Genomic DNA, 144,179 nt, shown 5'->3' on the forward strand with positions numbered 1-144,179 from the left:
TGATGGACATATTTCGAGATATTTCTTCTTCTTGTTGTTCTTCTTCAGCACAGTTAAGCTGGAAGTGGCATTTGCAGCTTGCAATAGTGCAGAGTTATCTCAAAGAAAGGGGCCACGGTGTCTCTGTATCTCTATTATGTTGGTGCGGCTTCGAAACTTTTAAATATCTTGATATATCTCGAGAACTACGCATCTGATCAAAAAATATCATAGAACATAAAAGGTAGGAAACTTAATTCTCTACAACAAAGGTCTCTTAACATTTTGCCATAGCTCGCTTCGTTTCCGAGATATTTGCAGATTTATCTCAAGCGAAGGGGCCTGACGGACATATTTCGAGATATTTCTTCTTCTTGTTGTTCTTCTTCTGCACAGCTAAGCTGGAAGTGGCATTTGCGGCTCGCACTAGTGCAGAGTTATCTCAAAGAAAGGGGCCACGGTGTTTCTCTATTATGTTGGTGCGGCTTCGGAACTTTTAAATATCTCGATATATCTCGAAAACTACGCTTCTGATCAAAAAATATCATAGAACATAAATTGTAGGAAACATAATTCTCTACAAAAAAGGTCTCCTAACATTTTGCCATAGCTCGCTTCGTTTCCGAGATATTTGCAGATATATCTCAAGGGAAGGGGCCTGACGGACATATTTCGAGATATTTCTTCTTCTTGTTGTTCTTCTTCTGCACAGCTAAGCTGGAAGTGGCATTTACAGCTCGCAATAGTGCAGAGTTATCTCAAAGAAAGGGGCCACGGTGTTTCTGTATCTCTATTATGTTGGTGCGGCTTCGGAACTTTTGAATATCTTGATATATCTCGAGAACTACGCATCTGATCAAAAAATATCATAGAAGATAAAAAGTAGGAAACTTAATTCTCTACAAAAAAGGTCTCTTAACATTTTGCCATAGCTCGCTTCGTTTCCGAGATATTTGCAGATTTATCTCAAGCGAAGGGGCCTGACGGACATATTTCGAGATACTTCTTCTTCTTGTTGTTCTTCTTCTGCACAGCTAAGCTGGAAGTGGCATTTGCGGCTCGCACTAGTGCAGAGTTATCTCAAAGAAAGGGGCCACGGTGTTTCTGTATCTCTATTATGTTGGTGCGGCTTCGGAACTTTTAAATATCTCGATATATCTCGAAAACTACGCTCCTGATCAAAAAATATCATAGAACATAAATTGTAGGAAACATAATTCTCTACAAAAAACGTCTCTTAACATTTTGCCATAGCTCGCTTCGTTTCCGAGATATTTGCAGATTTATCTCAAGGGAAGGGGCCTGACGGACATATTTCGAGATATATCTTCTTCTTGTTGTTCTTCTTCTGCACAGCTAAGCTGGAAGTGGCATTTGCGGCTCGCACTAGTGCAGAGTTATCTCAAAGAAAGGGGCCACGGTGTTTCTGTATCTCTATTATGTTGGTGCGGCTTCGGAACTTTTAAATATCTCGATATATCTCGAAAACTACGCTTCTGATCAAAAAATATCATAGAACCTATATTGTCTGAAACATAATTCTCTACAAAAAACGTCTCTTAACATTTTGCCATAGCTCGCTTGGTTTCCGAGATATGTGCAGATTCAGCTCAAAGGAACGGGCCTGATGGACATATTTCGAGATATTTCTTCTTCTTGTTGTTCTTCTTCTGCACAGTTAAGCTGGAAGTGGCATTTGCAGCTCGCAATAGTGCAGAGTTATCTCAAAGAAAGGGGCCACGGTGTTTCTTTATCTCTATTATGTTGGTGCGGCTTCGGAACTTTTAAATATCTTGATATATCTCGAGAACTACGCATCTGATCAAAAAATATCATAGAACGTAAAAAGTAGGAAACTTAATTCTCTACAAAAAAGGTCTCTTAACATTTTGCCATAGCTCGCTTCGTTTCCGAGATATTTGCAGATTTATCTCAAGGGAAGGGGCCTGACGGACATATTTCGAGATATTTCTTCTTCTTGTTGTTCTTCTTCTGCACAGCTAAGCTGGAAGTGGCATTTGCGGCTCGCACTAGTGCAGAGTTATCTCAAAGAAAGGGGCCACGGTGTTTCTGTATCTCTATTATGTTGGTGCGGCTTCTGAACTTTTAAATATCTCGATATATCTCGAAAACTACGCTTCTGATCAAAAAATATCATAGAACCTAAATTGTCTGAAACATAATTCTCTACAAAAAACGACTGTTAACATTTTGCCATAGCTCGCTTGGTTTCCGAGATATGTGCAGATTCAGCTCAAAGGAACGGGCCTGATGGACATATTTCGAGATATTTCTTCTTCTTGTTGTTCTTCTTCAGCACAGTTAAGCTGGAAGTGGCATTTGCAGCTTGCAATAGTGCAGAGTTATCTCAAAGAAAGGGGCCACGGTGTCTCTGTATCTCTATTATGTTGGTGCGGCTTCGAAACTTTTAAATATCTTGATATATCTCGAGAACTACGCATCTGATCAAAAAATATCATAGAACATAAAAGGTAGGAAACTTAATTCTCTACAACAAAGGTCTCTTAACATTTTGCCATAGCTCGCTTCGTTTCCGAGATATTTGCAGATTTATCTCAAGCGAAGGGGCCTGACGGACATATTTCGAGATATTTCTTCTTCTTGTTGTTCTTCTTCTGCACAGCTAAGCTGGAAGTGGCATTTGCGGCTCGCACTAGTGCAGAGTTATCTCAAAGAAAGGGGCCACGGTGTTTCTCTATTATGTTGGTGCGGCTTCGGAACTTTTAAATATCTCGATATATCTCGAAAACTACGCTTCTGATCAAAAAATATCATAGAACATAAATTGTAGGAAACATAATTCTCTACAAAAAAGGTCTCCTAACATTTTGCCATAGCTCGCTTCGTTTCCGAGATATTTGCAGATATATCTCAAGGGAAGGGGCCTGACGGACATATTTCGAGATATTTCTTCTTCTTGTTGTTCTTCTTCTGCACAGCTAAGCTGGAAGTGGCATTTACAGCTCGCAATAGTGCAGAGTTATCTCAAAGAAAGGGGCCACGGTGTTTCTGTATCTCTATTATGTTGGTGCGGCTTCGGAACTTTTGAATATCTTGATATATCTCGAGAACTACGCATCTGATCAAAAAATATCATAGAAGATAAAAAGTAGGAAACTTAATTCTCTACAAAAAAGGTCTCTTAACATTTTGCCATAGCTCGCTTCGTTTCCGAGATATTTGCAGATTTATCTCAAGCGAAGGGGCCTGACGGACATATTTCGAGATACTTCTTCTTCTTGTTGTTCTTCTTCTGCACAGCTAAGCTGGAAGTGGCATTTGCGGCTCGCACTAGTGCAGAGTTATCTCAAAGAAAGGGGCCACGGTGTTTCTGTATCTCTATTATGTTGGTGCGGCTTCGGAACTTTTAAATATCTCGATATATCTCGAAAACTACGCTCCTGATCAAAAAATATCATAGAACATAAATTGTAGGAAACATAATTCTCTACAAAAAACGTCTCTTAACATTTTGCCATAGCTCGCTTCGTTTCCGAGATATTTGCAGATTTATCTCAAGGGAAGGGGCCTGACGGACATATTTCGAGATATTTCTTCTTCTTGTTGTTCTTCTTCTGCCCAGCTAAGCTGGAAGTGGCATTTGCAGCTCGCAATAGTGCAGAGTTATCTCAAAGAAAGGGGCCACGGTGTTTCTGTATCTCTATTATGTTGGTGCGGCTTCGAAACTTTTAAATATCTTGATATATCTCGAGAACTACGCATCTGATCAAAAAATATCATAGAACATAAAAAGTAGGAAACTTAATTCTCTACAAAAAAGGTCTCTTAACATTTTGCCATAGCTCGCTTCGTTTCCGAGATATTTGCAGATTTATCTCAAGGGAAGGGGCCTGACGGACATATTTCGAGATATTTCTTCTTCTTGTTGTTCTTCTTCTGCACAGCTAAGCTGGAAGTGGCATTTGCGGCTCGCACTAGTGCAGAGTTATCTCAAAGAAAGGGGCCACGGTGTTTCTGTATCTCTATTATGTTGGTGCGGCTTCGGAACTTTTAAATATGTCGATATATCTCGAAAACTACGCTCCTGATCAAAAAATATCATAGAACATAAATTGTAGGAAACATAATTCTCTACAAAAAACGTCTCTTAACATTTTGCCATAGCTCGCTTCGTTTCCGAGATATTTGCAGATTTATCTCAAGGGAAGGGGCCTGACGGACATATTTCGAGATATTTCTTCTTCTTGTTGTTCTTCTTCTGCCCAGCTAAGCTGGAAGTGGCATTTGCAGCTCGCAATAGTGCAGAGTTACCTCAAAGAAAGGGGCCACGGTGTTTCTGTATCTCTATTATGTTGGTGCGGCTTCGGAACTTTTAAATATCTTGATATATCTCGAGAACTACGCATCTGATCAAAAAATATCATAGAAGATAAAAAGTAGGAAACTTAATCCTCTACAAAAAAGGTCTCTTAACATTTTGCCATAGCTCGCTTCGTTTCCGAGATATTTGCAGATTTATCTCAAGGGAAGGGGCCTGACGGACATATTTCGAGATATTTCTTCTTCTTGTTGTTCTTCTTCTGCACAGCTAAGCTGGAAGTGGCATTTGCGGCTCGCACTAGTGCAGAGTTATCTCAAAGAAAGGGGCCACGGTGTTTCTGTATCTCTATTATGTTGGTGCGGCTTCGGAACCTTTAAATATCTCGATATATCTCGAAAACTACGCTTCTGATCAAAAAATATCATAGAACATAAATTGTAGGAAACATAATTCTCTACAAAAAAGGTCTCTTAACATTTTGCCATAGCTCGCTTGGTTTCCGAGATATGTGCAGATTCAGCTCAAAGGAACGGGCCTGATGGACATATTTCGAGATATTTCTTCTTCTTGTTGTTCTTCTTCTGCACAGTTAAGCTGGAAGTGGCATTTGCAGCTCGCAATAGTGCAGAGTTATCTCAAAGAAAGGGGCCACGGTGTTTCTGTATCTCTATTATGTTGGTGCGGCTTCGGAACTTTTAAATATCTCGATATATCTCGAAAACTACGCTTCTGATCAAAAAATATCATAGAACATAAATTGTAGGAAACATAATTCTCTACAAAAAAGGTCTCCTAACATTTTGCCATAGCTCGCTTCGTTTCCGAGATATTTGCAGATATATCTCAAGGGAAGGGGCCTGACGGACATATTTCGAGATATTTCTTCTTCTTGTTGTTCTTCTTCTGCACAGCTAAGCTGGAAGTGGCATTTACAGCTCGCAATAGTGCAGAGTTATCTCAAAGAAAGGGGCCACGGTGTTTCTGTATCTCTATTATGTTGGTGCGGCTTCGGAACTTTTGAATATCTTGATATATCTCGAGAACTACGCATCTGATCAAAAAATATCATAGAAGATAAAAAGTAGAAAACTTAATTCTCTACAAAAAAGGTCTCTTAACATTTTGCCATAGCTCGCTTCGTTTCCGAGATATTTGCAGATTTATCTCAAGGGAAGGGGCCTGACGGACATATTTCGAGATATTTCTTCATCTTGTTGTTCTTCTTCTGCACAGCTAAGCTGGAAGTGGCATTTGCGGCTCGCACTAGTGCAGAGTTATCTCAAAGAAAGGGGCCACGGTGTTTCTGTATCTCTATTATGTTGGTGCGGCTTCGGAACTTTTAAATATCTCGATATATCTCGAAAACTACGCTTCTGATCAAAAAATATCATCGAACCTAAATTGTCTGAAACATAATTCTCTACAAAAAACGTCTCTTAACATTTTGCCATAGCTCGCTTGGTTTCCGAGATATGTGCAGATTCAGCTCAAAGGAACGGGCCTGATGGACATATTTCGAGATATTTCTTCTTCTTGTTGTTCTTCTTCTGCACAGTTAAGCTGGAAGTGGCATTTGCAGCTCGCAATAGTGCAGAGTTATCTCAAAGAAAGGGGCCACGGTGTTTCTGTATCTCTATTATGTTGGTGCGGCTTCGGAACTTTTAAATATCTCGATATATCTCGAAAACTACGCTTCTGATCAAAAAATATCATAGAACCTAAATTGTCTGAAACATAATTCTCTACAAAAAACGTCTCTTAACATTTTGCCATAGCTCGCTTGGTTTCCGAGATATGTGCAGATTCAGCTCAAAGGAACGGGCCTGATGGACATATTTCGAGATATTTCTTCTTCTTGTTGTTCTTCTTCAGCACAGTTAAGCTGGAAGTGGCATTTGCAGCTTGCAATAGTGCACAGTTATCTCAAGGAAAGGGGCCACGGTGTTTCTGTATCTCTATTATGTTGGTGCGGCTTCGAAACTTTTAAATATCTTGATATATCTCGAGAACTACGCATCTGATCAAAAAATATCATAGAACATAAAAAGTAGGAAACTTAATCCTCTACAAAAAAGGTCTCTTAGCATTTTGCCATAGCTCGCTTCGTTTCCGAGATATTTGCAGATTTATCTCAAGGGAAGGGGCCTGACGGACATATTTCGAGATATTTCTTCTTCTTGTTGTTCTTCTTCTGCACAGCTAAGCTGGAAGTGGCATTTGCGGCTCGCACTAGTGCAGAGTTATCTCAAAGAAAGGGGCCACGGTGTTTCTGTATCTCTATTATGTTGGTGCGGCTTCGGAACTTTTAAATATCTCGATATATCTCGAAAACTACGCTTCTGATCAAAAAATATCATAGAACATAAATTGTAGGAAACATAATTCTCTACAAAAAAGGTCTCCTAACATTTTGCCATAGCTCGCTTCGTTTCCGAGATATTTGCAGATATATCTCAAGGGAAGGGGCCTGACGGACATATTTCGAGATATTTCTTCTTCTTGTTGTTCTTCTTCTGCACAGCTAAGATGGAAGTGGCATTTACAGCTCGCAATAGTGCAGAGTTATCTCAAAGAAAGGGGCCACGGTGTTTCTGTATCTCTATTATGTTGGTGCGGCTTCGGAACTTTTGAATATCTTGATATATCTCGAGAACTACGCATCTGATCAAAAAATATCATAGAAGATAAAAAGTAGGAAACTTAATTCTCTACAAAAAAGGTCTCTTAACATTTTGCCATAGCTCGCTTCGTTTCCGAGATATTTGCAGATTTATCTCAAGGGAAGGGGCCTGACGGACATATTTCGAGATATTTCTTCTTCTTGTTGTTCTTCTTCTGCACAGCTAAGCTGGAAGTGGCATTTGCGGCTCGCACTAGTGCAGAGTTATCTCAAAGAAAGGGGCCACGGTGTTTCTGTATCTCTATTATGTTGGTGCGGCTTCGGAACTTTTAAATATCTCGATATATCTCGAAAACTACGCTTCTGATCAAAAAATATCATAGAAGATAAAAAGTAGGAAACTTAATTCTCTACAAAAAAGGTCTCTTAACATTTTGCCATAGCTCGCTTCGTTTCCGAGATATTTGCAGATTTATCTCAAGGGAAGGGGCCTGACGGACATATTTCGAGATATTTCTTCTTCTTGTTGTTCTTCTTCTGCACAGCTAAGCTGGAAGTGGCATTTGCGGCTCGCACTAGTGCAGAGTTATCTCAAAGAAAGGGGCCACGGTGTTTCTGTATCTCTATTATGTTGGTGCGGCTTCGGAACTTTTAAATATCTCGATATATCTCGAAAACTACGCTTCTGATCAAAAAATATCATAGAACCTAAATTGTCTGAAACATAATTCTCTACAAAAAACGTCTCTTAACATTTTGCCATAGCTCGCTTGGTTTCCGAGATATGTGCAGATTCAGCTCAAAGGAACGGGCCTGATGGACATATTTCGAGATATTTCTTCTTCTTGTTGTTCTTCTTCTGCACAGTTAAGCTGGAAGTGGCATTTGCAGCTCGCAATAGTGCAGAGTTATCTCAAAGAAAGGGGCCACGGTGTTTCTGTATCTCTATTATGTTGGTGCGGCTTCGGAACTTTTAAATATCTCGATATATCTCGAAAACTACGCTTCTGATCAAAAAATATCATAGAACCTAAATTGTCTGAAACATAATTCTCTACAAAAAACGTCTCTTAACATTTTGCCATAGCTCGCTTGGTTTCCGAGATATGTGCAGATTCAGCTCAAAGGAACGGGCCTGATGGACATATTTCGAGATATTTCTTCTTCTTGTTGTTCTTCTTCTGCACAGTTAAGCTGGAAGTGGCATTTGCAGCTTGCAATAGTGCAGAGTTATCTCAAAGAAAGGGGCCACGGTGTTTCTGTATCTCTATTATGTTGGTGCGGCTTCGAAACTTTTAAATATCTTGATATATCTCGAGAACTACGCATCTGATCAAAAAATATCATAGAACATAAAAAGTAGGAAACTTAATTCTCTACAAAAAAGGTCTCTTAACATTTTGCCATAGCTCGCTTCGTTTCCGAGATATTTGCAGATTTATCTCAAGGGAAGGGGCCTGACGGACATATTTCGAGATATTTCTTCTTCTTGTTGTTCTTCTTCTGCACAGCTAAGCTGGAAGTGGCATTTGCGGCTCGCACTAGTGCAGAGTTATCTCAAAGAAAGGGGCCACGGTGTTTCTGTATCTCTATTATGTTGGTGCGGCTTCGGAACTTTTAAATATGTCGATATATCTCGAAAACTACGCTCCTGATCAAAAAATATCATAGAACATAAATTGTAGGAAACATAATTCTCTACAAAAAACGTCTCTTAACATTTTGCCATAGCTCGCTTCGTTTCCGAGATATTTGCAGATTTATCTCAAGGGAAGGGGCCTGACGGACATATTTCGAGATATTTCTTCTTCTTGTTGTTCTTCTTCTGCCCAGCTAAGCTGGAAGTGGCATTTGCAGCTCGCAATAGTGCAGAGTTACCTCAAAGAAAGGGGCCACGGTGTTTCTGTATCTCTATTATGTTGGTGCGGCTTCGGAACTTTTAAATATCTTGATATATCTCGAGAACTACGCATCTGATCAAAAAATATCATAGAAGATAAAAAGTAGGAAACTTAATCCTCTACAAAAAAGGTCTCTTAACATTTTGCCATAGCTCGCTTCGTTTCCGAGATATTTGCAGATTTATCTCAAGGGAAGGGGCCTGACGGACATATTTCGAGATATTTCTTCTTCTTGTTGTTCTTCTTCTGCACAGCTAAGCTGGAAGTGGCATTTGCGGCTCGCACTAGTGCAGAGTTATCTCAAAGAAAGGGGCCACGGTGTTTCTGTATCTCTATTATGTTGGTGCGGCTTCGGAACCTTTAAATATCTCGATATATCTCGAAAACTACGCTTCTGATCAAAAAATATCATAGAACATAAATTGTAGGAAACATAATTCTCTACAAAAAAGGTCTCTTAACATTTTGCCATAGCTCGCTTGGTTTCCGAGATATGTGCAGATTCAGCTCAAAGGAACGGGCCTGATGGACATATTTCGAGATATTTCTTCTTCTTGTTGTTCTTCTTCTGCACAGTTAAGCTGGAAGTGGCATTTGCAGCTCGCAATAGTGCAGAGTTATCTCAAAGAAAGGGGCCACGGTGTTTCTGTATCTCTATTATGTTGGTGCGGCTTCGGAACTTTTAAATATCTCGATATATCTCGAAAACTACGCTTCTGATCAAAAAATATCATAGAACATAAATTGTAGGAAACATAATTCTCTACAAAAAAGGTCTCCTAACATTTTGCCATAGCTCGCTTCGTTTCCGAGATATTTGCAGATATATCTCAAGGGAAGGGGCCTGACGGACATATTTCGAGATATTTCTTCTTCTTGTTGTTCTTCTTCTGCACAGCTAAGCTGGAAGTGGCATTTACAGCTCGCAATAGTGCAGAGTTATCTCAAAGAAAGGGGCCACGGTGTTTCTGTATCTCTATTATGTTGGTGCGGCTTCGGAACTTTTGAATATCTTGATATATCTCGAGAACTACGCATCTGATCAAAAAATATCATAGAAGATAAAAAGTAGAAAACTTAATTCTCTACAAAAAAGGTCTCTTAACATTTTGCCATAGCTCGCTTCGTTTCCGAGATATTTGCAGATTTATCTCAAGGGAAGGGGCCTGACGGACATATTTCGAGATATTTCTTCATCTTGTTGTTCTTCTTCTGCACAGCTAAGCTGGAAGTGGCATTTGCGGCTCGCACTAGTGCAGAGTTATCTCAAAGAAAGGGGCCACGGTGTTTCTGTATCTCTATTATGTTGGTGCGGCTTCGGAACTTTTAAATATCTCGATATATCTCGAAAACTACGCTTCTGATCAAAAAATATCATCGAACCTAAATTGTCTGAAACATAATTCTCTACAAAAAACGTCTCTTAACATTTTGCCATAGCTCGCTTCGTTTCCGAGATATTTGCAGATTTATCTCAAGGGAAGGGGCCTGACGGACATATTTCGAGATATTTCTTCTTCTTGTTGTTCTTCTTCTGCACAGCTAAGCTGGAAGTGGCATTTGCGGCTCGCACTAGTGCAGAGTTATCTCAAAGAAAGGGGCCACGGTGTTTCTGTATCTCTATTATGTTGGTGCGGCTTCGGAACTTTTAAATATCTCGATATATCTCGAAAACTACGCTTCTGATCAAAAAATATCATAGAAGATAAAAAGTAGGAAACTTAATTCTCTACAAAAAAGGTCTCTTAACATTTTGCCATAGCTCGCTTCGTTTCCGAGATATTTGCAGATTTATCTCAAGGGAAGGGGCCTGACGGACATATTTCGAGATATTTCTTCTTCTTGTTGTTCTTCTTCTGCACAGCTAAGCTGGAAGTGGCATTTGCGGCTCGCACTAGTGCAGAGTTATCTCAAAGAAAGGGGCCACGGTGTTTCTGTATCTCTATTATGTTGGTGCGGCTTCGGAACTTTTAAATATCTCGATATATCTCGAAAACTACGCTTCTGATCAAAAAATATCATAGAACCTAAATTGTCTGAAACATAATTCTCTACAAAAAACGTCTCTTAACATTTTGCCATAGCTCGCTTGGTTTCCGAGATATGTGCAGATTCAGCTCAAAGGAACGGGCCTGATGGACATATTTCGAGATATTTCTTCTTCTTGTTGTTCTTCTTCTGCACAGTTAAGCTGGAAGTGGCATTTGCAGCTCGCAATAGTGCAGAGTTATCTCAAAGAAAGGGGCCACGGTGTTTCTGTATCTCTATTATGTTGGTGCGGCTTCGGAACTTTTAAATATCTCGATATATCTCGAAAACTACGCTTCTGATCAAAAAATATCATAGAACCTAAATTGTCTGAAACATAATTCTCTACAAAAAACGTCTCTTAACATTTTGCCATAGCTCGCTTGGTTTCCGAGATATGTGCAGATTCAGCTCAAAGGAACGGGCCTGATGGACATATTTCGAGATATTTCTTCTTCTTGTTGTTCTTCTTCTGCACAGTTAAGCTGGAAGTGGCATTTGCAGCTTGCAATAGTGCAGAGTTATCTCAAAGAAAGGGGCCACGGTGTTTCTGTATCTCTATTATGTTGGTGCGGCTTCGAAACTTTTAAATATCTTGATATATCTCGAGAACTACGCATCTGATCAAAAAATATCATAGAACATAAAAAGTAGGAAACTTAATTCTCTACAAAAAAGGTCTCTTAACATTTTGCCATAGCTCGCTTCGTTTCCGAGATATTTGCAGATTTATCTCAAGGGAAGGGGCCTGACGGACATATTTCGAGATATTTCTTCTTCTTGTTGTTCTTCTTCTGCACAGCTAAGCTGGAAGTGGCATTTGCGGCTCGCACTAGTGCAGAGTTATCTCAAAGAAAGGGGCCACGGTGTTTCTGTATCTCTATTATGTTGGTGCGGCTTCGGAACTTTTAAATATGTCGATATATCTCGAAAACTACGCTCCTGATCAAAAAATATCATAGAACATAAATTGTAGGAAACATAATTCTCTACAAAAAACGTCTCTTAACATTTTGCCATAGCTGGCTTCGTTTCCGAGATATTTGCAGATTTATCTCAAGGGAAGGGGCCTGACGGACATATTTCGAGATATTTCTTCTTCTTGTTGTTCTTCTTCTGCCCAGCTAAGCTGGAAGTGGCATTTGCAGCTCGCAATAGTGCAGAGTTATCTCAAAGAAAGGGGCCACGGTGTTTCTGTATCTCTATTATGTTGGTGCGGCTTCGGAACTTTTAAATATCTTGATATATCTCGAGAACTACGCATCTGATCAATAAATATCATAGAACATAAAACGTAGGAAACTTAATTCTCTACAAAAAAGGTCTCTTAACATTTTGCGATAGCTCGCTTCGTTTCCGAGATATTTGCAGATTTATCTCAAGCGAAGGGGCCTGACGGACATATTTCGAGATACTTCTTCTTCTTGTTGTTCTTCTTCTGCACAGCTAAACTGGAAGTGGCATTTCCAGCTTGCAATAGTGCAGAGTTATCTCAAAGAAAGGGGCCACGGTGTTTCTGTATCTCTATTATGTTGGTGCGGCTTCGGAACTTCTAAATATCTTGATATATCTCGAGAACTACGCATCTCATCAAAAAATATCATAGAACATAAAAAGTAGGAAACTTAATTCTCTACAAAAAAGGTCTCTTAACATTTTGCCATAGCTCGCTTCGTTTCCGAGATATTTGCAGATTTATCTCAAGGGAAGGGGCCTGACGGACATATTTCGAGATATTTCTTCTTCTTGTTGTTCTTCTTCGGCACAGCTAAGCTGGAAGTGGCATTTACAGCTCGCAATAGTGCGGAGTTATCTCAAGGAAAGGGGCCACGGTGTTTCTGTATCTCTATTATGTGGGTGCGGCTTCGGAACTTTTAAATATCTTGATATATCTCGAGAACTACGCATCTGATCAAAAAATATCATAGAACATAAAAAGTAGGAAACTTAATTCTCTACAAATAAAGTCTCTTAACATTTTGCCATAGCTCGCTTCGTTTCCGAGATATTTGCAGATTTATCTCAAGGGAAGGGGCCTGACGGACATATTTCGAGATATTTCTTCTTCTTGTTGTTCTTCTTCTGCACAGCTAAGCTGGAAGTGGCATTTGCAGCTCGCAATAGTGCAGAGTTATCTGAAAGAAAGGGGCCACGGTGTTTCTGTATCTCTATTATGTTGGTGCGGCTTCGGAACTTTTAAATATCCTGATATATCTCGAGAACTACGCATCTCATCAAAAAATATCATAGAACATAAAAAGTAGGAAACTTAATTCTCTACAAAAAAGGTCTCTTAATATTTTGCCATAGCTCGCTTCGTTTCCGAGATATTTGCAGATTTATCTCAAGGGAAGGGGCCTGACGGACATATTTCGAGATATTTCTTCTTCTTGTTGTTCTTCTTCTGCACAGCTAAGCTGGAAGTGGCATTTGCGGCTCGCACTAGTGCAGAGTTATCTCAAAGAAAGGGGTCACGGTGTTTCTGTATCTCTATTATGTTGGTGCGGCTTCGGAACTTTTGAATATCTCGATATATCTCGAAAACTACGCTTCTGATCAAAAAATATCATAGAACATAAATTGTAGGAAACATAATTCTCTACAAAAAAGGTCTCTCAACATTTTGCCATAGCTCGCTTCGTTTCCGAGATATTTGCAGATTCAGCTCAAAGGAACGGGCCTGACGGACATATTTCGAGATATTTCTTCTTCTTGTTGTTCTTCTTCTGCACAGCTAAGCTGGAAGTGGCATTTACAGCTCGCAATAGTGCAGAGTTATCTCAAAGAAAGGGGCCACGGTGTTTCTGTATCTCTATTATGTTGGTGCGGCTTCGGAACTTTTAAATATCTTGATATATCTCGAGAACTACGCATCTGATCAAAGAATATCATAGAACATAAAAAGTAGGAAACTTAATTCTCTACAAATAAGGTCTCTTAACATTTTGCCATAGCTCGCTTCGTTTCCGAGATATTTGCAGATTTATCTCAAGGGAAGGGGCCTGACGGACATATTTCGAGATATTTCTTCTTCTTGTTGTTCTTCTTCTGCACAGCTAAACTGGAAGTGGCATTTCCAGCTCGCAATAGTGCAGAGTTATCTCAAAGAAAGGGGCCACGGTGTTTCTGTATCTCTATTATGTTGGTGCGGCTTCGGAACTTTTAAATATCTTGATATATCTCGAGAACTACGCATCTGATCAAAAAATATCATAGAACATAAAAAGTAGGAAACTTAATTCTCTACAAATAAGGTCTCTTAACATTTTGCCATAGCTCGCTTCGTTTCCGAGATATTTGCTGATTTATCTCAAGGGAAGGGGCCTGACGGACATATTTCGAGATATTTCTTCTTCTTGTTGTTCTTCTTCTGCACAGCTAAGCTGGAAGTGGCATTTGCGGCTCGCACTAGTGCAGAGTTATCTCAAAGATAGGGGCCACGGTGTTTCTGTATCTCTATTATGTTGGTGCGGCTTCGGAACTTTTAAATATCTCGATATATCTCGAAAACTACGCTTCTGATCAAAAAATATCATACAACATAAATTGTAGAAAACATAATTCTCTACAAAAAACGTCTCTTAACATTTTGCCATAGCTCGCTTCGTTTCCGAGATATTTGCAGATTCAGCTCAAAGGAACGGGCCTGACGGACATATTTCGAGATATTTCTTCTTCTTGTTGTTTTTCTTCTGCACAGCTAAGCTGGAAGTGGCATTTACAGCTCGCAATAGTGCGGAGTTATATCAAGGAAAGGGGCCACGGTGTTTCTGTATCTCTATTATGTTGGTGCGGCTTCGGAACTTTTAAATATCTCGATATATCTCGAAAACTACGCTTCTGATCAAAAAATATCATAGAACATAAAAAGTAGGAAACTTAATTCTCTACAAATAAGGTCTCTTAACATTTTGCCATAGCTCGCTTCGTTTCCGAGATATTTCCTGATTTATCTCAAGGGAAGGGGCCTGACGGACATATTTCGAGATATTTCTTCTTCTTGTTGTTCTTCTTCGGCACAGCTAAGCTGGAAGTGGCATTTACAGCTCGCAATAGTGCGGAGTTATCTCAAGGAAAGGGGCCACGGTGTTTCTGTATCTCTATTATGTTGGTGCGGCTTCGGAACTTTTAAATATCTCGATATATCTCGAAAACTACGCATCTGATCAAAAAATATCATAGAACATAAAAAGTAGGAAACTTAATTCTCTACAAATAAAGTCTCTTAACATTTTGCCATAGCTCGCTTCGTTTCCGAGATATTTGCAGATTTATCTCAAGGGAAGGGGCCTGACGGACATATTTCGAGATATTTCTTCTTCTTGTTGTTCTTCTTCTGCACAGCTAAGCTGGAAGTGGCATTTACAGCTCGCAATAGTGCGGAGTTATCTCAAGGAAAGGGGCCACGGTGTTTCTGTATCTCTATTATGTTGGTGCGGCTTCGGAACTTTTAAATATCTCGATATATCTCGAAAACTACGCTTCTGATCAAAAAATATCATAGAACATAACTTGTAGGAAACATAATTCGCTACAAAAAAGGTCTCTTAACATTTTGCCATAGCTCGCTTCGTTTCCGAGATATTTGCAGATATATCTCAAGGGAAGGGGCCTGACGGACATATTTCGAGATATTTCTTCTTCTTGTTGTTCTTCTTCTGCACAGCTAAACTGGAAGTGGCATTTCCAGCTCGCAATAGTGCAGAGTTATCTCAAAGAAAGGGGCCACGGTGTTTCTGTATCTCTATTATGTGGGTGCGGCTTCGGAACTTTTAAATATCTTGATATATCTCGAGAACTACGCATCTGATCAAAAAATATCATAGAACATAAATTGTAGGAAACATAATTCTCTACAAAAAAGGTCTCTTAACATTTTGCCATACCTCGCTTCGTTTCCGAGATATTTGCAGATATATCTCAAGGGAAGGGGCCTGACGGACATATTTCGAGATATTTCTTCTTCTTGTTGTTCTTCTTCTGCACAGCTAAGCTGGAAGTGGCATTTACAGCTCGCAATAGTGCAGAGTTATCTCAAGGAAAGGGGCCACGGTGTTTCTGTATCTCTATTATGTTGGTGCGGCTTCGGAACTTTTAAATATCTTGATATATCTCGAGAACTACGCATCTGATCAAAAAATATCATACAAGATAAAAAGTAGGAAACTTAATTCTCTACAAATAAGGTCCCTGAACATTTGGCCATAGCTCGCTTCGTTTCCGAGATATTTGCAGATTTTTCTCAAGGGAAGGGGCCTGACAGACATATTTCGAGATATTTCTTCTTCTTGTTGTTCTTCTTCTGCACAGCTAAGCTGGAAGTGGCATTTGCGGCTCGCACTAGTGCAGAGTTATCTCAAAGAAAGGGGCCACGGTGTTTCTGTATCTCTATTATGTTGGTGCGGCTTCGGAACTTTTAAATATCTCGATATATCTCGAAAACTACGCATCTGATCAAAAAATATCATAGAACATAAAAAGTAGGAAACTTAATTCTCTAGAAATAAGGTCTCTTAACATTTTGCCATAGCTCGCTTCGTTTCCGAGATATTTGCTGATTTATCTCAAGGGAAGGGGCCTGACGGACATATTTCGAGATATTTCTTCTTCTTGTTGTTCTTCTTCGGCACAGCTAAGCTGGAAGTGGCATTTACAGCTCGCAATAGTGCGGAGTTATCTCAAGGAAAGGGGCCACGGTGTTTCTGTATCTCTATTATGTTGGTGCGGCTTCGGAACTTTTAAATATCTCGATATATCTCGAAAACTACGCTTCTGATCAAAAAATATCATAGAACATAACTTGTAGGAAACATAGTTCTCTACAAAAAAGGTCTCTTAACATTTTGCCATAGCTCGCTTCGTTTCCGAGATATTTGCAGATATATCTCAAGGGAAGGGGCCTGACGGACATATTTCGAGATATTTCTTCTTCTTGTTGTTCTTCTTCTGCACAGCTAAACTGGAAGTGGCATTTCCAGCTCGCAATAGTGCAGAGTTATCTCAAAGAAAGGGGCCACGGTGTTTCTGTATCTCTATTATGTTGGTGCGGCTTCGGAACTTTTAAATATCTTGATATATCTCGAGAACTACGCATCTGATCAAAAAATATCATAGAACATAAAAAGTAGGAAACTTAATTCTCTACAAATAAGGTCTCTTAACATTTTGCCATAGCTCGCTTCGTTTCCGAGATATTTGCTGATTTATCTCAAGGGAAGGGGCCTGACGGACATATTTCGAGATATTTCTTCTTCTTGTTGTTCTTCTTCTGCACAGCTAAGCTGGAAGTGGCATTTGCGGCTCGCACTAGTGCAGAGTTATCTCAAAGAAAGGGGTCACGGTGTTTCTGTATCTCTATTATGTTGGTGCGGCTTCGGAACCTTTGAATATCTCGATATATCTCGAAAACTACGCTTCTGATCAAAAAATATCATAGAACATAAATTGTAGGAAACATAATTCTCTACAAAAAAGGTCTCTTAACATTTTGCCATAGCTCGCTTCGTTTCCGAGATATTTGCAGATATATCTCAAGGGAAGGGGCCTGACGGACATATTTCTAGATATTTCTTCTTCTTGTTGTTCTTCTTCTGCACAGCTAAGCTGGAAGTGGCATTTACTGCTCGCAATAGTGCAGAGTTATCTCAAAGAAAGGGGCCACGGTGTTTCTGTATCTCTATTATGTTGGTGCGGCTTCGGAACTTTTAAATATCTTGATATATCTCGAGAACTACGCATCTGATCAAAAAATATCATACAAGATAAAAAGTAGGAAACTTAATTCTCTACAAATAAGGTCCCTTAACATTTTGCAATAGCTCGCTTCGTTTCCGAGATATTTGCTGATTTATCTCAAGGGAAGGGGCCTGACGGACATATTTCGAGATATTTCTTCTTCTTGTTGTTCTTCTTCTGCACAGCTAAGCTGGAAGTGGCATTTACAGCTCGCACTAGTGCAGAGTTATCTCAAAGAAAGGGGCCACGGTGTTTCTGTATCTCTATTATGTTGGTGCGGCTTCGGAACTTTTAAATATCTCGATATATCTCGAAAACTACGCTTCTGATCAAAAAATATCATAGAACATAAATTGTAGGAAACATAATTCTCTACAAAAAAGGTCTCTTAACATTTTGCCATAGCTCGCTTCGTTTCCGAGATATTTGCAGATTTATCTCAAGGGAAGGGGCCTAACGGACATATTTCCAGATATTTCTTCTTCTTGTTGTTCTTCTTTTGCACAGCTAAGCTGGAAGTGGCATTTGCGGCTCGCACTAGTGCAGAGTTATCTCAAAGAAAGGGGCCACGGTGTTTCTGTATCTCTATTATGTTGGTGCGGCTTCGGAACTTTTAAATATCTCGATATATCTCGAAAACTACGCTTCTGATCAAAAAATATCATAGAACCTAAATTGTAGGAAACAAAATTCTCTACAAAAAACGTCTCTTAACATTTTGCCATAGCTCGCTTCGTTTCCGAGATATTTGCAGATTCAGCTCAAAGGAACGATCCTGACGGACATATTTCGAGATATTTCTTCTTCTTGTTGTTCTTCTTCTGCACAGCTAAGCTGGAAGTGGCATTTACAGCTCGCAATAGTGCAGAGTTATCTCAAGGAAAGGGGCCACGGTGTTTCTGTATCTCTATTATGTTGGTGCGGCTTCGGAACTTTTAAATATCTTGATATATCTCGAGAACTACGCATCTGATCAAAAAATATCATAGAACATAAAAAGTAGCAAACTTAATTCTCTGCAAATAAGGTCCCTCAACATTTTGCAATAGCTCGCTTCGTTTCCGAGATATTTGCTGATTTATCTCAAGGGAAGGGGCCTGACGGACATATTTCGAGATATTTCTTCTTCTTCTTGTTCTTCTTCTGCACAGCTAAGCTGGAAGTGGCATTTGCGGCTCGCACTAGTGCAGAGTTATCTCAAAGAAAGGGGCCACGGTGTTTCTGTATGTCTATTATGTTGGTGCGGCTTCGGAACTTTTAAATATCTCGATATATCTCGAAAACTACGCTTCTGATCAAAAAATATCATAGAACATAAATTGTAGGAAACATAATTCTCTACAAAAAACGTCTCTTAACATTTTGCCATAGCTCGCCTCGGTTCCGAGATATTTGCAGATTTATCTCAAGGGAAGGGGCCTGACGGACATATTTCGAGATATTTCTTCTTCTTGTTGTTCTTCTTCTGCACAGCTAAACTGGAAGTGGCATTTCCAGCTCGCAATAGTGCAGAGTTATCTCAAAGAAAGGGGCCACGGTGTTTCTGTATCTCTATTATGTTGGTGCGGCTTCGGAACTTTTAAATATCTTGATATATCTCGAGAACTACGCATCTGATCAAAAAATATCATAGAACATAAAAAGTAGGAAACTTAATTCTCTACAAATAAGGTCTCTTAACATTTTGCCATAGCTCGCTTCGTTTCCGAGATATTTGCTGATTTATCTCAAGGGAAGGGGCCTGACGGACATATTTCGAGATATTTCTTCTTCTTGTTGTTCTTCTTCTGCACAGCTAAGCTGGAAGTGGCATTTGCGGCTCGCACTAGTGCAGAGTTATCTCAAAGAAAGGGGTCACGGTGTTTCTGTATCTCTATTATGTTGGTGCGGCTTCGGAACCTTTGAATATCTCGATATATCTCGAAAACTACGCTTCTGATCAAAAAATATCATAGAACATAAATTGTAGGAAACATAATTCTCTACAAAAAAGGTCTCTTAACATTTTGCCATAGCTCGCTTCGTTTCCGAGATATTTGCAGATATATCTCAAGGGAAGGGGCCTGACGGACATATTTCTAGATATTTCTTCTTCTTGTTGTTCTTCTTCTGCACAGCTAAGCTGGAAGTGGCATTTACTGCTCGCAATAGTGCAGAGTTATCTCAAAGAAAGGGGCCACGGTGTTTCTGTATCTCTATTATGGTGGTGCGGCTTCGGAACTTTTAAATATCTTGATATATCTCGAGAACTACGCATCTGATCAAAAAATATCATACAAGATAAAAAGTAGGAAACTTAATTCTCTACAAATAAGGTCCCTTAACATTTTGCAATAGCTCGCTTCGTTTCCGAGATATTTGCTGATTTATCTCAAGGGAAGGGGCCTGACGGACATATTTCGAGATATTTCTTCTTCTTGTTGTTCTTCTTCTGCACAGCTAAGCTGGAAGTGGCATTTACAGCTCGCACTAGTGCAGAGTTATCTCAAAGAAAGGGGCCACGGTGTTTCTGTATCTCTATTATGTTGGTGCGGCTTCGGAACTTTTAAATATCTCGATATATCTCGAAAACTACGCTTCTGATCAAAAAATATCATAGAACATAAATTGTAGGAAACATAATTCTCTACAAAAAAGGTCTCTTAACATTTTGCCATAGCTCGCTTCGTTTCCGAGATATTTGCAGATTTATCTCAAGGGAAGGGGCCTAACGGACATATTTCCAGATATTTCTTCTTCTTGTTGTTCTTCTTCTGCACAGCTAAGCTGGAAGTGGCATTTGCGGCTCGCACTAGTGCAGAGTTATCTCAAAGAAAGGGGCCACGGTGTTTCTGTATCTCTATTATGTTGGTGCGGCTTCGGAACTTTTAAATATCTCGATATATCTCGAAAACTACGCTTCTGATCAAAAAATATCATAGAACCTAAATTGTAGGAAACAAAATTCTCTACAAAAAACGTCTCTTAACATTTTGCCATAGCTCGCTTCGTTTCCGAGATATTTGCAGATTCAGCTCAAAGGAACGATCCTGACGGACATATTTCGAGATATTTCTTCTTCTTGTTGTTCTTCTTCTGCACAGCTAAGCTGGAAGTGGCATTTACAGCTCGCAATAGTGCAGAGTTATCTCAAGGAAAGGGGCCACGGTGTTTCTGTATCTCTATTATGTTGGTGCGGCTTCGGAACTTTTAAATATCTTGATATATCTCGAGAACTACGCATCTGATCAAAAAATATCATAGAACATAAAAAGTAGCAAACTTAATTCTCTGCAAATAAGGTCCCTCAACATTTTGCAATAGCTCGCTTCGTTTCCGAGATATTTGCTGATTTATCTCAAGGGAAGGGGCCTGACGGACATATTTCGAGATATTTCTTCTTCTTCTTGTTCTTCTTCTGCACAGCTAAGCTGGAAGTGGCATTTGCGGCTCGCACTAGTGCAGAGTTATCTCAAAGAAAGGGGCCACGGTGTTTCTGTATGTCTATTATGTTGGTGCGGCTTCGGAACTTTTAAATATCTCGATATATCTCGAAAACTACGCTTCTGATCAAAAAATATCATAGAACATAAATTGTAGGAAACATAATTCTCTACAAAAAACGTCTCTTAACATTTTGCCATAGCTCGCCTCGGTTCCGAGATATTTGCAGATTTATCTCAAGGGAAGGGGCCTGACGGACATATTTCGAGATATTTCTTCTTCTTGTTGTTCTTCTTCTGCACAGCTAAGCTGGAAGTGGCATTTGCAGCTCGCAATAGTGCAGAGTTATCTCAAAGAAAGGGGCCACGATGTTTCTGTATCTCTATTATGTTGGTGCGGCTTCGGAACTTTTAAATATCTTGATATATCTCGAGAACTACGCATCTCATCAAAAAATATCATAGAACCTAAAAAGTAGGAAACTTAATTCTCTACAAATAAGGTCTCTTAACATTTTGCCATAGCTCGCTTCGTTTCCGAGATATTTGCAGATTTATCTCAAGGGAGGGGCCTGACGGACATATTTCGAGATATTTCTTCTTCTTGTTGTTCTTCTTCTGCACAGCTAAGCTGGAACTGGCATTTACAGCTCGCAATAGTGCAGAGTTATCTCAAAGAAAGCGGCCACGGTGTTTCTGTATGTCTATTATGTTGGTGCGGCTTCGGAACTTTTAAATATCTTGATATATCTCGAGAACTACGCATCTGATCAAAAAATATCATACAAGATAAAAAGTAGGAAACTTAATTCTCTACAAATAAGGTCCCTTAACATTTTGCCATAGCTCGCTTCGTTTCCGAGATATTTGCAGATTTTTCTCAAGGGAAGGGGCCTGACAGACATATTTCGAGATATTTCTTCTTCTTGATGTTCTTCTTCTGCACAGCTAAGCTGGAAGTGGCATTTGCGGCTCGCACTAGTGCAGAGTTATCTCAAAGAAAGGGGCCACGGTGTTTCTGTATCTCTATTATGTTGGTGCGGCTTCGGAACTTTTAAATATCTCGATATATCTCGAAAACTACGCATCTGATCAAAAAATATCATAGAACATAAAAAGTAGGAAACTTAATTCTCTACAAATAAGGTCTCTTAACATTTTGCCATAGCTCGCTTCGTTTCCGAGATATTTGCTGATTTATCTCAAGGGAAGGGGCCTGACGGACATATTTCGAGATATTTCTTCTTCTTGTTGTTCTTCTTCGGCACAGCTAAGCTGGAAGTGGCATTTACAGCTCGCAATAGTGCGGAGTTATCTCAAGGAAAGGGGCCACGGTGTTTCTGTATCTCTATTATGTTGGTGCGGCTTCGGAACTTTTAAATATCTCGATATATCTCGAAAACTACGCTTCTGATCAAAAAATATCATAGAACATAACTTGTAGGAAACATAGTTCTCTACAAAAAAGGTCTCTTAACATTTTGCCATAGCTCGCTTCGTTTCCGAGATATTTGCAGATATATCTCAAGGGAAGGGGCCTGACGGACATATTTCGAGATATTTCTTCTTCTTGTTGTTCTTCTTCTGCACAGCTAAACTGGAAGTGGCATTTCCAGCTCGCAATAGTGCAGAGTTATCTCAAAGAAAGGGGCCACGGTGTTTCTGTATCTCTATTATGTTGGTGCGGCTTCGGAACTTTTAAATATCTTGATATATCTCGAGAACTACGCATCTGATCAAAAAATATCATAGAACATAAAAAGTAGGAAACTTAATTCTCTACAAATAAGGTCTCTTAACATTTTGCCATAGCTCGCTTCGTTTCCGAGATATTTGCTGATTTATCTCAAGGGAAGGGGCCTGACGGACATATTTCGAGATATTTCTTCTTCTTGTTGTTCTTCTTCTGCACAGCTAAGCTGGAAGTGGCATTTGCGGCTCGCACTAGTGCAGAGTTATCTCAAAGAAAGGGGTCACGGTGTTTCTGTATCTCTATTATGTTGGTGCGGCTTCGGAACCTTTGAATATCTCGATATATCTCGAAAACTACGCTTCTGATCAAAAAATATCATAGAACATAAATTGTAGGAAACATAATTCTCTACAAAAAAGGTCTCTTAACATTTTGCCATAGCTCGCTTCGTTTCCGAGATATTTGCAGATATATCTCAAGGGAAGGGGCCTGACGGACATATTTCTAGATATTTCTTCTTCTTGTTGTTCTTCTTCTGCACAGCTAAGCTGGAAGTGGCATTTACTGCTCGCAATAGTGCAGAGTTATCTCAAAGAAAGGGGCCACGGTGTTTCTGTATCTCTATTATGTTGGTGCGGCTTCGGAACTTTTAAATATCTTGATATATCTCGAGAACTACGCATCTGATCAAAAAATATCATACAAGATAAAAAGTAGGAAACTTAATTCTCTACAAATAAGGTCCCTTAACATTTTGCAATAGCTCGCTTCGTTTCCGAGATATTTGCTGATTTATCTCAAGGGAAGGGGCCTGACGGACATATTTCGAGATATTTCTTCTTCTTGTTGTTCTTCTTCTGCACAGCTAAGCTGGAAGTGGCATTTACAGCTCGCACTAGTGCAGAGTTATCTCAAAGAAAGGGGCCACGGTGTTTCTGTATCTCTATTATGTTGGTGCGGCTTCGGAACTTTTAAATATCTCGATATATCTCGAAAACTACGCTTCTGATCAAAAAATATCATAGAACATAAATTGTAGGAAACATAATTCTCTACAAAAAAGGTCTCTTAACATTTTGCCATAGCTCGCTTCGTTTCCGAGATATTTGCAGATTTATCTCAAGGGAAGGGGCCTAACGGACATATTTCCAGATATTTCTTCTTCTTGTTGTTCTTCTTCTGCACAGCTAAGCTGGAAGTGGCATTTGCGGCTCGCACTAGTGCAGAGTTATCTCAAAGAAAGGGGCCACGGTGTTTCTGTATCTCTATTATGTTGGTGCGGCTTCGGAACTTTTAAATATCTCGATATATCTCGAAAACTACGCTTCTGATCAAAAAATATCATAGAACCTAAATTGTAGGAAACAAAATTCTCTACAAAAAACGTCTCTTAACATTTTGCCATAGCTCGCTTCGTTTCCGAGATATTTGCAGATTCAGCTCAAAGGAACGATCCTGACGGACATATTTCGAGATATTTCTTCTTCTTGTTGTTCTTCTTCTGCACAGCTAAGCTGGAAGTGGCATTTACAGCTCGCAATAGTGCAGAGTTATCTCAAGGAAAGGGGCCACGGTGTTTCTGTATGTCTATTATGTTGGTGCGGCTTCGGAACTTTTAAATATCTCGATATATCTCGAAAACTACGCTTCTGATCAAAAAATATCATAGAACATAAATTGTAGGAAACATAATTCTCTACAAAAAACGTCTCTTAACATTTTGCCATAGCTCGCCTCGGTTCCGAGATATTTGCAGATTTATCTCAAGGGAAGGGGCCTGACGGACATATTTCGAGATATTTCTTCTTCTTGTTGTTCTTCTTCTGCACAGCTAAGCTGGAAGTGGCATTTGCAGCTCGCAATAGTGCAGAGTTATCTCAAAGAAAGGGGCCACGATGTTTCTGTATCTCTATTATGTTGGTGCGGCTTCGGAACTTTTAAATATCTTGATATATCTCGAGAACTACGCATCTCATCAAAAAATATCATAGAACCTAAAAAGTAGGAAACTTAATTCTCTACAAATAAGGTCTCTTAACATTTTGCCATAGCTCGCTTCGTTTCCGAGATATTTGCAGATTTATCTCAAGGGAGGGGCCTGACGGACATATTTCGAGATATTTCTTCTTCTTGTTGTTCTTCTTCTGCACAGCTAAGCTGGAAGTGGCATTTACAGCTCGCAATAGTGCAGAGTTATCTCAAAGAAAGCGGCCACGGTGTTTCTGTATGTCTATTATGTTGGTGCGGCTTCGGAACTTTTAAATATCTCGATATATCTCGAAAACTACGCTTCTGATCAAAAAATATCATAGAACATAAATTGTAGGAAACATAATTCTCTACAAAAAACGTCTCTTAACATTTTGCCATAGCTCGCCTCGTTTCCGAGATATTTGCAGATTTATCTCAAGGGAAGGGGCCTGACGGACATATTTCGAGATATTTCTTCTTCTTGTTGTTCTTCTTCTGCACAGCTAAGCTGGAAGTGGCATTTGCAGCTCGCAATAGTGCAGAGTTATCTCAAAGAAAGGGGCCACGGTGTTTCTGTATCTCTATTATGTTGGTGCGGCTTCGGAACTTTTACATATCTTGATATATCCCGAGAACTACGCATCTGATCAAAAAATATCATAGAACATAAAAAGTAGGAAACTTAATTCTCTACAAATAAGGTCTCTTAACATTTTGCCATAGCTCGCTTCGTTTCCGAGATATTTGCAGATTTATCTCAAGGGAAGGGGCCTGACGGACATATTTCGAGATATTTCTTCTTCTTGTTGTTCTTCTTCTGCACAGCTAAGCTGGAAGTGGCATTTACAGCTCGCACTAGTGCAGAGTTATCTCAAAGAAAGGGGCCACGGTGTTTCTGTATCTCTATTATGTTGGTGCGGCTTCGGAACTTTTAAATATCTCGATATATCTCGAAAACTACGCTTCTGATCAAAAAATATCATAGAACATAAATTGTAGGAAACATAATTCTCTACAAAAAACGTCTCTTCACATTTTGCCATAGCTCGCCTCGTTTCCGAGATATTTGCAGATTTATCTCAAGGGAAGGGGCCTGACGGACATATTTCGAGATATTTCTTCTTCTTGTTGTTCTTCTTCTGCACAGCTAAGCTGGAAGTGGCATTTGCAGCTCGCAATAGTGCAGAGTTATCTCAAAGAAAGGGGCCACGGTGTTTCTGTATCTCTATTATGTTGGTGCGGCTTCGGAACTTTTACATATCTTGATATATCCCGAGAACTACGCATCTGATCAAAAAATATCATAGAACATAAAAAGTAGGAAACTTAATTCTCTACAAATAAGGTCTCTTAACATTTTGCCATAGCTCGCTTCGTTTTCGAGATATTTGCAGATTTATCTCAAGGGAAGGGGCCTGACGGACATATTTCGAGATATTTCTTCTTCTTGTTGTTCTTCTTCTGCACAGCTAAGCTGGAAGTGGCATTTACAGCTCGCACTAGTGCAGAGTTATCTCAAAGAAAGGGGCCACGGTGTTTCTGTATCTCTATTATGTTGGTGCGGCTTCGGAACTTTTAAATATCTCGATATATCTCGAAAACTACGCTTCTGATCAAAAAATATCATACAACATAAATTGTAGGAAACATAATTCTCTACAAAAAAGGTCTCTTAACATTTTGCCATAGCTCGCTTCGTTTCCGAGATATTTGCAGATTTATCTCAAGGGAAGGGGCCTGACGGACATATTTCGAGATATTTCTTCTTCTTGTTGTTCTTCTTCTGCACAGCTAAGCTGGAAGTGGCATTTGCAGCTCGCAATAGTGCAGAGTTATCTCAAAGAAAGGGGCCACGATGTTTCTGTATCTCTATTATGTTGGTGCGGCTTCGGAACTTTTAAATATCTTGATATATCTCGAGAACTACACATCTCATCCAAAAATATCATAGAACATAAAAAGTAGGAAACTTAATTCTCTACAAAAAACGTCTCTTAACATTTTGCCATAGCTCGCCTCGTTTCCGAGATATTTGCAGATTTATCTCAAGGGAAGGGGCCTGACGGACATATTTCGAGATATTTCTTCTTCTTCTTGTTCTTCTTCTGCACAGCTAAGCTGGAAGTGGCATTTGCGGCTCGCACTAGTGCAGAGTTATCTCAAAGAAAGGGGCCACGGTGTTTCTGTATCTCTATTATGTTGGTGCGGCTTCGGAACTTTTAAATATCTCGATATATCTCGAAAACTACGCTTCTGATCAAAAAATATCATAGAACATAAATTGTAGGAAACAAAATTCTCTACAAAAAACGTCTCTTAACATTTTGCCATAGCTCGCTTCGTTTCCGAGATATTTGCAGATTCAGCTCAAAGGAACGGGTCTGACGGACATATTTCGAGATATTTCTTCTTCTTGTTGTTCTTCTTCTGCACAGCTAAGCTGGAAGTGGCATTTACAGCTCGCAATAGTGCAGAGTTATCTCAAAGAAAGGGGCCACGGTGTTTCTGTATCTCTATTATGTTGGTGCGGCTTCGGTACTTTTAAATATCTTGATATATCTCGAGAACTACGCATCTCATCAAAAAATATCATAGAACATAAAATGTAGGAAACTTAATTCTCTACAAAAAAGGTCTCTTAACATTTTGCCATAGCTCGCTTCGTTTCCGAGATATTTGCAGATTTATTTCAAGGGAAGGGGCCTGACGGACATATTTCGAGATATTTCTTCTTCTTGTTGTTCTTCTTCTGCACAGCTAAGCTGGAAGTGGCATTTGCGGCTCGCACTAGTGCAGAGTTATCTCAAAGAAAGGGGCCACGGTGTTTCTGTATCTCTATTATGTTGGTGCGGCTTCGGAACTTTTACATATCTTGATATATCCCGAGAACTACGCATCTGATCAAAAAATATCATAGAACATAAAAAGTAGGAAACATAATTCTCTACAAAAAAGGTCTCTTAACATTTTGGCATAGCTCGCTTCGTTTCCGAGATATTTGCAGATATATCTCAAGGGAAGGGGCCTGACGGACATATTTCGAGATATTTCTTCTTCTTGTTGTTCTTCTTCTGCACAGCTAAGCTGGAAGTGGCATTTGCGGCTCGCACTGGTGCAGAGTTATCTCAAAGAAAGGGGCCACGGTGTTTCTGTATCTCTATTATGTTGGTGCGGCTTCGGAACTTTTAAATATCTCGATATATCTCGAAAACTACGCTTCTGATCAAAAAATATCATAGAACATAAATTGTAGGAAACATAAGTCTCTACAAAAAAGATCTCTTAACATTTTGCCATAGCTCGCTTCGTTTCCGAGATATTTGCAGATTTATCTCAAGGGAAGGGGCCTAACGGACATATTTCCAGATATTTCTTCTTCTTGTTGTTCTTCTTCTGCACAGCTAAGCTGGAAGTGGCATTTGCAGCTCGCAATAGTGCAGAGTTATCTCAAAGAAAGCGGCCACGGTGTTTCTGTATCTCTATTATGTTGGTGCGGCTTCGGAACTTTTAAATATCTTGATATATCTCGAGAACTACGCATCTGATCAAAAAATATCATAGAACATAAAAAGTAGGAAACTTAATTCTCTACAAAAAAGGTCTCTTAACATTTTGCCATAGCTCGCTTCGTTTCCGAGATATTTGCAGATTTATCACAAGGGAAGGGGCCTGACGGACATATTTCGAGATATTTCTTCTTCTTGTTGTTCTTCTTCTGCACAGCTAAGCTGGAAGTGGCATTTACAGCTCGCAATAGTGCAGAGTCATCTCAAAGAAAGGTGCCACGGTGTTTCTGTATCTCTATTATGTTGGTGCGGCTTCGGAACTTTTAAATATCTTGATATATCTCGAGAACTACGCATCTGATCAAAAAATATCATAGAGCATAAAAAGTAGGAAACTTAATTCTCTACAAAAAATGTCTCTTAACATTTTGCCATAGCTCGCTTCGTTTCCGAGATATTTGCAGATTTATCTCAAGGGAAGGGGCCTGACGGACATATTTCGAGATATTTCTTCTTCTTCTTGTTCTTCTTCTGCACAGCTAAGCTGGAAGTGGCATTTGCGGCTCGCACTAGTGCAGAGTTATCTCAAAGAAAGGGGCCACGGTGTTTCTGTGTCTCTATTATGTTGGTGCGGCTTCGGAACTTTTAAATATCTCGATATATCTCGAAAACTACGCTTCTGATCAAAAAATATCATAGAACATAAATTGTAGGAAACATAATTCTCTACAAAAAACGTCTCTTAACATTTTGCCATAGCTCGCTTCGTTTCCGAGATATTTGCAGATTTATCTCAAGGGAAGGGGCCTGGCGGACATATTTCGAGATATTTCTTCTTCTTGTTGTTCTTCTTCTGCACAGCTAAGCTGGAAGTGGCATTTGCAGCTCGCAATAGTGCAGAGTTATCTCAAAGAAAGCGGCCACGGTGTTTCTGTATCTCTATTATGTTGGTGCGGCTTCGGAACTTTTAAATATCTTGATATATCTCGAGAACTACGCATCTGATCAGAAAATATCATAGAACGTAAAAAGTAGGAAACTTAATTCTCTACAAAAAATGGCTCTTAACATTTTGCCATAGCTCGCTTTGTTTCCGAGATATTTGCAGATTTATCTCAAGGGAAGGGGCCTGACGGACATATTTCGAGATATTTCTTCTTCTTGTTGTTCTTCTTCTGCACAGCTAAGCTGGAAGTGGCATTTGCGGCTCGCACTAGTGCAGAGTTATCTCAAAGAAAGGGGCCACGGTGTTTCTGTATCTCTATTATGTTGGTGCGGCTTCGGAACTTTTAAATATCTCGATATATCTCGAAAACTACGCTTCTGATCAAAAAATGTCATAGAACATAAATTGTAGGAAACAAAATTCTCTACAAAATACGTCTCTTAACATTTTGCCATAGCTCGCTTCGTTTCCGAGATATTTGCAGATTCAGCTCAAAGGAACGGGTCTGACGGACATATTTCGAGATATTTCTTCTTCTTGTTGTTCTTCTTCTGCACAGCTAAGCTGGAAGTGGCATTTACAGCTCGCAATAGTGCAGAGTTATCTCAAAGAAAGGGGCAACGGTGTTTCTGTAAATCTATTATGTTGGTGCGGCTTCGGAACTTTTAAATATCTCGATATATCTCGAATACTACGCTTCTGATCAAAAAATATCATAGAACCTAAATTGTAGGAAACAAAATTCTCTACAAAAAACGTCTCTTAACATTTTGCCATAGCTCGCTTCGTTTCCGAGATATTTGCAGATTCAGCTCAAAGGAACGATCCTGACGGACATATTTCGAGATATTTCTTCTTCTTGTTGTTCTTCTTCTGCACAGCTAAGCTGGAAGTGGCATTTACAGCTCGCAATAGTGCAGAGTTATCTCAAGGAAAGGGGCCACGGTGTTTCTGTATCTCTATTATGTTGGTGCGGCTTCGGAACTTTTAAATATCTTGATATATCTCGAGAACTACGCATCTGATCAAAAAATATCATAGAACATAAAAAGTAGGAAACATAATTCTCTACAAAAAAGGTCTCTTAACATTTTGGCATAGCTCGCTTCGTTTCCGAGATATTTGCAGATATATCTCAAGGGAAGGGGCCTGACGGACATATTTCGAGATATTTCTTCTTCTTGTTGTTCTTCTTCTGCACAGCTAAGCTGGAAGTGGCATTTGCGGCTCGCACTGGTGCAGAGTTATCTCAAAGAAAGGGGCCACGGTGTTTCTGTATCTCTATTATGTTGGTGCGGCTTCGGAACTTTTAAATATCTTGATATATCTCGAGAACTACGCATCTGATCAAAAAATATCATACAAGATAAAAAGTAGGAAACTTAATTCTCTACAAATAAGGTCCCTTAACATTTTGCAATAGCTCGCTTCGTTTCCGAGATATTTGCTGATTTATCTCAAGGGAAGGGGCCTGACGGACATATTTCGAGATATTTCTTCTTCTTCCTGTTCTTCTTCTGCACAGCTAAGCTGGAAGTGGCATTTGCGGCTCGCACTAGTGCAGAGTTATCTCAAAGAAAGGGGCCACGGTGTTTCTGTATCTCTATTATGTTGGTGCGGCTTCGGAACTTTTAAATATCTCGATATATCTCGAAAACTACGCTTCTGATCAAAAAATATCATAGAACATAAATTGTAGGAAACATAATTCTCTACAAAAAAGGTCTCTTAACATTTTGCCATAGCTCGCTTCGTTTCCGAGATATTTGCAGATTTATCTCAAGGGAAGGGGCCTAACGGACATATTTCCAGATATTTCTTCTTCTTGTTGTTCTTCTTCTGCACAGCTAAGCTGGAAGTGGCATTTGCGGCTCGCACTAGTGCAGAGTTATCTCAAAGAAAGGGGCCACGGTGTTTCTGTAAATCTATTATGTTGGTGCGGCTTCGGAACTTTTAAATATCTCGATATATCTCGAAAACTACGCTTCTGATCAAAAAATATCATAGAACCTAAATCGTAGGAAACAAAATTCTCTACAAAAAACGTCTCTTAACATTTTGCCATAGCTCGCTTCGTTTCCGAGATATTTGCAGATTCAGCTCAAAGGAACGATCCTGACGGACATATTTCGAGATATTTCTTCTTCTTGTTGTTCTTCTTCTGCACAGCTAAGCTGGAAGTGGCATTTACAGCTCGCAATAGTGCAGAGTTATCTCAAGGAAAGGGGCCACGGTGTTTCTGTATCTCTATTATGTTGGTGCGGCTTCGGAACTTTTAAATATCTTGATATATCTCGAGAACTACGCATCTGATCAAAAAATATCATAGAACATAAAAAGTAGGAAACTTAATTCTCTACAAAAAAGGTCTCTTAACATTTTGGCATAGCTCGCTTCGTTTCCGAGATATTTGCAGATATATCTCAAGGGAAGGGGCCTGACGGACATATTTCGAGATATTTCTTCTTCTTGTTGTTCTTCTTCTGCACAGCTAAGCTGGAAGTGGCATTTACAGCTCGCAATAGTGCAGAGTCATCTCAAAGAAAGGTGCCACGGTGTTTCTGTATCTCTATTATGTTGGTGCGGCTTCGGAACTTTTAAATATCTTGATATATCTCGAGAACTACGCATCTGATCAAAAAATATCATAGAACATAAAAAGTAGGAAACTTAATTCTCTACAAAAAAGGTCTCTTAACATTTTCCCATAGCTGGCATCGTTTCCGAGATATTTGCAGATTTATCTCAAGGGAAGTGGCCTGACGGACATATTTCGAGATATTTCTTCTTCTTGTTGTTCTTCTTCTGCACAGCTAAGCTGGAAGTGGCATTTGCAGCTCGCAATAGTGCAGAGTTATCTCAAAGAAAGAGGCCACGGTGTTTCTGTACCTCTATTATGTTGGTGCAGCTTCGGAACTTTTAAATATCTTGATATATCTCGAGAACTACGCATCTGATCAAAAAATATCATAGAATATAAAAAGTAGGAAACTTAATTCTCTACAAAAAAGGTCTCTTAAGATTTTGCCATAGCTCGCTTCGTTTCCGAGATATTTGCAGATTTATCTCAAGGGAAGGGTCCTGATGGACATATTTCGAGATATTTCTTCTTCTTGTTGTTCTTCTTCTGCACAGCTAAACTGGAAGTGGCATTTCCAGCTCGCAATCGTGCAGAGTTATCTCAAAGAAAGGGGCCACGGTGTTTCTGTATCTCTATTATGTTGGTGCGGCTTCGGAACTTTTAAATATCTTGATATATCTCGAGAACTACGCATCTGATCAAAAAATATCATAGAACATAAAAAGTAGGAAACATAATTCTCTACAAAAAAGGTCTCTTAACATTTTGGCATAGCTCGCTTCGTTTCCGAGATATTTGCAGATATATCTCAAGGGAAGGGGCCTGACGGACATATTTCGAGATATTTCTTCTTCTTGTTGTTCTTCTTCTGCACAGCTAAGCTGGAAGTGGCATTTGCGGCTCGCACTGGTGCAGAGTTATCTCAAAGAAAGGGGCCACGGTGTTTCTGTATCTCTATTATGTTGGTGCGGCTTCGGAACTTTTAAATATCTTGATATATCTCGAGAACTACGCATCTGATCAAAAAATATCATACAAGATAAAAAGTAGGAAACTTAATTCTCTACAAATAAGGTCCCTTAACATTTTGCAATAGCTCGCTTCGTTTCCGAGATATTTGCTGATTTATCTCAAGGGAAGGGGCCTGACGGACATATTTCGAGATATTTCTTCTTCTTCCTGTTCTTCTTCTGCACAGCTAAGCTGGAAGTGGCATTTGCGGCTCGCACTAGTGCAGAGTTATCTCAAAGAAAGGGGCCACGGTGTTTCTGTATCTCTATTATGTTGGTGCGGCTTCGGAACTTTTAAATATCTCGATATATCTCGAAAACTACGCTTCTGATCAAAAAATATCATAGAACATAAATTGTAGGACACATAATTCTCTACAAAAAAGGTCTCTTAACATTTTGCCATAGCTCGCTTCGTTTCCGAGATATTTGCAGATTTATCTCAAGGGAAGGGGCCTAACGGACATATTTCCAGATATTTCTTCTTCTTGTTGTTCTTCTTCTGCACAGCTAAGCTGGAAGTGGCATTTGCGGCTCGCACTAGTGCAGAGTTATCTCAAAGAAAGGGGCCACGGTGTTTCTGTAAATCTATTATGTTGGTGCGGCTTCGGAACTTTTAAATATCTCGATATATCTCGAAAACTACGCTTCTGATCAAAAAATATCATAGAACCTAAATCGTAGGAAACAAAATTCTCTACAAAAAACGTCTCTTAACATTTTGCCATAGCTCGCTTCGTTTCCGAGATATTTGCAGATTCAGCTCAAAGGAACGATCCTGACGGACATATTTCGAGATATTTCTTCTTCTTGTTGTTCTTCTTCTGCACAGCTAAGCTGGAAGTGGCATTTACAGCTCGCAATAGTGCAGAGTTATCTCAAGGAAAGGGGCCACGGTGTTTCTGTATCTCTATTATGTTGGTGCGGCTTCGGAACTTTTAAATATCTTGATATATCTCGAGAACTACGCATCTGATCAAAAAATATCATAGAACATAAAAAGTAGGAAACTTAATTCTCTACAAAAAAGGTCTCTTAACATTTTGGCATAGCTCGCTTCGTTTCCGAGATATTTGCAGATATATCTCAAGGGAAGGGGCCTGACGGACATATTTCGAGATATTTCTTCTTCTTGTTGTTCTTCTTCTGCACAGCTAAGCTGGAAGTGGCATTTACAGCTCGCAATAGTGCAGAGTCATCTCAAAGAAAGGTGCCACGGTGTTTCTGTATCTCTATTATGTTGGTGCGGCTTCGGAACTTTTAAATATCTTGATATATCTCGAGAACTACGCATCTGATCAAAAAATATCATAGAACATAAAAAGTAGGAAACTTAATTCTCTACAAAAAAGGTCTCTTAACATTTTCCCATAGCTGGCATCGTTTCCGAGATATTTGCAGATTTATCTCAAGGGAAGTGGCCTGACGGACATATTTCGAGATATTTCTTCTTCTTGTTGTTCTTCTTCTGCACAGCTAAGCTGGAAGTGGCATTTGCAGCTCGCAATAGTGCAGAGTTATCTCAAAGAAAGAGGCCACGGTGTTTCTGTACCTCTATTATGTTGGTGCAGCTTCGGAACTTTTAAATATCTTGATATATCTCGAGAACTACGCATCTGATCAAAAAATATCATAGAATATAAAAAGTAGGAAACTTAATTCTCTACAAAAAAGGTCTCTTAAGATTTTGCCATAGCTCGCTTCGTTTCCGAGATATTTGCAGATTTATCTCAAGGGAAGGGTCCTGATGGACATATTTCGAGATATTTCTTCTTCTTGTTGTTCTTCTTCTGCACAGCTAAACTGGAAGTGGCATTTCCAGCTCGCAATCGTGCAGAGTTATCTCAAAGAAAGGGGCCACGGTGTTTCTGTATCTCTATTATGTTGGTGCGGCTTCGGAACTTTTAAATATCTTGATATATCTCGAGAACTACGCCTCTGATCAAAAAATATCATAGAAGATAAAAAGTAGGAAACTTAATTCTCTACAAAAAAGGTCTCTTAACATTTTGCCATAGCGCGCTTCGTTTCCGAGATATTTGCAGATTCAGCTCAAAGGAACGGGTCTGACGGACATATTTCGAGATATTTCTTCTTCTTGTTGTTCTTCTTCTGCACAGCTAAGCTGGAAGTGGCATTTACAGCTCGCAATAGTGCAGAGTCATCTCAAAGAAAGGTGCCACGGTGTTTCTGTATCTCTATTATGTTGGTGCGGCTTCGGAACTTTTAAATATCTTGATATATCTCGAGAACTACGCATCTGATCAAAAAATATCATAGAACATAAAAAGTAGGAAACTTAATTCTCTACAAAAAATGTCTCTTAACATTTTGCCATAGCTCGCTTCGTTTCCGAGATATTTGCAGATTTATCTCAAGGGAAGTGGCCTGACGGACATATTTCGAGATATTTCTTCTTCTTCTTGTTCTTCTTCTGCACAGCTAAGCTGGAAGTGGCATTTGCAGCTCGCAATAGTGCAGAGTTATCTCAAAGAAAGAGGCCACGGTGTTTCTGTACCTCTATTATGTTGGTGCAGCTTCGGAACTTTTAAATATCTTGATATATCTCGAGAACTACGCATCTGATCAAAAAATATCATAGAATATAAAAAGTAGGAAACTTAATTCTCTACAAAAAAGGTCTCTTAAGATTTTGCCATAGCTCGCTTCGTTTCCGAGATATTTGCAGATTTATCTCAAGGGAAGGGTCCTGATGGACATATTTCGAGATATTTCTTCTTCTTGTTGTTCTTCTTCTGCACAGCTAAACTGGAAGTGGCATTTCCAGCTCGCAATCGTGCAGAGTTATCTCAAAGAAAGGGGCCACGGTGTTTCTGTATCTCTATTATGTTGGTGCGGCTTCGGAACTTTTAAATATCTTGATATATCTCGAGAACTACGCCTCTGATCAAAAAATATCATAGAAGATAAAAAGTAGGAAACTTAATTCTCTACAAAAAAGGTCTCTTAACATTTTGCCATAGCGCGCTTCGTTTCCGAGATATTTGCAGATTCAGCTCAAAGGAACGGGTCTGACGGACATATTTCGAGATATTTCTTCTTCTTGTTGTTCTTCTTCTGCACAGCTAAGCTGGAAGTGGCATTTACAGCTCGCAATAGTGCAGAGTCATCTCAAAGAAAGGTGCCACGGTGTTTCTGTATCTCTATTATGTTGGTGCGGCTTCGGAACTTTTAAATCTCTTGATATATCTCGAGAACTACGCATCTGATCAAAAAATATCATAGAACATAAATTGTAGGAAACATGATTCTCTACAAAAAAGGTCTCTTAACATTTTGCCATACCTCGCTTCGTTTCCGAGATATTTGCAGATTTATCTCAAGGGAAGTGGCCTGACGGACATATTTCGAGATATTTCTTCTTCTTGTTGTTCTTCTTCTGCACAGCTAAGCTGGAAGTGGCATTTGCAGCTCGCAATAGTGCAGAGTTATCTCAAAGAAAGAGGCCACGGTGTTTCTGTACCTCTATTATGTTGGTGCAGCTTCGGAACTTTTAAATATCTTGATATATCTCGAGAACTACGCATCTGATCAAAAAATATCATAGAGCATAAAAAGTAGGAAACTTAATTCTCTACAAAAAATGTCTCTTAACATTTTGCCATAGCTCGCTTCGTTTCCGAGATATTTGCAGATTTATCTCAAGGGAAGGGGCCTGACGGACATATTTCGAGATATTTCTTCTTCTTCTTGTTCTTCTTCTGCACAGCTAAGCTGGAAGTGGCATTTGCGGCTCGCACTAGTGCAGAGTTATCTCAAAGAAAGGGGCCACGGTGTTTCTGTATCTCTATTATGTTGGTGCGGCTTCGGAACTTTTAAATATCTCGATATATCTCGAAAACTACGCTTCTGATCAAAAAATGTCATAGAACATAAATTGTAGCAAACAAAATTCTCTACAAAAAACGTCTCTTAACATTTTGCCATAGCTCGCTTCGTTTCCGAGATATTTGCAGATTCAGCTCAAAGGAACGGGTCTGACGGACATATTTCGAGATATTTCTTCTTCTTGTTGTTCTTCTTCTGCACAGCTAAGCTGGAAGTGGCATTTACAGCTCGCAATAGTGCAGAGTTATCTCAAGGAAAGGGGCCACGGTGTTTCTGTATCTCTATTATGTTGGTGCGGCTTCGGAACTTTTAAATATCTTGATATATCTCGAGAACTACGCATCTGATCAAAAAATATCATAGAACATAAAAAGTAGGAAACATAATTCTCTACAAAAAAGGTCTCTTAACATTTTGGCATAGCTCGCTTCGTTTCCGAGATATTTGCAGATATATCTCAAGGGAAGGGGCCTGACGGACATATTTCGAGATATTTCTTCTTCTTGTTGTTCTTCTTCTGCACAGCTAAGCTGGAAGTGGCATTTGCGGCTCGCACTGGTGCAGAGTTATCTCAAAGAAAGGGGCCACGGTGTTTCTGTATCTCTATTATGTTGGTGCGGCTTCGGAACTTTTAAATATCTTGATATATCTCGAGAACTACGCATCTGATCAAAAAATATCATAGAAGCTAAAAAGTAGGAAACTTAATTCTCTACAAATATGGTCCCTTAACATTTTGCAATAGCTCGCTTCGTTTCCGAGATATTTGCTGATTTATCTCAAGGGAAGGGGCCTGACGGACATATTTCGAGATATTTCTTCTTCTTCTTGTTCTTCTTCTGCACAGCTAAGCTGGAAGTGGCATTTGCGGCTCGCACTAGTGCAGAGTTATCTCAAAGAAAGGGGCCACGGTGTTTCTGTATCTCTATTCTGTTGGTGCGGCTTCGGAACTTTTAAATATCTCGATATATCTCGAAAACTACGCTTCTGATCAAAAAGTATCATAGAACGTAAATTGTAGGAAACATAATTCTCTACAAAAAAGGTCTCTTAACATTTTGCCATAGCTCGCTTCGTTTCCGAGATATTTGCAGATTCAGCTCAAAGGAGCGGGTCTGACGGACATATTTCGAGATATTTCTTCTTCTTGTTGTTCTTCTTCTGCACAGCTAAGCTGGAAGTGGCATTTACAGCTCGCAATAGTGCAGAGTTATCTCAAGGAAAGGGGCCACGGTGTTTCTGTATCTCTATTATGTTGGTGCGGCTTCGGAACTTTTAAATATCTTGATATATCTCGAGAACTATGCATCTGATCAAAAAATATCATAGAACATCAAAAGTAGGAAACATAATTCTCTACAAAAAAGGTCTGTTAACATTTTGGCATAGCTCGCTTCATTTCCGAGATATTTGCAGATATATCTCAAGGGAAGGGGCCTGACGGACATATTTCGAGATATTTCTTCTTCTTGTTGTTCTTCTTCTGCACAGCTAAGCTGGAAGTGGCATTTACAGCTCGCAATAGTGCAGAGTCATCTCAAAGAAAGGTGCCACGGAGTTTCTGTACCTCTATTCTGTTGGTGCGGCTTCGGAACTTTTAAATATCTCGATATATCTCGAAAACTACGCTTCTGATCAAAAAGTATCATAGAACGTAAATTGTAGGAAACATAATTCTCTACAAAAAAGGTCTCTTAACATTTTGCCATACCTCACTTCGTTTCCGAGATATTTGCAGATTTATCTCAAGGGAAGGGGTCTGACGGACATATTTCGAGATATTTCTTCTTCTTGTTGTTCTTCTTCTGCACAGCTAAGCTCGAAGTGGCATTTGCAGCTCGCAATAGTGCAGAGTTATCTCAAAGAAAGAGGCCACGGTGTTTCTGTACCTCTATTATGTTGGTGCAGCTTCGGAACTTTTAAATATCTTGATATATCTCGAGAACTACGCATCTGATCAAAAAATATCATAGAACATAAAAAGTAGGAAACTTAATTCTCTACAAAAAAGGTCTCTTAACATTATGCCATAGCTCGCTTCGTTTCCGAGATATTTGCAGATTTATCTCAAGGGACGTGGCCTGACGGACATATTTCGAGATATTTCTTCTTCTTGTTGTTCTTCTTCTGCACAGCTAAGCTGGAAGTGGCATTTGCAGGTCGCAATAGTGCAGAGTTATCTCAAAGAAAGGGGCCACGGTGTTTCTGTATCTCTATTATGTTGGTGCGGCTTCGGAATTTTTAAATATCTCGATATATCTCGAAAACTACGCTTCTGATTAAAAAATATCATAGAACATAAAAAGTAGGAAACTTAATTCTCGACAAAAAAGGTCTCTTAACATTTTCCCATAGCTGGCATCGTTTCCGAGATATTTGCAGATTTAGCTCAAGGGAAGGGGCCTGAGGGACATATTCCGAGATATTTCTTCTTCTTGATGTTCCTCTTCTGCACAGCTAAGCTAGAAGTGGCATTTGCAGCTCGCAATAGTGCAGAGTTATCTCAAAGAAAGGGGCCACGGTGTTTCTGTATCTCTATTATGTTGGTGCGGCTTCGGAACTTTTAAATCTCTTGATATATCTCGAGAACTACGCATCTGATCAAAAAATATCATAGAACATAAATTGTAGGAAACATGATTCTCTACAAAAAAGGTCTCTTAACATTTTGCCATACCTCGCTTCGTTTCCGAGATATTTGCAGATTTATCTCAAGGGAAGTGGCCTGACGGACATATTTCGAGATATTTCTTCTTCTTGTTGTTCTTCTTCTGCCCAGATAAGCTGGAAGTGGCATTTGCAGCTCGCAATAGTGCAGAGTTATCTCAAAGAAAGAGGCCACGGTGTTTCTGTACCTCTATTATGTTGGTGCAGCTTCGGAACTTTTAAATATCTTGATATATCTCGAGAACTACGCATCTGATCAAAAAATATCATAGAGCATAAAAAGTAGGAAACTTAATTCTCTACAAAAAATGTCTCTTAACATTTTGCCATAGCTCGCTTCGTTTCCGAGATATTTGCAGATTTATCTCAAGGGAAGGGGCCTGACGGACATATTGCGAGATATTTCTTCTTCTTCTTGTTCTTCTTCTGCACAGCTAAGCTGGAAGTGGCATTTGCGGCTCGCACTAGTGCAGAGTTATCTCAAAGAAAGGGGCCACGGTGTTTCTGTATCTCTGTTATGTTGGTGCGGCTTCGGAACTTTTAAATATGTCGATATATCTCGAAAACTACGCTTCTGATCAAAAAGTATCATAGAACGTCAATTGTAGGAAACATAATTCTCTACAAAAAAGGTCTCTTAACATTTTGCCATAGCTCGCTTCGTTTCCGAGATATTTGCAGATTCAGCTCAAAGGAACGGGACTGACGGACATATTTCGAGATATTTCTTGTTCTTGTTGTTCTTCTTCTGCACAGCTAAGCTGGAAGTGGCATTTACAGCTCGCAATAGTGCAGAGTTATCTCAAGGAAAGGGGCCACGGTGTTTCTGTATCTTTATTATGTTGGTGCGGCTTCGGAACTTTTAAATATCTTGATATATCTCGAGAACTACGCATCTGATCAAAAAATATCATAGAACATAAAAAGTAGGAAACATAATTCTCTACGAAAAAGGTCTGTTAACATTTTGGCATAGCTCGCTTCGTTTCCGAGATATTTGCAGATATATCTCAAGGGAAGGGGCCTGACGGACATATTTCGAGATATTTCTTCTTCTTGTTGTTCTTCTTCTGCACAGCTAAGCTGGAAGTGGCATTTACAGCTCGCAATAGTGCAGAGTCATCTCAAAGAAAGGTGCCACGGTGTTTCTGTATCTCTATTATGTTGGTGCGGCTTCGGAACTTTTAAATATCTTGATATATCTCGAGAACTACGCATCTGATCAAAAAATATCATAGAGCATAAAAAGTAGGAAACTTAATTCTCTACAAAAAATGTCTCTTAACATTTTGCCATAGCTCGCTTCGTTTCCGAGATATTTGCAGATTTATCTCAAGGGAAGGGGCCTGACGGACATATTTCGAGATATTTCTTCTTCTTCTTGTTCTTCTTCTGCACAGCTAAGCTGGAAGTGGCATTTGCGGCTCGCACTAGTGCAGAGTTATCTCAAAGAAAGGGGCCACGGTGTTTCTGTATCTCTATTATGTTGGTGCGGCTTCGGAACTTTTAAATATCTTGATATATCTCGAGAACTACGCATCTGATCAAAAAATATCATAGAAGCTAAAAAGTAGGAAACTTAATTCTCTACAAATATGGTCCCTTAACATTTTGCAATAGCTCGCTTCGTTTCCGAGATATTTGCTGATTTATCTCAAGGGAAGGGGCCTGACGGACATATTTCGAGATATTTCTTCTTCTTCTTGTTCTTCTTCTGCACAGCTAAGCTGGAAGTGGCATTTGCGGCTCGCACTAGTGCAGAGTTATCTCAAAGAAAGGGGCCACGGTGTTTCTGTATCTCTATTATGTTGGTGCGGCTTCGGAACTTTTAAATATCTTGATATATCTCGAGAACTACGCATCTGATCAAAAAATATCATAGAAGCTAAAAAGTAGGAAACTTAATTCTCTACAAATATGGTCCCTTAAGATTTTGCAATAGCTCGCTTCGTTTCCGAGATATTTGCAGATTTATCTCAAGGGAAGGGTCCTGATGGACATATTACGAGATATTTCTTCTTCTTGTTGTCCTTCTTCTGCACAGCTAAACTGGAAGTGGCATTTCCAGCTCGCAATCGTGCAGAGTTATCTCAAAGAAAGGGGCCACGGTGTTTCTGTATCTCTATTATGTTGGTGCGGCTTCGGAACTTTTAAATATCTTGATATATCTCGAGAACTACGCCTCTGATCAAAAAATATCATAGAAGATAAAAAGTAGGAAACTTAATTCTCTACAAAAAAGGTCTCTTAACATTTTGCCATAGCTCGCTTCGTTTCCGAGATATTTGCAGATTCAGCTCAAAGGAACGGGTCTGACGGACATATTTCGAGATATTTCTTGTTCTTGTTGTTCTTCTTCTGCACAGCTAAGCTGGAAGTGGCATTTGCGGCTCGCACTAGTGCAGAGTTATCTCAAAGAAAGGGGCCACGGTGTTTCTGTATCTCTATTATGTTGGTGCGGCTTCGGAACTTTTAAATATCTCGATATATCTCGAAAACTACGCTTCTGATCAAAAAATGTCATAGAACATAAATTGTAGGAAACAGAATTCTCTACAAAAAACGTCTGTTAACATTTTGCCATAGCTCGCTTCGTTTCCGAGATATTTGCAGATTCAGCTCAAAGGAACGGGTCTGACGGACATATTTCGAGATATTTCTTCTTCTTGTTGTTCTTCTTCTGCACAGCTAAGCTGGAAGTGGCATTTACAGCTCGCAATAGTGCAGAGTTATCTCAAGGAAAGGGGCCACGGTGTTTCTGTATCTCTATTATGTTGGTGCGGCTTCGGAACTTTTAAATATCTTGATATATCTCGAGAACTACGCATCTGATCAAAAAATATCATAGAACATAAAAAGTAGGAAACATAATTCCCTACAAAAAAGGTCTCTTAACATTTTGGCATAGCTCGCTTCGTTTCCGAGATATTTGCAGATATATCTCAAGGGAAGTGGCGTGACGGACATATTTCGAGATATTTCTTCTTCTTGTTGTTCTTCTTCTGCACAGCTAAGCTCGAAGTGGCATTTGCAGCTCGCAATAGTGCAGCGTTATCTCAAAGAAAGAGGCCACGGTGTTTCTGTACCTCTATTATGTTGGTGCAGCTTCGGAACTTTTAAATATCTTGATATATCTCGAGAACTACGCATCTGATCAAAAAATATCATAGAAGATAAAAAGTAGGAAACTTAATTCTCTACAAAAAAGGTCTCTTAACATTTTGCCATAGCTCCCTTCGTTTCCGAGATATTTGCAGATTTATCTCAACGGAAGGGGTCTGACGGACATATTTCGAGCTATTTCTTCTTCTTGTTGTTCTTCTTCTGCACAGCTAAGCTCGAAGTGACATTTGCAGCTCGCAATAGTGCAGAGTTATCTCAAAGAAAGAGGCCACGGTGTTTCTGTACCTCTATTATGTTGGTGCAGCTTCGGAACTTTTAAATATCTTGATATATCTCGAGAACTACGCATCTGATCAAAAAATATCATAGAACATAAAAAGTAGGAAACTTAATTCTCTACAAAAAAGGTCTCTTAACATTTTCCCATAGCTGGCATCGTTTCCGAGATATCTGCAGATTTAGCTCAAGGGAAGGGGCCTGACGGACATATTCCGAGATATTTCTTCTTCTTGTTGTTCCTCTTCTGCACAGCTAAGCTGGAAGTGGCATTTGCAGCTCGCAATAGTGCAGAGTTATCTCAAAGAAAGGGGCCACGGTGTTTCTGTATCTCTATTATGTTGGTGCGGCTTCGGAACTTTTAAATCTCTTGATATATCTCGAGAACTACGCATCTGATCAAAAAATATCATAGAACATAAAAAGTAGGAAACTTAATTCTCTACAAAAAAGGTCTCTTATCATTTTGCCATAGCTCGCTTCGTTTCCGAGATATTTGCAGATTTATCTCAAGGGAAGGGGCCTGACGGACATATTTCGAGATATTTCTTCTTCTTGTTGTTCTTTTTCTGCACAGCTGAGCTGGAAGTGGCATCTGCGGCTCGCACTAGTGCAGAGTTATCTCAAAGAAAGGGGCCACGGTGTTTCTCAATCTCTATTATGTTGGTGCGGCTTCGGAACTTTTAAATATCTCGATATACCTCGAGAACTACGCATCTGATCAAAAAATATCATAGAACATAAATAGTAGGAAACTTAATTCTCTACAAAAAAGGTCTCTCAACATTTTGCCATAGCTCGCTTCGTTTCCGAGATATTTGCGGATTTATCTCAAGGGAAGGGGCCTAACGGACATATTTCCAGGTATTTCTTCTTCTTGTTGTTCTTCTTCTGCACAGCTAAAATGGAAGTGGCATTTGCAGCTCGCAATAGTGCAGAGTTATCTCAAAGAAAGAGGCCACGGTGTTTCTGTACCTCTATTATGTTGGTGCAGCTTCGGAACTTTTAAGTATCTTGATATATCTCGAGAACTACGCATCTGATCAAAAAATATCATAGAACATAAAAAGTAGGAAACTTAATTCTCTACAAAAAAGGTCTCTTAACATTTTGCCATAGCTCGCTTCGTTTCCGAGATATTTGCAGATTTATCTCAAGGGAAGGGGCCTGACGGACATATTTCGAGATATTTCTTCTTCTTGTTGTTCTTCTTCTGCACAGCTAAGCTGGAAGTGGCATTTGCAGCTCGCAATAGTACAGAGTTATCTCAAAGAAAGGGGCCACGGTGTTTCTGTATCTCTATTATGTTGGTGCGGCTTCGGAACTTTTAAATATCTTGATATATCTCGAGAACTACGCATCTGATCAAAAAATATCATAGAACATAAAAAGTAGGAAACTTAATTCTCTACAAAAAAGGTCTCTTAACATTTTGCCATAGCTCGCTTCGTTTCCGAGATATTTGCAGATTCAGCTCAAAGGAACGGGCCTGACGGACATATTTCGAGACATTTCTTCTTCTTGTTGTTCTTCCTCTGCACAGCTAAGCTGGAAGTGGCATTTGCAGCTCGCAATAGTGCAGAGTTATCTCAAAGAAAGGGGCCACGGAGTTTCTGTATCTCTATTATGTTGGTGCGGCTTCGGAACTTTTAAATATCTTGATATATCTCGAGAGCTACGCATCTGATCAAAAAATATCATAGAACATAAAAAGTAGGAAACTTAATTGTCTACAAAAAAGGTCTCTTAACATTTTGCCATAGCTCGCTTCGTTTCCGAGATATTTGCAGATTTATCTCAAGGGAAGGGGCCTGACGGACATATTTCGAGATATTTCTTCTTCTTGTTGTTCTTCTTCTGCACAGCTAAGCTGGAAGTGGCATTTACAGCTCGCAATAGTGCAGAGTTATCTCAAAGAAAGGGGCCACGGTGTTTCTGTATCTCTATTATGTTGGTGCCGCTTCGGAACTTTTAAATACCTTGTTATATCTCGAGAACTACGCATCTGATCAAAAAATATCATAGAACATAAGAAGTAGGAAACTTAATTCTCTACAAAAAAGGTCTCTTAACATTTTGCCATAGCTCGCTTCGTTTCCGAGATATTTGCAGATTTATCTCAAGGGAAGGGGCCTGACGGACATATTTCGAGATATTTCTTCTTCTTGTTGTTCTTCTTCTGCACAGCAAAGCTGGAAGTGGCATTTGCAGCTCGCAATAGTGCAGAGTTATCTCAAAGAAAGGGGCCACGGTGTTTCTGTATCTCTATTATGTTGGTGCGGCTTCGGAACTTTTAAATATCTTGATATATCTCGAGAACTACGCATCTGATCAAAAAATATCATAGAACATAAAAAGTAGGAAACTTAATTCTCTACAAAAAGGTCTGTTAACATTTTGCCATAGCTCGCTTCGTTTCCGAGATATTTGCAGATTTATCTCAAGGGAAGGGGCCTGGCGGACATATTCCGAGATATTTCTTCTTGTTGTTCTTCTTCTGCACAGCTAAGCTGGAAGTGGCATTTGCGGCTCGCACTAGTGTAGAGTTATCTCAAAGAAAGGGGCCACGGTGTTTCTGTATCTCTATTATGGTGGTGCGGCTTCGGAACTTTTAAATATCTTGATATATCTCGAGAACTACGCATCTGATCAAAAAATATCATAGAACATAAAAAGTAGGAAACTTAATTTCTACAAAAAAGGTCTCTTAACATTTTGCCATAGCTCGCTTCGTTTCCGAGATATTTGCAGATTCAGCTCAAAGGAACGGGCCTGACGGACATATTTCGAGACATTTCTTCTTCTTGTTGTTCTTCCTCTGCACAGCTAAGCTGGAAGTGGCATTTGCAGCTCGCAATAGTGCAGAGTTATCTCAAAGAAAGGGGCCACGGAGTTTCTGTATCTCTATTATGTTGGTGCGGCTTCGGAACTTTTAAATATCTTGATATATCTCGAGAACTACGCATCTGATCAAAAAATATCATAGAACATAAAAAGTAGGAAACTTAATTCTCTACAAAAAGGTCTCTTAACATTTTGCCATAGCTCGCTTCGTTTCCGAGATATTTGCAGATTTATCTCAAGGGAAGGGGCCTGGCGGACATATTCCGAGATATTTCTTCTTGTTGTTCTTCTTCTGCACAGCTAAGCTGGAAGTGGCATTTGCGGCTCGCACTAGTGTAGAGTTATCTCAAAGAAAGGGGCCACGGTGTTTCTGTATCTCTATTATGGTGGTGCGGCTTCGGAACTTTTAAATATCTTGATATATCTCGAGAACTACGCATCTGATCAAAAAATATCATAGAACATAAAAAGTAGGAAACTTAATTTCTACAAAAAAGGTCTCTTAACATTTTGCCATAGCTCGCTTCGTTTCCGAGATATTTGCAGATTCAGCTCAAAGGAACGGGCCTGACGGACATATTTCGAGACATTTCTTCTTCTTGTTGTTCTTCCTCTGCACAGCTAAGCTGGAAGTGGCATTTGCAGCTCGCAATAGTGCAGAGTTATCTCAAAGAAAGGGGCCACGGAGTTTCTGTATCTCTATTATGTTGGTGCGGCTTCGTAACTTTTAAATATCTTGATATATCTCGAGAGCTACGCATCTGATCAAAAAATATCATAGAACATAAAAAGTAGGAAACTTAATTGTCTACAAAAAAGGTCTCTTAACATTTTGCCATAGCTCGCTTCGTTTCCGAGATATTTGCAGATTTATCTCAAGGGAAGGGGCCTGACGGACATATTTCGAGATATTTCTTCTTCTTGTTGTTCTTCTTCTGCACAGCTAAGCTGGAAGTGGCATTTACAGCTCGCAATAGTGCAGAGTTATCTCAAAGAAAGGGGCCACGGTGTTTCTGTATCTCTATTATGTTGGTGCCGCTTCGGAACTTTTAAATACCTTGTTATATCTCGAGAACTACGCATCTGATCAAAAAATATCATAGAACATAAGAAGTAGGAAACTTAATTCTCTACAAAAAAGGTCTCTTAACATTTTGCCATAGCTCGCTTCGTTTCCGAGATATTTGCAGATTTATCTCAAGGGAAGGGGCCTGACGGACATATTTCGAGATATTTCTTCTTCTTGTTGTTCTTCTTCTGCACAGCAAAGCTGGAAGTGGCATTTGCAGCTCGCAATAGTGCAGAGTTATCTCAAAGAAAGGGGCCACGGTGTTTCTGTATCTCTATTATGTTGGTGCGGCTTCGGAACTTTTAAATATCTTGATATATCTCGAGAACTACGCATCTGATCAAAAAATATCATAGAACATAAAAAGTAGGAAACTTAATTCTCTACAAAAAGGTCTCTTAACATTTTGCCATAGCTCGCTTCGTTTCCGAGATATTTGCAGATTTATCTCAAGGGAAGGGGCCTGGCGGACATATTCCGAGATATTTCTTCTTGTTGTTCTTCTTCTGCACAGCTAAGCTGGAAGTGGCATTTGCGGCTCGCACTAGTGTAGAGTTATCTCAAAGAAAGGGGCCACGGTGTTTCTGTATCTCTATTATGGTGGTGCGGCTTCGGAACTTTTAAATATCTTGATATATCTCGAGAACTACGCATCTGATCAAAAAATATCATAGAACATAAAAAGTAGGAAACTTAATTTCTACAAAAAAGGTCTCTTAACATTTTGCCATAGCTCGCTTCGTTTCCGAGATATTTGCAGATTTATCTCAAGGGAAGGGGCCTGGCGGACATATTTCGAGATATTTCTTCTTCTTGTTGTTCTTCTTCTGCACAGCTAAGGTGGAAGTGGCATTTACAGCTCGCAATAGTGCAGAGTTATCTCACAGAAAGGGGCCACGGTGTTTCTGTATCTCTGTTATGGTGGTGCGGCTTCGGAACTTTTAAATATCTTGATATATCTCGAGAACTACGCATCTGATCAAAAAATATCATAGAACATAAAAAGTAGGAAACTTAATTCTCTACAAAAAAGGTCTCTTAACATATTGCCATAGCTCGCTTCGTTTCCCAGATATTTGCAGATTTATCTCAAGGGAAGGGGCCTGGCGGACATATTTCGAGATATTTCTTCTTGTTGTTCTTCTTCTGCACAGCTAAGCTGGAAGTGGCATTTGCGGCTCGCACTAGTGCAGAGTTATCTCAAAGAAAGGGGCCACGGTGTTTCTGTATCTCTATTATGTTGGTGCGGCTTCGGAACTTTTAAATATCTCGATATATCTCGAAAACTACGCTTCTGATCAAAAAATATCATAGAACATAAATTGTAGGAAACATAATTCTCTACAAAAAAGGTCTCTTAACATTTTGCCATAGCTCGCTTCGTTTCCGAGATATTTGCAGATACATCTCAAGGGAAGGGGCCTGACGGACATATTTCGAGATATTTCTTCTTCTTGTTGTTCTTCTTCTGCACAGCTAAGCTGGAAGTGGCATTTGCAGCTCGCAATAGTGCAGACTTATCTCAAAGAAAGGGGCCACGGTGTTTCTGTATCTCTATTATGTTGGTGCGGCTTCGGAACTTTTAAATATCTTGATATATCTCGAGAACTACGCATCTGATCAAACAATATCATAGAACGTAAAAAGTAGGAAACTTAATTCTCTACAAAAAAGGTCTCTTAACATTTTGCCATAGCTCGCTTCGTTTCCGAGATATTTGCAGATTTATCTCAAGGGAAGGGGCCTGACGGACATATTTCGAGATATTTCTTCTTCTTGTTGTTCTTCTTCTGCACAGCTAAGCTGGAAGTGGCATTTGCAGCTCGCAATAGTGCAGAGTTATCTCAAAGAAAGGGGCCACGGTGTTTCTGTATCTCTATTATGTTGGTGCGGCTTCGGAACTTTTAAATATCTTGATATATCTCGAGAACTACGCATCTGATCAAAAAATATCATAGAACATGAAAAGTAGGAAACCTAATTCTCTACAAAAAAGGTCTCTTAACATTTTGCCATAGCTCGCTTCGTTTCCGAGATATTTGCAGATTTATCTCAAGGGAAGGGGCCTGACGGACATATTTCGAGATATTTCTTCTTCTTGTTGTTCTTCTTCTGCACAGCTAAGCTGGAAGTGGCATTTGCAGCTCGCAATAGTACAGAGTTATCTCAAAGAAAGGGGCCACGGTGTTTCTGTATCTCTATTATGTTGGTGCGGCTTCGGAACTTTTAAATATCTTGATATATCTCGAGAACTACGCATCTGATCAAAAAATATCATAGAACATAAAAAGTAGGAAACTTAATTCTCTACAAAAAAGGTCTCTTAACATTTTGCCATAGCTCGCTTCGTTTCCGAGATATTTGCAGATTCAGCTCAAAGGAACGGGCCTGACGGACATATTTCGAGACATTTCTTCTTCTTGTTGTTCTTCCTCTGCACAGCTAAGCTGGAAGTGGCATTTGCAGCTCGCAATAGTGCAGAGTTATCTCAAAGAAAGGGGCCACGGAGTTTCTGTATCTCTATTATGTTGGTGCGGCTTCGGAACTTTTAAATATCTTGATATATCTCGAGAGCTACGCATCTGATCAAAAAATATCATAGAACATAAAAAGTAGGAAACTTAATTGTCTACAAAAAAGGTCTCTTAACATTTTGCCATAGCTCGCTTCGTTTCCGAGATATTTGCAGATTTATCTCAAGGGAAGGGGCCTGACGGACATATTTCGAGATATTTCTTCTTCTTGTTGTTCTTCTTCTGCACAGCTAAGCTGGAAGTGGCATTTACAGCTCGCAATAGTGCAGAGTTATCTCAAAGAAAGGGGCCACGGTGTTTCTGTATCTCTATTATGTTGGTGCGGCTTCGGAACTTTTAAATACCTTGTTATATCTCGAGAACTACGCATCTGATCAAAAAATATCATAGAACATAAGAAGTAGGACACTTAATTCTCTACAAAAAAGGTCTCTTAACATTTTGCCATAGCTCGCTTCGTTTCCGAGATATTTGCAGATTTATCTCAAGGGAAGGGGCCTGACGGACATATTTCGAGATATTTCTTCTTCTTGTTGTTCTTCTTCTGCACAGCAAAGCTGGAAGTGGCATTTGCAGCTCGCAATAGTGCAGAGTTATCTCAAAGAAAGTGGCCACGGTGTTTCTGTATCTCTATTATGTTGGTGCGGCTTCGGAACTTTTAAATATCTTGATATATCTCGAGAACTACGCATCTGATCAAAAAATATCATAGAACATAAAAAGTAGGAAACTTAATTCTCTACAGAAAGGTCTCTTAACATTTTGCCATAGCTCGCTTCGTTTCCGAGATATTTGCAGATTTATCTCAAGGGAAGGGGCCTGGCGGACATATTCCGAGATATTTCTTCTTGTTGTTCTTCTTCTGCACAGCTAAGCTGGAAGTGGCATTTGCGGCTCGCACTAGTGTAGAGTTATCTCCAAGAAAGGGGCCACGGTGTTTCTGTATCTCTATTATGGTGGTGCGGCTTCGGAACTTTTAAATATCTTGATATATCTCGAGAACTACGCATCTGATCAAAAAACATCATAGAACATAAAAAGTAGGAAACTTAATTTCTACAAAAAAGGTCTCTTAACATTTTGCCATAGCTCGCTTCGTTTCCGAGATATTTGCAGATTTATCTCAAGGGAAGGGGCCTGGCGGACAAATTTGAGATATTTCTTCTTCTTGTTGTTCTTCTTCTGCACAGCTAAGCTGGAAGTGGCATTTACAGCTCGCAATAGTGCAGAGTTATCTCACAGAAAGGGGCCACGGTGTTTCTGTATCTCTGTTATGGTGGTGCGGCTTCGGAACTTTTAAATGTCTTGATATATCTCGAGAACTACGCATCTGATCAAAAAATATCATAGAACATAAAAAGTAGGAAACTTAATTCTCTACAAAAAAGGTCTCTTAACATATTGCCATAGCTCGCTTCGTTTCCCAGATATTTGCAGATTTATCTCAAGGGAAGGGGCCTGGCGGACATATTTCGAGATATTTCTTCTTGTTGTTCTTCTTCTGCACAGCTAAGCTGGAAGTGGCATTTGCGGCTCGCACTAGTGCAGAGTTATCTCAAAGAAAGGGGCCACGGTGTTTCTGTATCTCTATTATGTTGGTGCGGCTTCGGAACTTTTAAATATCTCGATATATCTCGAAAACTACGCTTCTGATCAAAAAATATCATAGAACATAAATTGTAGGAAACATAATTCTCTACAAAAAAGGTCTCTTAACATTTTGCCATAGCTCGCTTCGTTTCCGAGATATTTGCAGATACATCTCAAGGGAAGGGGCCTGACGGACATATTTCGAGATATTTCTTCTTCTTGTTGTTCTTCTTCTGCACAGCTAAGCTGGAAGTGGCATTTGCAGCTCGCAATAGTGCAGACTTATCTCAAAGAAAGGGGCCACGGTGTTTCTGTATCTCTATTATGTTGGTGCGGCTTCGGAACTTTTAAATATCTTGATATATCTCGAGAACTACGCATCTGATCAAACAATATCATAGAACGTAAAAAGTAGGAAACTTAATTCTCTACAAAAAAGGTCTCTTAACATTTTGCCATAGCTCGCTTCGTTTCCGAGATATTTGCAGATTTATCTCAAGGGAAGGGGCCTGACGGACATATTTCGAGATATTTCTTCTTCTTGTTGTTCTTCTTCTGCACAGCTAAGCTGGAAGTGGCATTTGCAGCTCGCAATAGTGCAGAGTTATCTCAAAGAAAGGGGCCACGGTGTTTCTGTATCTCTATTATGTTGGTGCGGCTTCGGAACTTTTAAATATCTTGATATATCTCGAGAACTACGCATCTGATCAAAAAATATCATACAACATAAATAGTAGGAAACTTAATTCTCTACAAAAAAGGTCTCTCAACATTTTGCCATAGCTCGCTTCGTTTCCGAGATATTTGCGGATTTATCTCAAGGGAAGGGGCCTAACGGACATATTTCCATGTATTTCTTCTTCTTGTTGTTCTTCTTCTGCACAGCTAAAATGGAAGTGGCATTTGCAGCTCGCAATAGTGCAGAGTTATCTCAAAGAAAGAGGCCACGGTGTTTCTGTACCTCTATTATGTTGGTGCAGCTTCGGAACTTTTAAATATCTTGATATATCTCGAGAACTACGCATCTGATCAAAAAATATCATAGAACATAAAAAGTAGGAAACTTAATTCTCTACAAGAAAGGTCTCTTAACATTTTGCCATAGCTCGCTTCGTTTCCGAGATATTTGCAGATTTATCTGAAGGGAAGGGGCCTGACGGACATATTTTGAGATATTCCTTCTTCTTGTTGTTCTTCTTCTGCACAGCTAAACTGGAAGTGGCATTTCCAGCCCGCAATAGTGCAGAGTTATCTCAAAGAAAGGGGCCACGGTGTTTCTGTATCTCTATTATGTTGGTGCGGCTTCGGAACTTTTAAATATCTTGATATATCTCGAGAACTACGCATCTGATCAAAAAATATCATTGAACATAAAAAGTAGGAAACTTATTTCTCTACAAAAAAGGTCTCTTAACATTTTCCCATAGCTGGCATCGTTTCCGAGATATCTGCAGATTTAGCTCAAGGGAAGGGGCCTGACGGACATATTCCGAGATATTTCTTCTTCTTGTTGTTCCTCTTCTGCACAGCTAAGCTGGAAGTGGCATTTGCAGCTCGCAATAGTGCAGAGTTATCTCAAAGAAAGAGGCCACGGTGTTTCTGTATCTCTATTATGTTGGTGCGGCTTCGGAACTTTTAAATATCTCGATATATCTCGAAAACTACGCTTCTGATCAAAAAATATCATAGAACATAAATTGTAGGAAACATAATTCTCTACAAAAAAGGTCTCTTAACGTTTTGCCATAGCTCGCTTCGTTTCCGAGATATTTGCAGATTTATCTCAAGGGAAGGGTCCTGACGGACATATTTCGAGATATTTCTTCTTCTTGTTGTTCTTCTTCTGCACAGCTAAACTGGAAGTGGCATTTCCAGCTCGCAATAGTGCAGAGTTATCCCAAAGAAAGGGGCCACGGTGTTTCTGTATCTCTATTATGTAGGTGCGGCTTCGGAACTTTTAAATATCTCGATATATCTCGAAAACTACGCTTCTGATCAAAAAATATCATAGAACATAAATTGTAGGAAACATGATTCTCTACAAAAAAGGTCTCTTAACATTTTGCCATACCTCGCTTCGTTTCCGAGATATTTGCAGATTTATCTCAAGGGAAGGGTCCTGATGGACATATTTCGAGATATTTCTTCTTCTTGTTGTTCTTCTTCTGCACAGCTAAACTGGAAGTGGCATTTCCAGCTCGCAATCGTGCAGAGTTATCTCAAAGAAAGGGGCCACGGTGTTTCTGTATCTCTATTATGTTGGTGCGGCTTCGGAACTTTTGAATATCTTGATATATCTCGAGAACTACGCCTCTGATCGAAAAATATCATAGTACATAAAAAGTAGGAACCTTAATTGTCTACAAAAAAGGTCTCTTAAAATTTTGCCATAGCTCGCTTCGTTTCCGAGATATTTGCAGATTTATCTCAAGGGAAGTGGCCTGACGGACATATTTCGAGATATTTCTTCTTCTTGTTGTTCTTCTTCTGCACAGCTAAGCTCGAAGTGGCATTTGCAGCTCGCAATAGTGCAGCGTTATCTCAAAGAAAGAGGCCACGGTGTTTCTGTACCTCTATTATGTTGGTGCAGCTTCGGAACTTTTAAATATTTTGATATATCTCGAGAACTACGCATCTGATCAAAAAATATCATAGAAGATAAAAAGTAGGAAACTTAATTCTCTACAAAAAAGGTCTCTTAACATTTTGCCATAGCTCCCTTCGTTTCCGAGATATTTGCAGATTTATCTCAACGGAAGGGGTCTGACGGACATATTTCGAGCTATTTCTTCTTCTTGTTGTTCTTCTTCTGCACAGCTAAGCTCGAAGTGGCATTTGCAGCTCGCAATAGTGCAGAGTTATCTCAAAGAAAGAGGCCACGGTGTTTCTGTAGCTCTATTATGTTGGTGCAGCTTCGGAACTTTTAAATATCTTGATATATCTCGAGAACTACGCATCTGATCAAAAAATATCATAGAACATAAAAAGTAGGAAACTTAATTCTCTACAAAAAAGGTCTCTTAACATTTTGCCATAGCTCGCTTCGTTTCCGAGATATTTGCAGATTTATCTCAAGGGAAGGGGCCTGACGGACATATTTCGAGATATTTCTTCTTCTTGTTGTTCTTTTTCTGCACAGCTGAGCTGGAAGTGGCATCTGCGGCTCGCACTAGTGCAGAGTTATCTCAAAGAAAGGGGCCACGGTGTTTCTCAATCTCTATTATGTTGGTGCGGCTTCGGAACTTTTAAATATCTCGATATACCTCGAAAACTACGCTTCTGATCAAAAAATATCATACAACATAAATTGTAGGAAACATAATTCTCTACAAAAAACGTCTCTTAACATTTTGCCATAGCTCGCTTCGTTTCCGAGATATTTGCAGATTCAGCTCAAAGGAACGGGCCTGACGGACATATTTCGAGATATTTCTTCTTCTTGTTGTTCTTCTTCTGCACAGCTAAGCTGGAAGTGGCATTTGCAGCTCGCAATAGTGCAGAGTTATCTCATAGAAAGGGGCCACGGTGTTTCTGTATCTCTATTATGTTGGTGCGGCTTCGGAACTTTTAAATATCTTGGTATATCTCGAGAACTACGCATCTGATCAAAAAATATCATAGAACATAAAAAGTAGGAAACTTAATTGTCTACAAAAAAGGTCTCTTAACATTTTGCCATAGCTCGCTTCGTTTCCGAGATATTTGCAGATTTATCTCAAGGGAAGGGTCCTGACGGACATATTTCGAGATATTTCTTCTTCTTGTTGTTCTTCTTCTGCACAGCTAAGCTGGAAGTGGCATTTGCGGCTCGCACTAGTGCAAGGTTATCTCAAAGAAAGGGGCCACGGTGTTTCTGTATCTCTATTATGTTGGTGCGGCTTCGGAACTTTTAAATATCTCGATATATCTCGAAAACTACGCTTCTGATCAAAAAATATCATAGAACATAAATTGTAGGAAACATAATTCTCTACAAAAAACGTCTCATAACATTTTGCAATAGCTCGCTTCGTTTCCGAGATATTTGCAGATTTATCTCAAGGGAAGTGGCCTGACGGACATATTTCGAGATATTTCTTCTTCTTGTTGTTCTTCTTCTGCACAGCTAAGCTGGAAATGGCATTTGCAGCTCGCATTAGTGCAGACTTATCTCAAAGAAAGGGGCCACGGTGTTTCTGTATCTCTATTATGTTGGTGCGGCTTCGGACCTTTTAAATATCTTGATATATCTCGAGAACTACGCATCTGCCCAAACAATATCATAGAACGTAAAAAGTAGGAAACTTAATTCTCTACAAAAAAGGTCTCTCAACATTTTGCCATAGCTCGCTTCGTTTCCGAGATATTTGCAGATTTATCTCAAGGGAAGGTGCCTGACGGACATATTTCGAGATATTTCTTCTTCTTGTTGTTCTTCATCCGCACAGCTAAGCTGGAAGTGGCATTTGCAGCTCGCAACAGTGCAGAGTTATCTCAAAGAAAGGGGCCACGGTGTTTCTGTATCTCTATTATGTTGGGGCGGCTTCGGAACTTTTAAATATCTTGATATATTTCGAGAACTACGCATCTGATCAAAAAATATCATAGAACATAAAAAGTAGGAAACTTAATTCTCTACAGAAAAGGTCTCTTAACATTTTGCCATAGCTCGCGTCGTTTCCGAGATATTTGCAGATTTATCTCAAGGGAAGGGGCCTGACGGACATATTTCGAGATATTTCTTCTTCTTGTTGTTCTTCTTCTGCACAGCTAAGCTGGAAGTGGCATTTGCAGCTCGCAATAGTGCAGAGTTATCTCAAAGAAAGGGGCCACGGTGTTTCTGTATCTCTATTATGTTGGTGCGGCTTCGGAACTTTTAAATATCTTGATATATCTCGAGAACTACGCATCTGATCAAAAAATATCATAGAACATAAAAAGTAGGAAACTTAATTCTCTACAAAAAAGGTCTCTTAAGATTTTGCCATAGCTCGCTTCGTTTCCGAGATATTTGCAGATTTATCTCAAGGGAAGGGGCCTGACGGACATGTTTCGAGATATTTCTTCTTCTTGTTGTTCTTCTTCTGCACAGCTAAGCTGGAAGTGGCATTTGCAGCTCGCAATAGTGCAGAGTTATCTCAAAGAAAGGGGCCACGGTGTTTCTGTATCTCTATTATGTTGGTGCGGCTTCGGAACTTTTAAATATCTTGATATATCTCGAGAACTACGCATCTGATCAAAAAATATCATAGAACATAAATAGTAGGAAACTTAATTCTCTACAAAAAAGGTCTCTCAACATTTTGCCATAGCTCGCTTCGTTTCCGAGATATTTGCAGATTTATCTCAAGGGAAGGGGCCTAACGGACATATTTCAATATATTTCTTCTTCTTGTTGTTCTTCTTCTGCACAGCTAAGCTGGAAGTGGCATTTGCAGCTCGCAATAGTGCAGAGTTATCTCAAAGAAAGGGGCCACGGTGTTTCTGTATCTCTATTATGTTGGTGCGGCTTCGGAACTTTTAAATATCTTGATATATCTCGAGAACTACGCATCTGATCAAAAAATATCGTAGAAGATAAAAAGTAGGAAACTTGATTCTCTACAAAAAAGGGCTCTTAACATTTTGCCATAGCTCGCTTCGTTTCCGAGATATTTGCAGATTTATCTCAAGGGAAGGGGCCTGACGGACATATTTCGAGATATTTCTTCTTCTTGTTGTTCTTCCTCTGCACAGCTAAGCTGGAAGTGGCATTTGCAGCTCGCAATAGTGCAGAGTTATCTCAAAGAAAGGGGCCACGGTGTTTCTGTATCTCTATTATGTTGGTGCGGCTTCGGAACTTTTAAATATCTTGATATATCTCGAGAACTACGCATCTGATCAAAAAATATCATAGAACATAAAAAGTAGGAAACCTAATTCTCTACAAAAAAGGTCTCTTAACATTTTGCCATAGCTCGCTTCGTTTCCGAGATATTTGCAGATTTATCTCAAGGGAAGGGGCCTAACGGACATATTTCGAGATATTTCTTCTTCTTGTTGTTCTTCTTCTGCACAGCTAAACTGGAAGTGGCATTTGCAGCTCGCAATAGTGCAGAGTTATCTCAAAGAAAGGGGCCACGGTGTTTCTGTATCTCTATTATGTTGGTGCGGCTTCGGAACTTTTAAATATCTTGATATATCTCGAGAACTACGCATCTGATCAAAAAATATCATAGAACATAAAAAGTAGGAAACTTAATTCTCTACAAAAAAGGTCTCTTAACATTTTGCCATAGCTCGCTTCGTTTCCGAGATATTTGCAGATTTATCTCAAGGGAAGGGGCCTGACGGACATATTTCGAGATATTTCTTCTTCTTGTTGTTCTTCTTCTGCACAGCTAAGCTGGAAGTGGCATTTTCAGCTCGCAATAGTGCAGAGTTATCTCAAAGAAAGGGGCCACGGTGTTTCTGTATCTCTATTATGTTGGTGCGGCTTCGGAACTTTTAAATATCTTGATATATCTCGAGAACTACGCATCTGATCAAAAAATATCATAGAACATAAAAAGTAGGAAACTTAATTCTCTACAATAAAGGTCTCTTAACATTTTGCCATAGCTCGCTTCGTTTCCGAGATATTTGCAGATTTATCTCAAGGGAAGGGGCCTGGCGGACATATTTCGAGATATTTCTTCTTGTTGTTCTTCTTCTGCACAGCTAAGCTGGAAGTGGCATTTGCGGCTCGCACTAGTGCAGAGTTATCTCACAGAAAGGGGCCACGGTGTTTCTGTATCTCTGTTATGGTGGTGCGGCTTCGGAACTTTTAAATATCTTGATATATCTCGAGAACTACGCATCTGATCAAAAAATATCATAGAACATAAAAAGTAGGAAACTTAATTCTCTACAAAAAAGGTCTCTTAACATATTGCCATAGCTCGCTTCGTTTCCCAGATATTTGCAGATTTATCTCAAGGGAAGGGGCCTGGCGGACATATTTCGAGATATTTCTTCTTGTTGTTCTTCTTCTGCACAGCTAAGCTGGAAGTGGCATTTGCGGCTCGCACTAGTGCAGAGTTATCTCAAAGAAAGGGGCCACGGTGTTTCTGTATCTCTATTATGTTGGTGCGGCTTCGGAACTTTTAAATATCTCGATATATCTCGAAAACTACGCTTCTGATCAAAAAATATCATAGAACATAAATTGTAGGAAACATAATTCTCTACAAAAAAGGTCTCTTAACATTTTGCCATAGCTCGCTTCGTTTCCGAGATATTTGCAGATACATCTCAAGGGAAGGGGCCTGACGGACATATTTCGAGATATTTCTTCTTCTTGTTGTTCTTCTTCTGCACAGCTAAGCTGGAAGTGGCATTTGCAGCTCGCAATAGTGCAGACTTATCTCAAAGAAAGGGGCCACGGTGTTTCTGTATCTCTATTATGTTGGTGCGGCTTCGGAACTTTTAAATATCTTGATATATCTCGAGAACTACGCATCTGATCAAACAATATCATAGAACGTAAAAAGTAGGAAACTTAATTCTCTACAAAAAAGGTCTCTTAACATTTTGCCATAGCTCGCTTCGTTTCCGAGATATTTGCAGATTTATCTCAAGGGAAGGGGCCTGACGGACATATTTCGAGATATTTCTTCTTCTTGTTGTTCTTCTTCTGCACAGCTAAGCTGGAAGTGGCATTTGCAGCTCGCAATAGTGCAGAGTTATCTCAAAGAAAGGGGCCGCGGTGTTTCTGTGTCTCTATTATGTTAGTGCGGCTTCGGAACTTTTAAATATCTTGATATATCTCGAGAACTACGTATCTGATCAAAAAATATCATAGAACATAAAAAGTAGGAAACTTAATTCTCTACAAAAAAGGTCTCTTAACATTTTGCCATAGCTCTCTTCGTTTTCGAGATATTTGCAGATTTATCTCAAGGGAAGGGGCCTGACGGACATATTTCGAGATATTTCTTCTTCTTGTTGTTCTTCTTCTGCACAGCTAAGCTGGAAGTGGCATTTGCAGCTCGCAATAGTGCAGAGTTATCTCAAAGAAAGGGGCCACGGTGTTTCTGTATCTCTATTATGTTGGTGCGGCTTCGGAACTTTTAAATATCTTGATATATCTCGAGAACTACGCGTCTGATCAAAAAATATCATAGAACATAAAAAGTAGGAAACATAATTCTCTACAAAAAAGGTCTCTTAACATTTTGCCATAGCTCGCTTCGTTTCCGAGATATTTGCAGATATATCTCAAGATAAGGGGCCTGACGGACATATTTCGAGATATTTCTTCTTCTTGATGTTCTTCTTCTGCACAGCTAAGCAGGAAGTGGCATTTACAGCTCGCAATAGTGCAGAGTTATCTCAAAGAAAGGGGCCACGGTGTTTCTGTATCTCTATTATGTTGGTGCGGCTTCGGAACTTTTAAATATCTTGATATATCTCGAGAACTACGCATCTGATCAAAAAATATCATAGAACATAAAAAGTAGGAAAGTTAATTCTCTACCAAAAAGGTCTCTTAACATTTTGCCATAGCTCTCTTCGTTTCCGAGATATTTGCAGATTTATCTCAAGGGAAGGGGCCTGACGGACATATTTCGAGATATTTCTTCTTCTTGTTGTTCTTCTTCTGCACAGCTAAGCTGGAAGTGGCATTTGCAGCTCGCAATAGTGCAGAGTTATCTCAAAGAAAGGGGCAACGGTGTTTCTGTATCTCTATTATGTTGGTTCGGCTTCGGAACTTTTAAATATCTTGATATATCTCGAGAACTACGCATCTGATCAAAAAATATCATAGAACATAAGAAGTAGGAAACTTAATTCTCTACAAAAAAGGTCTCCTAACATTTTGCCATAGCTCTCTTCGTTTTCGAGATATTTGCAGATTTATCTCAAGGGAAGGGGCCTGACGGACATATTTCGAGATATTTCTTCTTCTTGTTGTTCTTCTTCTGCACAGCTAAGCTGGAAGTGGCATTTGCAGCTCGCAATAGTGCAGAGTTATCTCAAAGAAAGGGGCCACGGTGTTTCTGTATCTCTATTATGTTGGTGCGGCTTCGGAACTTTTAAATATCTTGATATATCTCGAGAACTACGCATCTGATCAAAAAATATCGTAGAAGATAAAAAGTAGGAAACTTAATTCTATACAAAAAAGGGCTCTTAACATTTTGCCATAGCTCGCTTCGTTTCCGAGATATTTGCAGATTTATCTCAAGGGAACGGGCCTGACGGACATATTTCGAGATATTTCTTCTTCTTGTTGTTCTTCCTCTGCCCAGCTAAACTGGAAGTGGCATTTGCAGCTCGCTATAGTGCAGAGTTATCTCAAAGAAAGGGGCCACCGTGTTTCTGTGTCTCTATTATGTTAGTGCGGCTTCGGAACTTTTAAATATCTTGATATATCTCGAGAACTACGCATCTGATCAAAAAATATCATAGAACATAAAAAGTAGGAAACTTAATTCTCTACAAAAAAGGTCTCTTAACATTTTGCCATAGCTCGCTTCGTTTCCGAGATATTTGCAGATTTATCTCAAGGGAAGGGGCCTAACGGACATATTTCGAGATATTTCTTCTTCTTGTTGTTCTTCTTCTGCACAGCTAAACTGGAAGTGGCATTTCCAGCTCGCAATAGTGCAGAGTTATCTCAAAGAGAGGGGCCACGGTGTTTCTGTATCTCTATTATGTTGGTGCGGCTTCGGAACTTTTAAATATCTTGATATATCTCGAGAACTACGCATCTGATCAAAAAATATCGTAGAAGATATAAAGTAGGAAACTTAATTCTCTACAAAAAAGGGCTCTTAACATTTTGCCATAGCTCGCTTCGTTTCCGAGATATTTGCAGATTTATCTCAAGGGAAGGGGCCTGACGGACATATTTCGAGATATTTCTTCTTCTTGTTGTTCTTCCTCTGCCCAGCTATGCTGGAAGTGGCATTTGCAGCTCGCAATAGTGCAGAGTTATCTCAAAGAAAGGGGCCACGGTGTTTCTGTATCTCTATTATGTTGGTGCGGCTTCGGAACTTTTAAATATCTTGATATATCTCGAGAACTACGCATCTGATCAAAAAATATCATAGAACATAAAAAGTAGGAAACTTAATTCTCTACAAAAAAGGTCTCTTAACATTTTGCCATAGCTCGCTTCGTTTCCGAGATATTTGCAGATTTATCTCAAGGGAAGGGGCCTGACGGACATATTTCGAGATATTTCTTCTTCTTGTTGTTCTTCTTCTGCACAGCTAAGCTGGAAGTGGCATTTGCGGCTCGCACTAGTGCAGAGTTATCTCAAAGAAAGGGGCCACGGTGTTTCTGTATCTCTATTATGTTGGTGCGGCTACGGAACTTTTAAATATCTCGATATATCTCGAAAACTACGCTTCTGATCAAAAGATATCATAGAACATAAATTGTAGGAAACATAATTCTCTACAAAAAAGGTCTCTTAACATTTTGCCATAGCTCGCTTCGTTTCCGAGATATTTGCAGATATATCTCAAGGGAAGGGGCCTGACGGACATATTTCGAGATATTTCTTCTTCTTGTTGTTCTTCTTCTGCACAGCTAAGCTGGAAGTGGCATTTAGAGCTCGCAATAGTGCAGAGTTATCTCAAAGAAAGGGGCAACGGTGTTTCTGTATCTCTATTATGTTGGTTCGGCTTCGGAACTTTTAAATATCTTGATATATCTCGAGAACTACGCATCTGATCAAAAAATATCATAGAACATAAGAAGTAGGAAACTTAATTCTCTACAAAAAAGGTCTCTTAACATTTTGCCATAGCTCTCTTCGTTTTCGAGATATTTGCAGATTTATCTCAAGGGAAGGGGCCTGACGGACATATTTCGAGATATTTCTTCTTCTTGTTGTTCTTCTTCTGCACAGCTAAGCTGGAAGTGGCATTTGCAGCTCGCAATAGTGCAGAGTTATCTCAAAGAAAGGGGCCACGGTGTTTCTGTATCTCTATTATGTTGGTGCGGCTTCGGAACTTTTAAATATCTTGATATATCTCGAGAACTACGCATCTGATCAAAAAATATCGTAGAAGATAAAAAGTAGAAAACTTAATTCTCTACAAAAAAGGGCTCTTAACATTTTGCCATAGCTCGCTTCGTTTCCGAGATATTTGCAGATTTATCTCAAGGGAAGGGGCCTGACGGACATATTTCGAGATATTTCTTCTTCTTGTTGTTCTTCCTCTGCCCAGCTAAACTGGAAGTGGCATTTGCAGCTCGCAATAGTGCAGAGTTATCTCAAAGAAAGGGGCCACGGTGTTTCTGTGTCTCTATTATGTTAGTGCGGCTTCGGAACTTTTAAATATCTTGATATATCTCGAGAACTACGCATCTGATCAAAAAATATCATAGAACATAAAAAGTAGGAAACTTAATTCTCTACAAAAAAGGTCTCTTAACATTTTGCCATAGCTCGCTTCGTTTCCGAGATATTTGCAGATTTATCTCAAGGGAAGGGGCCTAACGGACATATTTCGAGATATTTCTTCTTCTTGTTGTTCTTCTTCTGCACAGCTAAACTGGAAGTGGCATTTGCAGCTCGCAATAGTGCAGAGTTATCTCAAAGAAAGGGGCCACGGTGTTTCTGTATCTCTATTATGTTTGTGCGGCTTCGGAACTTTTAAATATCTCGATATATCTCGAGAACTACGCATCTGATCAAAAAATATCATACAACATAAAAAGTAGGAAACTTAATTCTCTACAAAAAAGGTCTCTTAACATTTTGCCATAGCTCGCTTCGTTTCCGAGATATTTGCAGATTTATCCCAAGGGAAGGGGCCTGACGGACATATTTCGAGATACTTCTTCTTCTTGTTGTTCTTCTTCTGCACAGCTAAGCTGGAAGTGGCATTTGCAGCTCGCAATAGTGCAGAGTTATCTCAAAGAAAGGGGCCACGGTGTTTCTGTATCTCTATTATGTTGGTGCGGCTTCGGAACTTTTAAATATCTTGATATATCTCGAGAACTACGCGTCTGATCAAAAAATATCATAGAACATAAAAAGTAGGAAACATAATTCTCTACAAAAAAGGTCTCTTAACATTTTGCCATAGCTCGCTTCGTTTCCGAGATATTTGCAGATCTATCTCAAGGGAAGGGGCCTAACGGACATATTTCGAGATATTTCTTCTTCTTGTTGTTCTTCTTCTGCACAGCTAAACTGGAAGTGGCATTTCCAGCTCGCAATAGCGCAGAGTTATCTCAAAGAGAGGGGCCACGGTGTTTCTGTATCTCTATTATGTTGGTGCGGCTTCGGAACTTTTAAATATCTTGATATATCTCGAGAACTACGCATCTGATCACAAAATATCATAGAACATAAAAAGTATTAAACTTAATTCTCTACAAAAAAGGTCTCTTAACATTTTGCCATAGCTCGCTTCGTTTGCGAGATATTTGCAGATTTATCTCAAGGAAGGGGCCTGACGGACATATTTCGAGATATTTCTTCTTCTTGTTGTTCTTCTTCTGCACAGCTAAACTGGAAGTGGCATTTCCAGCTCGCAATAGTGCAGAGTTATCTCAAAGAGAGGGGCCGCAGTGTTTCTGTATCTCTATTATGTTGGTGCGGCTTCGGAACTTTTAAATATCTTGATATATCTCGAGAACTACGCATCTGATCAAAAAATATCGTAGAAGATATAAAGTAGGAAACTTAATTCTCTACAAAAAAGGGCTCTTAACATTTTGCCATAGCTCGCTTCGTTTCCGAGATATTTGCAGATTTATCTCAAGGGAAGGGGCCTGACGGACATATTTCGAGATATTTCTTCTTCTTGTTGTTCTTCTTCTGCACAGCTAAGCTGGAAGTGGCATTTGCAGCTCGCAATAGTGCAGAGTTATCTCAAAGAAAGGGGCCACGGTGTTTCTGTATCTCTATTATGTTGGTGCGGCTTCGGAACTTTTAAATATCTTGATATATCTCGAGAACTACGCGTCTGATCAAAAAATATCATAGAACATAAAAAGTAGGAAACATAATTCTCTACAAAAAAGGTCTCTTAACATTTTGCCATAGCTCGCTTCGTTTCCAAGATATTTGCAGATATATCTCAAGCTAAGGGGCCTGACGGACATATTTCGAGATATTTCTTCTTCTTGTTGTTCTTCTTCTGCACAGCTAAGCAGGAAGTGGCATTTACAGCTCGCAATAGTGCAGAGTTATCTCAAAGAAAGGGGCCACGGTGTTTCTGTATCTCTATTATGTTGGTGCGGCTTCGGAACTTTTAAATATCTTGATATATCTCGAGAACTACGCATCTGATCAAAAAATATCGTAGAAGATAAAAAGTAGGAAACTTAATTCTCTACAAAAAAGGGCTCTAAACATTTTGCCATAGCTCGCTTCGTTTCCGAGATATTTGCAGATTTATCTCAAGGGAAGGGGCCTGACGGACATATTTCGAGATATTTCTTCTTCTTGTTGTTCTTCCTCTGCCCAGCTAAGCTGGAAGTGGCATTTGCAGCTCGCAATAGTGCAGAGTTATCTCAAAGAAAGGGGCCACGGTGTTTCTGTATCTCTATTATGTTTGTGCGGCTTCGGAACTTTTAAATATCTCGATATATCTCGAGAACTACGCATCTGATCAAAAAATATCATACAACATAAAAAGTAGGAAACTTAATTCTCTACAAAAAAGGTCTCTTAACATTTTGCCATAGCTCGCTTCGTTTCCGAGATATTTGCAGATTTATCCCAAGGGAAGGGGCCTGACGGACATATTTCGAGATATTTCTTCTTCTTGTTGTTCTTCTTCTGCACAGCTAAGCTGGAAGTGGCATTTGCAGCTCGCAATAGTGCAGAGTTATCTCAAAGAAAGGGGCCACGGTGTTTCTGTATCTCTATTATGTTGGTGCGGCTTCGGAACTTTTAAATATCTTGATATATCTCGAGAACTACGCGTCTGATCAAAAAATATCATAGAACATAAAAAGTAGGAAACATAATTCTCTACAAAAAAGGTCTCTTAACATTTTGCCATAGCTCGCTTCGTTTCCAAGATATTTGCAGATATATCTCAAGATAAGGGGCCTGACGGACATATTTCGAGATATTTCTTCTTCTTGTTGTTCTTCTTCTGCACAGCTAAGCAGGAAGTGGCATTTACAGCTCGCAATAGTGCAGAGTTATCTCAAAGAAAGGGGCCACGGTGTTTCTGTATCTCTATTATGTTGGTGCGGCTTCGGAACTTTTAAATATCTTGATATATCTCGAGAACTACGCATCTGATCAAAAAATATCGTAGAAGATAAAAAGTAGGAAACTTAATTCTCTACAAAAAAGGGCTCTAAACATTTTGCCATAGCTCGCTTCGTTTCCGAGATATTTGCAGATTTATCTCAAGGGAAGGGGCCTGACGGACATATTTCGAGATATTTCTTCTTCTTGTTGTTCTTCCTCTGCCCAGCTAAGCTGGAAGTGGCATTTGCAGCTCGCAATAGTGCAGAGTTATCTCAAAGAAAGGGGCCACGGTGTTTCTGTATCTCTATTATGTTTGTGCGGCTTCGGAACTTTTAAATATCTCGATATATCTCGAGAACTACGCATCTGATCAAAAAATATCATACAACATAAAAAGTAGGAAACTTAATTCTCTACAAAAAAGGTCTCTTAACATTTTGCCATAGCTCGCTTCGTTTCCGAGATATTTGCAGATTTATCCCAAGGGAAGGGGCCTGACGGACATATTTCGAGATATTTCTTCTTCTTGTTGTTCTTCTTCTGCACAGCTAAGCTGGAAGTGGCATTTGCAGCTCGCAATAGTGCAGACTTATCTCAAAGAAAGGGGCCACGGTGTTTCTGTATCTCTATTATGTTGGTGCGGCTTCGGAACTTTTAAATATCTTGATATATCTCGAGAACTACGCATCTTATCAAAAAATATCGTAGAACATAAAAAGTAGGAAACTTAATTCTCTACAAAAAAGGTCTCTCAACATTTTGCCATAGCTCGCTTCGTTTCCGAGATATTTGCAGATATATCTCAAGGGAAGGGGCCTGACGGACATATTTCGAGATATTTCTTCTTCTTGTTGTTCTTCTTCTGCACAGCTAAGCTGGAAGTGGAATTTGCGGCTCGCACTAGTGCAGAGTTATCTCAAAGAAAGGGGCCACGGTGTTTCTGTATCTCTATTATGTTGGTGCGGCTTCGGAACTTTTAAATATCTCGATATATCTCGAAAACTACGCTTCTGATCAAAAAATAGCATAGAACATAAATTGTAGGAAACATAATTCTCTACAAAAAACGTCTCTTAACATTTTGCCATAGCTCGCTTCGTTTCCGAGATATTTGCAGATTCAGCTCAAAGGAGCGGGCCTGACGGACATATTTCGAGATATTTCTTCTTCTTGTTGTTCTTCCTCTGCACAGCTAAGCTGGAAGTGGGATTTGCAGCTCGCAATAGTGCAGAGTTATCTCAAGGAAAGGGGCCACGGTGTTTCTGTATCTCTATTATGTTGGTGCGGCTTCGGAACTTTTAAATATCTCGATATATCTCGAAAACTACGCTTCTGATCAAAAAATAGCATAGAACGTAAATTGTAGGAAACATAATTCTCTACAAAAAACGTCTCTTAACATTTTGCCATAGCTCGTTTCGTTTCCGAGATATTTGCAGATTCAGCTCAAAGGAGCGGGCCTGACGGACATATTTCGAGATATTTCTTCTTCTTGTTGTTCTTCCTCTGCACAGCTAAGCTGGAAGTGGGATTTGCAGCTCGCAATAGTGCAGAGTTATCTCAAGGAAAGGGGCCACGGTGTTTCTGTATCTCTATTATGTTGGTGCGGCTTCGGAACTTTTAAATATCTTGATATATCTCGAGAACTACGCATCTTATCAAAAAATATCGTAGAACATAAAAAGTAGGAAACTTAATTCTCTACAAAAAAGGTCTCTTAACATTTTGCCAGAGCTCGCTTCGTTTCCGAGATATTTGCAGATATATCTCAAGGGAAGGGGCCTGACGGACATATTTCGAGATATTTCTTCTTCTTGTTGTTCTTCTTCTGCACAGCTAAGCTGGAAGTGGCATTTGCAGCTCGCAATAGTGCAGAGTTATCTCAAAGAAAGGGGCCACGGTGTTTCTGTATCTCTATTATGTTGGTGCGGCTTCGGAACTTTTAAATATCTTGATATATCTCGAGAACTACGCATCTGATCAAAAAATATCATAGAACATAAATAGTAGGAAACTTAATTCTCTACAAAAAGGGTCTCTCAACATTTTGCCATAGCTCCCTTCGTTTCCGAGATATTTGCACATTTATCTCAAGGGAAGGGGCCTAACGGACATATTTCGAGATATTTCTTCTTCTTGTTGTTCTTCTTCTGCACAGCAAAGCTGGAAGTGGCATTTGCGGCTCGCAATAGTGCAGAGTTATCTCAAAGAAAGGGGCCACGGTGTTTCTGTATCTCTATTATGTTGGTGCGGCTTCGGAACTTTTAAATATCTTGATATATCTCGAGAACTACGCATCTTATCAAAAAATATCGTAGAACATAAAAAGTAGGAAACTTAATTCTCTACAAAAAAGGTCTCTTAACATTTTGCCATAGCTCGCTTCGTTTCCGAGATATTTGCAGATATATCTCAAGGGAAGGGGCCTGACGGACATATTTCGAGATATTTCTTCTTCTTGTTGTTCTTCTTCTGCACAGCTAAGCTGGAAGTGGCATTTGCAGCTCGCAATAGTGCAGGGTTATCTCAAAGAAAGGGGCCACGGTGTTTCAGTATCTCTATTATGTTGGTGCGGCTTCGGAACTTTTAAATATCTTGATATATCTCGAGAACTACGCATCTGATCAAAAAATATCACAGAACATAAAAAGTAGGAAACTTAATTCTCTACAAAAAAGGTCTCTCAACATTTTGCCATAGCTCGCTTCGTTTCCGAGATATTTGCACATTTATCTCAAGGGAAGGGGCCTAACGGACATATTTCGAGATATTTCTTCTTCTTGTTGTTCTTCTTCTGCACAGCTAAGCTGGAAGTGGCATTTGCAGCTCGCAATAGTGCAGAGTTATCTCAAAGAAAGGGGCCACGGTGTTTCTGTATCTCTATTATGTTGGTGCGGCTTCGGTACTTTTAAATATCTTGATATATCTCGAGAACTACGCATCTTATCAAAAAATATCGTAGAACATAAAAAGTAGGAAACTTAATTCTCTACAAAAAAGGTCTCTTAACATTTTGCCATAGCTCCCTTCGTTTCCGAGATATTTGCAGATATATCTCAAGGGAAGGGGCCTGACGGACATATTTCGAGATATTTCTTCTTCTTGTTGTTCTTCTTCTGCACAGCTAAGCTGGAAGTGGAATTTGCGGCTCGCACTAGTGCAGAGTTATCTCAAAGAAAGGGGCCACGGTGTTTCTGTATCTCTATTATGTTGGTGCGGCTTCGGAACTTTTAAATATCTCGATATATCTCGAAAACTACGCTTCTGATCAAAAAATAGCATAGAACATAAATTGTAGGAAACATAATTCTCTACAAAAAACGTCTCTTAACATTTTGCCATAGCTCGCTTCGTTTCCGAGATATTTGCAGATTCAGCTCAAAGGAGCGGGCCTGACGGACATATTTCGAGATATTTCTTCTTCTTGTTGTTCTTCCTCTGCACAGCTAAGCTGGAAGTGGGATTTGCAGCTCGCAATAGTGCAGAGTTATCTCAAGGAAAGGGGCCACGCTGTTTCTCTATCTCTATTATGTTGGTGCGGCTTCGGAACTTTTAAATATCTTGATATATCTCGAGAACTACGCATCTGATCAAAAAATATCATAGAACATAAAAAGTAGGAAACTTAATTCTCTACAAAAAAGGTCTCTTAACATTTTGCCATAGCTCGCTTCGTTTCCGAGATATTTGCAGATTTATCTCAAGGGAAGGGGCCTGACGGACATATTTCGAGATATTTCTTCTTCTTGTTGTTCTTCTTCTGCACAGCTAAGCTGGAAGTGGCATTTGCAGCTCGCAATAGTGCAGAGTTATCTCAAAGAAAGGGGCCACGGTGTTTCTGTATCTCTATTATGTTGGTGCGCCTTCGGAACTTTTAAATATCTTGATATATCTCAAGAACTACGCATCTGATCAAAAAATATCGTAGAACATAAAAAGTAGGAAACTTAATTCTCTACAAAAAAGGTCTCTTAACATTTTGCCATAGCTCGCTTCCTTTCCGAGATATTTGCAGATTTATCTCAAGGGAAGGGGCCTGACGGACATATTTCGAGATATTTCTTCTTCTTGTTGTTCTTCTTCTGCACAGCGAAGCTGGAAGTGGCATTTGCAGCTCGCAATAGTGCAGAGTTATCTCAAAGAAAGGGGCCACGGTGTTTCTGTATCTCTATTATGTTGGTGCGGCTTCGGAACTTTTAAATATCTTGATATATCTCGAGAACTACGCATCTGATCAAAAAATATCATAGAACATAAATAGTAGGAAACTTAATTCTCTACAAAAAAGGTCTCTCAACATTTTGCCATAGCTCGCTTCGTTTCCGAGATATTTGCACATTTATCTCAAGGGAAGGGGCCTAACGGACATATTTCGAGATATTTCTTCTTCTTGTTGTTCTTCTTCTGCACAGCTAAGCTGGAAGTGGCATTTGCAGCTCGCAATAGTGCAGAGTTATCTCAAAGAAAGGGGCCACGGTGTTTCTGTATCTCTATTATGTTGGTGCGGCTTCGGAACTTTTAAATATCTTGATATATCTCGAGAACTACGCATCTTATCAAAAAATATCGTAGAACATAAAAAGTAGGAAACTTAATTCTCTACAAAAAAGGTCTCTTAACATTTTGCCATAGCTCGCTTCGTTTCCGAGATATTTGCAGATATATCTCAAGGGAAGGGGCCTGACGGACATATTTCGAGATATTTCTTCTTCTTGTTGTTCTTCTTCTGCACAGCTAAGCTGGAAGCGGAATTTGCGGCTCGCACTAGTGCAGAGATATCTCAAAGAAAGGGGCCACGGTGTTTCTGTATCTCTATTATGTTGGTGCGGCTTCGGAACTTTTAAATATCTCGATATATCTCGAAAACTACGGTTCTGATCAAAAAATAGCATAGAACATAAATTGTAGGAAACATAATTCTCTACAAAAAACGTCTCTTATCATTTTGCCATAGCTCGCTTCGTTTCCGAGATATTTGCAGATTCAGCTCAAAGGAGCGGGCCTGACGGACATATTTCGAGATATTTCTTCTTCTTGTTGTTCTTCCTCTGCACAGGTAAGCTGGAAGTGGGATTTGCAGCTCGCAATAGTGCAGAGTTATCTCAAGGAAAGGGGCCACGGTGTTTCTGTATCTCTATTATGTTGGTGCGGCTTCGGAACTTTTAAATATCTCGATATATCTCGAAAACTACGCTTCTGATCAAAAAATAGCATAGAACGTAAATTGTAGGAAACATAATTCTCTACAAAAAAGGTCTCTCAACATTTTGCCATAGCTCGCTTCGTTTCCGAGATATTTGCACATTTATCTCAAGGGAAGGGGCCTAACGGACATATTTCGAGATATTTCTTCTTCTTGTTGTTCTTCTTCTGCACAGCTAAGCTGGAAGTGGCATTTGCAGCTCGCAATAGTGCAGAGTTATCTCAAAGAAAGGGGCCACGGTGTTTCTGTATCTCTATTATGTTGGTGCGGCTTCGGAACTTTTAAATATCTTGATATATCTCGAGAACTACGCATCTTATCAAAAAATATCGTAGAACATAAAAAGTAGGAAACTTAATTCTCTACAAAAAAGGTCTCTTAACATTTTGCCATAGCCCGCTACGTTTCCGAGATATTTGCAGATATATCTCAAGGGAAGGGGCCTGACGGACATATTTCGAGATATTTCTTCTTCTTGTTGTTCTTCTTCTGCACAGCTAAGCTGGAAGTGGCATTTGCAGCTCGCAATAGTGCAGAGTTATCTCAAAGAAAGGGGACACGGTGTTTCTGTATCTCTATTATGTTGGTGCGGCTTCGGAACTTTTAAATATCTTGATATATCTCGAGAACTACGCATCTGATCAAAAAATATCATAGAACATAAGAAGTAGGAAACTTAATTCTCTACAAAAAAGGTCTCTTAACATTTTGCCATAGCTCGCTTCGTTTCCGAGATATTTGCAGATATATCTCAAGGGAAGGGGCCTGACGGACATATTTCGAGATATTTCTTCCTCTTGTTGTTCTTCTTCTGCACAGCTAAGCTGGAAGTGGAATTTGCGGCTCGCACTAGTGCAGAGTTATCTCAAAGAAAGGGGCCACGGTGTTTCTGTATCTCTATTATGTTGGTGCGGCTTCGGAACTTTTAAATATCTCGATATATCTCGAAAACTACGCTTCTGATCAAAAAATAGCATAGAACATAAATTGTAGGAAACATAATTCTCTACAAAAAACGTCTCTTAACATTTTGCCATAGCTCGCTTCGTTTCCGAGATATTTGCAGATTCAGCTCAAAGGAGCGGGCCTGACGGACATATTTCGAGATATTTCTTCTTCTTGTTGTTCTTCCTCTGCACAGCTAAGCTGGAAGTGGGATTTGCTGCTCGCAATAGTGCAGAGTTATCTCAAGGAAAGGGGCCACGGTGTTTCTGTATCTCTATTATGTTGGTGCGGCTTCGGAACTTTTAAATATCTTGATATATCTCGAGAACTACGCATCTGATCAAAAAATATCATAGAACATAAAAAGTAGGAAACTTAATTCTCTACAAAAAAGGTCTCTTAACATTTTGCCATAGCTCGCTTCGTTTCCGAGATATTTGCAGATTTATCTCAAGGGAAGGGGCCTGACGGACATATTTCGAGATATTTCTTCTTCTTGTTGTTCTTCTTCTGCACAGCTAAGCTGGAAGTGGCATTTGCAGCTCGCAATAGTGCAGAGTTATCTCAAAGAAAGGGGCCACGGTGTTTCTGTATCTCTATTATGTTGGTGCGGCTTCGGAACTTTTAAATATCTTGATATATCTCGAGAACTACGCATCTTATCAAAAAATATCGTAGAACATAAAAAGTAGGAAACTTAATTCTCTACAAAAAAGGTCTCTTAACATTTTGCCATAGCCCGCTACGTTTCCGAGATATTTGCAGATATATCTCAAGGGAAGGGGCCTGACGGACATATTTCGAGATATTTCTTCTTCTTGTTGTTCTTCTTCTGCACAGCTAAGCTGGAAGTGGCATTTGCAGCTCGCAATAGTGCAGAGTTATCTCAAGGAAAGGGGCCACGGTGTTTCTGTATCTCTATTATGTTGGTGCGGCTTCGGAACTTTTAAATATCTTGATATATCTCGAGAACTACGCATCTGATCAAAAAATATCATAGAACATAAAAAGTAGGAAACTTAATTCTCTACAAAAAAGGTCTCTTAACATTTTGCCATAGCTCGCTTCGTTTCCGAGATATTTGCAGATTTATCTCAAGGGAAGGGGCCTGACGGACATATTTCGAGATATTTCTTCTTCTTGTTGTTCTTCTTCTGCACAGCTAAGCTGGAAGTGGCATTTGCAGCTCGCAATAGTGCAGAGTTATCTCAAAGAAAGGGGCCACGGTGTTTCTGTATCTCTATTATGTTGGTGCGCCTTCGGAACTTTTAAATATCTTGATATATCTCAAGAACTACGCATCTGATCAAAAAATATCGTAGAACATAAAAAGTAGGAAACTTAATTCTCTACAAAAAAGGTCTCTTAACATTTTGCCATAGCTCGCTTCCTTTCCGAGATATTTGCAGATTTATCTCAAGGGAAGGGGCCTGACGGACATATTTCGAGATATTTCTTCTTCTTGTTGTTCTTCTTCTGCACAGCGAAGCTGGAAGTGGCATTTGCAGCTCGCAATAGTGCAGAGTTATCTCAAAGAAAGGGGCCACGGTGTTTCTGTATCTCTATTATGTTGGTGCGGCTTCGGAACTTTTAAATATCTTGATATATCTCGAGAACTACGCATCTGATCAAAAAATATCATAGAACATAAATAGTAGGAAACTTAATTCTCTACAAAAAAGGTCTCTCAACATTTTGCCATAGCTCGCTTCGTTTCCGAGATATTTGCACATTTATCTCAAGGGAAGGGGCCTGACGGACATATTTCGAGATATTTCTTCTTCTTGTTGTTCTTCTTCTGCACAGCTAAGCTGGAAGTGGAATTTGCGGCTCGCACTAGTGCAGAGATATCTCAAAGAAAGGGGCCACGGTGTTTCTGTATCTCTATTATGTTGGTGCGGCTTCGGAACTTTTAAATATCTCGATATATCTCGAAAACTACGGTTCTGATCAAAAAATAGCATAGAACATAAATTGTAGGAAACATAATTCTCTACAAAAAACGTCTCTTAACATTTTGCCATAGCTCGCTTCGTTTCCGAGATATTTGCAGATTCAGCTCAAAGGAGCGGGCCTGACGGACATATTTCGAGATATTTCTTCTTCTTGTTGTTCTTCCTCTGCACAGGTAAGCTGGAAGTGGGATTTGCAGCTCGCAATAGTGCAGAGTTATCTCAAGGAAAGGGGCCACGGTGTTTCTGTATCTCTATTATGTCGGTGCGGCTTCGGAACTTTTAAATATCTCGATATATCTCGAAAACTACGCTTCTGATCAAAAAATAGCATAGAACGTAAATTGTAGGAAACATAATTCTCTACAAAAAAGGTCTCTCAACATTTTGCCATAGCTCGCTTCGTTTCCGAGATATTTGCACATTTATCTCAAGGGAAGGGGCCTAACGGACATATTTCGAGATATTTCTTCTTCTTGTTGTTCTTCTTCTGCACAGCTAAGCTGGAAGTGGCATTTGCAGCTCGCAATAGTGCAGAGTTATCTCAAAGAAAGGGGCCACGGTGTTTCTGTATCTCTATTATGTTGGTGCGGCTTCGGAACTTTTAAATATCTTGATATATCTCGAGAACTACGCATCTTATCAAAAAATATCGTAGAACATAAAAAGTAGGAAACTTAATTCTCTACAAAAAAGGTCTCTTAACATTTTGCCATAGCCCGCTACGTTTCCGAGATATTTGCAGATATATCTCAAGGGAAGGGGCCTGACGGACATATTTCGAGATATTTCTTCTTCTTGTTGTTCTTCTTCTGCACAGCTAAGCTGGAAGTGGCATTTGCAGCTCGCAATAGTGCAGAGTTATCTCAAAGAAAGGGGCCACGGTGTTTCTGTATCTCTATTATGTTGGTGCGGCTTCGGAACTTTTAAATATCTTGATATATCTCGAGAACTACGCATCTGGTCAAAAAATATCATAGAACATAAAAAGTAGGAAACTTAATTCTCTACAAAAAAGGTCTCTTAACATTTTGGCATAGCTCGCTTCGTTTCCGAGATATTTGCAGATATATCTCAAGGGAAGGGGCCTGACGGACATATTTCGAGATATTTCTTCTTCTTGTTGTTCTTCTTCTGCACAGCTAAGCTGGAAGTGGAATTTGCGGCTCGCACTAGTGCAGAGTTATCTCAAAGAAAGGGGCCACGGTGTTTCTGTATCTCTATTATGTTGGTGCGGCTTCGGAACTTTTAAATATCTCGATATATCTCGAAAACTACGCTTCTGATCAAAAAATAGCATAGAACATAAATTGTAGGAAACATAATTCTCTACAAAAAACGTCTCTTAACATTTTGCCATAGCTCGCTTCGTTTCCGAGATATTTGCAGATTCAGCTCAAAGGAGCGGGCCTGACGGACATATTTCGAGATATTTCTTCTTCTTGTTGTTCTTCCTCTGCACAGCTAAGCTGGAAGTGGGATTTGCTGCTCGCAATAGTGCAGAGTTATCTCAAGGAAAGGGGCCACGGTGTTTCTGTATCTCTATTATGTTGGTGCGGCTTCGGAACTTTTAAATATCTTGATATATCTCGAGAACTACGCATCTGATCAAAAAATATCATAGAACATAAAAAGTAGGAAACTTAATTCTCTACAAAAAAGGTCTCTTAACATTTTGCCATAGCTCGCTTCGTTTCCGAGATATTTGCAGATTTATCTCAAGGGAAGGGGCCTGACGGACATATTTCGAGATATTTCTTCTTCTTGTTGTTCTTCTTCTGCACAGCTAAGCTGGAAGTGGCATTTGCAGCTCGCAATAGTGCAGAGTTATCTCAAAGAAAGGGGCCACGGTGTTTCTGTATCTCTATTATGTTGGTGCGGCTTCGGAACTTTTAAATATCTTGATATATCTCAAGAACTACGCATCTGATCAAAAAATATCGTAGAACATAAAAAGTAGGAAACTTAATTCTCTACAAAAAAGGTCTCTTAACATTTTGCCATAGCTCGCTTCCTTTCCGAGATATTTGCAGATTTATCTCAAGGGAAGGGGCCTGACGGACATATTTCGAGATATTTCTTCTTCTTGTTGTTCTTCTTCTGCACAGCTAAGCTGGAAGTGGAATTTGCGGCTCGCACTAGTGCAGAGTTATCTCAAAGAAAGGGGCCACGGTGTTTCTGTATCTCTATTATGTTGGTGCGGCTTCGGAACTTTTAAATATCTCGATATATCTCGAAAACTACGCTTCTGATCAAAAAATAGCATAGAACATAAATTGTAGGAAACATAATTCTCTACAAAAAACGTCTCTTAACATTTTGCCATAGCTCGCTTCGTTTCCGAGATATTTGCAGATTCAGCTCAAAGGAGCGGGCCTGACGGACATATTTCGAGATATTTCTTCTTCTTGTTGTTCTTCCTCTGCACAGCTAAGCTGGAAGTGGGATTTGCTGCTCGCAATAGTGCAGAGTTATCTCAAGGAAAGGGGCCACGGTGTTTCTGTATCTCTATTATGTTGGTGCGGCTTCGGAACTTTTAAATATCTTGATATATCTCGAGAACTACGCATCTGATCAAAAAATATCATAGAACATAAAAAGTAGGAAACTTAATTCTCTACAAAAAAGGTCTCTTAACATTTTGCCATAGCTCGCTTCGTTTCCGAGATATTTGCAGATTTATCTCAAGGGAAGGGGCCTGACGGACATATTTCGAGATATTTCTTCTTCTTGTTGTTCTTCTTCTGCACAGCTAAGCTGGAAGTGGCATTTGCAGCTCGCAATAGTGCAGAGTTATCTCAAAGAAAGGGGCCACGGTGTTTCTGTATCTCTATTATGTTGGTGCGGCTTCGGAACTTTTAAATATCTTGATATATCTCAAGAACTACGCATCTGATCAAAAAATATCGTAGAACATAAAAAGTAGGAAACTTAATTCTCTACAAAAAAGGTCTCTTAACATTTTGCCATAGCTCGCTTCCTTTCCGAGATATTTGCAGATTTATCTCAAGGGAAGGGGCCTGACGGACATATTTCGAGATATTTCTTCTTCTTGTTGTTCTTCTTCTGCACAGCTAAGCTGGAAGTGGAATTTGCGGCTCGCACTAGTGCAGAGTTATCTCAAAGAAAGGGGCCACGGTGTTTCTGTATCTCTATTATGTTGGTGCGGCTTCGGAACTTTTAAATATCTCGATATATCTCGAAAACTACGCTTCTGATCAAAAAATATCATAGAACATAAAAAGTAGGAAACTTAATTCTCTACAAAAAAGGTCTCTTAACATTTTGCCATAGCTCGCTTCGTTTCCGAGATATTTGCAGATTTATCTCAAGGGAAGGGGCCTGACGGACATATTTCGAGATATTTCTTCTTGTTGTTCTTCTTCTGCACAGCTAAGCTGGAAGTGGCATTTGCGGCTCGCACTAGTGCAGAGTTATCTCAAAGAAAGGGGCCACGGTGTTTCTGTATCTCTATTATGTTGGTGCGGCTTCGGAACTTTTAAATATCTTGATATATCTCGAGAACTACGCATCCGATCAAAAAATATCATAGAACGTGAAAAGTAGGAAACTTGATTCTCTACAAAAAAGGTCTCTTAACATTTTGCCATAGCTCGCTTCGTTTCCGAGATATTTGCAGATTTATCTCAAGGGAAGGGGCCTGACGGACATATTTCGAGATATTTCTTCTTCTTGTTGTTCTTCTTCTGCACAGCTAAGCTGGAAGTGGCATTTGCAGCTCGCAATAGTGCAGAGTTATCTCAAAGAAAGGGGCCACGGTGTTTCTGTATCTCTATTATGTTGGTGCGGCTTCGGAACTTTTAAATATCTTGATATATCTCGAGAACTACGCATCTGATCAAAAAATATCATAGAACATAAAAAGTAGGAAACTTAATTCTCTACAAAAAAGGTCTCGTAACATTTTGCCATAGCTCGCTTCGTTTCCGAGATATTTGCAGATTTATCTCAAGGGAAGGGGCCTGACGGACATATTTCGAGATATTTCTTCTTCTTGTTGTTCTTCTTCTGCACAGCTAAGCTGGAAGTGGCATTTGCAGCTCGCAATAGTGCAGAGTTATCTCAAAGAAAGGGGCCACGGTGTTTCTGTATCTCTATTATGTTGGTGCGGCTTCGGAACTTTTAAATATCCTGATATGTCTCAAGAACTACGCATCTGATCAAAAAATAATAGTAGAACATAAAAAGTAGGAAACTTAATTCTCTACAAAAAAGGTCTCTTAACATTTTGCCATAGCTCGCTTCCTTTCCGAGATATTTGCAGATATATCTCAAGGGAAGGGGCCTGACGGACATATTTCGAGATATTTCTTCTTCTTGTTGTTCTTCTTCTGCACAGCTAAGCTGGAAGTGGAATTTGCGGCTCGCACTAGTGCAGAGTTATCTCAAAGAAAGGGGCCACGGTGTTTCTGTATCTCTATTATGTTGGTGCGGCTTCGGAACTTTTAAATATCTCGATATATCTCGAAAACTACGCTTCTGATCAAAAAATAGCATAGAACATAAATTGTAGGAAACATAATTCTCTACAAAAAACGTCTCTTAACATTTTGCCATAGCTCGCTTCGTTTCCGAGATATTTGCAGATTCAGCTCAAAGGAGCGGGCCTGACGGACATATTTCGAGATATTTCTTCTTCTTGTTGTTCTTCCTCTGCACAGCTAAGCTGGAAGTGGGATTTGCAGCTCGCAATAGTGCAGAGTTATCTCAAGGAAAGGGGCCACGGTGTTTCTGTATCTCTATTATGTTGGTGCGGCTTCGGAACTTTTAAATATCTTGATATATCTCGAGAACTACGCATCTGATCAAAAAAGATCATAGAACATAAAAAGTAGGAAACTTAATTCTCTACAAAAAAGGTCTCTTAACATTTTGCCATAGCTCGCTTCGTTTCCGAGATATTTGCAGATTTATCTCAAGGGAAGGGGCCTGACGGACATATTTCGAGATATTTCTTCTTGTTGTTCTTCTTCTGCACAGCTAAGCTGGAAGTGGCATTTGCAGCTCGCAATAGTGCAGAGTTATCTCAAAGAAAGGGGCCACGGAGTTTCTGTATCTCTATTATGTTGGTGCGGCTTCGGAACTTTTAAATATCTTGATATATCTCAAGAACTACGCATCTGATCAAAAAATATCGTAGAACATAAAAAGTAGGAAACTTAATTCTCTACAAAAAAGGTCTCTTAACATTTTGCCATAGCTCGCTTCCTTTCCGAGATATTTGCAGATATATCTCAAGGGAAGGGGCCTGACGGACATATTTCGAGATATTTCTTCTTGTTGTTCTTCTTCTGCACAGCTAAGCTGGAAGTGGAATTTGCGGCTCGCACTAGTGCAGAGTTATCTCAAAGAAAGGGGCCACGGTGTTTCTGTATCTCTATTATGTTGGTTGCGGCTTCGGAACTTTTAAATATCTCGATATATCTCGAAAACTACGCTTCTGATCAAAAAATAGCATAGAACATAAATTGTAGGAAACATAATTCTCTACAAAAAAGGTCTCTTAACATTTTGCCATAGCTCGCTTCCTTTCCGAGATATTTGCAGATATATCTCAAGGGAAGGGGCCTGACGGACATATTTCGAGATATTTCTTCTTCTTGTTGTTCTTCTTCTGCACAGCTAAGCTGGAAGTGGAATTTGCGGCTCGCACTAGTGCAGAGTTATCTCAAAGAAAGGGGCCACGGTGTTTCTGTATCTCTATTATGTTGGTGCGGCTTCGGAACTTTTAAATATCTCGATATATCTCGAAAACTACGCTTCTGATCAAAAAATAGCATAGAACATAAATTGTAGGAAACATAATTCTCTACAAAAAACGTCTCTTAACATTTTGCCATAGCTCGCTTCGTTTCCGAGATATTTGCAGATTCAGCTCAAAGGAGCGGGCCTGACGGACATATTTCGAGATATTTCTTCTTCTTGTTGTTCTTCCTCTGCACAGCTAAGCAGGAAGTGGGATTTGCAGCTCGCAATAGTGCACAGTTATCTCAAGGAAAGGGGCCACGGTGTTTCTGTATCTCTATTATGTTGGTGCGGCTTCGGAACTTTTAAATATCTTGATATATCTCGAGAACTACGCATCTGATCAAAAAATATCATAGAACATAAAAAGTAGGAAACTTAATTCTCTACAAAAAAGGTCTCTTAACATTTTGCCATAGCTCGCTTCGTTTCCGAGATATTTGCAGATTTATCTCAAGGGAAGGGGCCTGACGGACATATTTCGAGATATTTCTTCTTCTTGTTGTTCTTCTTCTGCACAGCTAAACTGGAAGTGGCATTTCCAGCTCGCAATAGTGCAGAGTTATCTCAAAGAAAGGGGCCACGGTGTTTTTGTATCTCTATTATGTTGGTGCGGCTTCGGAACTTTTAGATATCTTGATATATCTCGAGAACTACGCATCTGATCAAAAAATATCATAGAACATAACAAGTAGGAAACTTAATTCTCTACAAAAAAGGTCTCTTAACATTTTGCCATAGCTCGCTTCGTTTCCGAGATATTTGCAGATTTATCTCAAGGGAAGGGGCCTGACGGACATATTTCGAGATATTTCTTCTTCTTGTTGTTCTTCTTCTGCACAGCTAAGCTGGAAGTGGCATTTGCGGCTCGCACTAGTGCAGAGTTATCTCAAAGAAAGGGGCCACGGTGTTTCTGTATCTCTATTATGTTGGTGCGGCTTCGGAACTTTTAAATATCTTGATATATCTCGAGAACTACGCATCTGATCAAAAAATATCGTAGAACATAAAAAGTAGGAAACTTAATTCTCTACAAAAAAGGTCTCTTAACATTTTGCCATAGCTCGCTTCGTTTCCGAGATATTTGCAGATTTATCTCAAGGGAAGGGGCCTGACGGACATATTTCGAGATATTTCTTCGTCTTGTTGTTCTTCTTCTGCACAGCTAAGCTGGAAGTGGGATTTGCAGCTCGCAATAGTGCAGAGTTATCTCAAAGAAAGGGGCCACGGTGTTTCTGTATCTCTATTATGTTGGTGCGGCTTCGGAACTTTTAAATATCTTGATATATCTCAAGAACTACGCATCTGATCAAAAAATATCGTAGAACATAAAAAGTAGGAAACTTAATTCTCTACAAAAAAGGTCTCTTAACATTTTGCCATAGCTCGCTTCCTTTCCGAGATATTTGCAGATTTATCTCAAGGGAAGGGGCCTGACGGACATATTTCGAGATATTTCTTCTTCTTGTTGTTCTTCTTCTGCACAGCTAAGCGGGAAGTGGCATTTGCAGCTCGCAATAGTGCAGAGTTATCTCAAAGAAATGGGCCACGGTGTTTCTGTATTTCTATTATGTTGGTGCGGCTTCGGAAGTTTTAAATATCTTGATATATCTCGAGAACTACGCATCTGATCAAAAAATATCATAGAACATAAAAAGTAGGAAACTTAATTCTCTACAAAAAAGGTCTCTTAACATTTTGCCATAGCTCGCTTCGTTTCCGAGATATTTGCAGATTTATCTCAAGGGAAGGGGCCTGACGGACATATTTCGAGATATTTCTTCTTCTTGTTGTTCTTCTTCTGCACAGCTAAGCGGGAAGTGGCATTTGCAGCTCGCAATAGTGCAGAGTTATCTCAAAGAAATGGGCCACGGTGTTTCTGTATTTCTATTATGTTGGTGCGGCTTCGGAAGTTTTAAATATCTTGATATATCTCGAGAACTACGCATCTGATCAAAAAATATCATAGAACATAAAGGTAGGAAACTTAATTCTCTACAAAAAAGGTCTCTTAACATTTTGCCATAGCTCGCTTCGTTTCCGAGATATTTGCAGATTTATCTCAAGGGAAGGGGCCTGACGGACATATTTCGAGATATTTCTTCTTGTTGTTCTTCTTCTGCACAGCTAAGCTGGAAGTGGCATTTGCGGCTCGCACTAGTGCAGAGTTATCTCAAAGAAAGGGGCCACGGTGTTTCTGTATCTCTATTATGTTGGTGCGGCTTCGGAACTTTTAAATATCTTGATATATCTCGAGAACTACGCATCTGATCAAAAAATATCGTAGAACATAAAAAGTAGGAAACTTAATTCTCTACAAAAAAGCTCTCTTAACATTTTGCCATAGCTCGCTTCGTTTCCGAGATATTTGCAGATTTATCTCAAGGGAAGGGGCCTGACGGACATATTTCGAGATATTTCTTCGTCTTGTTGTTCTTCTTCTGCACAGCTAAACTGGAAGTGGCATTTCCAGCTCGCAATAGTGCAGAGTTATCTCAAAGAAAGGGGCCACGGTGTTTTTGAATCTCTATTATGTTGGTGCGGCTTCGGAACTTTTAAATATCTCGATATATCTCGAAAACTACGCTTCTGATCAAAAAATATCATAGAACATAAAACGTAGGAAACTTAATTCTCTACAAAAAAGGTCTCTTAACATTTTGCCATAGCTCGCTTCGTTTCCGAGATATTTGCAGATTTATCTCAAGGGAAGGGGCCTGACGGACATATTTCGAGATATTTCTTCTTCTTGTTGTTCTTCCTCTGCACAGCTAAGCTGGAAGTGGGATTTGTAGCTCGCAATAGTGCAGAGTTATCTCAAAGAAAGGGTCCACGGTGTTTCTGTATCTCTATTATGTTGGTGCGGCTTCGGAACTTTTAAATATCTTGATATATCTCGAGAACTACGCATCTGATCAAAAAACATCATAGAACATAAAAAGTGGGAAACTTAATTCTCTACAAAAAAGGGCTCTTAACATTTTGCCATAGCTCGCTTCGTTTCCGAGATATTTGCAGATTTATTTCAAGGAAAGGGGCCTGACGGACATATTTCGAGATATTTCTTCTTCTTGTGGTTCTTCTTCTGCACAGCTAAACTGGAAGTGGCATTTCCAGCTCGCAATAGGGCAGAGTTATCTCAAGGAAAGGGGCCACGGTGTTTCTGTATCTCTATTATGTTGGTGCGGCTTCGGAACCTTTAAATATCTTGATATATCTCGAGAACTACGCATCTGATCAAAAAATATCATAGAACATAAAAAGTAGGAAACTTAATTCGCTACAAAAAAGGTCTCTTAACATTTTGCCATAGCTCGCTTTGTTTCCGAGATATTTGCAGATTTATCTCAAGGGAAGGGGCCTGACGGACATATTTCGAGATATTTCTTCTTGTTGTTCTTCTTCTGCACAGCTAAGCTGGAAGTGGCATTTGCGGCTCGCACTAGTGCAGAGTTATCTCAAAGAAAGGGGCCACGGTGTTTCTGTATCTCTATTATGTTGGTGCGGCTTCGGAACTTTTAAATATCTTGATATATCTCGAGAACTACGCATCTGATCAAAAAATATCATAGAACATAAAAAGTAGGAAACTTAATTCTCTACAAAAAAGGTCTCTTAACATTTTGCCATAGCTCGCTTCGTTTCCGAGATATTTGCAGATTTATCTCAAGGGAAGGGGCCTGACGGACATATTTCGAGATATTTCTTCTTCTTGTTGTTCTTCTTCTGCACAGCTAAGCTGGAAGTGGCATTTGCAGCTCGCAATAGTGCAGAGTTATCTCAAAGAAAGGGGCCACGGTGTTTCTGTATCTCTATTATGTTGGTGCGGCTTCGGAACTTTTAAATATCTTGATATATCTCAAGAACTACGCATCTGATCAAAAAATATCGTAGAACATAAAAAGTAGGAAACTTAATTCTCTACAAAAAAGGTCTCTTAACATTTTGCCATAGCTCGCTTCCTTTCCGAGATGTTTGCAGATTTATCTCAAGGGAAGGGGCCTGACGGACATATTTCGAGATATTTCTTCTTCTTGTTGTTCTTCTTCTGCACAGCTAAGCGGGAAGTGGCATTTGCAGCTCGCAATAGTGCAGAGTTATCTCAAAGAAATGGGCCACAGTGTTTCTGTATTTCTATTATGTTGGTGCGGCTTCGGAAGTTTTAAATATCTTGATATATCTCGAGAACTACGCATCTGATCAAAAAATATCGTAGAACATAAAAAGTAGGAAACTTAATTCTCTACGAAAAAGGTCTCTTAACATTTTGCCATAGCTCGCTTCGTTTCCGAGATATTTGCAGATTTATCTCAAGGGAAGGGGCCTGACGGACATATTTCGAGATATTTCTTCTTCTTGTTGTTCTTCTTCTGCACAGCTATACTGGAAGTGGCATTTCCAGCTCGCAATAGTGCAAAAGTTATCTCAAAGAAAGGGGCCACGGTGTTTCTGTATCTCTATTATGTTGGTGCGGCTTCGGAACTTTTAGATATCTTGATATATCTCGAGAACTACGCATCTGATCAAAAAATATCATAGAACATAAAAAGTAGGAAACTTAATTCTCTCCAAAAACGTCTCTTAACATTTTGCCATAGCTCGCTTCGTTTCCGAGATATTTGCAGATTTATCTCAAGGGAAGGGGCCTGACGGACATATTTCGAGATATTTCTTCTTCTTGTTGTTCTTCTTCTGCACAGCTAAGCTGGAAGTGGCATTTGCAGCTCGCACTAGTGCAGAGTTATCTCAAAGAAAGGGGCCACGGTGTTTCTGTATCTCTATTATGTTGGTGCGGCTTCGGAACTTTTAAATATCTTGATATATCTCGAGAACTACGCATCTGATCAAAAAATATCGTAGAACATAAAAAGTAGGAAACTTAATTCTCTACAAAAAAGGTCTCTTAACATTTTGCCATAGCTCGCTTCGTTTCCGAGATATTTGCAGGTATATCTCAAGGGAAGGGGCCTGACGGACATATTTCGAGATATTTCTTCTTCTTGTTGTTCTTCTTCTGCACAGCTAAGCTGGAAGTGGCATTTGCAGCTCGCAATAGTGCAGAGTTATCTCAAAGAAAGGGGCCACGGTGTTTCTGTATCTCTATTATGTTGGTGCGGCTTCGGAACATTTAAATATCTTGATATATCTCCAGAACTACGCATCTGATCAAAAAATATCATAGAACATAAAAAGTAGGAAACTTAATTGTCTACAAAAAAGGTCTCTTAACATTTTGCCATAGCTCGCTTCGTTTCCGAGATATTTGCAGATTTATCTCAAGGGAAGGGGCCTGACGGACATATTTCGAGATATTTCTTCTTCTTGTTGTTCTTCTTCTGCACAGCTAAACTGGAAGTGGCATTTCCAGCTCGCAATAGTGCAGAGTTATCTCAAAGAAAGGGGCCACGGTGTTTCTGTATCTCTATTATGTTGGTGCGGCTTCGGAACTTTTAAATATCTCGATATATCTCGAAAACTACGCATCTGATCAAAAAATATTATAGAACATGAAAAGTAGGAAACTTAATTCTCTACAAAAAAGGTCTCTTAGCATTTTGCCATAGCTCTCTTCGTTTCCGAGATATTTGCAGATTTATCTCAAGGGAAGGGGCCTGACGGACATATTTCGAGATATTTCTTCTTCTTGTTGTTCTTCTTCTGCACAGCTAAGCTGGAAGTGTCATTTGCGGTTCGCACTAGTGCAGACTTATCTCAAAGAAAGGGGCCACGGTGTTTCTGTATCTCTATTATGTTGGTGCGGCTTCGGAACTTTTAAATATCTTGATATATCTCGTGAACTACGCATCTGATCAAAAAATATCATACTATATAAAAAGTAGGAAACTTAATTCTCTACAAGAAAGGTCTCTAAACATTTTGCCATAGCTCGCTTCGTTTCCGAGATATTTGCAGATTTATTTCAAGGGAAGGGGCCTGACGGACATATTTCGAGATATTTCTTCTTCTTGTTGTTCTTCTTCTGCACAGCTAAGCTGGAAGTGGCATTTGCAGCTCGCAATAGTGCAGAGTTATCTCAAAGAGAGGGGCCACGGTGTTTCTGTATCTCTATTATGTTGGTGCGGCTTCGGAACTTTTAAATATCTCCATATATCTCGAAAACTACGCATCTGATCAAAAAATATTATAGAACATAAAAAGTAGGAAACTTAATTCTCTACAAATAAGGTCTCTTAACATTTTGCCATAGCTCGCTTCGTTTCCGAGATATTTGCAGATTTATCTCAAGGGAAGGGGCCTGACGGACATATTTCGAGATATTTCTTCTTCTTGTTGTTCTTCTTCTGCACAGCTAAGCTGGAAGTGGCATTTGCAGCTCGCAATAGTGCAGAGTTATCTCAAAGAAAGGGGCCACGGTGTTTCTGTATCTCTATTATGTTGGTGCGGCTTCGGAACTTTTAAATATCTCGATATATCTCGAAAACTACGCTTCTGGTCAAAAAATATCATAGAACATAAATTGTAGGAAACATAATTCTCTACAAAAAAGGTCTCTTAACATTTTGCCATAGCTCGCTTCGTTTCCGAGATATTTGCAGATATATCTCAAGGGAAGGGGCCTGACGGACATATTTCGAGATATTTCTTCTTCTTGTTGTTCTTCTTCTGCACAGCTAAGCTGGAAGTGGCATTTACAGCTCGCAATAGTGCAGAGTTATCTCAAAGAAAGGGGCCACGGTGTTTCTGTATCTCTATTATGTTGGTGCGGCTTCGGAACTTTTAAATATCTTGATATATCTCGAGAACTACGCATCTGATCAAAAAATATCATAGAACATAAAAAGTAGGAAACTTAATTCTCTACAAAAAAGGTCTCTTAACATTTTGCCATAGCTCGCTTCATTTCCGAGATATTTGCAGATTTATCTCAAGGGAATGGGCCTGACGGACATATTTCGAGATATTTCTTCTTCTTGTTGTTCTTCTTCTGCACAGCTAAGCTGGAAGTGGCATTTGCGGCTCGCACTAGTGCAGAGTTATCTCAAAGAAAGGGGCCACGGTGTTTCTGTATCTCTATTATGTTGGTGCGGCTTCGGAACTTTTAAATATCTTGATATATCTCGAGAACTACGCATCTGATCAAAAAATATCATAGAACATAAATAGTAGGAAAATTAATTCTCTACAAAAAAGGTCTCTCAACATTTTGCCATAGCTCGCTTCGTTTCCGAGATATTTGCACATTTATCTCAAGGGAAGGGGCCTAACGGACATATTTCGAGATACTTCTTCTTCTTGTTGTTCTTCTTCTGCACAGCTAAGCGGGAAGTGGCATTTGCAGCTCGCAATAGTGCAGAGTTATCTCGAAGAAATGGGCCACAGTGTTTCTGTATTTCTATTATGTTGGTGCGGCTTCGGAAGTTTTAAATATCTTGATATATCTCGAGAACTACGCATCTGATCAAAAAATATCATAGAACATAAAAAGTAGGAAACTTAATTCTCTACAAAAAAGGTCTCTTAACATTTTGCCATAGCTCGCTTCGTTTCCGAGATATTTGCAGATTTATCTCAAGGGAAGGGGCCTGACGGACATATTTCGAGATATTTCTTCTTCTTGTTGTTCTTCTTCTGCACAGCTATACTGGAAGTGGCATTTCCAGCTCGCAATAGTGCAAAAGTTATCTCAAAGAAAGGGGCCACGGTGTTTCTGTATCTCTATTATGTTGGTGCGGCTTCGGAACTTTTAGATATCTTGATATATCTCGAGAACTACGCATCTGATCAAAAAATATCATAGAACATTAAAAGTAGGAAACTTAATTCTCTCCAAAAACGTCTCTTAACATTTTGCCATAGCTCGCTTCGTTTCCGAGATATTTGCAGATTTATCTCAAGGGAAGGGGCCTGACGGACATATTTCGAGATATTTCTTCTTCTTGTGGTTCTTCTTCTGCACAGCTAAACTGGAAGTGGCATTTCCAGCTCGCAATAGTGCAGAGTTATCTCAAGGAAAGGGGCCACGGTGTTTCTGTATCTCTATTATGTTGGTGCGGCTTCGGAACCTTTAAATATCTTGATATATCTCGAGAACTACGCATCTGATCAAAAAATATCATAGAACATAAAAAGTAGGAAACTTAATTCGCTACAAAAAAGGTCTGTTAACATTTTGCCATAGCTCGCTTTGTTTCCGAGATATTTGCAGATTTATCTCAAGGGAAGGGGCCTGACGGACATATTTCGAGATATTTCTTCTTGTTGTTCTTCTTCTGCACAGCTAAGCTGGAAGTGGCATTTGCGGCTCGCACTAGTGCAGAGTTATCTCAAAGAAAGGGGCCACGGTGTTTCTGTATCTCTATTATGTTGGTGCGGCTTCGGAACTTTTAAATATCTTGATATATCTCGAGAACTACGCATCTGATCAAAAAATATCATAGAACATAAAAAGTAGGAAACTTAATTCTCTACAAAAAAGGTCTCTTAACATTTTGCCATAGCTCGCTTCGTTTCCGAGATATTTGCAGATTTATCTCAAGGGAAGGGGCCTGACGGACATATTTCGAGATATTTCTTCTTCTTGTTGTTCTTCTTCTGCACAGCTAAGCTGGAAGTGGCATTTGCAGCTCGCAATAGTGCAGAGTTATCTCAAAGAAAGGGGCCACGGTGTTTCTGTATCTCTATTATGTTGGTGCGGCTTCGGAACTTTTAAATATCTTGATATATCTCAAGAACTACGCATCTGATCAAAAAATATCGTAGAACATAAAAAGTAGGAAACTTAATTCTCTACAAAAAAGGTCTCTTAACATTTTGCCATAGCTCGCTTCCTTTCCGAGATATTTGCAGATTTATCTCAAGGGAAGGGTCCTGACGGACATATTTCGAGATATTTCTTCTTCTTGTTGTTCTTCTTCTGCACAGCTATACTGGAAGTGGCATTTCCAGCTCGCAATAGTGCAAAAGTTATCTCAAAGAAAGGGGCCACGGTGTTTCTGTATCTCTATTATGTTGGTGCGGCTTCGGAACTTTTAGATATCTTGATATATCTCGAGAACTACGCATCTGATCAAAAAATATCATAGAACATAAAAAGTAGGAAACTTAATTCTCTCCAAAAACGTCTCTTAACATTTTGCCATAGCTCGCTTCGTTTCCGAGATATTTGCAGATTTATCTCAAGGGAAGGGGCCTGACGGACATATTTCGAGATATTTCTTCTTCTTGTTGTTCTTCTTCTGCACAGCTAAGCTGGAAGTGGCATTTGCAGCTCGCACTAGTGCAGAGTTATCTCAAAGAAAGGGGCCACGGTGTTTCTGTATCTCTATTATGTTGGTGCGGCTTCGGAACTTTTAAATATCTTGATATATCTCGAGAACTACGCATCTGATCAAAAAATATCGTAGAACATAAAAAGTAGGAAACTTAATTCTCTACAAAAAAGGTCTCTTAACATTTTGCCATAGCTCGCTTCGTTTCCGAGATATTTGCAGGTATATCTCAAGGGAAGGGGCCTGACGGACATATTTCGAGATATTTCTTCTTCTTGTTGTTCTTCTTCTGCACAGCTAAGCTGGAAGTGGCATTTGCAGCTCGCAATAGTGCAGAGTTATCTCAAAGAAAGGGGCCACGGTGTTTCTGTATCTCTATTATGTTGGTGCGGCTTCGGAACATTTAAATATCTTGATATATCTCCAGAACTACGCATCTGATCAAAAAATATCATACTATATAAAAAGTAGGAAACTTAATTCTCTACAAGAAAGGTCTCTAAACATTTTGCCATAGCTCGCTTCGTTTCCGAGATATTTGCAGATTTATTTCAAGGGAAGGGGCCACGGTGTTTCTGTATCTCTATTATGTTGGTGCGGCTTCGGAACTTTTAAATATCTCCATATATCTCGAAAACTACGCATCTGATCAAAAAATATTATAGAACATAAAAAGTAGGAAACTTAATTCTCTACAAATAAGGTCTCTTAACATTTTGCCATAGCTCGCTTCGTTTCCGAGATATTTGCAGATTTATCTCAAGGGAAGGGGCCTGACGGACATATTTCGAGATATTTCTTCTTGTTGTTCTTCTTCTGCACAGCTAAGCTGGAATTGGCATTTGCGGCTCGCACTAGTGCAGAGTTATCTCAAAGAAAGGGGCCACGGTGTTTCTGTATCTCTATTATGTTGGTGCGGCTTCGGAACTTTTAAATATCTTGATATATCTCGAGAACTACGCATCTGATCAAAAAATATCATAGAACATAAAAAGTAGGAAACTTAATTCTCTACAAAAAAGGTCTCTTAACATTTTGCCATAGCTCGCTTCGTTTCCGAGATATTTGCAGATTTATCTCAAGGGAAGGGGCCTGACGGACATATTTCGAGATATTTCTTCTTCTTGTTGTTCTTCTTCTGCACAGCTAAGCTGGAAGTGGCATTTGCAGCTCGCAATAGTGCAGAGTTATCTCAAAGAAAGGGGCCACGGTGTTTCTGTATCTCTATTATGTTGGTGCGGCTTCGGAACTTTTAAATATCTTGATATATCTCAAGAACTACGCATCTGATCAAAAAATATCGTAGAACATAAAAAGTAGGAAACTTAATTCTCTACAAAAAAGGTCTCTTAACATTTTGCCATAGCTCGCTTCCTTTCCGAGATATTTGCAGATTTATCTCAAGGGAAGGGGCCTGACGGACATATTTCGAGATATTTCTTCTTCTTGTTGTTCTTCTTCTGCACAGCTAAGCGGGAAGTGGCATTTGCAGCTCGCAATAGTGCAGAGTTATCTCAAAGAAATGGGCCACAGTGTTTCTGTATTTCTATTATGTTGGTGCGGCTTCGGAAGTTTTAAATATCTTGATATATCTCGAGAACTACGCATCTGATCAAAAAATATCGTAGAACATAAAAAGTAGGAAACTTAATTCTCTACGAAAAAGGTCTCTTAACATTTTGCCATAGCTCGCTTCGTTTCCGAGATATTTGCAGATTTATCTCAAGGGAAGGGGCCTGACGGACATATTTCGAGATATTTCTTCTTCTTGTTGTTCTTCTTCTGCACAGCTATACTGGAAGTGGCATTTCCAGCTCGCAATAGTGCAAAAGTTATCTCAAAGAAAGGGGCCACGGTGTTTCTGTATCTCTATTATGTTGGTGCGGCTTCGGAACTTTTAGATATCTTGATATATCTCGAGAACTACGCATCTGATCAAAAAATATCATAGAACATAAAAAGTAGGAAACTTAATTCTCTCCAAAAACGTCTCTTAACATTTTGCCATAGCTCGCTTCGTTTCCGAGATATTTGCAGATTTATCTCAAGGGAAGGGGCCTGACGGACATATTTCGAGATATTTCTTCTTCTTGTTGTTCTTCTTCTGCACAGCTAAGCTGGAAGTGGCATTTGCAGCTCGCACTAGTGCAGAGTTATCTCAAAGAAAGGGGCCACGGTGTTTCTGTATCTCTATTATGTTGGTGCGGCTTCGGAACTTTTAAATATCTTGATATATCTCGAGAACTACGCATCTGATCAAAAAATATCGTAGAACATAAAAAGTAGGAAACTTAATTCTCTACAAAAAAGGTCTCTTAACATTTTGCCATAGCTCGCTTCGTTTCCGAGATATTTGCAGGTATATCTCAAGGGAAGGGGCCTGACGGACATATTTCGAGATATTTCTTCTTGTTGTTCTTCTTCTGCACAGCTAAGCTGGAAGTGGCATTTGCGGCTCGCACTAGTGCAGAGTTATCTCAAAGAAAGGGGCCACGGTGTTTCTGTATCTCTATTATGTTGGTGCGGCTTCGGAACTTTTAAATATCTTGATATATCTCGAGAACTACGCATCTGATCAAAAAATATCGTAGAACATAAAAAGTAGGAAACTTAATTCTCTACAAAAAAGCTCTCTTAACATTTTGCCATAGCTCGCTTCGTTTCCGAGATATTTGCAGATTTATCTCAAGGGAAGGGGCCTGACGGACATATTTCGAGATATTTCTTCGTCTTGTTGTTCTTCTTCTGCACAGCTAAACTGGAAGTGGCATTTCCAGCTCGCAATAGTGCAGAGTTATCTCAAAGAATGGGGCCACGGTGTTTTTGAATCTCTATTATGTTGGTGCGGCTTCGGAACTTTTAAATATCTCGATATATCTCGAAAACTACGCTTCTGATCAAAAAATATCATAGAACATAAAACGTAGGAAACTTAATTCTCTACAAAAAAGGTCTCTTAACATTTTGCCATAGCTCGCTTCGTTTCCGAGATATTTGCAGATTTATCTCAAGGGAAGGGGCCTGACGGACATATTTCGAGATATTTCTTCTTCTTGTTGTTCTTCCTCTGCACAGCTAAGCTGGAAGTGGGATTTGCAGCTCGCAATAGTGCAGAGTTATCTCAAAGAAAGGGTCCACGGTGTTTCTGTATCTCTATTATGTTGGTGCGGCTTCGGAACTTTTAAATATCTTGATATATCTCGAGAACTACGCATCTGATCAAAAAACATCATAGAACATAAAAAGTAGGAAACTTAATTCTCTACAAAAAAGGGCTCTTAACATTTTGCCATAGCTCGCTTCGTTTCCGAGATATTTGCAGATTTATTTCAAGGGAAGGGGCCTGACGGACATATTTCGAGATATTTCTTCTTCTTGTGGTTCTTCTTCTGCACAGCTAAACTGGAAGTGGCATTTCCAGCTCGCAATAGTGCAGAGTTATCTCAAGGAAAGGGGCCACGGTGTTTCTGTATCTCTATTATGTTGGTGCGGCTTCGGAACCTTTAAATATCTTGATATATCTCGAGAACTACGCATCTGATCAAAAAATATCATAGAACATAAAAAGTAGGAAACTTAATTGGCTACAAAAAAGGTCTCTTAACATTTTGCCATAGCTCGCTTTGTTTCCGAGATATTTGCAGATTTATCTCAAGGGAAGGGGCCTGACGGACATATTTCGAGATATTTCTTCTTGTTGTTCTTCTTCTGCACAGCTAAGCTGGAAGTGGCATTTGCGGCTCGCACTAGTGCAGAGTTATCTCAAAGAAAGGGGCCACGGTGTTTCTGTATCTCTATTATGTTGGTGCGGCTTCGGAACTTTTAGATATCTTGATATATCTCGAGAACTACGCATCTGATCAAAAAATATCATAGAACATAAAAAGTAGGAAACTTAATTCTCTCCAAAAACGTCTCTTAACATTTTGCCATAGCTCGCTTCGTTTCCGAGATATTTGCAGATTTATCTCAAGGGAAGGGGCCTGACGGACATATTTCGAGATATTTCTTCTTCTTGTTGTTCTTCTTCTGCACAGCTAAGCTGGAAGTGGCATTTGCAGCTCGCACTAGTGCAGAGTTATCTCAAAGAAAGGGGCCACGGTGTTTCTGTATCTCTATTATGTTGGTGCGGCTTCGGAACTTTTAAATATCTTGATATATCTCGAGAACTACGCATCTGATCAAAAAATATCGTAGAACATAAAAAGTAGGAAACTTAATTCTCTACAAAAAAGGTGTCTTAACATTTTGCCATAGCTCGCTTCGTTTCCGAGATATTTGCAGGTATATCTCAAGGGAAGGGGCCTGACGGACATATTTCGAGATATTTCTTCTTCTTGTTGTTCTTCTTCTGCACAGCTAAGCTGGAAGTGGCATTTGCAGCTCGCAATAGTGCAGAGTTATCTCAAAGAAAGGGGCCACGGTGTTTCTGTATCTCTATTATGTTGGTGCGGCTTCGGAACTTTTAAATATCTCGATATATCTCGAAAACTACGCATCTGATCAAAAAATATTATAGAACATGAAAAGTAGGAAACTTAATTCTCTACAAAAAAGGTCTCTTAACATTTTGCCATAGCTCTCTTCGTTTCCGAGATATTTGCAGATTTATCTCAAGGGAAGGGGCCTGACGGACATATTTCGAGATATTTCTTCTTCTTGTTGTTCTTCTTCTGCACAGCTAAGCTGGAAGTGTCATTTGCGGTTCGCACTAGTGCAGACTTATCTCAAAGAAAGGGGCCACGGTGTTTCTGTATCTCTATTATGTTGGTGCGGCTTCGGAACTTTTAAATATCTTGATATATCTCGTGAACTACGCATCTGATCAAAAAATATCATACTATATAAAAAGTAGGAAACTTAATTCTCTACAAGAAAGGTCTCTAAACATTTTGCCATAGCTCGCTTCGTTTCCGAGATATTTGCAGATTTATTTCAAGGGAAGGGGCCTGACGGACATATTTCGAGATATTTCTTCTTCTTGTTGTTCTTCTTCTGCACAGCTAAGCTGGAAGTGGCATTTGCAGCTCGCAATAGTGCAGAGTTATCTCAAAGAGAGGGGCCACGGTGTTTCTGTATCTCTATTATGTTGGTGCGGCTTCGGAACTTTTAAATATCTCCATATATCTCGAAAACTACGCATCTGATCAAAAAATATTATAGAACATAAAAAGTAGGAAACTTAATTCTCTACAAATAAGGTCTCTTAACATTTTGCCATAGCTCGCTTCGTTTCCGAGATATTTGCAGATTTATCTCAAGGGAAGGGGCCTGACGGACATATTTCGAGATATTTCTTCTTCTTGTTGTTCTTCTTCTGCACAGCTAAGCTGGAAGTGGCATTTGCAGCTCGCAATAGTGCAGAGTTATCTCAAAGAAAGGGGCCACGGTGTTTCTGTATCTCTATTATGTTGGTGCGGCTTCGGAACTTTTAAATATCTCGATATATCTCGAAAACTACGCTTCTGGTCAAAAAATATCATAGAACATAAATTGTAGGAAACATAATTCTCTACAAAAAAGGTCTCTTAACATTTTGCCAGAGCTCGCTTCGTTTCCGAGATATTTGCAGATATATCTCAAGGGAAGGGGCCTGACGGACATATTTCGAGATATTTCTTCTTCTTGTTGTTCTTCTTCTGCACAGCTAAGCTGGAAGTGGCATTTACAGCTCGCAATAGTGCAGAGTTATCTCAAAGAAAGGGGCCACGGTGTTTCTGTATCTCTATTATGTTGGTGCGGCTTCGGAACTTTTAAATATCTTGATATATCTCGAGAACTACGCATCTGATCAAAAAATATCATAGAACATAAAAAGTAGGAAACTTAATTCTCTACAAAAAAGGTCTCTTAACATTTTGCCATAGCTCGCTTCCTTTCCGAGATATTTGCAGATTTAACTCAAGGGAAGGGGCCTGACGGACATATTTCGAGATATTTCTTCTTCTTGTTGTTCTTCTTCTGCACAGCTAAGCGGGAAGTGGCATTTGCAGCTCGCAATAGTGCAGAGTTATCTCAAAGAAATGGGCCACAGTGTTTCTGTATTTCTATTATGTTGGTGCGGCTTCGGAAGTTTTAAATATCTTGATATATCTCGAGAACTACGCATCTGATCAAAAAATATCATAGAACATAAAAAGTAGGAAACTTAATTCTCTCCAAAAACGTCTCTTAACATTTTGCCATAGCTCGCTTCGTTTCCGAGATATTTGCAGATTTATCTCAAGGGAAGGGGCCTGACGGACATATTTCGAGATATTTCTTCTTCTTGTTGTTCTTCTTCTGCACAGCTAAGCTGGAAGTGGCATTTGCAGCTCGCACTAGTGCAGAGTTATCTCAAAGAAAGGGGCCACGGTGTTTCTGTATCTCTATTATGTTGGTGCGGCTTCGGAACTTTTAAATATCTTGATATATCTCGAGAACTACGCATCTGATCAAAAAATATCGTAGAACATAAAAAGTAGGAAACTTAATTCTCTACAAAAAAGGTCTCTTAACATTTTGCCATAGCTCGCTTCGTTTCCGAGATATTTGCAGGTATATCTCAAGGGAAGGGGCCTGACGGACATATTTCGAGATATTTCTTCTTCTTGTTGTTCTTCTTCTGCACAGCTAAGCTGGAAGTGGCATTTGCAGCTCGCAATAGTGCAGAGTTATCTCAAAGAAAGGGGCCACGGTGTTTCTGTATCTCTATTATGTTGGTGCGGCTTCGGAACATTTAAATATCTTGATATATCTCCAGAACTACGCATCTGATCAAAAAATATCATACTATATAAAAAGTAGGAAACTTAATTCTCTACAAGAAAGGTCTCTAAACATTTTGCCATAGCTCGCTTCGTTTCCGAGATATTTGCAGATTTATTTCAAGGGAAGGGGCCTGACGGACATATTTCGAGATATTTCTTCTTCTTGTTGTTCTTCTTCTGCACAGCTAAGCTGGAAGTGGCATTTGCAGCTCGCAATAGTGCAGAGTTATCTCAAAGAGAGGGGCCACGGTGTTTCTGTATCTCTATTATGTTGGTGCGGCTTCGGAACTTTTAAATATCTCCATATATCTCGAAAACTACGCATCTGATCAAAAAATATTATAGAACATAAAAAGTAGGAAACTTAATTCTCTACAAATAAGGTCTCTTAACATTTTGCCATAGCTCGCTTCGTTTCCGAGATATTTGCAGATTTATCTCAAGGGAAGGGGCCTGACGGACATATTTCGAGATATTTCTTCTTGTTGTTCTTCTTCTGCACAGCTAAGCTGGAAGTGGCATTTGCGGCTCGCACTAGTGCAGAGTTATCTCAAAGAAAGGGGCCACGGTGTTTCTGTATCTCTATTATGTTGGTGCGGCTTCGGAACTTTTAAATATCTTGATATATCTCGAGAACTACGCATCTGATCAAAAAATATCATAGAACATAAAAAGTAGGAAACTTAATTCTCTACAAAAAAGGTCTCTTAACATTTTGCCATAGCTCGCTTCGTTTCCGAGATATTTGCAGATTTATCTCAAGGGAAGGGGCCTGACGGACATATTTCGAGATATTTCTTCTTCTTGTTGTTCTTCTTCTGCACAGCTAAGCTGGAAGTGGCATTTGCAGCTCGCAATAGTGCAGAGTTATCTCAAAGAAAGGGGCCACGGTGTTTCTGTATCTCTATTATGTTGGTGCGGCTTCGGAACTTTTAAATATCTTGATATATCTCAAGAACTACGCATCTGATCAAAAAATATCGTAGAACATAAAAAGTAGGAAACTTAATTCTCTACAAAAAAGGTCTCTTAACATTTTGCCATAGCTCGCTTCCTTTCCGAGATATTTGCAGATTTATCTCAAGGGAAGGGGCCTGACGGACATATTTCGAGATATTTCTTCTTCTTGTTGTTCTTCTTCTGCACAGCTAAGCGGGAAGTGGCATTTGCAGCTCGCAATAGTGCAGAGTTATCTCAAAGAAATGGGCCACAGTGTTTCTGTATTTCTATTATGTTGGTGCGGCTTCGGAAGTTTTAAATATCTTGATATATCTCGAGAACTACGCATCTGATCAAAAAATATCGTAGAACATAAAAAGTAGGAAACTTAATTCTCTACGAAAAAGGTCTCTTAACATTTTGCCATAGCTCGCTTCGTTTCCGAGATATTTGCAGATTTATCTCAAGGGAAGGGGCCTGACGGACATATTTCGAGATATTTCTTCTTCTTGTTGTTCTTCTTCTGCACAGCTATACTGGAAGTGGCATTTCCAGCTCGCAATAGTGCAAAAGTTATCTCAAAGAAAGGGGCCACGGTGTTTCTGTATCTCTATTATGTTGGTGCGGCTTCGGAACTTTTAGATATCTTGATATATCTCGAGAACTACGCATCTGATCAAAAAATATCATAGAACATAAAAAGTAGGAAACTTAATTCTCTCCAAAAACGTCTCTTAACATTTTGCCATAGCTCGCTTCGTTTCCGAGATATTTGCAGATTTATCTCAAGGGAAGGGGCCTGACGGACATATTTCGAGATATTTCTTCTTCTTGTTGTTCTTCTTCTGCACAGCTAAGCTGGAAGTGGCATTTGCAGCTCGCACTAGTGCAGAGTTATCTCAAAGAAAGGGGCCACGGTGTTTCTGTATCTCTATTATGTTGGTGCGGCTTCGGAACTTTTAAATATCTTGATATATCTCGAGAACTACGCATCTGATCAAAAAATATCGTAGAACATAAAAAGTAGGAAACTTAATTCTCTACAAAAAAGGTCTCTTAACATTTTGCCATAGCTCGCTTCGTTTCCGAGATATTTGCAGGTATATCTCAAGGGAAGGGGCCTGACGGACATATTTCGAGATATTTCTTCTTCTTGTTGTTCTTCTTCTGCACAGCTAAGCTGGAAGTGGCATTTGCAGCTCGCAATAGTGCAGAGTTATCTCAAAGAAAGGGGCCACGGTGTTTCTGTATCTCTATTATGTTGGTGCGGCTTCGGAACATTTAAATATCTTGATATATCTCCAGAACTACGCATCTGATCAAAAAATATCATAGAACATAAAAAGTAGGAAACTTAATTGTCTACAAAAAAGGTCTCTTAACATTTTGCCATAGCTCGCTTCGTTTCCGAGATATTTGCAGATTTATCTCAAGGGAAGGGGCCTGACGGACATATTTCGAGATATTTCTTCTTCTTGTTGTTCTTCTTCTGCACAGCTAAACTGGAAGTGGCATTTCCAGCTCGCAATAGTGCAGAGTTATCTCAAAGAAAGGGGCCACGGTGTTTCTGTATCTCTATTATGTTGGTGCGGCTTCGGAACTTTTAAATATCTCGATATATCTCGAAAACTACGCATCTGATCAAAAAATATTATAGAACATGAAAAGTAGGAAACTTAATTCTCTACAAAAAAGGTCTCTTAACATTTTGCCATAGCTCGCTTCGTTTCCGAGATATTTGCAGATTTATCTCAAGGGAAGGGGCCTGACGGACATATTTCGAGATATTTCTTCTTCTTGTTGTTCTTCTGCTGCACAGCTAAGCTGGAAGTGGCATTTGCGGCTCGCACTAGTGCAGAGTTATCTCAAAGAAAGGGGCCACGGTGTTTCTGTATCTCTATTATGTTGGTGCGGCTTCGGAACTTTTAAATATCTTGATATATCTCGAGAACTACGCATCTGATCAAAAAATATCATAGAACATAAATAGTAGGAAAATTAATTCTCTACAAAAAAGGTCTCTCAACATTTTGCCATAGCTCGCTTCGTTTCCGAGATATTTGCACATTTATCTCAAGGGAAGGGGCCTAACGGACATATTTCGAGATACTTCTTCTTCTTGTTGTTCTTCTTCTGCACAGCTAAGCGGGAAGTGGCATTTGCAGCTCGCAATAGTGCAGAGTTATCTCAAAGAAATGGGCCACAGTGTTTCTGTATTTCTATTATGTTGGTGCGGCTTCGGAAGTTTTAAATATCTTGATATATCTCGAGAACTACGCATCTGATCAAAAAATATCATAGAACATAAAAAGTAGGAAACTTAATTCTCTACAAAAAAGGTCTCTTAACATTTTGCCATAGCTCGCTTCGTTTCCGAGATATTTGCAGATTTATCTCAAGGGAAGGGGCCTGACGGACATATTTCGAGATATTTCTTCTTCTTGTTGTTCTTCTTCTGCACAGCTATACTGGAAGTGGCATTTCCAGCTCGCAATAGTGCAAAAGTTATCTCAAAGAAAGGGGCCACGGTGTTTCTGTATCTCTATTATGTTGGTGCGGCTTCGGAACTTTTGAATATCTTGATATATCTCGTGAACTACGCATCTGATCAAAAAATATCATACTATATAAAAAGTAGGAAACTTAATTCTCTACAAGAAAGGTCTCTAAACATTTTGCCATAGCTCGCTTCGTTTCCGAGATATTTGCAGATTTATTTCAAGGGAAGGGGCCTGACGGACATATTTCGAGATATTTCTTCTTCTTGTTGTTCTTCTTCTGCACAGCTAAGCTGGAAGTGTCATTTGCGGTTCGCACTAGTGCAGACTTATCTCAAAGAAAGGGGCCACGGTGTTTCTGTATCTCTATTATGTTGGTGCGGCTTCGGAACTTTTAAATATCTTGATATATCTCGTGAACTACGCATCTGATCAAAAAATATCATACTATATAAAAAGTAGGAAACTTAATTCTCTACAAGAAAGGTCTCTAAACATTTTGCCATAGCTCGCTTCGTTTCCGAGATATTTGCAGATTTATTTCAAGGGAAGGGGCCTGACGGACATATTTCGAGATATTTCTTCTTCTTGTTGTTCTTCTTCTGCACAGCTAAGCTGGAAGTGGCATTTGCAGCTCGCAATAGTGCAGAGTTATCTCAAAGAGAGGGGCCACGGTGTTTCTGTATCTCTATTATGTTGGTGCGGCTTCGGAACTTTTAAATATCTCCATATATCTCGAAAACTACGCATCTGATCAAAAAATATTATAGAACATAAAAAGTAGGAAACTTAATTCTCTACAAATAAGGTCTCTTAACATTTTGCCATAGCTCGCTTCGTTTCCGAGATATTTGCAGATTTATCTCAAGGGAAGGGGCCTGACGGACATATTTCGAGATATTTCTTCTTCTTGTTGTTCTTCTTCTGCACAGCTAAGCTGGAAGTGGCATTTGCAGCTCGCAATAGTGCAGAGTTATCTCAAAGAAAGGGGCCACGGTGTTTCTGTATCTCTATTATGTTGGTGCGGCTTCGGAACTTTTAAATATCTCGATATATCTCGAAAACTACGCTTCTGGTCAAAAAATATCATAGAACATAAATTGTAGGAAACATAATTCTCTACAAAAAAGGTCTCTTAACATTTTGCCATAGCTCGCTTCGTTTCCGAGATATTTGCAGATATATCTCAAGGGAAGGGGCCTGACGGACATATTTCGAGATATTTCTTCTTCTTGTTGTTCTTCTTCTGCACAGCTAAGCTGGAAGTGGCATTTACAGCTCGCAATAGTGCAGAGTTATCTCAAAGAAAGGGGCCACGGTGTTTCTGTATCTCTATTATGTTGGTGCGGCTTCGGAACTTTTAAATATCTTGATATATCTCGAGAACTACGCATCTGATCAAAAAATATCATAGAACATAAAAAGTAGGAAACTTAATTCTCTACAAAAAAGGTCTCTTAACATTTTCCCATAGCTCGCTTCGTTTCCGAGATATTTGCAGATTTATCTCAAGGGAAGGGGCCTGACGGACATATTTCGAGATATTTCTTCTTCTTGTTGTTCTTCTTCTGCACAGCTAAGCTGGAAGTGGCATTTGCGGCTCGCACTAGTGCAGAGTTATCTCAAAGAAAGGGGCCACGGTGTTTCTGTATCTCTATTATGTTGGTGCGGCTTCGGAACTTTTAAATATCTTGATATATCTCGAGAACTACGCATCTGATCAAAAAATATCATAGAACATAAATAGTAGGAAAATTAATTCTCTACAAAAAAGGTCTCTCAACATTTTGCCATAGCTCGCTTCGTTTCCGAGATATTTGCACATTTATCTCAAGGGAAGGGGCCTAACGGACATATTTCGAGATACTTCTTCTTCTTGTTGTTCTTCTTCTGCACAGCTAAGCGGGAAGTGGCATTTGCAGCTCGCAATAGTGCAGAGTTATCTCAAAGAAATGGGCCACAGTGTTTCTGTATTTCTATTATGTTGGTGCGGCTTCGGAAGTTTTAAATATCTTGATATATCTCGAGAACTACGCATCTGATCAAAAAATATCATAGAACATAAAAAGTAGGAAACTTAATTCTCTACAAAAAAGGTCTCTTAACATTTTGCCATAGCTCGCTTCGTTTCCGAGATATTTGCAGATTTATCTCAAGGGAAGGGGCCTGACGGACATATTTCGAGATATTTCTTCTTCTTGTTGTTCTTCTTCTGCACAGCTATACTGGAAGTGGCATTTCCAGCTCGCAATAGTGCAAAAGTTATCTCAAAGAAAGGGGCCACGGTGTTTCTGTATCTCTATTATGTTGGTGCGGCTTCGGAACTTTTGAATATCTTGATATATCTCGTGAACTACGCATCTGATCAAAAAATATCATACTATATAAAAAGTAGGAAACTTAATTCTCTACAAGAAAGGTCTCTAAACATTTTGCCATAGCTCGCTTCGTTTCCGAGATATTTGCAGATTTATTTCAAGGGAAGGGGCCTGACGGACATATTTCGAGATATTTCTTCTTCTTGTTGTTCTTCTTCTGCACAGCTAAGCTGGAAGTGGCATTTACAGCTCGCAATAGTGCAGAGTTATCTCAAAGAAAGGGGCCACGGTGTTTCTGTATCTCTATTATGTTGGTGCGGCTTCGGAACTTTTAGATATCTTGATATATCTCGAGAACTACGCATCTGATCAAAAAATATCATAGAACATAAAAAGTAGGAAACTTAATTCTCTCCAAAAACGTCTCTTAACATTTTGCCATAGCTCGCTTCGTTTCCGAGATATTTGCAGATTTATCTCAAGGGAAGGGGCCTAACGGACATATTTCGAGATACTTCTTCTTCTTGTTGTTCTTCTTCTGCACAGCTAAGCGGGAAGTGGCATTTCCAGCTCGCAATAGTGCAAAAGTTATCTCAAAGAAAGGGGCCACGGTGTTTCTGTATCTCTATTATGTTGGTGCGGCTTCGGAACTTTTAGATATCTTGATATATCTCGAGAACTACGCATCTGATCAAAAAATATCATAGAACATAAAAAGTAGGAAACTTAATTCTCTCCAAAAACGTCTCTTAACATTTTGCCATAGCTCGCTTCGTTTCCGAGATATTTGCAGATTTATCTCAAGGGAAGGGGCCTGACGGACATATTTCGAGATATTTCTTCTTCTTGTTGTTCTTCTTCTGCACAGCTAAGCTGGAAGTGGCATTTGCAGCTCGCACTAGTGCAGAGTTATCTCAAAGAAAGGGGCCACGGTGTTTCTGTATCTCTATTATGTTGGTGCGGCTTCGGAACTTTTAAATATCTTGATATATCTCGAGAACTACGCATCTGATCAAAAAATATCGTAGAACATAAAAAGTAGGAAACTTAATTCTCTACAAAAAAGGTCTCTTAACATTTTGCCATAGCTCGCTTCGTTTCCGAGATATTTGCAGATTTATCTCAAGGGAAGGGGCCTGACGGACATATTTCGAGATATTTCTTCTTCTTGTTGTTCTTCTTCTGCACAGCTATACTGGAAGTGGCATTTCCAGCTCGCAATAGTGCAAAAGTTATCTCAAAGAAAGGGGCCACGGTGTTTCTGTATCTCTATTATGTTGGTGCGGCTTCGGAACTTTTAGATATCTTGATATATCTCGAGAACTACGCATCTGATCAAAAAATATCATAGAACATAAAAAGTAGGAAACTTAATTCTCTCCAAAAACGTCTCTTAACATTTTGCCATAGCTCGCTTCGTTTCCGAGATATTTGCAGATTTATCTCAAGGGAAGGGGCCTGACGGACATATTTCGAGATATTTCTTCTTCTTGTTGTTCTTCTTCTGCACAGCTAAGCTGGAAGTGGCATTTGCAGCTCGCAATAGTGCAGAGTTATCTCAAAGAAAGGGGCCACGGTGTTTCTGTATCTCTATTATGTTGGTGCGGCTTCGGAACATTTAAATATCTTGATATATCTCCAGAACTACGCATCTGATCAAAAAATATCATAGAACATAAAAAGTAGGAAACTTAATTGTCTACAAAAAAGGTCTCTTAACATTTTGCCATAGCTCGCTTCGTTTCCGAGATATTTGCAGATTTATCTCAAGGGAAGGGGCCTGACGGACATATTTCGAGATATTTCTTCTTCTTGTTGTTCTTCTTCTGCACAGCTAAACTGGAAGTGGCATTTCCAGCTCGCAATAGTGCAGAGTTATCTCAAAGAAAGGGGCCACGGTGTTTCTGTATCTCTATTATGTTGGTGCGGCTTCGGAACTTTTAAATATCTCGATATATCTCGAAAACTACGCATCTGATCAAAAAATATTATAGAACATAAAAAGTAGGAAACTTAATTCTCTACAAATAAGGTCTCGTAACATTTTGCCATAGCTCGCTTCGTTTCCGAGATATTTGCAGATTTATCTCAAGGGAAGGGGCCTGACGGACATATTTCGAGATATTTCTTCTTCTTGTTGTTCTTCTTCTGCACAGCTAAGCTGGAAGTGGCATTTACAGCTCGCAATAGTGCAGAGTTATCTCAAAGAAAGGGGCCACGGTGTTTCTGTATCTCTATTATGTTGGTGCGGCTTCGGAACTTTTGAATATCTTGATGTATCTCGAGAACTACGCATCTGATCAAAAAATATCATAGAACATGAAAAGTAGGAAACTTAATTCTCTACAAAAAAGGTCTCTTAACATTTTGCCATAGCTCTCTTCGTTTCCGAGATATTTGCAGATTTATCTCAAGGGAAGGGGCCTGACGGACATATTTCGAGATATTTCTTCTTCTTGTTGTTCTTCTTCTGCACAGCTAAGCTGGAAGTGTCATTTGCGGCTCGCACTAGTGCAGACTTATCTCAAAGAAAGGGGCCACGGTGTTTCTGTATCTCTATTATGTTGGTGCGGCTTCGGAACTTTTGAATATCTTGATGTATCTCGAGAACTACGCATCTGATCAAAAAATATCATAGAACATGAAAAGTAGGAAACTTAATTCTCTACAAAAAAGGTCTCTTAACATTTTGCCATAGCTCTCTTCGTTTCCGAGATATTTGCAGATTTATCTCAAGGGAAGGGGCCTGACGGACATATTTCGAGATATTTCTTCTTCTTGTTGTTTTTCCTCTGCACAGCTAAGCTGGAAGTGGCATTTGCAGCTCGCAATAGTGCAGAGTTATCTCAACGAAAGGGGCCACGGTGTTTCTGTTTCTCTATTATGTTGGTGCGGCTTCGGAACTTTTGAATATCTTGATGTATCTCGAGAACTACGCATCTAATCAAAAAATATCATAGAACATGAAAAGTAGGAAACTTAATTCTCTACAAAAAAGGTCTCTTAACATTTTGCCATAGCTCTCTTCGTTTCCGAGATATTTGCAGATTTATCTCAAGGGAAGGGGCCTGACGGACATATTTCGAGATATTTCTTCTTCTTGTTGTTCTTCTTCTGCACAGCTAAGCTGGAAGTGTCATTTGCGGCTCGCACTAGTGCAGAGTTATCTCAAAGAAAGGGGCCACGGTGTTTCTGTATCTCTATTATATTGGTGCGGCTTCGGAACTTTTAAATATCTTGATATATCTCGTGAACTACGCATCTGATCAAAAAATATCATACTACATAAAAAGTAGGAAACTTAATTCTCTACAAGAAAGGTCTCTAAACATTTTGCCATAGCTCGCTTCGTTTCCGAGATATTTGCAGATTTATTTCAAGGGAAGGGGCCTGACGGACATATTTCGAGATATTTCTTCTTCTTGTTGTTCTTCTTCTGCACAGCTAAGCTGGAAGTGGCATTTGCAGCTCGCAATAGTGCAGAGTTATCTCAAAGAGAGGGGCCACGGTGTTTCTGTATCTCTATTATGTTGGTGCGGCTTCGGAACTTTTAAATATCTCGATATATCTCGAAAACTACGCATCTGATCAAAAAATATTATAGAACATAAAAAGTAGGAAACTTAATTCTCTACAAATAAGGTCTCTTAACATTTTGCCATAGCTCGCTTCGTTTCCGAGATATTTGCAGATTTATCTCAAGGGAAGGGGCCTGACGGACATATTTCGAGATATTTCTTCTTCTTGTTGTTCTTCTTCTGCACAGCTAAGCTGGAAGTGGCATTTGCAGCTCGCAATAGTGCAGAGTTATCTCAAAGAAAGGGGCCACGGTGTTTCTGTATCTCTATTATGTTGGTGCGGCTTCGGAACTTTTAAATATCTCGATATATCTCGAAAACTACGCTTCTGATCAAAAAATATCATAGAACATAAATTGTAGGAAACATAATTCTCTACAAAAAAGGTCTCTCAACATTTTGCCATAGCTCGCTTCGTTTCCGAGATATTTGCAGATATATCTCAAGGGAAGGGGCCTGACGGACATATTTCGAGATATTTCTTCTTCTTGTTGTTCTTCTTCTGCACAGCTAAGCTGGAAGTGGCATTTACAGCTCGCAATAGTGCAGAGTTATCTCAAAGAAAGGGGCCACGGTGTTTCTGTATCTCTATTGTGTTGGTGCGGCTTCGGAACTTTTGAATATCTTGATGTATCTCGAGAACTACGCATCTGATCAAAAAATATCATAGAACATGAAAAGTAGGAAACTTAATTCTCTACAAAAAAGGTCTCTTAACATTTTGCCATAGCTCTCTTCGTTTCCGAGATATTTGCAGATTTATCTCAAGGGAAGGGGCCTGACGGACATATTTCGAGATATTTCTTCTTCTTGTTGTTCTTCTTCTGCACAGCTAAGCTGGAAGTGGCATTTGCAGCTCGCAATAGTGCAGAGTTATCTCAAAGAAAGGGGCCACGGTGTTTCTGTATCTCTATTATGTTGGTGCGGCTTCGGAACTTTTAAATATCTTGATATATCTCGAGAACTACGCATCTGATCAAAAAATATCATAGAACATAAAAAGTAGGAAACTTAATTCTCTACAAAAAAGGTCTCTTAACATTTTGCCATAGCTCGCTTCGTTTCCGAGATATTTGCAGATTTATCTCAAGGGAAGGGGCCTGACGGACATATTTCGAGATATTTCTTCTTCTTGTTGTTCTTCTTCTGCACAGCTAAGCTGGAAGTGGCATTTGCAGCTCGCAATAGTGCAGAGTTATCTCAAAGAAAGGGGCCACGGTGTTTCTGTATCTCTATTATGTTGGTGCGGCTTCGGAACTTTTAAATATCTCGGTATATCTCGAAAACTACGCTTCGGATCAAAAAATATCATAGAACATAAATTGTAGGAAACATAATTCTCTACAAAAAAGGTCTCTTAACATTTTGCCATAGCTCGCTTCGTTTCCGAGATATTTGCAGATATATCTCAAGGGAAGGGGCCTGACGGACATATTTCGAGATATTTCTTCTTCTTGTTGTTCTTCTTCTGCACAGCTAAGCTGGAAGTGGCATTTACAGCTCGCAATAGTGCAGAGTTATCTCAAAGAAAGGGGCCACGGTGTTTCTGTATCTCTATTATGTTGGTGCGGCTTCGGAACTTTTAAATATCTCGATATATCTCGAAAACTACGCTTCTGATCAAAAAATATCATAGAACATAAATTGTAGGAAACATAATTCTCTACAAAAAACGTCTGTTAACATTTTGCCATAGCTCGCTTTGTTTCCGAGATATTTGCAGATTCATCTCAGAGGAACGGGCCTGACGGACATATTTCGAGATATTTCTTCTTCTTGTTGTTCTTCCTCTGCACAGCTAAGCTGGAAGTGGCATTTGCAGCTCGCAATAGTGCAGAGTTATCTCAACGAAAGGGGCCACGGTGTTTCTGTATCTCTATTATGTTGGTGCGGCTTCGGAACTTTTAAATATCTTGATATATCTCGAGAACTACGCGTCTGATCAAAAAATATCATAGAACATAAAAAGTAGGAAACATAATTCTCTACAAAAAAGGTCTCTTAACATTTTGCCATAGCTCGCTTCGTTTCCGAGATATTTGCAGATATATCTCAAGGGAAGGGGCCTGACGGACATATTTCGAGATATTTCTTCTTCTTGTTGTTCTTCTTCTGCACAGCTAAGCTGGAAGTGGCATTTGCAGCTCGCAATAGTGCAGAGTTATCTCAAAGAAAGGGGCCACGGTGTTTCTGTATCTCTATTATGTTGGTGCGGCTTCGGAACTTTTAAATATCTTGATATATCTCGAGAACTACGCATCTGATCAAAAAATATCATAGAACATAAAAAGTAGGAAACTTAATTCTCTACAAAAAAGGTCTCTTAACATTTTGCCATAGCTCGCTTCGTTTCCGAGATATTTGCAGATTTATCTCAAGGGAAGGGGCCTGGCGGACATATTTCGAGATATTTCTTCTTCTTGTTGTTCTTCTTCTGCACAGCTAAGCTGGAAGTGGCATTTACAGCTCGCAATAGTGCAGAGTTATCTCAAAGAAAGGGGCCACGGTGTTTCTATATCTCTATTATGTTGGTGCGGCTTCGGAACTTTTAAATATCTTGATGTATCTCGAGAACTACGCATCTGATCAAAATATATCATAGAACATGAAAAGTAGGAATCTTAATTCTCTACAAAAAAGGTCTCTTAACATTTTGCCATAGCTCTCTTCGTTTCCGAGATATTTGCAGATTTATCTCAAGGGAAGGGGCCTGACGGACATATTTCGAGATATTTCTTCTTCTTGTTGTTCTTCTTCTGCACAGCTAAGCTGGAAGTGGCATTTGCAGCTCGCAATAGTGCAGAGTTATCTCAAAGAAAGGGGCCACGGTGTTTCTGTATCTCTATTATGTTGGTGCGGCTTCGGAACTTTTAAATATCTTGATATATCTCGAGAACTACGCATCTGATCAAAAAATATCATAGAACATAAAAAGTAGCAAACTTAATTCTCTACAAATAAGGTCTCTTAACATTTTGCCATAGCTCGCTTCGTTTCCGAGATATTTGCAGATTTATCTCAAGGGAAGGGGCCTGACGGACATATTTCGAGATATTTCTTCTTCTTGTTGTTCTTCTTCTGCACAGCTAAGCTGGAAGTGGCATTTGCAGCTCGCAATAGTGCAGAGATATCTCAAAGAAAGGTGCCACGGTGTTTCTGTATCTCTATTATGTTGGTGCGGCTTCGGAACTTTTAAATATCTTGATATATCTCGAGAACTACGCGTCTGATCAAAAAATATCATAGAACATAAAAAGTAGGAAACATAATTCTCTACAAAAAAGGTCTCTTAACATTTTGCCATAGCTCGGATCGTTTCCGAGATATTTGCAGATTTATCTCAAGGGAAGGGGCCTGACGGACATATTTCGAGATATTTCTTCTTCTTGTTGTTCTTCTTCTGCACAGCTAAGCTGGAAGCGGCATTTGCGGCTCGCACTAGTGCAGAGTTATCTCGAAGAAAGGGGCCACGGTGTTTCTGTATCTCTATTATGTTGGTGCGGCTTCGGAACTTTTAAATATCTCGATATATCTCGAAAACTACGCTTCTGATCAAAAAATATCATAGAACATAAATTGTAGGAAACATAATTCTCTACAAAAAAGGTCTCTTAACATTTTGCCGTAGCTCGTTTCCTTTCCGAGATATTTGCAGATATATCTCAAGGGAAGGGGCCTGACGGACATATTTCGAGATATTGCTTCTTCTTGTTGTTCTTCTTCTGCACAGCTAAACTGGAAGTGGCATTTCCAGCTCGCAATAGTGCAGAGTAATCTCAAAGAAAGGGGCCACGGTGTTTCTGTATCTCTATTATGTTGGTGCGGCTTCGGAACTTTTAAATATCTTGATATATCTCGAGAACTACGCATCTGATCAAAAAATATCATAGAACATAAATAGTAGGAAAATTAATTCTCTACAAAAAAGGTCTCTCAACATTTTGCCATAGCTCGCTTCGTTTCCGAGATATTTGCACATTTATCTCAAGGGAAGGGGCCTAACGGACATATTTCGAGATATTTCTTCTTCTTGTTGTTCTTCTTCTGCACAGCTAAGCTGGAAGTGGCATTTGCAGCTCGCAATAGTGCAGAGTTATCTCAAAGAAAGGGGCCACGGTGTTTCTGTATCTCTATTATATTGGTGCGGCTTCGGAACTTTTAAATATCTTGATATATCTCGAGAACTACGCATCTGATCAAAAAATATCATAGAACATAAAAAGTAGGAAACTTAATTCTCTACAAAAAAGGTCTCTCAATATTTTGCCATAGCTCGCTTCGTTTCCGAGATATTTGCAGATTTATCTCAAGGGAAGGGGCCTGACGGACATATTTCGAGATATTTCTTCTTCTTGTTGTTCTTCTTCTGCACAGCTAAGCTGGAAGTGGCATTTGCGGCTCGCACTAGTGCAGAGTTATCTCAAAGAAAGGGGCCACGGTGTTTCTGTATCTCTATTATGTTGGTGCGGTTTCGGAACTTTTAAATATCTTGATATATCTCGAGAACTACGCATCTGATCAAAAAATATCATAGAACATAAAAAGGAGGAAACTTAATTCTCTACAAATAAGGTCTCTTAACATTTTGCCATAGCTCGCTTCGTTACCGAGATATTTGCAGATTTATCTCGAGGGAAGGGGCCTGACGGACATATTTCGAGATATTTCTTCTTCTTGTTGTTCTTCTTCTGCACAGCTAAGCTGGAAGCGGCATTTACGGCTCGCACTAGTGCAGAGTTATCTCAAAGAAAGGGGCCACGGTGTTTCTGTATCTCTATTATGTTGGTGCGGCTTCGGATCTTTTAAATATCTCGATATATCTCGAAAAGTACGCTTCTGATCAAAAAATATCATAGAACATAAATTGTAGGAAACATAATTCTCTACAAAAAAGGTCTCTTAACATTTTGCCATACCTCGTTTCGTTTCCGAGATATTTGCAGATATATCTCAAGGGAAGGGGCCTGACGGACATATTTCGAGATATTTCTTCTTCTTGTTGTTCTTCTTCTGCACAGCTAAACTGGAAGTGGCATTTCCAGCTCGCAATAGCGCAGAGTTATCTCAAAGAAAGGGGCCACGGTGTTTCTGTATCTCTATTATGTTGGTGCGGCTTCGGAACTTTTGAATATCTTGATGTATCTCGAGAACTACGCATCTGATCAAAAAATATCATAGAACATGAAAAGTAGGAAACTTAATTCTCTACAAAAAAGGTCTCTTAACATTTTGCCATAGCTCTCTTCGTTTCCGAGATATTTGCAGATTTATCTCAAGGGAAGGGGCCTGACGGACATATTTCGAGATATTTCTTCTTCTTGTTGTTCTTCTTCTGCACAGCTAAGCTGGAAGTGGCATTTGCAGCTCGCAATAGTGCAGAGTTATCTCAAAGAAAGGGGCCACGGTGTTTCTGTATCTCTATTATGTTGGTGCGGCTTCGGAACTTTTAAATATCTTGATATATCTCGAGAACTACGCATCTGATCAAAAAATATCATAGAACATAAAAAGTAGGAAACTTAATTCTCTACAAAAAAGGTCTCTTAGCATTTTGCCATAGCTCGCTTCGTTTCCGAGATATTTGCAGATTTATCTCAAGGGAAGGGGCCTGACGGACATATTTCGAGATATTTCTTCTTCTTGTTGTTCTTCTTCTGCACAGCTAAGCTGGAAGTGGCATTTGCAGCTCGCAATAGTGCAGAGTTATCTCAAAGAAAGGGGCCACGGTGTTTCTGTATCTCTATTATGTTGGTGCGGCTTCGGAACTTTTGAATATCTTGATATATCTCGAGAACTACGCATCTGATCAAAAAATATCATAGAACATAAAAAGTAGGAAACTTAATTCTTTACAACAAAGGTCTCTTAACATTTTGCCATAGCTCGCTTCGTTTCCGAGATATTTGCAGATTTATCTCAAGGGAAGGGGCCTGACGGACATATTTCGAGATATTTCTTCTTCTTGTTGTTCTTCTTCTGCACAGCTAAGCTGGAAGTGGCATTTGCAGCTCGCAATAGTGCAGAGTTATCTCAAAGAAAGGGGCCACGGTGTTTCTGTATCTCTATTATGTTGGTGCGGCTTCGGAACTTTTAAATATCTTGATATATCTCGACAACTACGCATCTGATCAAAAAATATCATAGAACATAAAAAGTAGGAAACTTAATTCTCTACAAAAAAGGTCTCTTAACATTTTGCCATAGCTCGCTTCGTTTCCGAGATATTTGCAGATTTATCTCAAGGGAAGGGGCCTGACGGACATATTTCGAGATATTTCTTCTTCTTGTTGTTCTTCTTCTGCACAGCTAAGCTGGAAGTGGCATTTGCAGCTCGCAATAGTGCAGAGATATCTCAAAGAAAGGGGCCACGGTGTTTCTGTATCTCTATTATGTTGGTGCGGCTTCGGAACTTTTAAATATCTTGATATATCTCGAGAACTACGCATCTGATCAAAAAATATCATAGAACATAAAAAGTAGGAAACTTAATTCTCTACAGAAAAGGTCTCTTAACATTTTGGCATAGCTCGCTTCGTTTCCGAGATATTTGCAGATTTATCTCAAGGGAAGGGGCCTGACGGACATATTTCGAGATATTTCTTCTTCTTGTTGTTCTTCTTCTGCACAGCTAAGCTGGAAGTGGCATTTGCAGCTCGCAATAGTGCAGAGTTATCTCAAAGAGAGGGGCCACGGTGTTTCTGTATCTCTATTATGTTGGTGCGGCTTCGGAACTTTTAAATATCTCGATATATCTCGAAAACTACGCATCTGATCAAAAAATATTATAGAACATAAAAAGTAGGAAACTTAATTCTCTACAAATAAGGTCTCTTAACATTTTGCCATAGCGCCCTTCGTTTCCGAGATATTTGCAGATTTATCTCAAGGGAAGGGGCCTGACGGACATATTTCGAGATATTTCTTCTTCTTGTTGTTCTTCTTCTGCACAGCTAAGCTGGAAGTGGCATTTGCAGCTCGCAATAGTGCAGAGTTATCTCAAAGAAAGGGGCCACGGTGTTTCTGTATCTCTATTATGTTGGTGCGGCTTCGGAACTTTTAAATATCTCGATATATCTCGAAAACTACGCTTCTGATCAAAAAATATCATAGAACATAAATTGTAGGAAACATAATTCTCTACAAAAAAGGTCTCTTAACATTTTGCCATAGCTCGCTTCGTTTCCGAGATATTTGCAGATATATCTCAAGGGAAGGGGCCTGACGGACATATTTCGAGATATTTCTTCTTCTTGTTGTTCTTCTTCTGCACAGCTAAGCTGGAAGTGGCATTTACAGCTCGCAATAGTGCAGAGTTATCTCAAAGAAAGGGGCCACGGTGTTTCTGCATCTCTATTATGTTGGTGCGGCTTCGGAACTTTTAAATATCTTGATATATCTCGAGAACTACGCATCTGATCAAAAAATATCATAGAACATAAATAGTAGGAAAATTAATTCTCTACAAAAAAGGTCTCTCAACATTTTGCCATAGCTCGCTTCGTTTCCGAGATATTTGCACATTTATCTCAAGGGAAGGGGCCTAACGGACATATTTCGAGATATTTCTTCTTCTTGTTGTTCTTCTTCTGCACAGCTAAGCTGGAAGTGGCATTTGCAGCTCGCAATAGTGCAGAGTTATCTCAAAGAAAGGGGCCACGGTGTTTCTGTATCTCTATTATATTGGTGCGGCTTCGGAACTTTTAAATATCTTGATATATCTCGAGAACTACGCATCTGATCAAAAAATATCATAGAACATAAAAAGTAGGAAACTTAATTCTCTACAAAAAAGGTCTCTTAATATTTTGCCATAGCTCGCTTCGTTTCCGAGATATTTGCAGATTTATCTCAAGGGAAGGGGCCTGACGGACATATTTCGAGATATTTCTTCTTCTTGTTGTTCTTCTTCTGCACAGCTAAGCTGGAAGTGGCATTTGCGGCTCGCACTAGTGCAGAGTTATCTCAAAGAAAGGGGCCACGGTGTTTCTGTATCTCTATTATATTGGTGCGGCTTCGGAACTTTTAAATATCTTGATATATCTCGAGAACTACGCATCTGATCAAAAAATATCATAGAACATAAAGAGTAGGAAACTTAATTCTCTATAAAAAAGGTCTCTTAATATTTTGCCATAGCTCGCTTCGTTTCCGAGATATTTGCAGATTTATCTCAAGGGAAGGGGCCTGACGGACATATTTCGAGATATTTCTTCTTCTTGTTGTTCTTCTTCTGCACAGCTAAGCTGGAAGTGGCATTTGCGGCTCGCACTAGTGCAGAGTTATCTCAAAGAAAGGGGCCACGGTGTTTCTGTATCTCTATTAGGTTGGTGCGGTTTCGGAACTTTTAAATATCTTGATATATCTCGAGAACTACGCATCTGATCAAAAAATATCATAGAACATAAAAAGTAGGAAACTTAATTCTCTACGAATAAGGTCTCTTAACATTTTGCCATAGCTCGCTTCGTTTCCGAGATATTTGCAGATTTATCTCAAGGGAAGGGGCCTGACGGACATATTTCGAGATATTTCTTCTTCTTGTTGTTCTTCTTCTGCACAGCTAAGCTGGAAGTGGCATTTGTGGCTCGCACTAGTGCAGAGTTATCTCAAAGAAAGGGACCACGGTGTTTCTGTATCTCTATTATGTTGGTGCGGCTTCGGAACTTTTAAATATCTCGATATATCTCGAAAACTACGCTTCTGATCAAAAAATATCATAGAACATAAATTGTAGGAAACATAATTCTCTACAAAAAAGGTCTCTTAACATTTTGCCATAGCTCGCTTCGTTTCCGAGATATTTGCAGATATATCTCAAGGGAAGGGGCCTGACGGACATATTTCGAGATATTTCTTCTTCTTGTTGTTCTTCTTCTGCACAGCTAAGCTGGAAGTGGCATTTGCAGCTCGCAATAGTGCAGAGTTATCTCAAAGAAAGGGGCCACGGTGTTTCTGTATCTCTATTATGTTGGTGCGGCTTCGGAACTTTTGAATATCTTGATATATCTCGAGAACTACGCATCTGATCAAAAAATATCATAGAACATAAAAAGTAGGAAACTTAATTCTTTACAACAAAGGTCTCTTAACATTTTGCCATAGCTCGCTTCGTTTCCGAGATATTTGCAGATTTATCTCAAGGGAAGGGGCCTGACGGACATATTTCGAGATATTTCTTCTTCTTGTTGTTCTTCTTCCGCACAGCTAAGCTGGAAGTGGCATTTGCGGCTCGCACTAGTGCAGAGTTATCTCAAAGAAAGGGGCCACGGTGTTTCTGTATCTCTATTATATTGGTGCGGCTTCGGAACTTTTAAATATCTTGATATATCTCGAGAACTACGCATCTGATCAAAAAATATCATAGAACATAAAAAGTAGGAAACTTAATTCTCTACAAAAAAGGTCTCTTAACATTTTGCCATAGCTCGCTTCGTTTCCGAGATATTTGCAGATATATCTCAAGGGAAGGGGCCTGACGGACATATTTCGAGATATTTCTTCTTCTTGTTGTTCTTCTTCTGCACAGCTAAGCTGGAAGTGGCATTTACAGCTCGCAATAGTGCAGAGTTATCTCAAAGAAAGGGGCCACGGTGATTCTGTATCTCTATTATGTTGGTGCGGCTTCGGAACTTTTGAATATCTTGATGTATCTCGAGAACTACGCATCTGATCAAAAAATATCATAGAACATGAAAAGTAGGAAACTTAATTCTCTACAAAAAAGGTCTCTTAACATTTTGCCATAGCTCTCTTTGTTTCCGAGATATTTGCAGATTTATCTCAAGGGAAGGGGCCTGACGGACATATTTCGAGATATTTCTTCTTCTTGTTGTTCTTCTTCTGCACAGCTAAGCTGGAAGTGGCATTTGCAGCTCGCAATAGTGCAGAGTTATCTCAAAGAAAGGGGCCACGGTGTTTCTGTATCTCTATTATGTTGGTGCGGCTTCGGAACTTTTAAATATCTTGATATATCTCGAGAACTACGCATCTGATCAAAAAATATCATAGAATATAAAAAGTAGGAAACTTAATTCTCTACAAAAAAGGTCTCTTAACATTTTGCCATAGCTCGCTTCGTTTCCGAGATATTTGCAGATTTATCTCAAGGGAAGGGGCCTGACGGACATATTTCGAGATATTTCTTCTTCTTGTTGTTCTTCTTCTGCACAGCTAAGCTGGAAGTGGCATTTGCGGCTCGCGCTAGTGCAGAGTTATCTCAAAGAAAGGGGCCACGGTGTTTCTGTATCTCTATTATGTTGGTGCGGTTTCGGAACTTTTAAATATCTTGATATATCTCGAGAACTATGCATCTGATCAAAAAATATCATAGAACATAAAAAGTAGGAAGCTTAATTCTCTACAAAAAAGGTCTCTTAACATTTTGCCATAGCTCGCTTCGTTTCCGAGATATTTGCAGATTTATCTCAAGGGAAGGGGCCTGACGGACATATTTCGAGATATTTCTTCTTCTTGTTGTTCTTCTTCTGCACAGCTAAGCTGGACGTGGCATTTGCGGCTCGCACTAGTGCAGAGTTATCTCAAAGAAAGGGGCCACGGTGTTTCTGTATCTCTATTATGTTGGTGCGGTTTCGGAACTTTTAAATATCTTGATATATCTCGAGAACTACGCATCTGATCAAAAAATATCATAGAACATAAAAAGTAGGAAACTTAATTCTCTACAAATAAGGTCTCTTAACATTTTGCCATAGCTCGCTTCGTTTCCGAGATATTTGCAGATTTATCTCAAGGGAAGGGGCCTGACGGACATATTTCGAGATATTTCTTCTTCTTGTTGTTCTTCTTCTGCACAGCTAAGCTGGAAGTGGCATTTGCGTCTCGCACTAGTGCAGAGTTATCTCAAAGAAAGGGGCCACGGTGTTTCTGTATCTCTATTATGTTGGTGCGGCTTCGGAACTTTTAAATATCTCGATATATCTCGAAAACTACGCTTCTGATCAAAAAATATCATAGAACATAAATTGTAGGAAACATAATTCTCTACAAAAAAGGTCTCTTAATATTTTGCCATAGCTCTCTTCGTTTCCGAGATATCTGCAGATTTATCTCAAGGGAAGGGGCCTGACGGACATATTTCGAGATATTTCTTCTTCTTGTTGTTCTTCTTCTGCACAGCTAAGCTGGAAGTGGCATTTGCAGCTCGCAATAGTGCAGAGATATCTCAAAGAAAGGGGCCACGGTGTTTCTGTATCTCTATTATGTTGGTGCGGCTTCGGAACTTTTAAATATCTTGATATATCTCGAGAACTACGCGTCTGATCAAAAAATATCATAGAACATAAAAAGTAGGAAACATAATTCTCTACAAAAAAGGTCTCTTAACATTTTGCCATAGCTCGCTTCGTTTCCGAGATATTTGCAGATATATCTCAAGGGAAGGGGCCTGACGGACATATTTCGAGATATTTCTTCTTCTTGTTGTTCTTCTTCTGCACAGCTAAGCTGGAAGTGGCATTTACAGCTCGCAATAGTGCAGAGTTATCTCAAAGAAAGGGGCCACGGTGTTTCTGTATCGCTATTATGTTGGTGCGGCTTCGGAACTTTTAAATATCTTGATATATCTCGAGAACTACGCATCTGATCAAAAAATATCATAGAACATAAAAAGTAGGAAACTTAATTCTCTACAGAAAAGGTCTCTTAACATTTTGGCATAGCTCGCTTCGTTTCCGAGATATTTGCAGATTTATCTCAAGGGAAGGGGCCTGACGGACATATTTCGAGATATTTCTTCTTCTTGTTGTTCTTCTTCTGCACAGCTAAGCTGGAAGTGGCATTTGCAGCTCGCAATAGTGCAGAGTTATCTCAAAGAGAGGGGCCACGGTGTTTCTGTATCTCTATTATGTTGGTGCGGCTTCGGAACTTTTAAATATCTCGATATATCTCGAAAACTACGCATCTGATCAAAAAATATTATAGAACATAAAAAGTAGGAAACTTAATTCTCTACAAATAAGGTCTCTCAACATTTTGCCATAGCGCCCTTCGTTTCCGAGATATTTGCAGATTTATCTCAAGGGAAGGGGCCTGACGGACATATTTCGAGATATTTCTTCTTCTTGTTGTTCTTCTTCTGCACAGCTAAGCTGGAAGTGGCATTTGCAGCTCGCAATAGTGCAGAGTTATCTCAAAGAAAGGGGCCACGGTGTTTCTGTATCTCTATTATGTTGGTGCGGCTTCGGAACTTTTAAATATCTCGATATATCTCGAAAACTACGCTTCTGATCAAAAAATATCATAGAACATAAATTGTAGGAAACATAATTCTCTACAAAAAAGGTCTCTTAACATTTTGCCATAGCTCGCTTCGTTTCCGAGATATTTGCAGATATATCTCAAGGGAAGGGGCCTGACGGACATATTTCGAGATATTTCTTCTTCTTGTTGTTCTTCTTCTGCACAGCTAAGCTGGAAGTGGCATTTACAGCTCGCAATAGTGCAGAGTTATCTCAAAGAAAGGGGCCACGGTGTTTCTGTATCTCTATTATGTTGGTGCGGCTTCGGAACTTTTAAATATCTTGATATATCTCGAGAACTACGCATCTGATCAAAAAATATCATAGAACATAAAAAGTAGGAAACTTAATTCTTTACAACAAAGGTCTCTTAACATTTTGCCATAGCTCGCTTCGTTTCCGAGATATTTGCAGATTTATCTCAAGGGAAGGGGCCTGACGGACATATTTCGAGATATTTCTTCTTCTTGTTGTTCTTCTTCCGCACAGCTAAGCTGGAAGTGGCATTTGCGGCTCGCACTAGTGCAGAGTTATCTCAAAGAAAGGGGCCACGGTGTTTCTGTATCTCTATTATATTGGTGCGGCTTCGGAACTTTTAAATATCTTGATATATCTCGAGAACTACGCATCTGATCAAAAAATATCATAGAACATAAAAAGTAGGAAACTTAATTCTCTACAAAAAAGGTCTCTTAACATTTTGCCATAGCTCGCTTCGTTTCCGAGATATTTGCAGATATATCTCAAGGGAAGGGGCCTGACGGACATATTTCGAGATATTTCTTCTTCTTGTTGTTCTTCTTCTGCACAGCTAAGCTGGAAGTGGCATTTACAGCTCGCAATAGTGCAGAGTTATCTCAAAGAAAGGGGCCACGGTGATTCTGTATCTCTATTATGTTGGTGCGGCTTCGGAACTTTTGAATATCTTGATGTATCTCGAGAACTACGCATCTGATCAAAAAATATCATAGAACATGAAAAGTAGGAAACTTAATTCTCTACAAAAAAGGTCTCTTAACATTTTGCCATAGCTCTCTTTGTTTCCGAGATATTTGCAGATTTATCTCAAGGGAAGGGGCCTGACGGACATATTTCGAGATATTTCTTCTTCTTGTTGTTCTTCTTCTGCACAGCTAAGCTGGAAGTGGCATTTGCAGCTCGCAATAGTGCAGAGTTATCTCAAAGAAAGGGGCCACGGTGTTTCTGTATCTCTATTATGTTGGTGCGGCTTCGGAACTTTTAAATATCTTGATATATCTCGAGAACTACGCATCTGATCAAAAAATATCATAGAATATAAAAAGTAGGAAACTTAATTCTCTACAAAAAAGGTCTCTTAACATTTTGCCATAGCTCGCTTCGTTTCCGAGATATTTGCAGATTTATCTCAAGGGAAGGGGCCTGACGGACATATTTCGAGATATTTCTTCTTCTTGTTGTTCTTCTTCTGCACAGCTAAGCTGGAAGTGGCATTTGCGGCTCGCGCTAGTGCAGAGTTATCTCAAAGAAAGGGGCCACGGTGTTTCTGTATCTCTATTATGTTGGTGCGGTTTCGGAACTTTTAAATATCTTGATATATCTCGAGAACTATGCATCTGATCAAAAAATATCATAGAACATAAAAAGTAGGAAGCTTAATTCTCTACAAAAAAGGTCTCTTAACATTTTGCCATAGCTCGCTTCGTTTCCGAGATATTTGCAGATTTATCTCAAGGGAAGGGGCCTGACGGACATATTTCGAGATATTTCTTCTTCTTGTTGTTCTTCTTCTGCACAGCTAAGCTGGACGTGGCATTTGCGGCTCGCACTAGTGCAGAGTTATCTCAAAGAAAGGGGCCACGGTGTTTCTGTATCTCTATTATGTTGGTGCGGTTTCGGAACTTTTAAATATCTTGATATATCTCGAGAACTACGCATCTGATCAAAAAATATCATAGAACATAAAAAGTAGGAAACTTAATTCTCTACAAATAAGGTCTCTTAACATTTTGCCATAGCTCGCTTCGTTTCCGAGATATTTGCAGATTTATCTCAAGGGAAGGGGCCTGACGGACATATTTCGAGATATTTCTTCTTCTTGTTGTTCTTCTTCTGCACAGCTAAGCTGGAAGTGGCATTTGCGTCTCGCACTAGTGCAGAGTTATCTCAAAGAAAGGGGCCACGGTGTTTCTGTATCTCTATTATGTTGGTGCGGCTTCGGAACTTTTAAATATCTCGATATATCTCGAAAACTACGCTTCTGATCAAAAAATATCATAGAACATAAATTGTAGGAAACATAATTCTCTACAAAAAAGGTCTCTTAATATTTTGCCATAGCTCTCTTCGTTTCCGAGATATCTGCAGATTTATCTCAAGGGAAGGGGCCTGACGGACATATTTCGAGATATTTCTTCTTCTTGTTGTTCTTCTTCTGCACAGCTAAGCTGGAAGTGGCATTTGCAGCTCGCAATAGTGCAGAGATATCTCAAAGAAAGGGGCCACGGTGTTTCTGTATCTCTATTATGTTGGTGCGGCTTCGGAACTTTTAAATATCTTGATATATCTCGAGAACTACGCGTCTGATCAAAAAATATCATAGAACATAAAAAGTAGGAAACATAATTCTCTACAAAAAAGGTCTCTTAACATTTTGCCATAGCTCGCTTCGTTTCCGAGATATTTGCAGATATATCTCAAGGGAAGGGGCCTGACGGACATATTTCGAGATATTTCTTCTTCTTGTTGTTCTTCTTCTGCACAGCTAAGCTGGAAGTGGCATTTACAGCTCGCAATAGTGCAGAGTTATCTCAAAGAAAGGGGCCACGGTGTTTCTGTATCGCTATTATGTTGGTGCGGCTTCGGAACTTTTAAATATCTTGATATATCTCGAGAACTACGCATCTGATCAAAAAATATCATAGAACATAAAAAGTAGGAAACTTAATTCTCTACAGAAAAGGTCTCTTAACATTTTGGCATAGCTCGCTTCGTTTCCGAGATATTTGCAGATTTATCTCAAGGGAAGGGGCCTGACGGACATATTTCGAGATATTTCTTCTTCTTGTTGTTCTTCTTCTGCACAGCTAAGCTGGAAGTGGCATTTGCAGCTCGCAATAGTGCAGAGTTATCTCAAAGAGAGGGGCCACGGTGTTTCTGTATCTCTATTATGTTGGTGCGGCTTCGGAACTTTTAAATATCTCGATATATCTCGAAAACTACGCATCTGATCAAAAAATATTATAGAACATAAAAAGTAGGAAACTTAATTCTCTACAAATAAGGTCTCTCAACATTTTGCCATAGCGCCCTTCGTTTCCGAGATATTTGCAGATTTATCTCAAGGGAAGGGGCCTGACGGACATATTTCGAGATATTTCTTCTTCTTGTTGTTCTTCTTCTGCACAGCTAAGCTGGAAGTGGCATTTGCAGCTCGCAATAGTGCAGAGTTATCTCAAAGAAAGGGGCCACGGTGTTTCTGTATCTCTATTATGTTGGTGCGGCTTCGGAACTTTTAAATATCTCGATATATCTCGAAAACTACGCTTCTGATCAAAAAATATCATAGAACATAAATTGTAGGAAACATAATTCTCTACAAAAAAGGTCTCTTAACATTTTGCCATAGCTCGCTTCGTTTCCGAGATATTTGCAGATATATCTCAAGGGAAGGGGCCTGACGGACATATTTCGAGATATTTCTTCTTCTTGTTGTTCTTCTTCTGCACAGCTAAGCTGGAAGTGGCATTTACAGCTCGCAATAGTGCAGAGTTATCTCAAAGAAAGGGGCCACGGTGTTTCTGTATCTCTATTATGTTGGTGCGGCTTCGGAACTTTTAAATATCTTGATATATCTCGAGAACTACGCATCTGATCAAAAAATATCATAGAACATAAAAAGTAGGAAACTTAATTCTCTACAAAAAAGGTCTCTTAACATTTTGCCATAGCTCGCTTCGTTTCCGAGATATTTGCAGATTTATCTCAAGGGAAGGGGCCTGACGGACATATTTCGAGATATTTCTTCTTCTTGTTGTTCTTCTTCTGCACAGCTAAGCTGGAAGTGGCATTTGCGGCTCGCACTAGTGCAGAGTTATCTCAAAGAAAGGGGCCACGGTGTTTCTGTATCTCTATTATGTTGGTGCGGCTTCGGAACTTTTAAATATCTTGATATATCTCGAGAACTACGCATCTGATCAAAAAATATCATAGAACATAAATAGTAGGAAAATTAATTCTCTACAAAAAAGGTCTCTCAACATTTTGCCATAGCTCGCTTCGTTTCCGAGATATTTGCACATTTATCTCAAGGGAAGGGGCCTAACGGACATATTTCGAGATATTTCTTCTTCTTGTTGTTCTTCTTCTGCACAGCTAAGCTGGAAGTGGCATTTGCAGCTCGCAATAGTGCAGAGTTATCTCAAAGAAAGGGGCCACGGTGTTTCTGTATCTCTATTATATTGGTGCGGCTTCGGAACTTTTAAATATCTTGATATATCTCGAGAACTACGCATCTGATCAAAAAATATCATAGAACATAAAAAGTAGGAAACTTAATTCTCTACAAAAAAGGTCTCTTAATATTTTGCCATAGCTCGCTTCGTTTCCGAGATATTTGCAGATTTATCTCAAGGGAAGGGGCCTGACGGACATATTTCGAGATATTTCTTCTTCTTGTTGTTCTTCTTCTGCACAGCTAAGCTGGAAGTGGCATTTACAGCTCGCAATAGTGCAGAGTTATCTCAAAGAAAGGGGCCACGGTGTTTCTGTATCTCTATTATGTTGGTGCGGCTTCGGAACTTTTGAATATCTTGATATATCTCGAGAACTACGCATCTGATCAAAAAATATCATAGAACATAAAAAGTAGGAAACTTAATTCTTTACAACAAAGGTCTCTTAACATTTTGCCATAGCTCGCTTCGTTTCCGAGATATTTGCAGATTTATCTCAAGAGAAGGGGCCTGACGGACATATTTCGAGATATTTCTTATTCTTGTTGTTCTTCTTCTGCACAGCTAAGCTGGAAGTGGCATTTGCGGCTCGCACTAGTGCAGAGTTATCTCAAAGAAAGGGGCCACGGTGTTTCTGTATCTCTATTAGGTTGGTGCGGTTTCGGAACTTTTAAATATCTTGATATATCTCGAGAACTACGCATCTGATCAAAAAATATCATAGAACATAAAAAGTAGGAAACTTAATTCTCTACAAATAAGGTCTCTTAACATTTTGCCATAGCTCGCTTCGTTTCCGAGATATTTGCAGATTTATCTCAAGGGAAGGGGCCTGACGGACATATTTCGAGATATTTCTTCTTCTTGTTGTTCTTCTTCTGCACAGCTAAGCTGGAAGTGGCATTTGTGGCTCGCACTAGTGCAGAGTTATCTCAAAGAAAGGGACCACGGTGTTTCTGTATCTCTATTATGTTGGTGCGGCTTCGGAACTTTTAAATATCTCGATATATCTCGAAAACTACGCTTCTGATCAAAAAATATCATAGAACATAAATTGTAGGAAACATAATTCTCTACAAAAAAGGTCTCTTAACATTTTGCCATAGCTCTCTTCGTTTCCGAGCTATTTGCAGATTTATCTCAAGGGAAGGGGCCTGACGGACATATTTCGAGATATTTCTTCTTCTTGTTGTTCTTCTTCTGCACAGCTAAGCTGGAAGTGGCATTTGCAGCTCGCAATAGTGCAGAGTTATCTCAAAGAAAGGGGCCACGGTGTTTCTGTATCTCTATTATGTTGGTGCGGCTTCGGAACTTTTAAATATCTTGATATATCTCGAGAACTACGCATCTGATCAAAAAATATCATAGAACATAAAAAGTAGCAAACTTAATTCTCTACAAATAAGGTCTCTTAACATTTTGCCATAGCTCGCTTCGTTTCCGAGATATTTGCAGATTTATCTCAAGGGAAGGGGCCTGACGGACATATTTCGAGATATTTCTTCTTCTTGTTGTTCTTCTTCTGCACAGCTAAGCTGGAAGTGGCATTTGCAGCTCGCAATAGTGCAGAGATATCTCAAAGAAAGGGGCCACGGTGTTTCTGTATCTCTATTATGTTGGTGCGGCTTCGGAACTTTTCAATATCTTGATATATCTCGAGAACTACGCGTCTGATCAAAAAATATCATAGAACATAAAAAGTAGGAAACATAATTCTCTACAAAAAAGGTCTCTTAACATTTTGCCATAGCTCGCTTCGTTTCCGAGATATTTGCAGATATATCTCAAGGGAAGGGGCCTGACGGACATATTTCGAGATATTTCTTCTTCTTGTTGTTCTTCTTCTGCACAGCTAAGCTGGAAGTGGCATTTACAGCTCGCAATAGTGCAGAGTTATCTCAAAGAAAGGGGCCACGGTGTTTCTGTATCGCTATTATGTTGGTGCGGCTTCGGAACTTTTAAATATCTTGATATATCTCGAGAACTACGCATCTGATCAAAAAATATCATAGAACATAAAAAGTAGGAAACTTAATTCTCTACAGAAAAAGTCTCTCAACATTTTGGCATAGCTCGCTTCGTTTCCGAGATATTTGCAGATTTATCTCAAGGGAAGGGGCCTGACGGACATATTTCGAGATATTTCTTCTTCTTGTTGTTCTTCTTCTGCACAGCTAAGCTGGAAGTGGCATTTGCAGCTCGCAATAGTGCAGAGTTACCTGAAAGAAAGGGGCCACGGTATTGCTGTATCTCTATTAGGTTGGTGCGGCTTCGGAACTTTTAAATATCTTGATATATCTCGAGAACTACGCATCTGATCAAAAAATATCATAGAACATAAAAAGTAGGAAACTTAATTCTGTACAAAAAAGGTCTCTTAACATTTTGGCATAGCTCGCTTCGTTTCCGAGATATTTTCAGATTTATCTCAAGGGAAGGGGCCTAACGGACATATTTCGAGATATGTCTTCTTCTTGTTGTTCTTCTTCTGCACAGCTAAACTGGAAGTGGCATTTCCAGCTCGCAATAGTGCAGAGTTATCTCAAAGAAAGGAGCCACGGTGTTTCTGTATCTCTATTATTTTGGGGCGGCTTCGGAACTTTTAAATATCTTGATATATCTCGGGAACTACGCATCTGATCAAAAAATATCATAGAACATAAAAAGTAGGAAACTTAATTCTCTACAAAAAAGGTCTCTTAACATTTTGCCATAGCTCGCTTCGTTTCCTAGATATTTGCAGATTTATCTCAAGGGAAGGGGCCTGACGGACATATTTCGAGTTATTTCTTCTTCTTGTTGTACTTCTTCTGCACAGCTAAGCTGGAGGTGGCATTTGCAGCTCGCAGTAGTGCAGAGTTATCTCAAAGAAAGGGGCCACGGTGTTTCTGTATCTCTATTATGTTGGTGCGGCTTCGGAACTTTTAAATATCTTGATATATCTCGAGAACTACGCATCTGACCAAATAATATCATAGAACATAAAAAGTAGGAAACTTAATTCTCTACAAATAAGGTCTCTTAACATTTTGCCATAGCTCGCTTCGTTTCCGAGATATTTGCAGATATATCTCGAGGGAAGGGGCCTGACGGACATATTTCGAGATATTTCTTCTTCTTGTTGTTCTTCTTCTGCACAGCTAAGCTGGAAGCGGCATTTGCGGCTCGCACTAGTGCAGAGTTATCTCGAAGAAAGGGGCCACGGTGTTTCTGTATCTCTATTATGTTGTTGCGGCTTCGGAACTTTTAAATATCTCGATATATCTCGAAAACTACGCTTCTGATCAAAAAATATCATAGAGCATAAATTGTAGGAAACATAATTCTCTACAAAAAAGGTCTCTTAACATTTTGCCGTAGCTCGTTTCGTTTCCGAGATATTTGCAGATATGTCTCAAGGGAAGGGGCCTGACGGACATATTTCGAGATATTTCTTCTTCGTGTTGTTCTTCTTCTGCACAGCTAAACTGGAAGTGGCATTTCCAGCTCGCAATAGTGCAGTGTTATCTGAACGAAAGGCGCCACGGTGTTGCTGTATCTCTATTATGTTGGTGCGGCTTCGGAACTTTTAAATATCTTGATATATCTCGAGAACTACGCATCTGATCAAAAAATATCATAGAACACAAAAAGTAGGAAACTTAATTCTCTACAAAAAAGGTCTCTTAACATTTTGCCATAGCTCTCTTCGTTTCCGAGATATTTGCAGATTTATCTCAAGGGAAGGGGCCTGACGGACATATTTCGAGATATTTCTTCTTCTTGTTGTTCTTCTTCTGCACAGCTAAGCTGGAAGTGGCATTTGCAGCTCGCAATAGTGCAGAGTTATCTCAAAGAAAGGGGCCACGGTGTTTCTGTATCTCTATTATGTTGGTGCGGCTTCGGAACTTTTAAATATCTTGATATATCTCGAGAACTACGCATCTGATCAAAAAATATCATAGAACATAAAAAGTAGCAAACTTAATTCACTACAAATAAGGTCTCTTAACATTTTGCCATAGCTCGCTTCGTTTCTGAGATATTTGCAGATTTATCTCAAGGGAAGGGGCCTGACGGACATATTTCGAGATATTTCTTCTTCTTGTTGTTCTTCTTCTGCACAGCTAAGCTGGAAGTGGCATTTGCAGCTCGCAATAGTGCAGAGATATCTCAAAGAAAGGGGCCACGGTGTTTCTGTATCTCTATTATGTTGGTGCGGCTTCGGAACTTTTAAATATCTTGATATATCTCGAGAACTACGCGTCTGATCAAAAAATATCATACAACATAAAAAGTAGGACACATAATTCTCTACAAAAAAGGTCTCTTAACATTTTGCCATAGCTCGCTTCGTTTCCGAGATATTTGCAGATATATCTCAAGGGAAGGGGCCTGACGGACATATTTCGAGATATTCCTTCTTCTTGTTGTTCTTCTTCTGCACAGCTAAGCTGGAAGTGGCATTTACAGCTCGCAATAGTGCAGAGTTATCTCAAAGAAAGGGGCCACGGTGTTTCTGTATCGCTATTATGTTGGTGCGGCTTCGGAACTTTTAAATATCTTGATATATCTCGAGAACTACGCATCTGATCAAAAAATATCATAGAACATAAAAAGTAGGAAACTTAATTCTCTACAGAAAAGGTCTCTTAACATTTTGGCATAGCTCGCTTCGTTTCCGAGATATTTGCAGATTTATCTCAAGGGAAGGGGCCTGACGGACATATTTCGAGATATTTCTTCTTCTTGTTGTTCTTCTTCTGCACAGCTAAGCTGGAAGTGGCATTTGCAGCTCGCAATAGTGCAGAGTTATCTGAAAGAAAGGGGCCACGGTGTTGCTGTATCTCTATTAGGTTGGTGCGGCTTCGGAACTTTTAAATATCTTGATATATCTCGAGAACTACGCATCTGATCAAAAAATATCATAGAACATAAAAAGTAGGAAACTTAATTCTCTACAAAAAAGGTCTCTTAACATTTTGGCATAGCTCGCTTCGTTTCCGAGATATTTGCAGATTTATCTCAAGGGAAGGGGCCTAACGGACATATTTCGAGATATGTCTTCTTCTTGTTGTTCTTCTTCTGCACAGCTAAACTGGAAGTGGCATTTCCAGCTCGCAATAGTGCAGAGTTATCTCAAAGAAAGGAGCCACGGTGTTTCTGTATCTCTATTATGTTGGGGCGGCTTCGGAACTTTTAAATATCTTGATATATCTCGGGAACTACGCATCTGATCAAAAAATATCATAGAACATAAAAAGTAGGAAACTTAATTCTCTACAAAAAAGGTCTCTTAACATTTTGCCATAGCTCGCTTCGTTTCCTAGATATTTGCAGATTTATCTCAAGGGAAGGGGCCTGACGGACATATTTCGAGTTATTCCTTCTTCTTGTTGTTCTTCTTCTGCACAGCTAAGCTGGAAGTGGCATTTACAGCTCGCAATAGTGCAGAGTTATCTCAAAGAAAGGGGCCACGGTGTTTCTGTATCGCTATTATGTTGGTGCGGCTTCGGAACTTTTAAATATCTTGATATATCTCGAGAACTACGCATCTGACCAAATAATATCATAGAACATAAAAAGTAGGAAACTTAATTCTCTACAAATAAGGTCTCTTAACATTTTGCCATAGCTCGCTTCGTTTCCGAGATATTTGCAGATATATCTCGAGGGAAGGGGCCTGACGGACATATTTCGAGATATTTCTTCTTCTTGTTGTTCTTCTTCTGCACAGCTAAGCTGGAAGCGGCATTTGCGGCTCGCACTAGTGCAGAGTTATCTCGAAGAAAGGGGCCACGGTGTTTCTGTATCTCTATTATGTTGTTGCGGCTTCGGAACTTTTAAATATCTCGATATATCTCGAAAACTACGCTTCTGATCAAAAAATATCATAGAGCATAAATTGTAGGAAACATAATTCTCTACAAAAAAGGTCTCTTAACATTTTGCCGTAGCTCGTTTCGTTTCCGAGATATTTGCAGATATGTCTCAAGGGAAGGGGCCTGACGGACATATTTCGAGATATTTCTTCTTCGTGTTGTTCTTCTTCTGCACAGCTAAACTGGAAGTGGCATTTCCAGCTCGCAATAGTGCAGTGTTATCTGAACGAAAGGCGCCACGGTGTTGCTGTATCTCTATTATGTTGGTGCGGCTTCGGAACTTTTAAATATCTTGATATATCTCGAGAACTACGCATCTGATCAAAAAATATCATAGAACACAAAAAGTAGGAAACTTAATTCTCTACAAAAAAGGTCTCTTAACATTTTGCCATAGCTCTCTTCGTTTCCGAGATATTTGCAGATTTATCTCAAGGGAAGGGGCCTGACGGACATATTTCGAGATATTTCTTCTTCTTGTTGTTCTTCTTCTGCACAGCTAAGCTGGAAGTGGCATTTGCAGCTCGCAATAGTGCAGAGTTATCTCAAAGAAAGGGGCCACGGTGTTTCTGTATCTCTATTATGTTGGTGCGGCTTCGGAACTTTTAAATATCTTGATATATCTCGAGAACTACGCATCTGATCAAAAAATATCATAGAACATAAAAAGTAGCAAACTTAATTCACTACAAATAAGGTCTCTTAACATTTTGCCATAGCTCGCTTCGTTTCTGAGATATTTGCAGATTTATCTCAAGGGAAGGGGCCTGACGGACATATTTCGAGATATTTCTTCTTCTTGTTGTTCTTCTTCTGCACAGCTAAGCTGGAAGTGGCATTTGCAGCTCGCAATAGTGCAGAGATATCTCAAAGAAAGGGGCCACGGTGTTTCTGTATCTCTATTATGTTGGTGCGGCTTCGGAACTTTTAAATATCTTGATATATCTCGAGAACTACGCGTCTGATCAAAAAATATCATACAACATAAAAAGTAGGACACATAATTCTCTACAAAAAAGGTCTCTTAACATTTTGCCATAGCTCGCTTCGTTTCCGAGATATTTGCAGATATATCTCAAGGGAAGGGGCCTGACGGACATATTTCGAGATATTCCTTCTTCTTGTTGTTCTTCTTCTGCACAGCTAAGCTGGAAGTGGCATTTACAGCTCGCAATAGTGCAGAGTTATCTCAAAGAAAGGGGCCACGGTGTTTCTGTATCGCTATTATGTTGGTGCGGCTTCGGAACTTTTAAATATCTTGATATATCTCGAGAACTACGCATCTGATCAAAAAATATCATAGAACATAAAAAGTAGGAAACTTAATTCTCTACAGAAAAGGTCTCTTAACATTTTGGCATAGCTCGCTTCGTTTCCGAGATATTTGCAGATTTATCTCAAGGGAAGGGGCCTGACGGACATATTTCGAGATATTTCTTCTTCTTGTTGTTCTTCTTCTGCACAGCTAAGCTGGAAGTGGCATTTGCAGCTCGCAATAGTGCAGAGTTATCTGAAAGAAAGGGGCCACGGTGTTGCTGTATCTCTATTAGGTTGGTGCGGCTTCGGAACTTTTAAATATCTTGATATATCTCGAGAACTACGCATCTGATCAAAAAATATCATAGAACATAAAAAGTAGGAAACTTAATTCTCTACAAAAAAGGTCTCTTAACATTTTGGCATAGCTCGCTTCGTTTCCGAGATATTTGCAGATTTATCTCAAGGGAAGGGGCCTAACGGACATATTTCGAGATATGTCTTCTTCTTGTTGTTCTTCTTCTGCACAGCTAAACTGGAAGTGGCATTTCCAGCTCGCAATAGTGCAGAGTTATCTCAAAGAAAGGAGCCACGGTGTTTCTGTATCTCTATTATGTTGGGGCGGCTTCGGAACTTTTAAATATCTTGATATATCTCGGGAACTACGCATCTGATCAAAAAATATCATAGAACATAAAAAGTAGGAAACTTAATTCTCTACAAAAAAGGTCTCTTAACATTTTGCCATAGCTCGCTTCGTTTCCTAGATATTTGCAGATTTATCTCAAGGGAAGGGGCCTGACGGACATATTTCGAGTTATTTCTTCTTCTTGTTGTTCTTCTTCTGCACAGCTAAGCTGGAAGCGGCATTTGCGGCTCGCACTAGTGCAGAGTTATCTGAAAGAAAGGCGCCACGGTGTTGCTGTATCTCTATTATGTTGGTGCGGCTTCGGAACTTTTAAATATCTTGATATATCTCGAGAACTACGCATCTGATCAAAAAATATCATAGAACACAAAAAGTAGGAAACTTAATTCTCTACAAAAAAGGTCTCTTAACATTTTGCCATAGCTCGCTTCGTTACCGAGATATTTGCAGGTTTATCTCGAGGGAAGGGGCCTGACGGACATATTTCGAGATATTTCTTCTTCTTGTTGTTCTTCTTCTGCACAGCTAAGCTGGAAGTGGCATTTGCAGGTTGCAATAGTGCAGAGTTATCTGAAGGAAAGGGGCCACGGTGTTTCTGTATCTCTATTATGTTGGTGCGGCTTCGGATCTTTTAAATATCTCGATATATCTCGAAAACTACGCTTCTGATCAAAAAATATTATAGAACGTAAATTGTAGGAAACATAATTCTCTACAAAAACGGTCTCTTAACATTTTCCCATAGCTCGCTTCGTTTCCGAGATATTTGCAGATTTATCTCAAGGGAAGGGGCCTGACGGACATATTTCGAGATATTTCTTCTTCTTGTTGTTCTTCTTCTGCACAGCTAAGCTGGAAGTGGCATTTGCAGCTCGCAATAGTGCAGAGTTATCTCAAACAAAGGGGCCACGGTGTTTCTGTATCTCTATTATGTTGGTGCGGCTTCGGAACTTTTAAATATCTTGATATATCTCGAGAACTACGCATCTGATCAAAAAATATCATAGAACATAAAAAGTAGGAAACTTAATTCTCTACAAAAAAGGTCTCTTAACATTTTGCCATAGCTCGCTTCGTTACCGAGATATTTGCAGATTTATCTCGAGGGAAGGGGCCTGACGGACATATTTCGAGATATTTCTTCTTCTTGTTGTTCTTCTTCTGCACAGCTAAGCTGGAAGCGGCATTTGCGGCTCGCACTAGTGCAGAGTTATCTCAAAGAAAGGGGCCACGGTGTTTCTGTATCTCTATTATGTTGGTGCGGCTTCGGATCTTTTAAATATCTCGATATATCTCGAAAAGTACGCTTCTGATCAAAAAATATCATAGAACATAAATTGTAGGAAACATAATTCTCTACAAAAAAGGTCTCTTAACATTTTGCCATACCTCGTTTCGTTTCCGAGATATTTGCAGATATATCTCAAGGGAAGGGGCCTGACGGACATATTTCGAGATATTTCTTCTTCTTGTTGTTCTTCTTCTGCACAGCTAAACTGGAAGTGGCATTTCCAGCTCGCAATAGCGCAGAGTTATCTCAAAGAAAGGGGCCACGGTGTTTCTGTATCTCTATTATGTTGGTGCGGCTTCGGAACTTTTGAATATCTTGATGTATCTCGAGAACTACGCATCTGATCAAAAAATATCATAGAACATGAAAAGTAGGAAACTTAATTCTCTACAAAAAAGGTCTCTTAACATTTTGCCATAGCTCTCTTCGTTTCCGAGATATTTGCAGATATATTTCAAGGGAAGGGGCCTGACGGACATATTTCGAGATATTTCTTCTTCTTGTTGTTCTTCTTCTGCACAGCTAAACTGGAAGTGGCATTTGCAGCTCGCAATAGTGCAGAGGTATCTCAAAGAAAGGGGCCACGGTGTTTCTGTATCTCTATTATGTTGGTGCGGCTTCGGATCTTTTAAATATCTCGATATATCTCGAAAACTACGCTTCTGATCAAAAAATATCATAGAACATGAAAAGTAGGAAACTTAATTCTCTACAAAAAAGGTCTCTTAACATTTTGCCATAGCTCGCTTCGTTTCCTAGATATTTGCAGATTTATCTCAAGGGAAGGGGCCTGACGGACATATTTCGAGATATTTCTTCTTCTTGTTGTTCTTCTTCTGCACAGCTAAGCTGGAAGCGGCATTTGCGGCTCGCACTAGTGCAGAGTTATCTCGAAGAAAGGGGCCACGGTGTTTCTGTATCTCTATTATGTTGGTGCGGCTTCGGAACTTTTAAATATCTCGATATATCTCGAAAACTACGCTTCTGATCAAAAAATATCATAGAGCATAAATTGTAGGAAACATAATTCTCTACAAAAAAGGTCTCTTAACATTTTGCCGTAGCTCGTTTCGTTTCCGAGATATTTGCAGATATGTCTCAAGGGAAGGGGCCTGACGGACATATTTCGAGATATTTCTTCTTCTTGTTGTTCTTCTTCTGCACAGCTAAGCTGGAAGTGGCATTTGCAGGTCGCAATAGTGCGGAGTTATCTCAAGGAAAGGGGCCACGGTGTTTCCGTATCTCTATTATGTTGGTGCGGCTTCGGATCTTTTAAATATATCGATATATCTCGAAAACTACGCTTCTGATCAAAAAATATTATAGAACGTAAATTGTAGGAAACATAATTCTCTACAAAAAAGGTCTCTTAACATTTTCCCATAGCTCGCTTCGTTTCCGAGATATTTGCAGATTTATCTCAAGGGAAGGGGCCTGACGGACATATTTCGAGATATTTCTTCTTCTTGTTGTTCTTCTTCTGCACAGCTAAGCTGGAAGTGGCATTTGCAGCTCGCAATAGTGCAGAGTTATCTCAAACAAAGGGGCCACGGTGTTTCTGTATCTCTATTATGTTGGTGCGGCTTCGGAACTTTTAAATATCTTGATATATCTCGAGAACTACGCATCTGATCAAAAAATATCATAGAACATAAAAAGTAGGAAACTTAATTCTCTACAAAAAAGGTCTCTTAACATTTTGCCATAGCTCGCTTCGTTACCGAGATATTTGCAGATTTATCTCGAGGGAAGGGGCCTGACGGACATATTTCGAGATATTTCTTCTTCTTGTTGTTCTTCTTCTGCACAGCTAAGCTGGAAGCGGCATTTGCGGCTCGCACTAGTGCAGAGTTATCTCAAAGAAAGGGGCCACGGTGTTTCTGCATCTCTATTATGTTGGTGCGGCTTCGGATCTTTTAAATATCTCGATATATCTCGAGAACTACGCATCTGATCAAAAAATATCATAGAACATAAAACGTAGGAAACTTAATTCTCTACAAAAAAGGTCTCTTAACATTTTGCCATAGCGCGCTTCGTTTCCTAGATATTTGCAGATTTATCTCAAGGGAAGGGGCCTGACGGACATATTTCGAGATATTTCTTCTTCTTGTTGTTCTTCTTCTGCACAGCTAAACTGGAAGTGGCATTTGCAGCTCGCAATAGTGCAGAGTTATCTCAAAGAAAGGGGCCACGGTGTTTCTGTATCTCTATTATGTTGGTGCGGCTTCGGATCTTTTAAATATCTCGATATATCTCGAAAACTACGCTTCTGATCAAAAAATATCATAGAACATAAATTCTAGGAAACATAATTCTCTACAAAAAAGGTCTCTTAACATTTTGCCATAGCTCGTTTCGTTTCCGAGATATTTGCAGATATATCTCAAGGGAAGGGGCCTGACGGACATATTTCGAGATATTTCTTCTTCTTGTTGTTCTTCTTCTGCACAGCTAAACTGGAAGTGGCATTTCCAGCTCGCAATAGCGCAGAGTTATCTCAAAGAAAGGGGCCACGGTGTTTCTGTATCTCTATTATGTTGGTGCGGCTTCGGAACTTTTAAATATCTTGATATATCTCGAGAACTACGCATCTGATCAAAAAATATCATAGAACATAAAAAGTAGGAAACTTAATTCTCTACAAATAAGGTCTCTTAACATTTTGCCATAGCTCGCTTCGTTTCCGAGATATTTGCAGATTTATCTCAAGGGAAGGGGCCTGACGGACATATTTCGAGATATTTCTTCTTCTTGTTGTTCTTCTTCTGCACAGCTAAGCTGGAAGTGGCATTTGCAGCTCGCAATAGTGCAGAGTTATCTCAAAGAAAGGGGCCACGGTGTTTCTGTATCTCTATTATGTTGGTGCGGCTTCGGAACTTTTAAATATCTTGATATATCTCGAGATCTACGCATCTGATCAAAAAATATCATAGAACATAAAAAGTAGGAAACTTAATTCTCTACAAAAAAGGTCTCTTAACATTTTGCCATAGCTCGCTTCGTTTCCGAGATATTTGCAGATTCAGCTCAAAGGAACGGGCCTGACGGACATATTTCGAGATATTTCTTCTTCTTGTTGTTCCTCTTCTGCACAGCTAAGCTGGAAGTGGCATTTGCGGCTCGCACTAGTGCAGAGTTATCTCAAAGAAAGGGGCCACGGTGTTTCTGTATCTCTATTATGTTGGTGCGGCTTCGGAACTTTTAAATATCTCGATATATCTCGAAAACTACGCTTCTGATCAAAAAATATCATAGAACATAAATTGTAGGAAACATAATTCTCTACAAAAAAGGTCCCTTAACATTTTGCCATAGCTCGCTTCGTTTCCGAGATATTTGCAGATATATCTCAAGGGAAGGGGCCTGACGGACATATTTCGAGATATTTCTTCTTCTTGTTGTTCTTCTTCTGCACAGCTAAGCTGGAAGTGGCATTTGCAGCTCGCAATAGTGCAGAGTTATCTCAAAGAAAGGGGCCACGGTGTTTCTGTATCTCTATTATGTTGGTGCGGCTTCGGAACTTTTAAATATCTTGATATATCTCGAGATCTACGCATCTGATCAAAAAATATCATAGAACATAAAAAGTAGGAAACTTAATTCTCTACAAAAAAGGTCTCTTAACATTTTGCCATAGCTCGCTTCGTTTCCGAGATATTTGCAGATTCAGCTCAAAGGAACGGGCCTGACGGACATATTTCGAGATATTTCTTCTTCTTGTTGTTCTTCTTCTGCACAGCTAAGCTGGAAGTGGCATTTGCGGCTCGCACTAGTGCAGAGTTATCTCAAAGAAAGGGGCCACGGTGTTTCTGTATCTCTATTATGTTGGTGCGGCTTCGGAACTTTTAAATATCTCGATATATCTCGAAAACTACGCTTCTGATCAAAAAATATCATAGAACATAAATTGTAGGAAACATAATTCTCTACAAAAAAGGTCCCTTAACATTTTGCCATAGCTCGCTTCGTTTCCGAGATATTTGCAGATATATCTCAAGGGAAGGGGCCTGACGGACATATTTCGAGATATTTCTTCTTCTTGTTGTTCTTCTTCTGCACAGCTAAGCTGGAAGTGGCATTTGCAGCTCGCAATAGTGCAGAGTTATCTCAAAGAAAGGGGCCACGGTGTTTCTGTATCTCTATTATGTTGGTGCGGCTTCGGAACTTTTAAATATCTTGATATATCTCGAGATCTACGCATCTGATCAAAAAATATCATAGAACATAAAAAGTAGGAAACTTAATTCTCTACAAAAAAGGTCTCTTAACATTTTGCCATAGCTCGCTTCGTTTCCGAGATATTTGCAGATTCAGCTCAAAGGAACGGGCCTGACGGACATATTTCGAGATATTTCTTCTTCTTGTTGTTCTTCTTCTGCACAGCTAAGCTGGAAGTGGCATTTGCGGCTCGCACTAGTGCAGAGTTATCTCAAAGAAAGGGGCCACGGTGTTTCTGTATCTCTATTATGTTGGTGCGGCTTCGGAACTTTTAAATATCTCGATATATCTCGAAAACTACGCTACTGATCAAAAAATATCATAGAACATAAATTGTAGGAAACATAATTCTCTACAAAAAAGGTCCCTTAACATTTTGCCATAGCTCGCTTCGTTTCCGAGATATTTGCAGATATATCTCAAGGGAAGGGGCCTGACGGACATATTTCGAGATATTTCTTCTTCTTGGTGTTCTTCTTCTGCACAGCTAAACTGGAAGTGGCATTTCCAGCTCGCAATAGTGCAGAGTTATCTGAAAGAAAGGGGCCACGGTGTTGCTGTATCTCTATTATGTTGGTGCGGCTTCGGAACTTTTAAATATCTTGATATATCTCGAGAACTACGCATCTGATCAAAAAATATCATAGAACATAAAAAGTAGGAAACTTAATTCTCTACAAAAAAGGTCTCCTAATATTTTGCCATAGCTCGCTTCGTTACCGAGATATTTGCAGATTTATCTCGAGGGAAGGGGCCTGACGGACATATTTCGAGATATTTCTTCTTCTTGTTGTTCTTCTTCTGCACAGCTAAGCTGGAAGTGGCATTTGCAGGTCGCAATAGTGCAGAGTTATCTCAAGGAAAGGGGCCACGGTGTTTCTGTATCTCTATTATGTTGGTGCGGCTTCGGATCTTTTAAATATCTCGATATATCTCGAAAACTACGCTTCTGATCAAAAAATATTATACAACGTAAATTGTAGGAAACATAATTCTCTACAAAAAAGGTCTCTTAACATTTTGCCATACCTCGTTTCGTTTCCGAGATATTTGCAGATATATCTCAAGGGAAGGGGCCTGACGGACATATTTCGAGATATTTCTTCTTCTTGTTGTTCTTCTTCTGCACAGCTAAACTGGAAGTGGCATTTCCAGCTCGCAATAGCGCAGAGTTATCTCAAAGAAAGGGGCCACGGTGTTTCTGTATCTCTATTATGTTGGTGCGGCGTCGGAACTTTTAAATATCTTGATATATCTCGAGATCTACGCATCTGATCAAAAAATATCATAGAACATAAAAAGTAGGAAACATTATTCTCTACAAAAAAGGTCTCTTAACATTTTGCCATAGCTCGCTTCGTTTCCGAGATATTTGCAGATTTATCTCAAGGGAAGGGGCCTGACGGACATATTTCGAGATATTTCTTCTTCTTGTTGTTCTTCTTCTGCACAGCTAAGCTGGAAGTGGCATTTGCAGCTCGCAATAGTGCAGAGTTATCTCAAAGAGAGGGGCCACGGTGTTTCTGTATCTCTACTATGTTGGTGCGGCTTCGGAACTTTTAAATATCTTGATATATCTCGAGAACTACGCATCTGATCAAAAAATATCATAGAAGATAAAAAGTAGGAAACTTAATTTTCTACAAAAAAGGTCTCTTAACATTTTGCCATAGCTCGCTTCGTTTCCGAGATATTTGCAGATTTATCTCAAGGGAAGGGGCCTGACGGACATATTTCGAGATATTTCTTCTTCTTGTTGTTCTTCTTCTGCACAGCTAAGCTGGAAGTGGCATTTGCAGCTCGCAATAGTGCAGAGTTATCTCAAAGAGAGGGGCCACGGTGTTTCTGTATCTCTATTATGTTGGTGCGGCTTCGGAACTTTTAAATATCTCGATATATCTCGAAAACTACGCTTCTGATCAAAAAATATCATAGAACATAAATTGTAGGAAACATAATTCTCTACAAAAAAGGTCTCTTAACATTTTGCCATAGCTCGCTTCGTTTCCGAGATATTTGCAGATATATCTCAAGGGAAGGGGCCTGACGGACATATTTCGAGATATTTCTTCTTCTTGTTGTTCTTCTTCTGCACAGCTAAGCTGGAAGTGGCATTTGCGGCTCGCACTAGTGCAGAGTTATCTCAAAGAAAGGGGCCACGGTGTTTCTGTATCTCTATTATGTTGGTGCGGCTTCGGAACTTTTAAATATCTTGATATATCTCGAGAACTACGCATCTGATCAAAAAATATCATAGGACATAAAAAGTAGGAAACATAATGCTCTACAAAAAAGGTCTCTTAACATTTTCCCATAGCTCGCTTCGTTTCCGAGATATTTGCAGATTTATCTCAAGGGAAGGGGCCTGACGGACATATTTCGAGATATTTCTTCTTCTTGTTGTTCTTCTTCTGCACAGCTAAGCTGGAAGTGGCATTTGCGGCTCGCACTAGTGCAGAGTTATCTCAAAGAAAGGGGCCACGGTGTTTCTGTATCTCTATTATGTTGGTGCGGCTTCGGAACTTTTAAATATCTTGATATATCTCGAGAACTACGCATCTGATAAAAAAATATCATAGAACATAAAAAGTAGGAAACTTAATTCTCTACAAAAAAGGTCTCTTAACATTTTGCCATAGCTCGCTTCGTTTCCGAGATATTTGCAGATTTATCTCAAGGGAAGGGGCCTGACGGACATATTTCGAGATATTTCTTCTTCTTGTTGTTCTTCTTCTGCACAGCTAAGCTGGAAGTGGCATTTGCGGCTCGCACTAGTGCAGAGTTATCTCAAAGAAAGGGGCCACGGTGTTTCTGTATCTCTATTATGTTGGTGCGGCTTCGGAACTTTTAAATATCTTGATATATCTCGAGAACTACGCATCTGATCAAAAAATATCATAGAACATAAAAAGTAGGAAACTTAATTCTCTACAAAAAAGGTCTCTTAACATTTTGCCATAGCTCGCTTCGTTTCCGAGATATTTGCAGATTTATCTCAAGGGAAGGGGCCTGACGGACATATTTCGAGATATTTCTTCTTCTTGTTGTTCTTCTTCTGCACAGCTAAGCTGGAAGTGGCATTTGCGGCTCGCACTAGTGCAGAGTTATCTCAAAGAAAGGGGCCACGGTGTTTCTGTATCTCTATTATGTTGGTGCGGCTTCGGAACTTTTAAATATCTTGATATATCTCGAGAACTACGCATCTGATCAAAAAATATCATACTACATCAAAAGTAGGAAACTTAATTCTCTACAAGAAAGGTCTCTAAACATTTTGCCATAGCTCGCTTCGTTTCCGAGATATTTGCAGATTTATCTCAAGGGAAGGGGCCTGACGGACATATTTCGAGATATTTCTTCTTCTTGTTGTTCTTCTTCTGCACAGCTAAGCTGGAAGTGGCATTTGCAGCTCGCAATAGTGCAGAGTTATCTCAAAGAGAGGGGCCACGGTGTTTCTGTATCTCTATTATGTTGATGCGGCTTCGGAACTTTTAAATATCTTGATATATCTCGAGAACTACGCATCTGCTCAAAAAATATCATACAAGATAAAAAGTAGGAAACTTAATTCTCTACAAAAAAGGTCTCTTAACATTTTGCCATAGCTCGCTTCGTTTCCGAGATATTTGCAGATTTATCTCAAGGGAAGGGGCCTGACGGACATATTTCGAGATATTTCTTCTTCTTGTTGTTCTTCTTCTGCACAGCTAAGCTGGAAGTGGCATTTGCGGCTCGCACTAGTGCAGAGTTACCTCAAAGAAAGGGGCCACGGTGTTTCTGTATCTCTATTATGTTGGTGCGGCTTCGGAACTTTTAAATATATCGATATATCTCGAAAACTACGCTTCTGATCAAAAAATGTCATAGAACATAAATTGTAGGAAACATAATTCTCTACAAAAAATGTCTCTTAACATTTTGCCATAGCTCGCTTCGTTTCCGAGATATTTGCAGATTCAGCTCAAAGGAACGGGCCTGACGGACATATTTCGAGATATTTCTTCTTCTTGTTGTTCTTCCTCTGCACAGCTAAGCTGGGAGTGGCATTTGCAGCTCGCAATAGTGCAGAGTTATCTCAAAGAAAGGGGCCACGGTGTTTCTGTATCTCTATTATGTTGGTGCGGCTTCGGAACTTTTAGATATCTTGATATATCCCGAGAACTACGCATCTGATCAAAAAATATCATAGGACATAAAAAGTAGGAAACTTAATTCTCTACAAAAAAGATCTCTTAACATTTTGCCATAGCTCGCTTCGTTTCCGAGATATTTGCAGATTTATCTCAAGGGAAGGGGCCTGACGGACATATTTCGAGATATTTCTTCTTCTTGTTGTTCTTCTTCTGCACAGCTAAGCTGGAAGTGGCATTTGCAGCTCGCAATAGTGCAGAGTTATCTCAAAGAAAGGGGCCACGGTGTTTCTGTATCTCTATTATGTTGGTGCGGCTTCGGAACTTTTAAATATCTTGATATATCTCGAGAACTACGCGTCTGATCAAAAAATATCATAGAACATAAAAAGTAGGAAACATAATTCTCTACAAAAAAGGTCTCTTAACATTTTGCCATAGCTCGCTTCGTTTCCGAGATATTTGCAGATTTATCTGAAGGGTAGGGGCCTGACGGACATATTTCGAGATATTTCTTCTTCTTGTTGATCTTCTTCTGCACGGCTAAGCTGGAAGTGGCATTTGCGGCTCGCACTAGTGCAGAGTTATCTCAAAGAAAGGGGCCACGGTGTTTCAGTATCTCTATTATGTTGGTGCGGTTTCGGAACTTTTAAATATCTTGATATATCTCGAGAACTACGCTTCTGATCAAAAAATATCATAGAACATAAATTGTAGGAAACATAATTCTCTACAAAAGACGTCTCTTAACATTTTGCCATAGCTCGCTTCGTTTCCGAGATATTTGCAGATTTATCTCAAGGGTAGGGGCCTGACGGACATATTTCGAGATATTTCTTCTTCTTGTTGTTCTTCTTCTGCACGGCTAAGCTGGAAGTGGCATTTGCGGCTCGCACTAGTGCAGTGTTATCTCAAAGAAAGGGGCCACGGTGTTTCAGTATCTCTATTATGTTGGTGCGGTTTCGGAACTTTTAAATATCCTGATATATCTCGACAACTACGCTTCTGATCAAAAAATATCATAGAACATAAATTGTAGGAAACATAATTCTCTACAAAAGAGGTCTCTTAACATTTTGCCATAGCTCGCTTCGTTTCCGAGATATTTGCAGATTCAGCTCAAAGGAACGGGCCTGACGGACATATTTCGAGATATTTCTTCTTCTTGTTGTTCTTCTTCTGCACAGCTAAGCTGGAAGTGGCATTTGCGGCTCGCACTAGTGCAGAGTTATCTCAAAGAAAGGGGCCACGGTGTTTCTGTATCTCTATTATGTTGGTGCGGCTTCGGAACTTTTAAATATCTTGATATATCTCGAGAACTACGCATCTGATCAAAAAATATCATAGAACATAAAAAGTAGGAAACTTAATTCTCTACAAAAAAGGTCTCTTAACATTTTGCCATAGCTCGCTTCGTTTCCGAGATATTTGCAGATTTATCTCAAGGGAAGGGGCCTGACGGACATATTTCGAGATATTTCTTCTTCTTGTTGTTCTTCTTCTGCACAGCTAAGCTGGAAGTGGCATTTGCGGCTCGCACTAGTGCAGAGTTATCTCAAAGAAAGGGGCCACGGTGTTTCTGTATCTCTATTATGTTGGTGCGGCTTCGGAACTTTTAAATATCTTGATATATCTCGAGAACTACGCATCTGATCAAAAAATATCATACTACATCAAAAGTAGGAAACTTAATTCTCTACAAGAAAGGTCTCTAAACATTTTGCCATAGCTCGCTTCGTTTCCGAGATATTTGCAGATTTATCTCAAGGGAAGGGGCCTGACGGACATATTTCGAGATATTTCTTCTTCTTGTTGTTCTTCTTCTGCACAGCTAAGCTGGAAGTGGCATTTGCAGCTCGCAATAGTGCAGAGTTATCTCAAAGAGAGGGGCCACGGTGTTTCTGTATCTCTATTATGTTGATGCGGCTTCGGAACTTTTAAATATCTTGATATATCTCGAGAACTACGCATCTGCTCAAAAAATATCATACAAGATAAAAAGTAGGAAACTTAATTCTCTACAAAAAAGGTCTCTTAACATTTTGCCATAGCTCGCTTCGTTTCCGAGATATTTGCAGATTTATCTCAAGGGAAGGGGCCTGACGGACATATTTCGAGATATTTCTTCTTCTTGTTGTTCTTCTTCTGCACAGCTAAGCTGGAAGTGGCATTTGCGGCTCGCACTAGTGCAGAGTTACCTCAAAGAAAGGGGCCACGGTGTTTCTGTATCTCTATTATGTTGGTGCGGCTTCGGAACTTTTAAATATATCGATATATCTCGAAAACTACGCTTCTGATCAAAAAATATCATAGAACATAAATTGTAGGAAACATAATTCTCTACAAAAAACGTCTCTTAACATTTTGCCATAGCTCGCTTCGTTTCCGAGATATTTGCAGATTCAGCTCAAAGGAACGGGCCTGACGGACATATTTCGAGATATTTCTTCTTCTTGTTGTTCTTCCTCTGCACAGCTAAGCTGGGAGTGGCATTTGCAGCTCGCAATAGTGCAGAGTTATCTCAAAGAAAGGGGCCACGGTGTTTCTGTATCTCTATTATGTTGGTGCGGCTTCGGAACTTTTAGATATCTTGATATATCCCGAGAACTACGCATCTGATCAAAAAATATCATAGGACATAAAAAGTAGGAAACTTAATTCTCTACAAAAAAGGTCTCTTAACATTTTGCCATAGCTCGCTTCGTTTCCGAGATATTTGCAGATTTATCTCAAGGGAAGGGGCCTGACGGACATATTTCGAGATATTTCTTCTTCTTGTTGTTCTTCTTCTGCACAGCTAAGCTGGAAGTGGCATTTGCAGCTCGCAATAGTGCAGAGTTATCTCAAAGAAAGGGGCCACGGTGTTTCTGTATCTCTATTATGTTGGTGCGGCTTCGGAACTTTTAAATATCTTGATATATCTCGAGAACTACGCTTCTGATCAAAAAATATCATAGAACATAAATTGTAGGAAACATAATTCTCTACAAAAGACGTCTCTTAACATTTTGCCATAGCTCGCTTCGTTTCCGAGATATTTGCAGATTTATCTCAAGGGTAGGGGCCTGACGGACATATTTCGAGATATTTCTTCTTCTTGTTGTTCTTCTTCTGCACGGCTAAGCTGGAAGTGGCATTTGCGGCTCGCACTAGTGCAGTGTTATCTCAAAGAAAGGGGCCACGGTGTTTCAGTATCTCTATTATGTTGGTGCGGTTTCGGAACTTTTAAATATCCTGATATATCTCGACAACTACGCTTCTGATCAAAAAATATCATAGAACATAAATTGTAGGAAACATAATTCTCTACAAAAGAGGTCTCTTAACATTTTGCCATAGCTCGCTTCGTTTCCGAGATATTTGCAGATTCAGCTCAAAGGAACGGGCCTGACGGACATATTTCGAGATATTTCTTCTTCTTGTTGTTCTTCCTCTGCACAGCTAAGCTGGAAGTGGCATTTGCAGCTCGCAATAGTGCAGAGTTATCTCAAAGAAAGGGGCCACGGTGTTTCTGTATCTCTATTATGTTGGTGCGGCTTCGGAACTTTTAAATATCTTGATATATCTCGAGAACTACGCATCTGATCAAAAAATATCATAGGACATAAAAAGTAGGAAACTTAATTCTCTACAAATAAGGTCTATTAACATTTTGCCATAGCTCGCTTCGTTTCCGAGATATTTGCAGATTTATCTCAAGGGAAGGGGCCTGACGGACATATTTAGAGATATTTCTTCTTCTTGTTGTTCTTCTTCTGCACAGCTAAGCTGGAAGTGGCATTTGCGGCTCGCACTAGTGCAGAGTTATCTCAAAGAAAGGGGCCACGGTGTTTCTGTATCTCTATTATGTTGGTGCGGCTTCGGAACTTTTAAATATCTTGATATATCTCGAGAACTACGCATCTGATCAAAAAATATCATAGAACATAAAAAGTAGGAAACATCATTCTCTACAAAAGACGTCTCTTAACATTTTGCCATAGCTCGCTTCGTTTCCGAGTTATTTGCAGATTCAGCTCAAAGGAACGGGCCTGACGGACATATTTCGAGATATTTCTTCTTCTTGTTGTTCTTCCTCTGCACAGCTAAGCTGGAAGTGGCATTTGCAGCTCGCAATAGTGCAGAGTTATCTCAAAGAAAGGGGCCACGGTGTTTCTGTATCTCTATTATGTTGGTGCGGCTTCGGAACTTTTAAATATCTTGATATATCTCGAGAACTACGCATCTGATCAAAAAATATCATAGGACATAAAAAGTAGGAAACTTAATTCTCTACAAAAAAGGTCTCTTAACATTTTGCCATAGCTCGCTTCGTTTCCGAGATATTTGCAGATTTATCTCAAGGGAAGGGGCCTGACGGACATATTTCGAGATATTTCTTCTTCTTGTTGTTCTTCTTCTGCACAGCTAAGCTGGAAGTGGCATTTGCGGCTCGCACTAGTGCAGAGTTATCTCAAAGAAAGGGGCCACGGTGTTTCTGTATCTCTATTATGTTGGTGCGGCTTCGGAACTTTTAAATATCTTGATATATCTCGAGAACTACGCGTCTGATCAAAAAATATCATAGAACATAAAAAGTAGGAAACATAATTCTCTACAAAAAAGGTCTCTTAACATTTTGCCATAGCTCGCTTCGTTTCCGAGATATTTGCAGATTTATCTGAAGGGTAGGGGCCTGACGGACATATTTCGAGATATTTCTTCTTCTTGTTGATCTTCTTCTGCACGGCTAAGCTGGAAGTGGCATTTGCGGCTCGCACTAGTGCAGAGTTATCTCAAAGAAAGGGGCCACGGTGTTTCTGTATCTCTATTATGTTGGTGCGGCTTCGGAACTTTTAAATATCTTGATATATCTCGAGAACTACGCATCTGATCAAAAAATATCATAGAACATAAAAAGTAGGAAACTTAATTCTCTACAAATAAGGTCTATTAACATTTTGCCATAGCTCGCTTCGTTTCCGAGATATTTGCAGATTTATCTCAAGGGAAGGGGCCTGACGGACATATTTAGAGATATTTCTTCTTCTTGTTGTTCTTCTTCTGCACAGCTAAGCTGGAAGTGGCATTTGCGGCTCGCACTAGTGCAGAGTTATCTCAAAGAAAGGGGCCACGGTGTTTCTGTATCTCTATTATGTTGGTGCGGCTTCGGAACTTTTAAATATCTTGATATATCTCGAGAACTACGCGTCTGATCAAAAAATATCATAGAACATAAAAAGTAGGAAACATAATTCTCTACAAAAAAGGTCTCTTAACATTTTGCCATAGCTCGCTTCGTTTCCGAGATATTTGCAGATTTATCTGAAGGGTAGGGGCCTGACGGACATATTTCGAGATATTTCTTCTTCTTGTTGATCTTCTTCTGCACGGCTAAGCTGGAAGTGGCATTTGCGGCTCGCACTAGTGCAGAGTTATCTCAAAGAAAGGGGCCACGGTGTTTCTGTATCTCTATTATGTTGGTGCGGCTTCGGAACTTTTAAATATCTTGATATATCTCGAGAACTACGCATCTGATCAAAAAATATCATAGAACATAAAAAGTAGGAAACTTAATTCTCTACAAATAAGGTCTATTAACATTTTGCCATAGCTCGCTTCGTTTCCGAGATATTTGCAGATTTATCTCAAGGGAAGGGGCCTGACGGACATATTTAGAGATATTTCTTCTTCTTGTTGTTCTTCTTCTGCACAGCTAAGCTGGAAGTGGCATTTGCGGCTCGCACTAGTGCAGAGTTATCTCAAAGAAAGGGGCCACGGTGTTTCTGTATCTCTATTATGTTGGTGCGGCTTCGGAACTTTTAAATATCTTGATATATCTCGAGAACTACGCATCTGATCAAAAAATATCATAGAACATAAAAAGTAGGAAACATCATTCTCTACAAAAGACGTCTCTTAACATTTTGCCATAGCTCGCTTCGTTTCCGAGATATTTGCAGATTCAGCTCAAAGGAACGGGCCTGACGGACATATTTCGAGATATTTCTTCTTCTTGTTGTTCTTCCTCTGCACAGCTAAGCTGGAAGTGGCATTTGCAGCTCGCAATAGTGCAGAGTTATCTCAAAGAAAGGGGCCA

The sequence above is a fragment of the Osmia lignaria genome, unplaced genomic scaffold (genome assembly GCF_051020975.1).
Source record: "Osmia lignaria lignaria isolate PbOS001 unplaced genomic scaffold, iyOsmLign1 scaffold0001, whole genome shotgun sequence".
Classification (NCBI taxonomy): Eukaryota; Metazoa; Arthropoda; class Insecta; order Hymenoptera; family Megachilidae; genus Osmia; species Osmia lignaria.